General features: G+C 40.7%; 1 protein-coding gene across 1 annotated transcript; it reads left to right on the forward strand.

Moving 5' to 3' along the window:
• Window positions 1-18,169: 18,169 nt before the first annotated feature.
• Window positions 18,170-98,685, forward strand: Moxd1 (monooxygenase DBH like 1). Its single transcript, XM_052751190.1, has 12 exons — window positions 18,170-18,584; window positions 37,864-38,010; window positions 42,967-43,134; window positions 43,293-43,376; window positions 73,054-73,233; window positions 73,534-73,636; window positions 75,490-75,656; window positions 76,661-76,852; window positions 78,826-78,885; window positions 85,562-85,704; window positions 95,909-96,077; window positions 97,350-98,685. The coding sequence occupies exons 1-12, from the start codon at window positions 18,321-18,323 to the stop codon at window positions 97,527-97,529; spliced, it is 1,857 nt and encodes a 618-aa protein (XP_052607150.1). The 5' UTR covers window positions 18,170-18,320; the 3' UTR covers window positions 97,530-98,685.
• The last annotated feature ends 45,494 nt before the right edge of the window (window positions 98,686-144,179 follow it).

Consider the following 144,179-nt stretch of genomic DNA (forward strand, 5'->3'; position numbering starts at 1 on the left):
AGAGCCTTCTTTCCAAAGTAACATATCCTTACATCCAAATTTTGAAGTCAAGATACCTTTAAAATATACATTTTGGCATAACTCAACAGCTTTTGTAATCAAATGTTTTTCTTCAGTTACGAATATCAAAGAGAACATAATCCAGATTTTCTGTGTGGTAGCCATCTTTATGTGGCTTATTTTTTTATATTAGCTTGAGCCTATTGCTTTAAACTGCAGCCTTCTAAGCCTGAAACGGCGCTGGCACTGTGGCTGCTGGCTCCACCCACTTCAGCTTCCCAACATGGTGGTGATACGTTTTCCGCCAGCTCTGGGAGCCATCAACTCTCAGAAACAGTGGGTCTATGCTTCTATCAAAGCAGCGTGTATCCCAGAAACCTCTTTTTTTTTTTGTTTTGTACTAGCAAAGGCTAAATCCACAATGCAGCTTAATGTGCCACTTGCAGAGGCCTCATTCCCGCCATATGGCGGCAGGTCAAGCGCACACGCTAGGAACCCGCCAGTAGCTCAAACCGGCAGCTTCCGCTCATTTGAGAGAGACAATTAGGAACTGTTTTTAGCTCCGTTTTAGAATCCTTTTTCTCAGTTTTTAGGTGGAAACTCTTGCCACCACGTTGGGTGCCATTTGTAGCTAGAGTTTTCCTTCCTGGCCCACAGTCAGGATAAATCTCTGCCACCCGCCAGTCCCACAACCGCTCAGACCCGACCAAGTAAACACAGAGACTTATATTGGTTAAAAACTGTATGGCCATGGCAGGTTTCTTGCTAACTGTTCTTACAGCTTAAATTAATCCATTTCCATTAATCTATACCTTGCCACATGGCTCGTGGCTTACCGGCATCTTCACATGCGACTTGTCATCATGGCGGCTGGCAGTGTCTCCCCGACTCAGCCTTCCACTTCCCAGCTCTATTCTCCTCCTTGTCCCACCTATACTTCCTGCCTGGCCACGGGCCAATCAGTGATTTATTTATTGACCAATCAGCAACACATTTGACATACAGACCATCCCACAGCAAAAAACATTTGTAGAAATCACATGGAATTAATAATTACCATGTCATGGGTCTAAGGCATAGACAACATATCACCGAACTTGCAAATAATATCACTTATAAATAATCCCAGAAAGATAATAATTCAGAACAAGATAAACAGTGTGATGAGAACTTCAAAATGCTGAATCTATAGAAAACCAGAGACTTGAAACACATGGCAACTGAGAAAGGAAAATAACATAAAAAGACCCCAGTGAACTGTCATCTTTACTGCCCTGGGTATGGGTAGGTGGAAATGTTCCTTAAGGACTTGTACCCATAGACTTTCACATGACTCTGGGTTTGTAATTACACTCCATGAAGAATCCAAAAGCCCAATACTTTTAAAAAATGCATAAAGTGATCCTGAGTTGGTAGCTTTGAGATATATGGAAGCATCAATTGTAAGTCATCTATGAAGGAGTATAGTGTAAGTATCATTTCTGTTGCTGCAATAAGAAATACATGACTAAAAGCAACTTATTGAAGAGTCTATTTTGGCTCATAGTTTCAGAGGGCTGGGTCTATTATGGTGACAGACATGGCAATGAGTGGGAAGTGTGGTGGTAGAAGCAGGAAGCTGAGAGACCACATCTTTAACCATAAGCATGAAGCAGAGAGAATGACTTAGAAGTATGGTGAAGCTACAAACTCTCATCCTATACTCCCAGTGATGTACTTCCTCCAGCAAGGCTGACTTCCTGAACCTTCCCAAACAGCACCACTCACTGGGAACCAGGTGTTCAAATACATGAGCCCATGGGGCACTTTCCTCACTCAAATCACAAGAAGCAAGTCTTTCAGTCACGGCTTCCATGGTTTCCTAGGCAATGTATACATAGTAAACCTGAGAACAAGTCACAGAATTATAAAACAAATCAAAAACGGCATTCCGAGTGAGAATCACAGGAATAATAAACAACAGAGTCAAACACTAGAAAATTGGAATTAATAATTATTAAAATATGGCCGGGTGGTGGTGGCGCACGCCTTTAATCCCAGCACTCGGGAGGCAGAGCCAGGCGGATCTCTGTGAGTTCGAGGCCAGTCTGGGCTACCGAGTGAGTTCCAGGAGAGGCGCAAAGCTACACAGAGAAACCCTGTCTCGAAAAACCAAAAAAAAAAAAAAAAAAAAAAATAATGTAACTGTATAAAAGAGTTAAGGGGATAAATACGAAATAAACACATACAAAAAAAGATGACCCAATTTAAAGGAAAACACCAAACAGAAAGAACAAAACACTAGCAATAAGTGATAAAATCAGTGTGGTCATCTCGTGGGGACACCCTACTCATAGCACGTGGGAGTGAGGAAATAAATTCTTTCCCTGTGAAGCTGGACAGAACATCTGTTCATTTCAATAAGTGTAGAAAAGTGCTTGACAAGACCATTGCTCACTCATGATAAAAAATACCTCAGTGAGACAGAGATAAGAGAAAACTTCTGGAAGAGGCTAAGTGCACCTGTGAAAATGTCTAAGCAGCATCGGATATAACTGTGAATGACTGGATGTTTCTTCCTGAAGATCACCTCCACGGCAGGGCTAGCCAGTGCTGTTATTTCTGTTCAACACCGTATTGGACACTCTGCCAACAAATGAAGCAATCACTCTCTGCCTCTCCTTTGGTTGGTTTTGCTGTCGTTTTCATCCCTGACTTTCGTTTTGGAGTAGCTGGATTCCCTCCAACACTTCGTAATACTCGCATTTTTATCACTCTGAGAGCTGGGGGAACGGGAAGCCCAGGGACCTGGAGGGATTCATGCAAGAGCTGTCATGCTGTTAGAGGTCTAAGGTGGCAGTTTTAATGAGAAGCCCTACATCCGGTCTTCAGGCTGAGTGGGTCCTCCAATGAAGAATCTTCAGTCTCCCATCCTCAGGGTTTAAGTTCCCTCCCAGGAATCTAGGCACAAGTCTCTAACACCCAACACTTCACTTTGTAGCTGGGGTTATTTCCTGGTCCTGCCTGGCCCACGGTCAGGACAAATCTCTCTCACCCACCAGTCCCGCAGTCAAGTAAACACACAGAGACGCTTATATTATTTAAACTGTTTGGCCTAATGGCTCAGGCTTCTTGCTATCTAGTTCTTATATCTTAAATTAACCCATTTCTCTTAATCTATACCTTGCCATGTGACTCATGGCTTACCGGTACTTTACATCCTGCTCCTCATGGCGGTGGCTGGCAGCATCTCTGGACTCAGCCTTCTTCCACCCAGCATTCTCCTCTCTCCTTGTCCCACCTGCACTATCTGTCCTGCCTGGCTACTGGCCAATCAGCATTTTATGTATCAATCAATCATAGCAACATATATTCACAGCATACGGGACATCCCACAGCACTAATTCTTCTCTTCCTCACAGGCCTTCTTCCATCAAAGCTGCCCCTGGCCCCATCAGTTCTTCTGTCACTCTTTCTAAAGAACAACCTTCAGTTTGGGGCTGGAATAGACAAGGGTCTATAGGTGCAGCTGAGTGGAATGGGGTGGAGGGCAGGAAGACTTTAGTAGTCTTTTTCCTGAGTTTTTATAGATGTCCTGTTGGATGGTTCTCTCCACTCACCATCTCTTGGAGAACTTCCTGGAATCCCTGATGCTAATGCATCATTTGGAGGGTGTGGAACTGATTTAAGAAGTCATCCTTCTCCTGGCTAGGATTGTCTCCCCAGCTTTGGGGAGCAAGTGAACATTGCTCAACAGACATCATAGTTGTCCGGAGAGTGTGGCTCTTTTTCCGCATGGATTTTGGGCTCTGCGAAGTCAGCTTAATGAGGGTTTGGAGGGAATCCAGGTAAAGCAAGCTCCAAAGTGACTCAATCTGCCACCTCCATTCAGAGGTGTGATCATATTCACCATGTCTTTTCACATGCCAGAAAGTTTCTGTAATTTAAATTAATTTATTAGAAACACTGGTGCTTAGAAGTAGGTAAAGTCAGGATAAGCCCAATGGTCACTGCTTGCTCAGTCACCAGAATAGCCCGCCCCCTACAAGAAGCCCTTTCTTCTGATCAGGAAAACCTGCTGTCCTTCCCTTGACACATTGAAATAAAATAAAGTCAAAACACTTAGTTACTCTGTGTCTTCACATTTGATTGTTCCTTTTGCTTACCTATTTTTGAAAGAGATAACATATAAAGTTAGCAATAAAAAACCAACTATACGCACTTTAAACTCTCAGGATTGCTGACTAGTTCCAGATGACTTCCTGAGACTTGTTTTCACTGCCTTACAAATGAATGGCTATCTCAGAACTCTCAGGAACTAGATCTTTCCATTTGGTCAAAGGTCAGCTTGATGCAGCTCATAGAGGGTGAGTGTTTTGTGAGGGAATGTCAAAGCCCTCAGGGGTGTCTGCCAGTCTGAGGGGGCCTCATTCAAGGAAACCACACAGCAGTCTCATGGCTCGTGAGACATCTGGTACACAACTTCAAGGATTTCTTAGCTGGTCCCCAGGAGTGGCTTTTTATAAAGCCTCTTCTTGCATGCTCATGTGGCAGGGCTGGTGAAAAAATTCACACTTAGCATCAAAGCTGCAGATCCGGTTAGTGCACTGGAAAATCTAACTGGTCCAGGGGGAATGGGCGGGGCCCCTTGGCCCATCACACTTTCCCTTCCCTTTTGGTGTGATTTGCCCTGCAACTCTTCACCTCTGAATTTTTGGCTAATGACACAGGAAAGCGGCTACTTCTCTTCTAGCCGTGTGGTAGGAGCCAGCCAAGGTTAACAGGACTCTGAATGCTTTTAATTATGGCACTTGTAAATATTTTTTTTTCTTGCATCTTTAGGTACTCCTGGTGCATTCATCTCTTACTCCAGCTAATTTCAGAAGAACCCCCGCCTCTCAGTCATGACCTACGCAATGGAAGCAGTAGGCACTTTATGGAACTTGTACAAATGTGAATTCAATGGATAAAAAGAAGTAACTTCAGCTTCTTGAAACAATGTATTTATTGTGCAAGAAGGGGAGTAATATGGGCGGGTCAATGGAAAAATCTGTCATCTTCAGGAACTTTCCATGTCTCTGTTCTAGGGGAACTATTTCTAGGAGTGAATATGAATTTTGTCTTTAGGGTTATTTACTAATTTTATTGACTATATGCTTACATATTACTTCCTAGTGCCAGACTCTGAGAATGTTGCAGATATGTTTCCTTTTTTCCTAACAGTCTCTGAGATATAGATTACTTTTACCCATACTTCACAAATGATAAAAAATGAATCACAGAGAAATTAGCGAACTTAATTGAAGTTGCAGAAAGTGTAGCTGGCCAGGCTGAGGCTCAATTTCATTATTTCACTTCCCTGTCCCAACATTCATGTTCTACTTGCCCTAAAATTTGAATTGAAGCTGTACTGTCACTTAGGTTTACCTGATTATGGAAACCCAGAGAAGGAAGGGAAAGACAAAAGAATAGCAAAAGGAGGGTGAGGGGGGAAGAGAGAGAAACAAATAGAAGTGAAACATAAGGGGATAGGAAGGAAAATCGTAAGTGGCAATGATAAGTCTCTGCCATCATATATATTATACATATGATCAATACATATTGATTGAAACTTTGAAGAAAAAGTTTAAGTTTCAGCATTTTTCCTAAATAGAAGATTCTGTTTTAAAGTGCAGACTGGATGACTGAGTTTTAACTCTTGCAAAAATGGGTTTAATTGATCTTAGCCAGACGCTATAGATGTGTGTGTGTGTTTTCTAGGAAGATTCCGTAATCACATTGTCCATGTGCTGGCTCATGGTCTGCAGTGGGATGTAGGCTGCGCAGGAAGTAAGGTTGGGAGGTGAAGTTGAAGTAGGGAGGCTTATGGAATGACAGTGAACACAGGCATGTGCACCCACCTGAATGAATATAGGAGAGAAACTGAGACTATTTCTGTTTCCCTAAAGGCTAATGATAAAGCGCTCCACATATCCCCAAACAATCATTTGCTCAGCTGAATTTGCTTCCCAATGCATTTAGCTTGGTAAGTTAAACAGCTGTGTTTTCAGATAACACATAACAAAACACATAGCTATTTCTGACTTTGGTGAACTAAAGTCCCACCCAGGATGACACTTTTCTATTTGTTTCTTGAGAGCCTGAGTGCACGACCTTTGCTGGTGCAAGACTTTGTGTCTTGGCTCCATGAAGAGTATCTTGATGCAGTTTTATTTTATGTAAATACTCTTCCCCACAGTTTTTGTTTTGTTTTAGTTCTGATAATTCTTACCACATGGACAAAACAATCCAACACTTTGTTTAGGAGAGTGGAGGCCTCCTTTTGTACTTTTGTTTTGTAGAGCTCAAAATTAAGAAAGTAGGCCAGATAAATAAAAGACAAATAGAAAGTAGGTAGATAAATAGATGATGGGTAGAGAGAGGGAGGGAGAGTAGATAGATAGATAGGTAGGTAGATAGATAGATAGATAGATAGATAGATAGATAGATAGATAGAGACAGAGAGACAGAGAGACAGAGACAGAAAGACAGAGTTAGTTTACATCTTCCAAAATGGCTTGAATGGCTATATAGTCAAGGCTGGGACCTGATCCTCATGCCCCTACCTCCCAAGTGCTGAAATTTCTGGTATGCACCACCACTCATAGCTATAAGTGAGTAATATCTTTACAATTATTTAATATCAAAGAAAAATATGTCCCATATTTAAAGGGGGGATGTTGTCAAGTTTGTGACCAGCACCTATATTCTTTCTCCAATACTTTTTCAGTCTAATGCTATCCCAACTGAGCTGTTTCGGCTTAAAGATTTGGTAGTGTGATAGCTCACACTTTCTTTCCGGGGGAAGTTCTGTGGGGCTTGAGACAGGGTTTCTTTGTGTAGCCTTGGCTGTCCTGGAACTCTCTCTGTAGCTCCCACTGGTCTGGAACCCATAGAGATCTGCCTTCCTCTGCCTCCCAAGTGCTGGGATTAAAGGTGTGTGCCACCACCACCACCCCTCTGGCCATCTCCAATATTTTTAAGTCACCTAAGGACTAGAATGCAAGAACCATGTAGGGATGAGATGAGTTTTGTTCAGCACTGTATATCAAGACAACCCACAGGTACATGGCAGATTCTCAGGAAAACTGGCAAAATCAATGAGCGAAGTAACTTCACAGGATGCAAGATAAGTGAAAAATGTGTGTGTTTTTAAACAAACAAAACATAAAAGGGTTAGTCTCAATGAATCGAGGAAATGTTCTCTTTGTCAGCATGATTTATTTTTGCAAACTGTCTGTCTAGAATAACTCTCCTATGTGAAAATCAGCTGCCCACAAATACAGAAATTTGCAAACCCTGGTAGCTATTCACAGAGCTGATTTTTAAAATATTTTTTTATTATAGAATGTCTGTTGATAATGTTGCTTATTTAAGTGTTGGAGTGATGTGTCTTAGTTTAAAATTTTCTTTTCTACAAAAATCTGACTTTATGATTTTAAAGTATTCCCACAGTTGAAGTCTTTAGATGGAGCTCTCTCTTACAGTCAGAGCCACAGAGATTTCTCACACATCTGAGGCATCTACTACACACATATATGTTCCTTTTCTACTTTAATCTTTAACTCCTTTTCAGGCTGCACCATTGTCTCCCTCATACCTGTTTGTCAGTTGGGCGGAAATATGTTGGGAAACACACCCAAGGTGAGTTGTATCTTCGGCTGGAACCACCCTCTTTGCTCTACTGGTTCATTGGGTTAGTGGCGAAAATTCATGAAATGGCCAAGAAAAGGCAGCAGCTACAGCGAATAGAGTTACCTTGAAATGGGACACCATGGGAGGTGAAGTTCATGGGCTTGAGGCCAGCAGATTCATGCTGACAGGACTCTGAAATTCTAGGGTCACCCTTGCCCCTTCATTTTTATACAGGTCTTAATCCTCTGACCTGTTCAGAGGAATTTCACCTACTACTTTCTAGTTCTTTCTTTTCTTGTCCTCAGGCAGCGAAGACTCACAGACTAGTTCTGTTAGCTGTTTCCCGCCTTTTCTCCGTATTAAAAGGCTCTTTTTCCTCGTTAGTTATTATATATGCTTTAAGGATTTCGATAGTAGTGATCATTTGTCAGGCTTTGCCATTTTGAAGTAACATGCAGCTCACCTGCTAATTTCCCTGGCTCGCCATGTGTTAAAGAGTTAAGGTCAGTGCTCTTTAAACTACTTACTATTTCTGCAGGACCTAGACTGATGTACAGATTTTCATATGATCATGATGAGTTTTAAAGAAGGGAGCATGGGAGCAGGCACTGGTTTGACTATGTTGATCATTTGGCTTCCTATTTGTGGGAAACAGAAAGAGCAGTTCCCACACAGCAACTCAAAGCCCTGCCTTGAATATTTATGCATCCAATGTTCTCTACATAAATAAATCTTACAATAGTTGGTCTTTTTTCAAAACAAAATCTTGGTTCTGCTGGGGGGAAAAACTCTTTAACAATATTGGAGATATAAAAGTAATGTGGATTTCCTAGCTATATCTCAGGGGATATTTTTTAATTGCTTTAGGTTAATTTTTTCTTATTTATAGACCTGCCATATAAATATCAATAATAAAACCTTGTCATTCAGGTCCATTAAAATGAAGATTTTTTCTTTTTAAATTAGATGTTCAAATATGACATGCACTTGGGGGAAAATGATAGAGTGGAGAAGGAGGAGAAAAGAGGGAAGGAGAGATGGGTGGGGGTGGGTATGATCAAAGTAGGCCATGTGCACATGAGGAAATGCCACAGAGAAACCCATTGATCTACACAGTTAACATAATCAAGTAATTATAATGCAATAGAATTTCAAAATATATTGCAGCCAGTGATGGGTTAAGGCATATCTGCAGTTATGGTCTGAATGAACTAAATGCCTTTGCCTTCTGATGTCACTGCAGGTCACAAGATAAACACATAATTAAAAACATTCGATCCTGGCAATTTTCTCCATAACGTTCTGCTGCTATGAAATCTAAGCAGTGATTACATACTTGAAAAGGAGAGCTGGATTACTTTTGTTTTCAAAGTTATATCTTACAAGATAGCCTCTCTCCGTTTATGCTGCTCAAAGTTTGAATTTCAACAGGCCCGGTTTTCCTATTCCTAACATAGCTAAAACGGGACAAAACAGATTCAATAGTAGCATGCCCCCCGCTCTCTCTCTCTCTCTCTCTCTCTCTGTGTGTGTGTGTGTGTGTGTGTGTGTGTGTGTGTGTGTGTGTAGGAAAGGAGACAGACAGACAGACAGACACACACACACACACACACACACACACACACACACAGAGAGAGAGAGAGAGAGAGAGAGAGAGAGAGAGAGAGAGACTCCTTTCAGCTTCATTCATTTCTGCTCTTCACTTTCCCCCAACATGACTTTTTTCACATTGAATATTTTATTTCCATTGCCATATGAGTGAATTCAGCAACCACATAAAATCCTAATAACTTATATCAAGAATAGCTCCAGACATCCATAGCAAATTGGTCCTCTGTTACTTACTTAATCTTTATCTAACAAAAATAGTGTCCATACAGCTATTTGATGAGAGATATGAAACTGTTTTAAAAGAGGTAGCAGCTGAGAGTCTAATAAGCATCATTGTAGGAAAATTCTTCCTTCACAATGGATAGATAGATGATCCTATCTTATCTATCCATCTGGAAAATTGTTTCTTCTCCAGTTGATTCCAAATGGTTTCCATGAAGTTTGAGATAGTTCATGTATTACACCTGAGGATGCTGAACTGGTGCTTTACACTAAATACTAACAGCAGCTGGCTCCTTTTCACCTCTTCCTAGCAATTGTTCTTTCTGCTTCTGGTGTCTCAGGCAAGGGTTGGATTGTCCTGGTCATGTATTAACTTCCCACAAATGTGATAGAGGAGAAAGAATAGAGAGAAAGAAGGAACTGTGCATAGAGTAAGATCCCCCCAAACCTAGACTCCTCAGGCTCTGCTCTGCTGGTGAGACACCATTGAATATTTTGCTGTTTAAAGTCATCTTGGAGTAGCCTGTTTTCTAGATAGACTCCCATCTGGGCAAACATTGCTTTATACAAAGTGAAAGTGAGTATCTGGCCCATGCTTTACTTAAGGTTTCTATAAAACACTATTACCAAAAACAGCTTGGGAGAAGAAAGGTGTTATTTAGCTTGGACTTCCACGTCACAGCCCATCACCAACACAAGTCAAGGCAGGAACTCATAGCAGGAAGCTGCAGGTAGGAACTGAAGCTGAGGCCGTGGAGGAGTGCTGTTTCCTGCCTAGCTCTCCATGGCTTGCTTATCCAACCTAGGACCACCTCCCCAGGCATGGTGCCACCCAAACTTAGGCTGAGCACTGCCCCTATATCAATCACTAATAAACAAAAATGCCCCACAGGCTCGCCTAGAGGCCAACCAATGGACATATTTTCTCAACTGTGTTCCCTGTTCTCAGATGCATTTAGGTTTGTGTTGTTGATAAAAACAACCAGCACAACCTGTTACAATTGTGATGTTGAATCAGACTATTTGAAGAGTTCTATTCTGTAATTATCAAAGGAAAGGAAATGGTTGTTTTTGAGAACCAAACTGTATTTATATGAAGCTAATTATCTAGTTTGGATCTGAAAGAGTAGAAATTTCAAAAAATTAAACTGAGACTAGAGATTAGATTTAGTTATGAAATAAAATCTTGCAACCTAAGAAATAGGGACACATTGTTTTCTTCTTCATCCCCATGTTGACTAGAGTGCTTCAACATCTCAACACTCATTCCCCAAATATGCCCTAAATCTGTCATTTTCCATATGAAGATAAACGCTTAATTCCAGTTTTTCCTCTTCAGAGGAAACTTTATTCATTATTTGTTATTCTTGGTAATGGCCATGATGACTTCAATTTAGTTATTGGATATTAAAATTTAGTTTTATATTTCTGGTCTTGACGTTCTTCTTTTATTGCAATACGGATTATAGTATATTATTTCAGTATAGTATAGATTTCAGTAAAATTTCCAAAACCACATGTGGAATTTTGGAATCAAGTGAGTTACTCTGAATCTGCCTGCCATTCTGAGTGTGTAGTTAAATTTGCATTCATCTTTGAATCAACATCATTATGCCATTTTGAAAGAACGCGTTGCCTTTCTTTAAATGGATGTCCACAGAAGTATAAAAGTGTCAAAATATTTAAGCGTCAGGTCTAGCACAAAGGGTGGTGTGTAGGGAGTTATAGGTTCCGGTGAAAAAAAATGATGCTTACACTACGTCTTCTTCCTCTCTGCTCTTCACTACACGTCTCTTCCAAGCTGCTAAACCACTGTCAATGGTGTACGGAGAGACTCAAGAGTATCTGTCTGTCCTTTAATGGGAGGATGCTGAGGAGACAGGCATTACTGATTGTGTCGGACAACCCATTTTCCTGTCTATTTATTTTTGCAACTGCAGTCTGGAACAATTCACTTTTCCACGGGATTCATGTCCTTTATTTGCAAGATAAGAATATGGAGGGAAAAAAGTTTCTGTGGTTCTTTGCAAAGCTGACAATTCAGTAAGTAACTCAGTCCTTTCCCCGTCCCTCGCCTCTTTTCCTGGAGTTGCTGACAGCTCGAGTTGTCTGGTCCCCTCAGAAGTGAGTTCTGACAAACAAAAATATGGGCATTTCCCCAATGGTAGGGATTATTCTGTTAAAAGCACAGTTCCAAGCCTTGCCCTCAGACAGCTGTTTAGACATGGCTTCATGTTAACACAGTTGAGTGCTTGGCAGAAATCAGTTCTGTCCTAACATATTGCTGAAGTCACCACTGTCCTGTTGGACGCCCCACCTCTTTGCCCAGACCCTGCACCCCAGAAAGTCCCTCCAAACACAGCTTATCCCGCTCCAGAGATGCTCAAGACCACTCCCACAGGGTATTTAAACTGCACCCCAGAAAACAGACACGTGGTTTTTCAGTGGTCTCTCTTCCTGGTCTCCTCTGGGAGGGGGGGCGGGGGTGATAGTGTTAGAAAATCATCCGGAACTCAGGGTTTCTCTGTGTTGTTTTGGTGCCTGTCCTGGGATCTTGCTCTGTAGACCAGGCTGGCCTTGAACTCACAGAGATCTGCCTGGCTCTGCCTCTCAAGTAGGGGAATTAAAGACGTGTGCACTGCCTACTCTAATTTGGATTGCTGGGTCGGAGGAGAGAGGCTTATAGGGTTGCAGAAACTTTTCAACCATGCTTTCTTGTAAAGGGAAATTCTAACAGATAGTGTTAGTAAAAGAAGTTCTACTACACCACCCCACCACCCTGCAGCCTTTCAAAGTTCAAGCAGTTGACTTTTAGAGCATGGTTCAGAGGTAACACTAAAGTGTATGTTTTGCTTGTAGCAGTTTGCTTTCTATGACTTCCAGCAGGCAGAGCCTAGAAGTGATTTTCATTGTCAGCTGGTACCCATTTCAAAGTCCCCTCTAGACCCAGGTAGTAGAAGCAAATGTGCTTGATCCTCATCCGTTTCCCTTCACATCTCTGCTGTCAGTCACAGCGTCCTTGGCCGAGATGAGAACGCCATCAACCCATGCAGCTCCCTGCTCATAAGGAAATCATCAGCCCTGCTGAATGCTCCAAGGCGAGAACCTGTGGCTTTAAGTTTTATTATTAAACTTATTTTTGTTGGAGATGTGTTGAGAGCTAGAGAAAGTATGTAGTCAGAGAGACATTACATTTCTCTTTCAGTCTTTTCCGCCCCTGACTCACAGTATAAATTTGAACTAGTCACCTACATACAAGCGCAGCTTAGTAACACAGAGTGAAGTGAGGAAATACTTCAAAATTCCTATTCTGGAGCTGAAGAACTGCTGACACAAATATTTTTCTTTGTGCTCCCTGGAAGACAGGAAATTTATAAATATTTAGTAGTATTGTTGCACCTTAGATACAAGGAGACAGGAAAATTATGATCCTCCCAAAAAGTGAACTATTTCAGACCCTCCTAGTGCATACCAAGAGACTTTACATTGGTTTGCCCCCACCTGCCTGTCTGCAGGCTTTCCCACCCTAAACCAGCCCTGTGTAGCTGACTAATGTAGCCGTATAAATAAATACTAGCAACAGAGGTTGGTGTGTGTGGGGGGGTGAGGAAGCTCAGCTTGGGTACAGTCACACTGGCTGATGTCAAGCTGTGTATCATCACAAGAGGGGAGTCAACATAAACATTAAATCCTGAGTTCCTGAATGAAAAGGGTGAGAAAGTGATTCATTTTAAGAATGAATAATCTGGCTGAATGTAGGATCTCACATGATTTCTAGCTTTCGTTCTTTTTTTCTTTCTTCTTTCTTTCTTCTTTCTTTCCTTTCTTTCCTCCTTTCCTTCTTTCTTTCTTTCTTTCTTTCATCCTTCCTTCCTTTATTTATTCCTCCTTTTTCTTCTCCCTCTTTCTGTCTCTCTGTTTCTCTGTGTCTGTCTGTCTGTCTTTGCATGTGTTCCAAGGAACATGGGAAGAAAATAAGCCCACCCAAGGTTTCCAGTCACTGTTTATTTCAAGCAGAGTCTTCACAGAATTAATTCACTTGTTTCTTGGCACATTCTTGTCCCACAGGCTGTTCCTGGGATGTTTCAATGTAGCCAGGTCCTGGAGACAAGGTCCAGGAATGCCTGCAGGGTTATGTTTGGATGATAGAGCTTTCAGGTGATTTTTTTTTTCCCAAGTCTACTTTCTTACTTATGCTTTTCAGAGTTTCCTGACTGTTTTCTTTCTAAAAAAAAAAACACATTTCATTTTTACAAAACCAATAGCTTACAGATGAGCTTGAACCCCCCCTCTTTCACCTTTGATTTCATTCTCTTCCCTGACATATACCAAGTTTTAACGGACTTAAGCCTTCCTCCTTCCACCCCCAACTGTTTTTTCTATTGCTAAGGATCAAGTCTGGTTATCCACACTTAAGCAGCTGCTGAGCCACACACACCCCAGGCCTCCCTCTGATTTCCTTATAAATTGAAGGCAGCCATTAATACAGGGACGGATTTCCAAATGAGTTGAAAAGAGGCTTTTGGTCCAGGGAACTCGGGCACTCACAAAGGGAACATGACACAATTTTCTGTTTTGTCTTAAATTACTGGGTTAATCAGGCCAAAGTAGAGTGCGTCTCTTGAGTAGGAGTTGTTCCGATAGTTTTCTGTGTGTTCAGCTAAGCTCAAGATGAATACATTCGTTTTGACATTTCTCATGTCCTCAGAGCCTTGAGACGTAGCACCAGTTATGACAGACAAAAGGCAATAATCTCTTTTTTTGTAAAAAATTCATGTTGTTAAACTGATCTTTCAGTGAAATATGTAGAAGCCCATCCCATCACTGCATTCCAATCAACATGGTTAGTATGAGCTGTTGCGTTGAATGACACATACATACAAACCCCGTGTTGTTTAAGTGGATATTTAATACATATAACTTGTACTAACTATCTTCTTGTCGGTGGATTATCTGTAAAATTGTTTCATATATTTCACAACAGTTTATGTAGTTTTGTTTTCATCATTTATTTGACAATATTAGCATTTAATGTTATCATTAAAGTCTATTTTCTTCTTGGAAACAAAAGATAGTAACTTCACAGTGAGTGATCTTCATGAAGCCAACTTATACTTTTCTCTGTGGTGTATTCATGTGTGGTATCATATTTTGCCTTAATACCCATGCACAGTATAACACTGGATCACAACTGGGGCTCACACTTGCCCTCGCTAACCCACATAGTTACTTAGATCTGGTCTTCCTACAGATGCCCATTAAGCATCTCTTTCCTGCCTGTCTGTGTGTGAGGTAATGTGGCGGTTAAGGGGCCACCAGTCCAAAGAAGTGACTAGAGGAAAGCAAGCACATAGACCATCCATGCACTCACGTGTCCTGGATGCTATAGGAAATCTGGGCAGATTATCCCTGGAACTTGCACTGTCACTGAGAAGCTAATGCCACCTGACTGAGAACTCTCAGCTCCTTCTCCAGCACCATGTCTGCCTGAACACCACCGTGCTCCCCATCATGAGAATACTGGACTAAACCCCTGAAACTGTAAGCTGCCACCCCAATTAAATGTTTTCCTTTACAAAAGTTGCCGTGGTCATGGTGTCTCTTCACAGCAATGAAAACCCTAACTAAGACATCAGGATAATGGAAGAGTCACAAAACAGGCTGCTTATTATGACATCCCTGACATTAGAGGCAGAGACTATTCAACATAGTGAGTCCACCTTTGGTGGCACTGCCTCTGGTGGCACCTTAGTCCACTCCTCTTGCCTCCAGTGTCCGCTCTCAAGTTCTTTCTCTCCACATCCCTCTTTCTTCGTGGTGGAATCCAGCAGCATCAGCCAACGCTCTGGTAGAAACTCGGTACGAAGGCTGTGACCCTAATGTTGTTGCCCTCAGGATCTCCCCGGAGGGCTCTGTGGTAGCACATGCACCCATCCAGGGGCTGTGAGTTCCATCCCCTGTTCTCCACCTCTTTCAAGGCTCTGCTAGCTCTAACTTGACCTAAGATCTTCACATCGCTCTTGTCTCTGCTGTCCTGTGGTCAGTGGCTAGCCCTGGGCACTTTAGTCCCTTTTTTCAAATCATTTCTCCAGACAACTGCCAAAATCCTTCAGGAGGCAGTTCCATCTCAAAGTTAGTCTCAAAAAAGACCACACACACACACACAAAAAAAAAAAAACAAACAAACAAACAAAAAAAAAACAGTTGACATTATTATGGTCATTAATATATTAGTACAAAAAATTCAATTGACCTCATTGTGGCCATTTCTAGAAATGATAAACAAAAGGAAAAACTAGAACAATAAGCATTTATTTTCATATGGAAAGTGGCAGATTTAGGGCATATTTGAGAAATGACTGCTATGGTTTTAAAGTACTCTAGTCAACACAGGTATAAAGAAGTAAAATATGTGGATGGTTATTTCCCATGCTGCAAGATTTTATTTCATCTCTAAATTGGAGCTCCAGTTTTAATATTTTGAAAATTTCCACAACCTAAGCCCCAAACTAGATAATTAGCTCCAAACTAGAAAATTAGCTTCATATAAATATGATTTGGTTTTCAAAAGGAAATGTGCTTGATTCCTTCTAACAGAGTTTAGAGATGTACAAGTTTCACACAGACAGACAGACAGACAGACACACACACACACACACACACACACACACACACACACACACACTTTTATGTCAACTAGACACAAGCTAAAGTCATCTGAGCAGAGGGAACCCTGCTCAGAAAATGCCTCCAGCCGGCGGTGGTGACACACACCTTTAATCCCAGCACTCTGGAGGCAGAGCCAGGCTGATCTCTGTGAGTTTGAGGCCAGCCTGGTCTACAGAGCTGTGGTGGTATTGTGTTCCCCAAAATATTGTTCACCCTCATAAACTTATCTGGGGTCACAGAACAGAACAGCCACTAGAAACAGAGGCTAGAAAATGGTGGCACTCACGCCTTTAATCCTAGTATTACAGAGGCAGAAATCCATCTGGATCTCTGTGAGTTCAAGGCCACATTTGAAACAGCCAGGCATGGTGACACACGCCTTTGATCCCAAGAAGTGAGCCTTTAATCCCTGGGGGTGATGGCAGAAAGCAGAAAGACATATAAGGCATGAAGACCAGAAACTAGAAGCATTTGGCTGGTTAAGCTTTCAGGCTTTCAGCTGAGACCCATTCTGGATAAGGACACAGAGGCTTCCAGTCTGAGGAAACAGGATCATCTGAGGAACTGGTGAGGTGAGGTGACTGTGGCTTGTTCTGCTTCTCTGATCTTCCAGCATTCACCCCAAAACCTGGCTTCAGGTTTGTTTTTATTAATAAGAACTTTTAAGATTCATGCTACACAGAGCAAGATCCAGGACAGGCACCAAAGCAACACAGAGAAACCCTGCCTTGGGGTAAAAAAAAAAAAAAAAAAAGGAAGTGCCCCCGTAAGATCGGATTGTAGGCAGACCTCTAAGTCATTTCTTTAATTAGTGGTTGATGGGAAGGCCCATCCCATTGTAGGTGATTCCATCCCTGGACTGCTGGTCCTGGGTTTTGTAAGAAAGCAGGCTGAGCAAGCCATGTGGAGCAAGCCAGTAAGCAGCACCCCTCCGTGGCCTCTGCATCAGCTCCTGCCTCCAGGTTCCTGCCCTGTTTGAGTTCCTCTCCTGACTTCCTTCAATGATGGACTAGAATGTGGAAGTGTAAGCCAAATAAACCCTTTCCTCCCCAACTTGCTTTTGGTCCTGGTGTTTCATACACACACACACACACACACACACACACACACACACACACACACACACCCCAGGCTGACATTTAACACACATGGAGAGAATTAGAAGCACAGTTGGCTTGAGCATCTCCAAACCCAGAGCAATGATGCTTTATCTGTATCCTTACCCTTGCATTTGTTAAGTGAAGCTAGAATTTGCTTTTGAAACATGGTAATGTGTACATAAATGAGGAATCTAATTTATCCCCAATATGAGTACTGAGCATCTGGAATACAGGAGTGTTGTGTTCAAAGACAAACGAACCAAACAAGGTTTTTGATGAACAGGCCCATGGCCAGAACTTAAACCATCAGGGTAAAGGGTCTCAAAGGGAAGTTGACCTTGACATATTCCTCTGATGCGTTGGCAGAAGCCATCCCTTCACAACCAAACCAAACCAAACCAGATCAGATCCTGAGGGAAAGCTTCTAAACCAGACTGCCCCCCACCCCCATACACACACAGGAGGAAAGACTGAAGAACGGGAGATGGAGGTGGGGGTGAGCTGTGTCTTCCTTGGAGAGCAGGCATATAGATAGATGCCCTTGTTGAGCAAGGTCCATAGCCAGGGATGCAGACTGTGCAGTTACCGTGTGTGTGTGTGTGTGTGTGTGTGTGTGTGTGTGTGTCTGTCTGTCTGTGCCTTCACTTTCTTTCCACCGAACCCCAGACTCTCAGCGTCTCTTTTCTCCTCCGGTCCTGAGCAGGATGCTTTCCTTCTGTCCCATCACTTTCCAGTTCTTTCCCTCATGTGTCAACTGTCCCTCCCAGTCTGCGCTTGAAGTCCTTCCTTCCTCCTTTTCCTCTACCGGGACGGGTCCCCTTTTCTCCGCTTCTTCCAGGAAGCTCCTTGCATTCCACTCCTCCCAGCCCAGACTTCAGAGATGGGTGGCAGCAGGTGGATGCCTGGAGAGAGGTTAGGAAGTCTCCTGGTAGGACCGGGCTCCAGCGGGGCGGGGACAGCGGGCGAACAAAGCCAGCCCCGGGGCGGTCCCAAGCTGGGCTTCGCCGCGGTGCGGGTCTTCGCCCACAAGTGGCTGCAGCCCAGGTGCGGCGGCGGGACCGGAGGATGTGCGGCTGGAGGCTGCTGGTGCTGTGGGCGCTGCTCCCCGCGACGGCTGCGGGGAGCTCGGGTCGCTGGTACCCGCACAGCACGGTCCTCGACCCAGAGGGCAAGTACTGGCTGCGCTGGGGCCGGCAAGGCGGACGGCTGGCCTTCCGCCTGGAGGTGCGCACGACCGGCTACGTGGGCTTCGGCTTCTCGCCCACGGGGACCATGGCCGCGGCAGACATCGTGGTGGGCGGCGTGGCCCACGGACGGCCCTACCTCCAGGTAAGCTCGGGTCCCTTCGAGGACCTCCCTGAGCAGCGATCGTCCTGGCTCACCCCAGAAGCGCGGTGCAGGAGCGGATGGACAGCGGAATCCACTCAAGCTCGAGGGAGGTTGACACTGGCTTGGCGTGGCAAGTCTCTCTCACCTTCCCTGCCACCTTTTGCCCAGGGGCCACTCGCTCCCGCCCTGGGGTCCCTGCCTAAGCCACTTGCAGTTCCATCCCGGGAAGTTTTCCTCCCCGGAGGACGCTCTCGCATCTTAGTGCACCACTTAACAGACCGCCGCGCACCCGCCACGCGTTCCCCTCCCCTCCTCAGGAAAAGAGGACCACAGCTTTGGAGACCTAACTGGACAGATTGCGAGGAAGGGCGGGGTGCACTTGGCGATCTTGCTGTTTAGGGTTGGGAATCGCAGAAAGTCTCTAGTGGTTGGTTTTGGACGCCCCGGGAACGGGATCGACATTGGACAAGATGAATGAAGGGTCCTGAAGGGCTGCTTAAGGAAGTTTCGCTGTTGACAGTTGTTGGGGAAGCCAGGTTTAGCCACCTTCACAGCCCGGAATCTCCGCGCAGAATCCCCTATTACGGGATAGTTTTTCCACTTTCATAGGCAACAAAGTTCATTTGATTCGCTCGCTGCTCATTTGCTCTTCGGGGTGCAGGGGGGAGGGGTAGATGCTACCTGATAAGGGCGTCTTTATGTGTGGGGAAATGTATGTGAAACGACAAGTTCAGATCCTTTGCTACGGAACAACTTTTGGGTTATAGTGGATATATACACTTTGTTAGGGGCCAGCTTCCATCCAAGAATACTATCCTTTGATAAACATCATGAAGACTTGTTCTGAAATTGTCTTCCCCTGGGCAGCATGAAAATATCCTACGTGGATTTCAACGTGTATGACTCAGAATTTTCTCCCGACTTCTAAGCTGGTATTTCACAGCATTCTGACTGAGGTGCCTTGACATTTTAGCTTCAGTTCTGACCCTGACTTTGGCTAGAAATAAAAATGACAGCAATTCAATTTTCCAAGCCACTCCATAGCGTTTTTATCCCCAATTCATCGCTTCCTCTCCATATAAATACTATGCAACTCTGACAGAATAAAGCTTGATGAGGTTCACAGTACGGGCTTCCCCACGTGGGAATTTTCTGTTGCTGCATCATCTCAGATATGAAACTTGATAGCTAAGGATTTGATCCCACGCACAGGCCTCACTAATCAACTGGCTTAGTCTCCCATGATCTGAGGTAGACACTACCTATTTTAATGTCTATCGCAGCTAAGGTTTTTTGAAAAGCTGTTTTTGTAAAGTATCATGCCCCTGCACACAATATAGAAGTGGCCATGAGGCATCTTGCTTTGTAATAGCAATAGGGCACACTTTAAAAGTCAACCCGACACTATTTTTGCCAAAAGAGCAGCATTTCTAGAAAGCCCACACAATTAGATATCAAATGAAAGTCAGAAGCAAGAGTCCTGATCCAACTTGCCATAATGGGCCCATCACAAACATCTTGCTAAACCACAGAATATTTCCATCTTGTGGGTGGCTATCCTTAGATTGCATAAGAATTAAGGGTTCTTCAGACTGATTTTGAAATTTTGAAATTTTCTTAAAGCAATGGGTACATACTACTATGAGATGAATTAAAAATACACACTGTATATGTAATGAACAAGAAATAGCATTTTTCTACTCTCTGTTGGTTCAGAAATGTGTTCTTTGTTTTCATATATAGGGGCTACTCAGTTTCTTTTTTGGATGATATACTTTATCACTCAATTTCCTTAGAGATTCTACTGAGTTTTAGGACACATTTTATTTTCTTAGTCAGTTAACTGGCAAGAGAGCCTATTCAAAACCTTTCTAATAAGGTAAAAAAATATTAATAAAAAGAAATATTTTGATTATAGCCAGTAATGTGGGGTGGGAGATTTCATTTTCTAATACTTGAAAGGGACTCTTCTCCCTAGATAATATTTGAGATTTCTCATACACTGGTATGATAAGGGTATCTTAAGTAACTATATTGAAAGCAAAACGTGCTTCTTCAATGAAGTGTATATGATTTTATTAGTAGACTTTGGATTTTATGCCATTCTGTTTCCAGTGAGAAGAGACTTTGCATGAACAATGACATAAAAGCATTGGTTCCTGGGGGTGTTAGTGTATAGAGCAGGCACCACTAGCTGGACAATGGCATCAGGCTGTGTGAGTTAACATAAGTTGACATCCCAGTCATTTCACTGTATGGCTTTTTCCTTACCTTTCAGCCTTTTCAAAGTCATTTTCAACTTACACTTTCGACTTCTTGATGTTTTGATTTTTATTTTTAAACAAATTATCTGTAAACATGTCTTTGCAGATGGGTGTTGACTCTGGTATGACTAAGAGTAATTCCTAAGCAACCAGGCAGAGAATTTTTGGCTTAGTGGATGCCACAAACCCAAATGTCTGGAGAAATCAAGAGGGCGGCAGTCTAAGCATGGGGCGTGCTTGGGGAGAACAGGCAGAACGCAGCAACAATTGGGGTATACCAGAAAGCCAGAGTTACCTTCTCAGGGGGCTACAAATCCAGTATTGCCAGACCGTTTGTTTGTTTTGTTTTAGAGAGAAGACAGAAATTCAGTGTGTGTGTGTGTGTGTGTGTGTGTGTGTGTGTGTGTGTGTGTGTGTATACTTTTGACTCATCCATACTGCTTCCCACTCAAGTCTGTACACAGCACTGTGTACAAAGTGTGCATACTTTGCACAGTTTCAACTGGGGTCTTTCTTGCAGAGGGTGTAATCTTGGACCAAGAGGGAAAAAAAACTAAGTTGAAGAAATTATCAATACAAATTATGAAAATCCATGGGAGAAAAAAAGGCAAGCCCAATTTCGGTTCAGAGTGCTTATTATGGGCCAGGAGATGATTTCAGCATCTGGCGGCCTTGGCCATTATTTGGACTATTTATTCTTATGTTAAAACACCAAAACACCCCAAACAGTACTTTGACACAATCACCAGTATTTTGCTCAAAAGTATGTAATTTGAGCAGGGCTTAGTGGGAACAGCTGCTATTCTCCACTCTCTGTCAATTCTAAGGTATGTGGTTAGAAGTATCTGAAGACTTACTCACCTTTATGTCTGTCTGGGACGATGGCTGGGGCCTCCTCCCTCAGTCAGTTCTGTGGTGTGACTGTGGCCTCTCCACATGGCTGCTTAGCTTCCTCACAGCGTAGTGGCTGGTCCCAGATTGGACATCCTCAGAGGCCCACATAGAAACTGTGTATGGATAGCCTTTTATGACTTTGCCTTTGAGTCATCGGTGCACTTTTGCTGTTACCACAGGCTCATGGAGTCAGGAAAGCGCGTAGACCTCACTTTATCTTGATAATGGAATATATTAGTGTGGCCGTTGTTGTAAAATCGATTCTACCATGTCTAGCCCCACTTACCATGCCTCCCATCAAACACCATCACTCTAAACACTTAAGTGTGCATACCTACTCAATTTTGACATTACTTCCATCGGGAGACAATGTTCACTTTTACTGACCGTTCCCTCTCCTTCTTGTTGCGTCCACCCCCACTCCCAACCCCGATCACCAAGAGTTGGTGAACTATTGGTAATTTTCTCACTGCCCTGTTTAACCGATTTCCTCTCTGTGTACCTACTCCCCAGTACAAGATTTCTGAACCTTAGCAATCCTGTGTTTGTTTGTTTCTATGGTTACCAATCATTTACGCAGCATAGACCCAAAGGGACTACCTGTAGATGACAGGGTAACATTTGCTGGCTGGCTTACAGAGGTTTCAAGATAAACAAATAAAGATCAAACTTTGGATTCCCGTGAGTCAGCAAAAAAAAAAAAAAGCAGGTTTCGTAACTCTTAAAACTATACTGGGGGCTCAGCGTGGTGGCACACATCTGTCATTCCAGCACCAGAGAGGCTGAGGCAGGAGGATCCCAAGGCTGAAACCAGCTCGGGATACATGATAAAACGCTGTATCAAAACAAACCAAAGAATGAACAGCACCTACACCAAGAGACCTGTTATTTATGGAAATTGACTTTGCCCGTTTTGTGACTTTCCGACCCTCTGGAGAGGGGTCCTCATTTATGTTTGACCAGCTACAATCAAAATGGGGAGGGGAGGAGGGAAGGATTGCTGGGAAAGGAAGCCCGCCTCTGGGAAATCTTCAGGATAAACTGTAGGAGGGATGAACTGGGTAGTTTACACTCATGGAAATGTCCCCTGTGGGGTGCCGGGCAGGTCATTTTTCTAGTCTGTCTTTCACAGCAGGACCCAGGCTGGGTGGGAAACACTCTTTCCTTTCGAACAGGTGTCTCAGAGCCGCAGGATTTTGTCTCAGCCCAACTCTCATTTCTCTGATGGATCCCTGTCCTTCCCTGATGCTTTGCCTCTTTGACACGACGACGACCCCACCCCCATCGGAACCATTTAGCAAATGTGAGTGCCCATTGGGAACCAGGAACCCCGCGGATGAATGCCCAGTTTGTGTGAGTGAGAGAAGAGAGCATCATTGTCGGATGTGCTCTTGATTAGCACAAAAATGGATTCACCCTTCCTAAGGGGATAGACATCACCAGTGAATGGAGCCCGACACAGACACATATGTCATCCTTGGTGGTAGCCTCGCTGGTTGGCCCCTTCAGAAACTGGAGGCTTTCTGTGCAGAGCAGTGTCTTGAGCATCTGGGTAATTGCTGCCAGGGCCCCTCACTGAGGAAGTGCCTGTGAGTGATCTAAAAAAATCACAAAAAACAGTAAGCATTCTTTGTGGTTAACGACGTGCTTCTTTTTAAGCTCACACCAGCCAACTGCAACAAAGCAAACATTGGCAAAGCACACTGGAGGCGCGCAAGCCTGACACAGCTCAGCTGCAGCATCCTTAAGAGATATTTATAAATCTCGGGAGGATGCCCTCCCCCCCCCCCCCCCCCCATCACCAGATGAGGAAGGGACCTTTCCGAGCTTCTTGCTCTGGGCCTGAGGAACAGGGACACATGTCCCACTGTTCAAACCCAAGATGATGGTCCTCAGCTGGAAGCTGTGTACTTCTCCTGGCAAGAACAGAAGGTTTCCTAATTAGCCTGGGGAAACAAGCCGACCTCACAGCCAAGGAAACAACGCACCTAGATTGACAAACAGAGTTCAAGGCTTTGGGCTACCACAGGCAGATTTGGGGAATCTTGGATGGAGAGGCCAGAGTCCACTTCAAAGAAAATGAATGGTGGCCGGTTGATGCAGAGTTTGTAAAAGGGTGCTAGTAAAGTTTCTCACAAGAGAGATGAATTCATTACACACTACTTTGTTTCTGGAACTGTTTGATCCATTAATAATAATAATAACAATAATAAAAACTCTGCATACAGATGTCTCACAATGCTTTCTTGTAATATAGAATTAATCACCAGTAAAGAACTTTCAAGTAGAAAGAACCTTAAAGTAGGAAAACATAATTTCTTTAGGAAGATTCTTCCAAATTCGTATCGAGTGTGTGTGTGTGTGTGTGTGTGTGTGTGTGTGTGTGTGTGTGTGTGTTTAACTGCCTTGTTCCATGCCTGGGAGAAATAAATCACAGAGCATGTAACATTACTAAAGAAAGTAACACATAAAGCATAATTTCTTTTGAATTCAGAATTTTCTGTTTTGTTTTTTGACACAGGGTCTCTCTATGTAGCCCCAGCCATCATGTAGACCCACTCTGTAGACCAGGTTGGCCTTGCACTCAGAGATCCGCTTGCCTCTGCCTCTCAAGTCCTGGGATTAAAGACGTGTGCCACACACTCGGCTTCAAATTTGTATCCTTTTTTTTAGCTTGTTAAATTCTAGAATAAAACAATCTGTTTGGAGGACAGCATACAGCAGAGACGGTTGCAGAAGTAGTTGCAGGGAGTCTGGCTCAATGAACATGCTGCTGTCAAGTCTGATGACCTGAAGTCAATGTCTGGAACCCACATGGTGGCAAGAGATAATTCCCAAAAGTTGTGCTCTGGCCTACACGTGTCACGTGCGCACACACACCTCTTCTCTTCCCAATAAAAATGTAGCAAAAGTATGACTTTATTGACTGTAGTCCTGGGATCATCAACTGGAGTGCAGTATAAGTAAATAATTTATTAAGAAGGTATTGTTTGCTTGTGTGTTCACCCCGTATGCCCAAAAGCTATGGCTTCTCACTGCATTTGCAGGTTTAAATGTTAGTGGCTTGTGTGTTTAATCGTTGTCTTTTATGAGTTCAGAGTTTGATAACTTCCTTTCAAACTTCCTGCTGCACATCCTTCTCTCCCCATTTTGTAGGGGAGGAAAGTAGGGCCTTAAGTAATTGTCAAGTGACTTTTTGGAGGTCATATAGATCCAGAGCCTATAGTTATTTCCTCTGAATCCTGGTTTGCTGTCATTTATTCTTTCATAAAATGTCTCCATAAAAACACATTCCAGTTTCTTTTTCTAAATAGTGAAAATATATGTGCTGTGAAGTATGTCTCTTACTATATTTATTCCATTTTAAATGTCACAGACGTGCATTTCTATGTTAGGATTTTGTATGCCCTTCATTGTGATAAGTCTTCTAGATTGCTATCCATATAACTCCCAAATGGCCCATGTGAGGCCAATATCTTATATATGAACCCTGGGTTCCTGGTTACACATCTTAGAAATCATCTGTGGTTTCCATACAGATCACATGAAATTAGAGAATTAACAACCCTTGAGAAGTTACATCAATGTGTTTGAGGAAGATTTTCACCTTTTTATGTGACAATTTTATAAGAAAACAGGAATCTCAGTATCTTAGAAGAGTTCTGAATTTCTGCTTTCATAAGTCTTTTTCTGAGCAAGGAGGAATGTATGGGAGGGTATGGATGGAGGAAAGGGGAGGAGAAAGTGCTGTAGAATATTATTTTAAGATGTGTTATATTTGTTTATGCTGTGGAACATTTGTTTAATGATGCAAAGATGTGTTGCATTCTTTTATGTTGCATTTGTTTAACTCTGTGAAACTGTGTTACTTTGCCTGTCTAAAACACTTGATGGTCTAATAATGAGTTGAATGGCCAGTAGCAAGGCAGGAGAAAGGATAGGCAGAGCTGGCAGGCAAAGAGAATAAATAGAAGGAGAAATCTGGGAGGAAAGGGAGAAAGAGCAAGATATCAAGAAGCACCAAAAGAAAGGGCCAGCCACCCAGCCACACAGCCAGCCATGTAGTAAGAGTGAAAGTAAGATAGACAGAAGTAAGAAAAGGAAAAATCCCAGAGTCAAAAGGTAGGCAGGCTAATTTAAGAAACAAGCCAAGCTAAGGCCAGACATTTATAATTAAGAATAAGCCTTCGTATGTGATTTATTTGGGAGCTGGGTGGTGGGCCCCCAAAAAGACCAAATAGTGAAAACAACTAACAACACAGAAGTGATATCATTACATTATAATAACAGAAATAACTAAAAATCTCTGCAAATGTCATGCACTGAAACCCAATTAACACATGTGTCTTAGAGTTTCTATTGCTGTGAAGAGACACCATGACCACAGCAACCCTTATAAAGGAAAACATTTAACTGGATTGGCTCTCTTACAGTTTCAGAGGTTCAGTCCATTATCATCATGACAGGGTGGCAGCATGCCAGCAGATGTGGTGCTGGAGTAGTGACTGGGAGTGCTACATCTTGCAGGCAACAGGAAGTCGGCTGAAACACTGGGTGGTATCCTGAGCATAGGAAACCTAAAACCTGCTCCCACAGTGACACATTTCCTCCAACAAAGACACACCTCATAATAGTGCCACTCCCTATAAGATTATAGAGGACAATTACATTCAAACTGTCACAAAAAGGGAACTGGTGACTGATGCCATCATACAGGCGCTGGGTGCAATGGTGGTCCAGAACAGAGAGGGATTCATTTATGGCAGATTAGAAAGCTGTGATAAAGCTGGCAGATAATTGAGAACCAGAAAGGATATCGTCTAGTTCCACATCAAAAATAAAGTGCTTTGATTTTCTTTTGAAATATCCCCCAGTGACTGGGGACATCGTCAATTGGTCAAGTACTTGCTGACTCAGAACGAGGACTTGAGTTTGTTCCTTGGAACCCCTGTGAAAGAGTCAGACATGGCGTCAAGCTTGCAATCCCTGCTCTGGGGAAGTGGAAACAGGGAGATTCCCGAGGCTTGCTGGCCAGTCAACCTCACCTAGTCTATGAGCACTAGGCCCCAATGTGAGATTGTTTCAGAAAGTGAGGTGGGCACTCCTGAAGAATGACACTTGAGGCTTTCCTCTGGCCTCCATACATGCGTGCACACACTTACAAAGGCACTCCCACCACAATATCCAAGGCCTAGCTACCCTCCTCTGCCCACCCACAACAGATAAAGATAACATATGGCTACAGTGAAGCCATGTTTCAGATTCCTGAGGTAATTCCAGTATGAAGGCAAGTCTGCTAACTGCTGATTTTCTGCGGTCAGGCTTCTGTAACGGAAATCCTGGAAATCAACTTGCAGTCATTTGGAAGACTCCAGGCAGCAAAGTTCATATAAAGCCATTTCACAGTGACCATTGGATGGGCTAATACTGGCTTGGCCGTTTAACACTATGTTTTAAAATGGAAACACAAGGCTGTTGCTCTTAGCATGGGAACACTGATGAGATGTATTTAATGGCTCTGTCTATAGTTCTAAGCATTTCCTCAAATTCACATGCTGCTGCAAGAGCAATGATTTTTACCCTTTGAATAGAAGCATGTTTGAAAACATGCTCAGCGAGGAGTCTTTCTTTCCTTCCCACAGACGTCTTTCTAACTACACACTTTTTGCTGGCCTGTACCAGTTGCTGTATTTCTAAGCAACAGCAATATCTACCCACACACAGTGTGAAATGTATGGTATGTGTTGCCACAGGCTACCTCATTTCTTTCATTATTAATTGGCGGTCCCGGGTCTATAATTTCACCAAGAGAAGGGTTCTGGCTAGAAACTTTGGATTAATGCTTTCTTTTGTATTTGGAAATATCCTCTAGTGTTTCTCATTACGTAAATAGATACCATTCCCCTCCCTCCTCCATTCTGCAAGATTGCTAATAAGCCGTGAAAATGCCCTCAAGTTATAGTTGCGCAGGGAGAAGGAGAAGAGGTACAGGAGTGGTGGATAATTAGTATCTTATTAGGGCATGGATGGAACATTGTAGATTGACGACTGTGTCCTCGCTGCCAAACCTCCCTGAGGTACCAAGGAACAACTCCATGCTCTTGGCAGGACCTCAAGAAAGATGGCTGAGTGCAGCTAAGAGCAGGGGGTCTTTTAGACTGACTGTGAGCCTCAGCAATGCTAGCTGCTTATTTCTTGTGTGGCCTTGGCAAACTCTTACCCTCCTCTAAGTGGCAGTTTCCTTCCGTGCAGAAGGTAGATCATGTTCTTTAGCCCCTGGGTTTTGTGAGGATTAAGCAGCATAGGCATTAAGGCTCTTAGCAGAGTATGTTACACACAGAGCTCTGTAAGTGAGATACATGACTGTAATGAAGTCGTGAACTGTGGAAACAGAAGACCACATGGAGACAAGTACCCCAAGTTTTCAGCTTGGGAAAAGGGTATTCACTAAATACACAGATGGGGGGGGGGTTGGGTGGTAAATCATGAGGACATCTTAGGACAAACTTCAAGCAGTTGGGTGGTGATTGTTCGAACTCTTAATGACTAGAGGCCAGCTTATTTCCATTTTTTATAGCCAGCAACTGTATTTTCCTTTGTATTTGATTTGCTGTTCTTGTAGTTTAGGGTCATAAACAAATGGTATATCTGAATGATATAGTACAGCATTTTGCAGGGCTTCTCATTATATCAAAGAAGATGGATTAAAATATCAAATTCATTATAATAATAAATATTTAATATCCATACCAAAACAGGATATCAAAGTGGCCATCTTAGGTTTCAGATGAGGGCTTAAAAACAGTGGTACACTAAAATAATGCAAGGAAACCAAAGGCTAAACATTTGTTGAAAATACAAGTGGAGATCAACAATTTAGTTGAAAAAAGCTAACTGTATAATATACAGCTTTGTAAAATTGTACTAAATTGGGTTCATGTGATAAAGAGTTAATTCAGTAGGTCACATTTCAATTCACTATAATGTGGCTGGTAAACACAGAGAGGTTGTATTAGTTGGTGATCTGAGCTGTTCATATCAAAGGATGTAATATTGACACTGTACTGTATCCCAGGCTGACCACACCAAAAGGCCCTTTCTAGGGATAGCATTTTCCAAAGACATGTGGATAAATGAGGGTATTTGAAAGGTAACTGAAACTTCTAGAAATTTGGATGCCAAAGGACAGACAAATAGTTGGCAGTGTTTTCATTGGAGAAAGAATGATTCAAGGACATGATCATTATCATGTAGTGGACAGACTTCCTCCAAAAGTGTGGGTGAAACGTCACCTGTTATGCTCCAGAAAAATAAATATCCAGTTGGCACACCTTTGAGGTAGAAGAATGCTCTCTAGCTTAGCATCAGTGTATTTCTGTGGATCAGAGGCACTAAATAGGAGTGGGTGGCCTTGTGAGACTGTAAGTTCATGAACTTGATACTGCAAGTGTTCAGTACTGTATGGCCATCACTTACAGACAACTTATGAAGACCTGCAGAGACAGAAGGATTGATTAGGCAATGATGTGCTTGCCTCACAAGCGTGAGGACCAGAGTTTGGATCTCCAGAACCAAGTAAAAGAGCTGGGGAGGTGGAAACTGGAGGGGTGTTGCGGCAAGCCGATTGAGTCTCGTTGGAGAGTTTCAGGGGTGGATGGTACCTGAGGAAGGATAGCCAAGCACTCCCAGACATGTACACACACGTGATAGGAACGCATTTGAGAGAAAGCCTGCTGAGTGCCAGCCAGGATTAGGTTTCCCTAAGAAATAGCTTCCAGCGACAGCCTGATGCTGAAGAGAACTTCACTCCACACACACGCTTTCCGATAATCCAAGAGGTGAATAGAGGAAGATTTAACTTCGTATAACCTTTTAAATGACAGATTTCCTTATTTCTGTGGATAGTTATGTATGGGGCTGGTACAGTGCCATGACAGTATGTCATCTCTAGCCATTTCATAAACTTCAGTATATTTAAATATGTATAATGGTGTGTTCATCTTTAAATCTGGAGAACATACAAATAAGAACATTTGTCTTTCAAAGCAATATTTGGATGGCTTCAAGAGCAAAGTCAAACATGAATTTGTTAAGATTCTGAGGCCTGCTCCTCTTCCCCCCAAATTTCTTTGACCTTTCTTTAAATTTTTTTATAAATATTTTATTTTATAATTACTTTAATTTTACATATCAGCCACGGATTCCCCTGTCCTCCCTCCTCCTACCCTCAGCCTTCCCCCCCAACACATCCCCCATTCCCACCTCCTCCAAGGCAAGGTCTCCCCTGACCTTTCTTGAAGCACTTTCTTGCCCCTGGCCTGCCCACCACAATACTGAGATAGGCTGCTCAAACTGAGCATGGTTTATTCCCAACCTGTCTCCTTGCCAGCCTTCCCTGTCTTAGTGAATGGCAGCTTTTTGCTAGCTCCAGTTAAAAAATTAGGAGCAATCTTTCTTCTCTTTCCTCTACCCATGATCTAAACCCTATCTTCACATCCTACTGTCCTTTCTATGAGAATTTCAAATCTGCTCAGTTCTCATCAGCTGAATCCAGTGGGATTACTCAGACATTTCTGGATCTCCTGGCCACCATTCTTGTCTTCTCATCATCGTTCTCCACACAGAAGTCACAGTAATCGGTGAATGCTTTAAACATAGGCACACACACACACACACACACACACACACACACACACACACACGCACACGCACACGCACACGCACACGCACATGCACATTCACACACACACACACAAACACACTTGCATGAGAGGAAGCAAGGAGGGAAAAGAGAGATTAGGGATGGAGGCAGGAAAGGGGGAAAGGAACCTCGAAAGAAAGAATAAGCCTGTTTCTCTAAAGATTATTTTTTCACTCCTTGGATAAAATGGATATGGGCTCTTAAGTGAAATCATCTAATATATATATGTATGTATTACAAATTAGAAGATGACTTAGGATGAAGGTAAAATAATTTTCATTGAATGATTAAAACTGAGATTTTATTTCTGCCAAAGCACATCATTGGGAATGAAGAGTGAAACAATTAACTTTATTGTATATTTCTCATAATTGTATAGATTATTTCCATGAAAGCTGAAATGAAGTGATCGGCTGTTATTGACCATGGTGTGTGTGTGTGTGTGTGTGTGTGTGTGTGTGTGTGTGTGTGTGTGCATGTCAGAGTGAAGTACCGACAGGAAAGCACACTCCTTGAGAGCCCTTTAACGAAGTAGAAGAGTTGATATTTTGGACTTCAGATAGACATTTAATGACTCTTATGAGACCCAGAGAGAAGTCTGTCTGAGATTGTTTCTTAAGCACATTGAAATTCCAGTTTGGTTTCTTAGTGAAGAGATTCCTTCAAAAGTTACTGAAATGGAAAGATTTTTGTTTATTATCTGCTGGTACAGCTTTAGACAGCCTCTCGATTGTTTAGGATCAAGGGTGCTTCTTTGATACATCAATGCTTATTATACTGTCAATGTTATAGTTAATGTCATGAACAGAAATATGCGATGGAATGGACTTCTGAGAAGCAGAAACAGGAGAGAAGCTGCAGGCACCTGTTGAAGAAGATGATGACAGATAGAGTCGGGTTTTTTTCTCAAGATCTCTGTGCAGCTGTGCTTACATCCAGTTTCCCCAAGCTGATGCAAAGTCTATTCATATCTTTTATTACACCCACCAGAGTTTTTGCTTCATCCTGTTTCACACAGCATCCATCAAAGCTCTATTCTATAGCAGAGATTTCATTTCAGAAAGGAGGAAAGAGATGAACAATGAGTGAGAAGCGACTGAACATCTGTGTGATCATGTTTCTGAACAAGAGACCTTAGTGATCCTGTCAGTTGGCAAAGCTAGCTTTCGGGTACATTATCTTACTTTGGAAATGATAGCCAGTCCCTCATGTCAACTCCCTGCCAACTGCTGTTGGGGGCACCTTACTTTATTATTGTCCCACAGCATTTTGAAACCGCAATTATACACTTCTTCTTTTTTTTTTTTTTAAGTGTAATGCATTCCAGGAGAAATACTCTGTGAGAACATGCTTTAGGAGGTGAATTTTCCATAATACAGCCAAACAGTATCATCATCATTGAGGTTTATTAACTCACTTTTGAGGGTTCTGGGTGATATTTTATTGGGAAAATATAAACAAGGTCAGTATATAATCCGTGGAATAGTCCACAGTCAGAACAATGACAGTCCGTTCAGACGCCAGGCTGGGGGTCTGTGTTAGAATCAATGAAGACCCACCCAAAGCAACCAAACAGGTGAGTAGCAGCAATTCATGTTTGTTCTGCAGAACATTAGGACTGACTGAACACAGCCAAGCTTGGCTTCTGTTGGCATTATTAATGCCATCTGCATGTTTTTATTCCTAAATTCTTAAAGTTTCCATGAAGTTATAGTTTCCTCTATCCTCTCTGGCTCCCTTGTGTTATGAGATCCACTTTTAATGAATTAAAAAAAATGTGTGTGTGTGTGTGTGTGTGTGTGTGTGTGTGTGTACGTAGTATGGATGTGTATGTGTACGAGTTGGTGTACAGGCCAGAAGTTGACATCAGGTGTCTTTTCTTGATTATTTTTTAAATGTTGCTCAGAGTCTCTCTCTCTCTCTCTCTGAATTGATTCAGCTCATTGATTCTGCTAGGCTGGCTGGTCAATGAACTTCAGGGATCTGCATATCTCTGCCCACCCATCCTGCCAAGGTAGTTGAGTTAAAGGGGCATACTTTTTACAGGAATGCTAGGGATCTGAACTCTGGACCTCACGTTTGTGCAGCAGGCACTTACTAATTGAGCCAATTGCTTCTAATTAATCTCAATTGGAACTTTTACGTGTCACTATTTTATGTTATATTTACAATAAATTCACTTAGTGCATAGGTGATAAGGTTTATAATGGCTTCAACATGCTACCATGACAAATGCCTGTGCACTGTGAGCTACATTCCTATTCTTATTTGAAGTCCCAGACTGTCATGCACTGCAGGAGGAGGGCTGAGTCACGACCTTCTTCTTGCCTATATAATGCACATGTGTATGGTTCCATTTGCTATGTAGAACAGGGAGAGGTCAGGGCATCATTTGGCTTAATCATCTAGGTAGAAATAAGATACAGTGGAAATGAACTGGGAAGTTTAATATCGTAATTATGATATAGTATCATTTGTTAATTTCAATGTCTAGGTCACTTTATTAATATTTGAATTCTCAATTGATTAATGTTTTAGTGTTTCAGTTTCATTTTCTTCTCCCTAGAGGATAGTGAAACAATACTACCCCTTTGATTAGCCCACTGAACAACAATTTGTTCTTTTCTCAAACTGTCAGGAAACAAATTCATTAAACCTTTTTTTTTTAAAGCTTAACCAATCTAACTCTCAGCACTGATCTTTGCGCTCTTTTTCTTTTTTCTTTGTTTTTCCTAGTAAGAAAGTTTGAAGGATGTGAAATTTGAGACAAGTTTTCACCCTCTTTCCTCCCCTTCCCCTCCCTTAACTAATTGCACTTGAAGATTTTCCAATGTGCCATTTTTGCTGTGCGATGCTAACACCATCACACCATAAAGGCTGTGTTTGGTGGTTGTCCTTGTGGCCCACCAAGTTCAGTTTTTCCTCTACAGCGAAGAGACAAACTAGATACACCTTTTTCTTATTTCCTATTTAAAATGTCCTCATTGTATTAAGTAGTTGCCTTGTAATTTCTCTCTCTTTTTCTCCCTAAATCATGAGCTCAGTCTCCCAAGATACTTTTCATATAAGGGCTGAGGGATCATGACAGTGTTTCAGAGTGTCCCAGAAAGCTGGGCTCCACAGTTGATCATGTGAATCCAAATCCATTCCAGCATCTTCCACACCAGACCTTAACGATGTAATTGAGAGCATGTATTAGTCGATTGGATCTCCTTTGCATGGTTCCATTGACAATATAATTGACTATTTTAAATGTAGAAATATGTAATTGGATTAAGAGGATTAGTTGTCCATTTCTTGGCAGTTGCCTCGGGCTCGAGACAATTTTGCAACTTCTAGAAAGTTATCACTTGTTACAAGAATGTAAGCAGAGGAATGAAGATTCTGAGTGGCAGTGATCACTTCCTGCAGCGATGGTCAATGAAAACTGCATAGAGGAAAAGAAAACCACATGAAGGAAAGAGAGAGCTTCAGTGGGTGATGTTAGTGAAGAGAGTATCTCAGTTCCATTCAGAGAGATGGGAAAGAAGAATGTCAACAAGGCAAAAAGATGAGGAAAGGTGAAATATTTAAAGGAAATAATACACAGGGAGCATATAGCAATATTAAACATCTCAACTATGGAAGTCCAGGTTAGGCTGAGTTTCAAGGAACAACGAGCCTGGAATGTAGATTTTAGTGTATTGTAGCACATGCATCAAATAAAATACAATATTATGGAAAATGACATGCTGGGAGAAATACAATGACATTTCAAAGAAAACCTGAACAGAACTGTGGAATCGATGGAGTCTAAAATGAATTGTTGACATGAAATAGAACAAGGTGGGTTATTTTTTCAAATTCTGACTTGATAGGAGCCCAAGTGTTTGTATAGAGAGGAGTCATAGGGGAAAAGTTAAAGAAGATGCGGAGCTTTGAATTCGGTCAGCTAGAGGAGTGACCAGTCATTGAAGACAATCTGGAAAACATATACAAGGGGTCCAGGGTGGGAGTACAATGTTGGGATTCATTGTACTTGAAATGACAGCAAGACTTGTCAGTAAAATGAGCTTTGGTGATACTGACTAAAAATGACACTCTGAAGTCATTAGTTAGGGCACAGGAGGACACAGTAGGGCCAGAGAACAACAGGTGTAGACTAGACCTCTAACAGTGGAGCTGTTAATATCCTTCTGGGGCAGAGTGTGCATGCGTGTGTGCGTGCATGTGTGCGTGCGTGTGTGTGCACGCCTGTGTGTGTGTCTGTGTGTGTGTGTCTGTGTGTGTGTGTGTGTCTGTGTATGTGTGTCTCTGTGTGTGTGTGTCTGTGTGTGTGTCTGTATGTATTTTTTTTTGCCTTGCTTCCAAGACTCATTTCCAACCATGGGCTGGAGGAGAATTCAGTCCCTCATCACTAACTATGAAGGTATCTGTGAATCTTTCATTGGTTCCCTTTCTATGGTTGAAAGTTGTAAGTACTACCCTTCTACCACATGATCACTGAGAAGTTTGGCTGTGAATAATCTCTTCTAGTGACTTGAAGGCATTTACTAAATCTGGCTTTTCTTGGTTAGACATTTTATAGGAAGATTGGACGGCTGCTTTTCTATTGTTGACTCAAGTCTCTATATTCATGATATATTATTTTTCAACTGCTGCCATTTACTTTCTAATTATTTCTGTCTTTATTTTTAAGAAACTATGTACCTACCTCTATGAGAGATACTAATTTGCCATTCTTTATAATGCCTCACATCAGTATCAGCATGATGCTAGAGATTTAAAAGTGTGGCTTGGAAAGTGTTCTCTTCTTTTATTTTCTAGAGAAGTTCAGGAGGGATTGGTATTAACTTTTCCTTAAAATATTTGATAAAATTTTAAGTGAAACCATCATGGCCTAGAATTTTCTTTGTAGGAAGGCATTTCACTTATGAGACCACTTTGACTTTCTGTGTTCTTCTGAATGACTTTTGTTGACTTTTGTCTTTTTATTTTTTTGTCTAAATGATTCCATATTTTCCCACTAAGAAGTGCATGATGTCATAAACTTTGAATATTTGCACAATATGAATTGACCTTTGACCCTTTCCCTAAATTTCATTTACATTCATTTTTTAAATCTCACATGTTCTATGTGTTTCTTTAGATTTAGTGTATTTTATGATTTAGCAGAGTTGGTATTTTCTAGGATAGAAAGAAGGTAGGAAAAGAGCCCTCAAGTATCATGGCTGAAATTCTCACTAAGTGACAGAAAACATATAGGGTGAGGGTGGAGAAATGTTGACATCTTGTAAAGATACCATTGGTTGGGAGGCCTGAAGACATGTAGATCTTCAGTCATTGATGATCTAAACTAAATATATAAACACTAATACCCTTTGGATAGCTAAGGTACAAAGATGTCTCCAAACAAGCCTAAAAAATGAGAAAATGAGGGGAAAAATCACCATGGTGGTTAGATTATTTTACATATCAATTTAATTTTAATAACATTCAGCCATATTTTAGTTCAGTAATGTTGAGATTATCAACTTCTTTTAGACAATGTTATTTAGATCCTGAACTCCCTAAAGATTCCTGCTGTCTCATCCTGAATGCTGGGCCCACAGATAAAAGCCACCATGCCCACTCCAGACTTTTCTAAACATTAACGGTTGCATAGACCTATAAATCCAACTGTTTGGGAGCTGAAGCAGGAGGATTACAAATTCAAATTCCATCCTGGGCTACAGAACAAATTCAAAGTCAGCCTTGGCATCTTAGTAAAATGCTGTTGCAAAATAAGTAAGTAAATAATGTAAAAAGAGGCCTGGGGACATAATTCCATAGTAGAGTGCTTGCCTAACATGTGGTACCACAAAATTCATCATACATACATGTACACATAAATAGTCCTTATTGACTTATTTATGACAGAAGAGTGAAGGGATCCAGAGTAGTAGCTAAGTGAAGCTTCTCCCAATTTCTTGTAGCTAAGTTCTCTGAGAAGCTAGAGAAAAGTAGCTGGTAGGAATTAGTCTCGGTGAGTAGAAATAAGATGAATGGAAACTTGGCAAGCAAGTTGGATATTTTATGCAACTATGGGTTTGGGAAACATTTGCAAGATCAGGATAATTATTCTGTGCTTTGAACTGATTGTTTTGTACTGTATTCATTTTGTATAAAATGAATTGTATGGCTAATGTAATGAAATATGACCTGAGTGTAAAGGGACAGTTGATCCCAATTCCTTCCTTCCATAGGTGTTGGGATCTCACTGAAGGATTCAAATCTATATGATGGAAACCAGTAGACATATAGGTGTCATCACAGGATATGTTATTTAAATTGCTTTCACTTTTTTTTTTTTTGGTGTTTTGAGACAGGGTTTCTCTGTGTAGCTTTGTGTCTCTCTGGAACTCACTTGGTAGCCCAGGCTGGCCTCGAACTCACAGAGATCTGCCTGGCTCTGCCTCCCGAGTGCTGGGATTAAAGGCGTGCGGCACCACCGCCCGGCTTTGCTTTCACTTTTATAACCTAGTTCCCAGAATAAATGGCCAGCCCTCATTTTTAGCACATACTGGTAATATATTATGTAAAAGTTAATGCAATGAGTTTCTACAGGCAGGGAAAAGAAATAAAAACACACATTCCATCAGTGGTCACCACAGTGAAAAAGGATACAGACTGTGGGCTCAGGCTATAGCATCTGAATGTTGCTGCTCCCATTTCCAACTGCATTATCCGGTATACATTGCTTCAGTGTTGTTTGCAAATGGAAAAATGGTTTCATCTCATCGATTTGACATATGGTGAATGAGTGAGTACATGTACCACACTGCACCAGTGCCTGGGGCATAAGATACATATAGGTTGTAATTGTTATTACCAGGGTAGAGATAGGTTAGTTAGACTCTGTGTGCTGTCAGTAATCTGAGGCTGTCTTGTATTAAAAATATCTAGACCTTGGATGTCAAAATCCTACACATTTGATAATTGTGTTAAAGTATACTAAGAATAAATTGCCAAATGTCACTCAAGTGTTGATCTCTTATATAGTTAAAGACTTTTCTTGTGTGTTCTGAGTCCAGCACAGCAACCCTTTTATTCAAGCCCGTTTTATGAATCTTGGGACTTTCCAATGGACTGGATTATTACAAGTCAAGAGTTGGTTATCTAGGAAACTGGTCAACGTTTACACAATTGGTCCTTTGCGGGAAAAGCAGTAAAGCTTCACACTGTTCACTGACCATCATTAATGAATGACTATTTGAGGTCACTGCGTGGATTTCTTCTGGTGTACAAATGAAAAGGGGGAGACCAGCACCATGCTGTAGAATAAAAGGGTTTTACTGTGAACAAACCAAGAATGGACATCGGAACGTCCCCTACATTCTCTTACGTTATTTTCATTCTGCTTTTAGAATATCCTGATCTTTGTTTTTCCCTTTTGCGACAGGACTACTTCACAAATGCAAACAGAGAATTGGAAAAAGACGCCCAGCAGGATTACCACCTAGACTACGCCATGGAAAACAGCACACACACAGTAATTGAGTTTACCAGAGACCTGCACACGTGTGATGCCAACGACAAGAGAATCACGGTAAGAAGGGTGAGCGTGAACACTCTCATGGGTAACGTGTGTCTACACATATGAAGCAGTTGATAGAGTACAAGGAGGAGACACTGAAAACTATCAGTATTGGCAAAGTCACACAACCCTTGGGAATTTTCAAAACTCTTCTTTGCAAACTCCCACAGTTTTAAAACCATGAATTTCATTGAAGGCATTTGTATGCAAATTTAACATTTTGAAGCTCTCTTTTAAGTCAGTTGATTTAAAAAAATAAAAGTACATCTTAGCTTTTTCCCTATAAAATTTGAAAATAAATAATAAGGGTCTAAAGAAATGTATTACACAGAAGACAGTCATAATGCTGAATATGAGGGTGTAATTCATCCGATTTGTAGCCGATTTGGCTTTGTAAATTTCTGAAATCCAGATGAATAGTCAGTTGATTATAATCACCTATTGGCATGTTATACGAGGTTTCTTATTTTCAGATTTCACACAAAATTATCTTCATGAATATGCAAATTAAATATTTAGAGGAAATACACTCCTGTGGCACTTTCCGTGTTTGCTTTTTACCATTTCATTTCTGTATAGACCAATAAAATTGTCCTTTTTATTCAACCCACTAAAGCTTCAAAAAAGAGAATGTAAAAAGTCTGAAGTCATTCTGATTACCCTTCAGCCTAAGGCGTGCAGGAGGAAGAACACGCACGAACAGACCAGCATCACTTTTCATGTAGTGCACAGTACAATGATAATTCAGTTGGAATACTACTGTCGTCATCGGCCACACAAAGAACAGAGCAAAGGGAACATTCAACACAAGTAGCTCTTCTAAATCATTTATTCTCAGAGTTCTTATTCCAAGGAGCTGGCAAAACACCCTTATCTGAAGAAGGATTCAGTCGTTTTTTTTGTTTGTTTTTTTTCTATACTCCTGCAAACCTCTTCCATCCCACAACCCCTCAGGCAGTCTCCCTCTGTGGCTCAGTCAAAACCAGTTTCGCTCACTTCCCCTTGGAAATTCCCAGTATTCCTATACTGAGTACAGCTTTGAGTTATAAAATAAACAAGCCCAGACATAGAACTGCCTTCTTCTGTAAGTCCATAATTGAGTTAGTGCCTAGAGCAAAATCTGTTGGGGGGGGGGGAGGTGGACCAGTCTTAGAGTAGTTTAATGTTTTTTAAAACAGTATTTTTTATTTTTAAAATATTTTTAAGTTAGCCTACAAAGTAGTGGACTTCATTATAGCATTTTCATACAAATAGGCCATTATACTTTGTTTTATTTGCTCCCCTCCCCCACTGCCCTCTTCTGTGCCTCCAGATCTTTCTGGCTGGTTCCTTTCTTTCTCATGATAGTTTTTTTTCCACTTTCTTGTCTGTCTTTCTCTCTTCTTGGAGATCTCTTCTAGCTCTCTCATGATCCCCATTCTAATTTCAGGACCTACAAACACACACACACAGACATAAATTCACTCATCCATATGATTTAAACTCTAGGTTCATTTTAAAAAGAAGACATACAGATGCTTTCTGAGTCTGGCTTATTTTGTTTACCATGGTGATTTTCAGTTGGATCCATTTTCCTTAAAATATCACTGTTCCATTGTCTGGATGTACTACATTTTCATTATCCGTCCAGCAGTTGATAGACATCTAAGGTGATTTCATCTTCTAACTATTTTGAATAGTAGACTAGAAATGAGCATGGATAGACAAGTATCTCTGTAATGGGATATGGAGTCCTTTGGGATATGTCCGGAAGTGGAATAGCTGGATTATATGCTTGTATTTTTCACTTTTTGCAGAAATGCCACATTAATTTCTATAGTGGCTGCACATGATTACACTTCCAGCAGCAATGAATTAAGGGCGAATTTTCCCACACAATCACCTGAATTTGTTGTCATTTGTTTTCTTGGCAATGGCTATTCTGACTGAGGAAAAGGGGAATCTCAAGATTAAAAGGAGGAGAAGAGAGGGGTGAGGAAGGGAATATGGAGAAAGACAACTGGCATTAAGAGCCATTTAAGGGACAATATGGAAAACTACTACTGTAGAAGCTTCTGAAAATATATACATCTATGAAAGAAGTGGAAATGGAGGTACCAAACAGTGGGGGATAAAAGCTCAAGCAGACATTTTATGCCACCAAGTGAAACCTTCATTACCAGGACTGGATCTCTTTTAGTTGATTTGTTCCCCAAAGGGTTGCCAAGCAAACCCCAAAGACCTCGAAGCTTAATTTGAAATTTTCTAATGGCAAAGGATTTAAAACACTTGTTTATATTTATTGGTCATTTGTATTTATTTTGAGAATATATTATTCTGTCCAATAGCCCATTTGTTGACTGGACAATTTGGAATTTTGGTAACTAATTTTTGTAGTTCCTTATGGGCCATATATAATATTCTCCCTTCTGTTGAGTTGTTGGGAAAGACATATTCCATGGTGTAGTCAGGCTGTCTCTTCACCCTGGTGAGTGTTTCTTTTGATGTGCAGATACTGTCTGTCCTCCCATTTCTCAACTCTTGGGATTATTTCCAGTTCTATTTAAAAACAATCCTCACAGGCCGGGCGGTGGTGGCGCACGCCTTTAATCCCAGCACTCGGAAGGCAGAGCCAGGCGGATCTCTGTGAGTTCGAGGCCAGCCTGGGCTACCAAGTGAGTTCCAGGAAAAAAGGCACAAAGCTACACAGAGAAACCCTGTCTCGAAAAACCAAAAAAAAAAAAAAAAAAACAAAAAAAAAAAACAATCCTCACCTATGTCTACTTCTTGAAGTGTTTTACTTATGTTTTCTCTTAGCAGTTTCAAAGTTTCAGGTCTTACATTAAAGTCTATTTGATCCATTTTGGGTCAATTTTTGTTCAGGGTAAAATATTAACTTTCTTTTTCTTCATGTGGAAATCCAGTTTCCCCAGAACTGTTTATTGAAGACACTGTCTCTTCTTCAAGGTGTGCTTTGTTGAAAAGTAGCTGTCAGTAGCTTCCTGGATTTATTTCTAGGCCCTCTATCGTATTCTATTGACCTACATGTCTGCTTCATATTAATTCTGCCAACCCATGAGTATGGAAGATCTTTCCATCTTCTAGTGACTTCTTCATTTTCTTTCTTCAGTGTCTTAAAGTTTTGATTGTAGAGCTCTTCCACGTCCTTGTTTAGTGTTATTCCTAGCATTTTATTGGTTTGAAGTCATGCAAATGATATTTTCCTTAATTTCATACTGAACAAGTTTATTATTGATCTATAGAAAAGCTATTGATTTTTGTAAATGAATTTTATATCTTGCTATTTTACCCCATGTGTTTATCAGGTGTAAGAATTTCCTAGTGGAATCTTTAGGGTCTTTAAGATGTAGGATCATGTCAATAGCAAATTGCAGTAAGTTGACTTTTTTCTCTCTTATTTGTATAACTGTTTCCTCCTCTTTTCTTAGTACTCTAAGAATTCAATCACCATAGTGAATAAATGTTGAGAAACACCCTTATCTCATTCTTGACTTCAGAGAACATATTCTTAGATTTCCACTATATTTTGGATTTGGTTACAGTTTTGTCATATATGGTCTTTATTTTGTTGAGATAGTTCCTTCTATTCCTGGTCTCTTCAGGACTTTTATCATGAAGGGATACTGTACTTTTTAGAAGGCCTATGCTGAATTTGTTGACATCATTCGGTGATTTCTTTTCTTAAGTCTAAGTGCTGTATTATATTTACTGACGTGTATATTGAGCCAACTTCACAACCCTGAAATGAGATAAAGTTAGTCATGGAGTATGATCTTTTTATTGTGCTCTTGAGTTTGGTTTGCTAGTATTTTAATGAGAATTTTTGCCTGTGTATTCATATTGAAATTGATTTGGTAGAATTTGGCAAGGAATTCATCTAGTCACAAACTTTTCTTGGTTGTGAGACTTTGTATTACCATTTCAGTCTTGTTGATTGCTACACACCTGTTTAAGTTGTTTATATCCTCTTAGTTTAACTTGGGTAGGTTATGTGGTTGTGACATATTCATGGGTAGACGTGAACAAACATCTACTCACCCTAATAAGAAATGAGTAACAAATCAAAGTAAAGATAGTACCAAAGTCAAGCTTGGGATTACTAACAGGAGGATGGGTGAGAGGTTGCTCAGGCAGCTGCATTACTAAAAGTTCACCTCAGCATGGGTCACAGCTTATGAAAGCTGGAAACCTGGGGCACACTGTACAACTTGCAGGCAGCTGGACAGGCTGGACTCTATCTTCTAAGCAGCTCAACTGCTCTCTACTTCTTTCAGGTATATGGGCAGATGGGAACTGAGAACTGAGCCTACTCTAGACAGCTCAGCTTGTCTGAATCTTTTAAATAGCTCAGCTGGTTAGAAAGTATTCTCAGAGCCTCCATTTGTCTGAGTGTGTCTCTCAGAAGTCCTTAGTGCTCATATACACTTGGGGAAGGAGGAGCTTAGAGTATCTGGTCAATTTCAGGGACTTCCTGAAGCTCTTTGAATTGTTTACTTTTTGCGTTTAAGGAAGTTACTTCCAGGACAGAATGTTTCACCTCACTTTGTAACATCCTGTAGATTAGTGAGTGTCCCTCAAAGATGGAAGATTTTATTCTAGAGGAAATGTCTACACAACACATGTATATCTAGAAATTTATCATTTCTTCTAAATTTTCCATTTTATTAATATCAGTTTTCAAGGGGTTCTCTACTGAGTTTCTGGATTATATTTTGAGAACATTCCCCCTCTTAATCTCCAATTTTATTAATTTGAATATTCTTGCTTTTTGTTTTGATTAGTTTGGCTAGAATTAGATCATTTTAGGGTTCTTTAGGAGAGATTAGAATCAACTCTTTGGACACTTTAAATATCTTTATTCTCATTTCTTCATTCTTATACATTGCTTTAAGTAGAGTTATTTAAACATAACTCAATGGCAAGGAAAGTACCATTATGAGACATAATGTACCTATGTCTGATTACCAGGACAGCACAGTGAGAGTTATCTGGGCCTACCACCACGAAGATCCTGGAGAATCTGGTCCCAAGTACCATGACTCAAATCGAGGCACAAGGAGTCTGCGGTTGCTGAACCCTGAGAAAGCCAATGTGTTGTCTGCAGCCTCCCCATACTTTGATCTGGTAAATCAAGACGTAAGTTTCTTCTTTCCTTATTTCTTTCCTCTTCTCTTTTTAAACAAAGAGATGAGTTAACTGGAAGTTTATAAAAGACTATTTACTCATGTTGTTAAATTTAATGCCGTGTCAACTGAATGTGACTTTTTATTTTCTTCTCCTTCTTCTTAAGACAGGTCCCCATTCCAAATAAAGGCACAACATACTGGTGCCAAATGTTTAAGATTCCTGCATTCCAGGAAAAGCATCACGTAATAAAGGTATGTGACTTTCACGTGGGCAAAGTTCCATTGATGTGAATGAAGAAAAAAAATTTTCTTAAATTGAAAAATAGTAAAAAATATATAAATGATTTCTAAGTATATGGAAGTTAGTGAGAAAGAAGAAACTATTTTATCTGATCCACACACTGTTTTCAGATATTGAAAGTTTGGGTTACAGTTAGTATTTCAGGTATCTTCCAGTTTTACACATCTAAAGTAAGCAGGCAATATTGCTATAGTAGGAATTGCTATTTTAAATAGTGTGCTTACATACTGACAAATCCTAAGCAGGAAAGTGACATTTCCCACTTACATTGTTTGAGAATATCTACTTCATTAAAAATACTAGATGTTGTCATAAAAAAGACTGTTGTGTTTGCTTGAAGATAGGAAAAAAGATAATTAGTGATTGCTACTCAACTGATAAAAATGAAAAATTGGACAAGCTCAAAACATGGATAAACTCTCAATTGCCCTCGACATGCAGTTCTTTCTTCCCTGAGATTGGGTCTCCCAAAACTTTAATATCCAACTGATGAATGAACAGACCTCTGGCTCTGACAATTATTGGCAGATTGAAAATTAGGCCATAAGCTCTCCAAAACCTCACAGGGCTATTATAGAATAAGATAGAGTTAAATATCACCAACTGAATAATGTGAACCCTTAGAATGCCTGATGTTGCTACCTGTCTGTTGGCACCCAGATTATGTAATGAAATAGTATGGATGTAAGAGAGGAGCCAATGGCTAGATTCTGGCCTCTAGATGGGCCACATAGGTTTGAACTGGTTCGTCCTTTCATTAACATTGTATGCTTGGGTAAATTACTGAATAATGCTGTAGCCTCAGTTTTCTCTGCTGTACACAGTCTCGATCATAACATTCTCCCTACCGAGCTCAGAGCATTTAAGCTGAGGTAAGGAAATTCTCATACCCTCCAGAGTGACTTATGTATGTTGATTTCTAATGTATTCATCCAGTTGCCCAGATCTGTCTTTGCTTCTAGGATGCTTCACAGCTGTGTAGGGTACAGGGAATGCATGAGTTAATAGATAGTCCCAAACATTTACAGGATGTATTTTGCAAACAGTTGTCTTAGCAACCATACAACAGTAGATGCATTGCTTGCCTCTAAAAGAAGCTCTTTTTGACTTCATGCATGTGTAAGCAGAAGGTGGATTCGAGTATGCACTTAATGCAGGGCCAAAGCTCTTCACTCGTGTCAGTGAAGTCTTTGTCAGAAAATGGAATATTCACGAACACTGTGCGCCATTTACAAGCTTCTGGCTTAAGAAACAGATGTAAAACTAGGTCCCGAAATGAAAACAAACATTTCACAAAATAGGTCCTTTATTCATCTTAAACCTTGATAGATGGTAAAATCCTTAACTGCTTCCACTCACATACTTTATTCTTATCATCATTAATGCTAAAGACTGAATTGAATGAAATGAAGATAATTGTGTCTGTCTGTGGAATGTCAGTATGGCTTTCATTTGCTTGACACCTCACTGAGAATTCTTAGGTAGCTTTTCTGTCACAAGCCTCTCACAGTAACACAGATAAGAGGGCCTTGAAGTAGGTACTATGAAACCCAGTGATGCTTTTACTACATGTTTGTAGCAAGAAAAAACAATTGCATGAAAGACTCTATACATACATATGTATATACACACACAATTGTAGGATTTGCATTTCTACTAAAACCCAATACATCTTTACTTTGAGTAAGACAAAGTTTGAAAGAGGGTCACCAAGTAGAAGGAGGTTCCTGTCAAGTTTGTGACTGAGAAGACTTTTAGTGACAGCACTTCAAATTTCTATTAATCAGTTCACAGTATCCCTCACAGGATAGATTTCTGATCTTATCTCACAGCCCCAAAGTAAAGTTCACTTAATATCATGAAGCACAATCATCCAACTAAGACAACATACAAAGAATCAAGCCCTACTGGGAACAGGGTCAAAATATTTGTGCTGTAAAATTTGTCTACAGACCATATTTCAAAAGATGTTTTATTTTTAATAAAGGCTATAATGAAGTTCTAGTAAGCTTCTGAAGTAAAATTCATAGGTCTAGAACTTTCCTAGAGATATCATCTAGTTTCCAGCCTCTTTGTCTTGGAAGAGATGATCTCTAATATATAATCTTCCCACGGAAACAAAGATTCCTGCTTTGTTTGAAAAGCCACAAGTGGGGGTGTTTCCCATTTTTCCTTGCACATTGCCCAACAATGAAATGTGTTAAAAGGGCTCCGCCATCCTGGAGAGATGGCTCTGCAGGTAAAGGCACTGGCTGGGAAGCCTGACAACCTGAAACACACACAGTCAAAGGAGAGAACCAACTCTCACAAGTTGTTCTTCAAGCTCTATATGTGATTTTTGTATTCCTCTGTGGTGCCTGCACATACCTCCCAACACACAAAAAATAAACAAATGTGTCTTGGTTAGGGTTACCATTTCTATAACGAAACACCATGACCAAAAGCAAAGTAGAGAGGAAAAGGTTTTTTTGACTATGCTTCCACATCTCTTCATCATTGGAGGAAGTCAGGACAGGAATTCAAGCAGGGCAGGAACCTAGAGGCAAGTGCTGATGCAGATCCTTACTTACTCAGCTTGCTTTCTTATAGAACTCAAGACCACCATCCCAGAGGTGTCTCCACCCACAAGGGATTTAGCCCTACCGTATCAATCACTAGTTAAGAAAATACCCTACAAGCCCTACTACAGTCTGATCTTATAAAGGTATTTTCTTAATTGAAATGTCCTCCCCTCAGATGACTTGAGCCTATGTCAAGTTGATAGAAACTATCCAGCACAAAATACAAAAAAAGTTTAGGCCTTGGTCCTTCTCTGATACAAAGCACTTTTTACAGAAGATAGTTTTTGGATTATCAAGTATGTGATTTATACTGAGTTTTTAAAATATTGATTATAGATTGAATTTTTTTTTTTTTTTTTTTTGGTTTTCCGAGACAGGGTTTCTCTGTGTAGCATTGTGCCTTTTCCTGGAACTCACTTGGTAGCCCAGGCTGGCCTCGAACTCACAGAGATCCGCCTGGCTCTGCCTCCCGAGTGCTGGGATTAAAGGCGTGCGCCACCACCGCCCGGCTTTATAGATTGATTTTTATAAGGTAAAAATTTCACTATAATTCAAAGAAAGTTTCTTATTTGTAGCTTAAATGTTGAGGCTATATATTTTATGGCTGTAAACAATAACAAAACTAAACAGATAAATCATGTCAGTGGCCCAATCATGAATTAATTTTATGGGAGTGACTGAAGTTAATAACATTTAGATTTAAAATTTTAACTTTAACATGTAAAATGATTTATGATAAGGATTATGAAATGATAAGGTAAATAATATTGAAAATTACTAAAATCACACAATAAATAATTTTTCTGGAGCAAGATGGGACTATAACAAAAGTCATTTGTTCAAATTCTTTTATGACTTCAATACATTGATTTCTATTGATTATTGAAAAAAATTGGGTGAACTGTGAATTGAAACTAGGCATAGTGGTATCCCTGTATTACAAGCTCCCAGGAGGCTAAGGCTGGAGGAATGTCCCTTCAAGGCAAGCCTGGGTTATTTATAAAATACTAGGGCTTTAAAAATGTGTGTGTTAGATGACAGCATTTCATTATTGCAAATGACTGTGGAAATTGTAGAAAGCTCTTGGTAATTTCTGTTAAACCCACTCTTCTTGCTTGGGAGGATCATGTGTTCACGTCATCTGCTCCCCACACTGGTAACCCATGCTCCAGCCTGTCTTGCCACAGTTCAGCATGGGCTGCTTTGTGTAGCTTTCTCACATGTGTCCTTACCTTCAGCTTGGAATTCATTTTAATAAACGATTTCTTCACGTGATGTGCTCAACAGTGAAAAAATTGTCATGACAAATAACACTTAAATATGCTGCATTAGAAGCTGGAGTTATTCTCTGGTTTAATACAGTGTCCTTTAAGGGTTTTTATCATCAGGGAATTCTCTTCACAGGTAATCCGCACCTTGAATTTATCTGTTCAAACAGGTACATTATTTTGTTGTTTTTATCTAAGTTGTTCTATTACCAATAAAGACTTGGGAGTCAGATATTGGGGTGAAACCTGTTGGATCAAAGAGGTGGTGAAAGGAGCAACCAGCTGACCTACCCTTTTTTTACCTGAGACCCAGCAAGTGCATCTCTCCACAGGTCCCAGACCAAAAAAGACCTCAAATCTCTAAGTCCCTCCCTACTACTTCCTGTGCATCTCTCTATCCATCTCCCTGGTCCTCTGTACTCTCTATGGCTAATTTTTGTCAACTAGTCCCTGGCTTTGCCTCCTGATCCAAGGTTAATTTTATTAACACACCCTTGGAGTTTCACAATGAGATCAAATATCTCACAATATCATTTAACTAACAAGTATTCATTGAGAGCTGGCTCTGAGAGAAGAAAATAGTCTATGTGTAGCTTAGAATAATCTTGGTCCCTGCATCTCCTCAGAGCCTGTCTTTACTGATTTCCTATAGGGAGCATCAAGCCTTACTGAACTTGAATCCTTGCAAACCATTTGTTCAACATGTCGATGGTAAAGGTGTTAGCTATTTCCACATCCCAGTCTTCACTAAATGGAAACAATACCTACCTCAGGAATTGTTAAAACTAAAAGTTAAACTAAAGTTTGGGCAGTTGATTTTTTTTTTTCTAAGCACAGCATTGGACACAGAAACTCTTCATCAACCTGACTGTTGTTATTGGGCAGTTTATGTTTATGGTTTCTCCTGGAATGACTTTTCACTGAAAACTATATTTACTGAAAGCCCGAGAAAGGACAAGCGCCATGCTAAAAGTTTAACCAGAGCTGAGGTTTAAGATAGGGTTGCTTTGACTAATGATAAACTGTTTGCCTTTCTCTACTAATTTCCCCTCCTAGAAATTGGGGGGGGTAGATATTATTAACAATGTTACTATGACAAATGAATGAATCAAATGGGTTTAATATTTAGAACCATTACCAAACTGACACCTACTCTATCAAATAATACATTATTTGCAACAAACAGCTGCTAGTCTGATGATCATCTTGTTAGGTGTCTGAGTTGCTGAGAGATTTTCCATTAGCCTCTAGTATTCAGGGATTTAAATAAAACCTACATAATTGAGCTGGGAGATAACTTAGTAAAGTGCTTGCTGAGTGGGCGTGAGGAACTGAGTTTGATCTCCAGCACCCAAGTAAAATGCCTGTAGTTTCAGTTCCGGAGAGACCAAGATAGGAGGACCCATGGGGCTTGCTAGACAGTCTAGCTGAATTTGAACTCCAGGTTCAGTGCGAGAGCCATTGAGGAAGACATCCAGTGTTGACCTCTGGCCTCTACATGAACACATGCACCACCCAACAACAATGAGCCTCTAGATTATCAGTCACTTCATTTACAGAGAGCACCTTGAAAAATGTGTGCTTTAGAGAATGCACTAAAAAAAAAGTTGAGGTAAAAGGAAATACTGTTATCTTCAATAAACCCTTGGAGGGAAATGCTTATGTGTGTCCCTGAACAAAGCACAGCTCCTTCCATGCGATTAGACATGCTTCTGGGCTTTTCAGACAACATTGCTGCTAAATCGCAATGATGGATTGTGGAGAATGCTTCCTAGGAAAACCTGAGAGTAACTGCCATTAAATAGGCATGAAGAGTCCTTGAAAGCTGAATACTGTATAATCATAAACAGTTTCTAGAAAGTGGATCCCCTGCCCTAGGCATATAGCATAAATATTTGTCCTCATATCCTATATTAAATATATGCAGCTGACCAGTTTCCCTATTGCGTTCACACTTTTCCTAAAATAAAAGGACATTGTTGAATGGAGAACTTCATCATTAAAGCATGTCAAAAAATTGCCAAATGTGGTAATAGGTAAACCTTTGGGGTAAATATTAGTAATCGTGAGAATTTGAGCATGACTGGTATAAAACGACTTGTTTTTGTGAGTATCAGAATTAACTTTTTTTTTTCTCACAGTGTATCTGTCTCATTCCTGTTTTCCCCCTGAAATGACATCTTAATTGATGTTGGCTTTCTTCCTCATGGAAACGGTTTTGATCTTGTTATCAGGACTCCTTTTCATGTGTCCACCTCCTGTTTCCTTTTCTCCTGTGGGAAACTCGAGGTTTGCTATCGACTTCGGACTCAATGGTTGTTTGTGCTTTTCCCAGTTCCTCTCTAATCATGGAGGATGGTGTTTACTCACTGCTGTCTCCCTTTCATCCCTGGCTCTTACCATGTTCCCGGGAGGCAAATCTTTGGATCTTTAGATGGATCTGTTTAACAAGTTGAGACAAATAAACTTTCACAATAAGCCTCGTGTGAAAACATCTTTCACTCCTTTGAAAAACTTTGCAACACTAACTATTCTAGTAAAAGTTAATGCTGTAAATGTAAAATTTCAAAAAATCCACATTTTGACAATTTGTGTCACAAAGATTATTGGTGTAAAATAATTATATCCCTAATATTTAAGTAATCTGATTTTATATAAACACAAGTATATACATATATGTGTGTGTGTGTGTGTGTGTGTGTGTGTGTGTGTGTGTGTGTGTGTATTAAGGAAGAGATGAAAAGACTAAGGTATTTACTATGACTAAACCTAAAACTTTGGATGGAAAGATGTTAGTAGGAACACCAGCCCTACTGATAATGATGTGACTCGAAGTAGCACATTTTAAAGGTTTTTGATACGGGTGCTCAGTTTTAAAGACTTTGCTCTGTATCCTCTATGTCACAGATCTATGTCTATGTCATAGATATATCTGTGTCACAGATACATTGGGGATTTGTCTAGCTACCTGGGTGTTCTTTATGGTCACATAGAGTACAAGTTATTGAGTTCACTCTGAAAGCATGTCTGTTCGTGAGCGTGATTTATTGCTCTGCTGCTAATTAGCTTTCCGACCCTAGAGAAAACACTTAACCTTGCCTGCTCCTCAAATTCCTTCGCAGTCAGATAAAGAGATTTGACCAGATGATCTCAATTGGCTCTTTCTGGTTCTAAATGTCTATGACTTGCTGAAAACAAAAGCTGGAGTCTGTGTGGGAGACCAGATGTCCCGTGGTCTGAGTTTCCCATACTCCGGCTTCTCACAGCCCTGCAGCAGTCCAGAGTGCAAATGCCTCCCCCTGAAGTTAAAAGACCCTTGTAGGGGTTCCTTTACCATCAATTTTCATGTATCTCAATCCTCTCCTGGGCATTCCACCAGAAGACTCTGGGAAGTCTAGACACAATTGTGGCAGTTCAGTATGTTAACAGAAAGACTCAATTTGTAAAAAAGAGATCAGGAGACTTCATTCTGTCTGGGCTATCAACCGCTCACCTTTTAATCCTTATACCCACAACTTACTGAACTTGCTGCTATTATTATTCAATGACTATTTCATTTCTATAACAATTTCTTATGAACATATACAGATTTTACGTTAAACAAAACAATGAAATCATACGCGTTTACAGTCTCTATTATGTACTGGCTCAAGCAGAGTCTATGATTCAAATCTTGGCTCCTTAGCCACTAGATGTTGATCCCAGGCAAGTTACTTCACTTCTTTAAGTCTTAGGCTACCATTTACAAACAGGGCTAGGAAAAGAGCTTGTCTCAATTGTTAGTTGTCATTATCAAATGAGTGTTTACATGTTTCGCATACATTGGCTTAATAAGGACTAAGTCATGTTACCAATTTACCATGGTTTTCAAACCTCTTAAATCTTCGGATAAGACAGAGGCAAGGCTTTCCTGAAATGGGCTGGAACGGAGCACAATGACTGTATCCTGACTCTGCTTTTCATTAGCTAAGTGCCTTTGGGGCAAAGTAAACCATCAGAGCTTGCCTCTTCAGTCGTAAAGTAGGAAAAGTAATTCTCAGTGAAGATTAAATAGACAAGTGAAACCACCTGTTGCATGACAAGCTCGTAACTGCTTGTTTTCTCCCCTCAAAGGGGATTATAGCGATGGATGACGAAAACTGACTTCTAGTATTTTCTCATAGGCTGCACAGAGGCCAGGCTAGGCAGTAAGTCACTATTTTATTTTGAAAGAAAGATTCCCTAGGAGTTAGATTTCATTGCTTGCTCCCATTACCCTAAGCCAAATGAAATGTAAGCTACTCCCCCCTACTCTTGTCTAAGTAAGGACAAAGTCCAGCTTGTGACTCTCCTCTGGGACATACTTGGACATTCTTAGCGCGCTCCCATTAGTCTTGCGTATGGTGACTTTAAATAATGACATTTTCAACAGACATTGAATACTTATTTTCCTCGGTTTATGTTCTACCACCCAGTCCTACCCCCTATCTAGTGGATCACTTTCAGGTAATGCCAGAGGTTGGATGAGAACATGATAAAGCATTAGCACGTACAATGGAAGTTAATGGCTGTAAAATTGGCAAAAGACTCTATCATCACTTTTATGGACAGCGCACAAAAATATTTATATTGAATTCTAGGTATGGGTGGTCCAGCCAGATTAGTAGATGTTGGTGGCATTGAGATATGAATGACTGCCTTGACCCAAGGAAATATTTAGGTAAAACCTGTGCTTATTTTTGCTACTTAGATATATCATCTCATCAGGATTTCATATTTCTTTACAAGATAAACTCACTTTCTACAACTTTCTGGTGTCAGGCAAGGTCAAAGTAACATAGTCAACACCATACAATGCATATGAAGCAGAGCCAAGATTTGAGCATAGATCCTCGGTGAAAACTTAACAGACCTTTCTCTGTATAGTCTTACTAACTCATGCCTTTTCATTCCACCCCCCCCCCAACATATACAAGATATTTGTGTTACAACGAAAAAAAGATCCATGTGGGTGTCTGATAGTACACATTCAGCCCGAGTTTTTTCAGTAGACTTCTCAGAGCTCAGGCTACTTTAGTTCCTGTTATTGACAGCTTTATTGAGACATGTTACATAAAGAACTGTACATGTGTAATGTCCCCTATTGATGACCTTGAACACATGTAAATCCCCCTGACCTTATTTCCAAAGCCAAGGTAAAAGACGTTTTCACCACCTCCCAAAGTTTCCTAATGTTGCTTTTCTTTTGTTGAAGTAAGAACACTTAACATGAGTTGTGGCATTTAAACAAACTTTGAAGTATACAGAACCATATTGGGCAAGGGTGCTTTTGAGTCCCACAGAATGTAAACATATTTCTCAGGCTACATAAAGCAACCCTAACCAGAACCTTCAGAAACTTCAGCTTAAAGATCCTGGGAACTGGTATATGTTGTGTGGCATCTGAGTATACAGAGGCCTGGAGTTTCAACGTTCCACATTAAAACAAACAAACCAACAAACTGCCAATGATGAATGATACATATAAAGCTTCATGAATGATTTAGGAAGTTATTTAAGGTTAGAGTTAAGATGTTTAGACTAAAGATTATGCATATGGCTATAGAAAGGGACAGAATGTTGAATCTGAGATGATGCTAGGGGAAAAGAATTAGCGATAATTTAAATGAAAAGAAGGTGATGAGCTCTAATCTTATTGAGCATATGCTATAGCCTAAGGATCATTGGAAACAAGCCAGCAGCTTTTGGTCAAGTTAAAAATCTTCCTCAGAAATGAAAATAATGATAATCGGCCACTTTATTTCCATCCTGACAGTGGTCTATATAAAGTGACCCGTGAGATGAAATACTAACATTTGTGTTTGGCCTTAAAAACCCCTGCAGTACTGTAAACCAAGAAAAGGACACACTGGGAAGAAAGCTGGAAAAACTAGCATCTCAGAGCTGCCTAAGAACCACTGGGATCCCAGATTCTAATCCTACCCCAACCACTGGCCACCTGAAAACCAATACCATGGTGCCTCTAGGAGATGAAATTCATGTTACCCAAAACACTGTAAATCTGTGATGTTGAGAAGTGGTTCTATGTGATTATTAATCCTTAAGAATGTTGGGCCTTCATTCACTAAGTAGTGTAATTGGCAAAGCTAGGCATTTATAAATACATTTGTAAGTGCTTCTTTGCATTTTTTGTAAATTAAGTTATAATACAAAATGATCTTAAAATTACAAAAATAATGCAGATAATTTTTGTGTGTTCCTAAAACAGATATTATAATCTTCAGTGTAAAAAATCATATTAGTATACATCAGACCCAACTGATGCACAAATTATTATAGTTTTTATAGTTGGAACTTTTAACAATTAGTAAAAAAAAATCATGCCTGAAATGAAAACTGACTTTTAATAAGTGAGATATTTGAAATTCAAGTTTGTGTAACTCATGAATTGACTATATTTCACAACTTTGTACTTTACATTCTCAAAGCTGAATTGACACCCTATTAAGGTTATTTACTCATCAAAAAGTCAAAATAAAAGCTTAATAATATAACTACTTTAGAAAGGGGAAATTACACCAAATTTAAAAACCTTATGGATGCATCTTGCTCTTTTGAGTCACTATTGTTCTGCTTGGTTCATATCCTTAGGGGAGAGCTTAAAAATCATTTAAGTTAGACCTTTATGGATGGTGCCAACTCCTGTGTGAAGGGGTGATTGTTGATATTGTTTGGAAAAGTTCCCCAACTAACCCTGATGCCAACCTACTGATTGAGAATCACTGTTTTGTACTTATTTAAAATTCCCAGATGACACTTATTATTATATTAATATTTTCTAGCACACAGTAAGGTGCTTTTCATAGTAACACTAACAGTACATTTAATAATAGTAAAACGGAAGGTTGAACACATGTTGAACATCTACTATCAGAATGCTGTAGTCTGCTGGTGAAGGAGAACCCAGGTGGCTGCACTTGCTGCTCTTGGAGGGGACCCAGGTTTTATTTCCAGTATCCACATGGTGGCTCATAATGCCATCTAACTTCAGCTTAGGGGATCCAATGCTTTTGTCTGCCCTCTGTGGGATGGCACACACATGAGATGAAGGATGTATGAACTCAGGCAGGAATAGACATACACATAGCAGTATTAAAAACAAATCTTATAATTCAACAGTCTATGGTATTGGCATCATTTATTCCTTGGTGCATTGTATGTGTATTTGCAGAAATAGAGAAGCTGGAAACCCAGCTGCATCCTGGAGCCACAGCTGCACTCTATTATAAAACCTGAGCCACTTCAGAGCTCGAGGATGCTTTGTTCATGAAGGAAAAAAGTCTTATGTTCTAGTGAAACTGATGCACTGACCTTATGTGGAGACAGTAATGTTTATAATGTAATGATATTCTAGAAACAATACTGAAGGCTGCCTAGCAGACTTTTAAGAGGTGAATTTCTTTAAATCATTTCATAACTCAAAATCTCACCAAATCTTAGAGAAACTGTTTCATCACTGAAACCAAATTCTCACTGAGTCACTGTATCTGTATTTTAAATGTTAAGTAAAAGCAAGACTAAATAAATAACTTTTTTTGAGACAGGTTTTCTCTGTATAGCCCCTGGCCATCCTAGAACTAGCTCTGTAAACCAGGTTGGCCTTGAACTCAGAACTCAGAGATCTTCCTGCCTCTGCCCGCTAAGAGCTGGGATTAAAGGTGTATACCACTACCACCTGGCAATAGCTTTTAGCATGTGCTTGATATCTATAGTTTCTCAGCTCAAAGAAGCCCTGAAATATATGCAACATTAATTAACAGTACAATCTAGATGCATGCTTACTATGCCCAGTACATATCTTAACTACCAGGACCATCCTTTCATCTGACACTTTTAAATTGCAAAGGATAAGTGAGTGCCTATGGAATGTCTACTTCAGACAATATTCAGTGCCCTGTCTTTTTATCACATAAAAGTCATGTAACATAATAGCCATCTGCATGAAGGAACTCACAGCCCCTATAAGGAGAAAATGTGCATATGCAGAAGTTAAGAGAGCCCATACATACAACTAACTTGTAGACCTTTGTGCCCAACTTCATGGCAGACGAAGTAAAAGAAGAAGAGCAGTAGAGTTTGAATACTACAAACAGACATTTCCTGTCCTGCCTGCCAATTCCCAAATAACTACTCAGAGGCTTATATTACTTATAAATGCTCAGCTGATAGCTCAGGCTTATTACTAACTAGCTCTTACATTTAAATTAACCCATTTCTATTCATCTATATATTGCCATGTAGCTCATAACTTTATTTGTCCTCTAACATCTTCTTTTTTTGGGCAACTGACTCATATCTCTCTGATTTTGCTGTTCTTCCCCAGTCCTGAGTTTGGTTGTCCTGCCTAACTTTATCTTGCCTTGCTATGAGCCAGTCAGCTTTATTATTAACCAATGAGAGTAGTACATATTCACAGCATACAGAAGGATTATCCCATAGTAGGGTACAGTTCCATGTCCTATGGAAACACTAATTTGGAGATGATACAAAGGAGACAGATTTCAAGTGGGAAGAAGTGGTGGTATACTGAGGATGACTGGAAGCAAGCTCTCTGGGACAGACTTGGTATTAACATAAAACCATAAGTTTCGAGGCTCACTGAGAGCTCTGTCCATCCTCACATAGAAACCCACAAAAGAGACAATGTCACCTCATTCCACAAGTGGGAAACTATAGCCCAACAAGTTAAGTAACTTGCCTGTGGCTGATCATTCTCCTCTTGGCATCCTTTCCCTTGAGGAAGACTGTCAGTTGTAAAAGTAACCATGAACAGCACTCTGGTTACTTTAGCCTTAAATGGGACTACTGTATCTGTAGAAAACAGCACCTGTTGACTAAAATCTAAGGCCTTTGCTTTGTCTTTAGCATTCTGAAACATTACACATCAGTATGGAGGAAGCTCCATTTGGTTCCACATGTGGCAAAAAGCATTGATGCTATCACCAGCATCTGCTTGTACCAGAGCCAAGGAGCAAGCAGCTGCTGGCTCAGTTTCAGATCCTTAGTCTAAATATGTCAAATTTGAATACACAGTGACTTCTTGTCAGGGAAACCACATTTTTTTTTAAATCATCGAATGCCCTAACCGTGCAAGACAAAATTGTGAAATATTGAAAGGGGCTGCATACTGTAGCCTTTCATACCTAAATGGAGTTACAGATTTTTGTCTTGAATGATATCATTGTGTGGGTTTCACAACTTCATTTAGTGTTAAAACTTTGGCAAATTGCATCATACTTTCTGTAATAGATATCAAGGCTATCTCATAATTACATGCACATGCATATAACTATCAGAAGTGAAACTGTGACTGTTCCTAAGATTTGGGTAATAGCCCTTCAGTTCTCATGGAAACGAAGGGATCTTCCTTGGGGACTACAACTTGAGTTTATTGGAGTAATGTCTGTCCCCATCTCTTTGTTGTTCACCCTTTCTTACAGTTTAAACGTGTACCATACCTGTGGGCTTCTGTGGAGAAGATGTTTGTATAATTCAGCTTTCTACTTTATTGACATGCAGACCTAAAATGATATCAAGATTATTTCCTTATTGTCCAACATTTAAGAAAAATATCGCTTTAACCAGACATGCTGGTGTACATCTATAACTTCAGCACTCTGGAGACTGAGGCAGGAGGATCATGAGTTTGAGAGCAGCCCTTGATATTGTAGCAAACCTCTGCCTCAAAAAAGAAAAAGAAAATTTGTCATGTGCTGTGGATGATTAATAAATAAAGTGCTGATTGGTTACTAGCCAAGCAGGGAGCATAGGCAGGGCAAGGAGAGAGGAGAATTCTGGGAAGTGGAAGGCTGAGGCAGAGAGATGCTGCCAGCCGCCATGATGAGAAGCAGATGTTAAGATAACGGTAAGCCACAAGCCACGTGGCAACTTATAGATTAATAGAAATGGGTTAATTTAAGATATAAGAACAGTTAGCAAGAAGCCTGACACAGCCATATAGTTTATAAGTAATACAAGTCTCTGTGTGTTTGCTTGGGTCTGAGCAGCTGCAGGACTGGCTGGTGAGAGAGATTTGTCCTAACTGTGGGCCAGACAGAACCAGGAAAACTCTAGCTACAGTCATGTTAAAGCCACCTACCTGAACTCTATATTTGATTCTTTTAAATATTAAACCCTCCATATATTTTTTTTCATTTCATGCACGTGTAACTATTTGGTATATGTACACATGTGCATGTATGTTTCTTTGTGTGTGTGCACATTTGTGTGTAGGAGTGTGTGTGTGTGTGTGTGTGTGTGTGTGTGTGTGTGTGCCCGCCCTTGGTATATGGAAGCTTGAGGTTGACGTCAGGAATCTTCTTTGGTCATTCTCCCTCCATGTCCTTTGAGTTGGAACATCAACCTCGGAGCTAACCTCATACAGTTATCTCTCAAGCCAGTTTACTTTAGGAATGCCCTGTCTCTGCCTTCTTAGGCTGGAATTACAAATGAAGCCCATCCCTACCTGCATTTGCATGGATTCGGTCATCTTGCTTTTGCATCAAGTACTTCAACTACTAAACCATACTCCCAGTCCTTTCATCTTTTTTCTATAATCACTTCCACTATGAAACCAGTTATTATATCCACAGTAGTTGATTTTTGACCCATGACTTTGAGGTAAAATTCTTCCCTTTGGGGGGAAGTTCCTCATCACGACAGTGGTCACAATAGCCTGTGAGGGAAAAATGGCACTGTGCTTTTCCTTTAACGGTCACAATCATGGTTTTAGTGTGCATACCCGTACATAAATGCAAATGCTTAAAAAGGGCCGAGTTTTAGAGAACACACACTTAAACAATTGCTCATTGTATCCCTAAACACTGTTTTACTTAACCACCAGGAGTTGTCCAAAAGAACAAAGCAAGGCTCAGAAATGACAGGCATCTTTTCCGAAGTCACAGAGATGGAGGCAGGCAGGATAAGAAGGCTGTCAGAGTCTAATACTCATGTCTCCTATATTCATACTTCTATCCATAGGTAATAGGACCATAATGAACCCCAAGAACTGAATCTGTTTAATTTTATTTAATTTAGCTGAGGTTGAAGGGCCTTAACTTGTAGCTCACTGGGATGGTTTAAAATGCTTGCCCTACCCTTGACCTTCAGTAACTTCTCTGAGTCTTGGTTTCTGTATTGGCAAAACAGGTATGATACCTGTTTACAAGATGCTTTTGGAACTTATTTGAAAATCTTTAGAGAGCACTCAAGGTTGATAGATGCAACACTGTCAACTTACTGTCACCTTTCTTCCTCTGACAGTCTAAACTAGCGGTCTGCTTTTGTCAACATTTTATCTCATGGTTGTTAAAAATGAAGTCTAGCGAGAGAAAGAAAAAAAAAAACAAAACTTCCTCAACCTGTTAATTAGACTAGGATTTAAGTTTAAGTCATACATTGCTGTTACTTGCTCATCTGTGTCTCTTTTTTAACATGTGAAATTGAAAAGAATTTCCAGATGATATACATATATATGTAGTATTTATAGTGTTTTCTACTGGGTCATCTTTTAATAACCTGTAATTAAAGAATTTTCAGAGCTTTTGAAAAAGCTCTAATTGCTTGGATGTAATTATCCAATAATTCAAAGCAGTTGGAAATTCACTTTGATTTCATTGACTGTTTCAAGGCATTTCTGAGTAGATGATTGAAATGTATTTGTTTACAGCTGACTGGATTCCATGAGATGTATTTATATCTTGGAATTCAATATTTTGACTATCTTTACTTTTCATTTCTCCATTCTAGACACTTAAGAGATGACTGCCAACACACTTTGTTTGATAAGCTCTCTCCTGGGACAGGTTAGGTTTGTAAGATTTACAACCAAGCTAAACTTACAAGGTCAGAGAACTAAGTTCGTCTTTGTTAACGATAAACAGGGAATGGCAGTTCTCTGAGAAATGTTTTCCACTTATATAGCTATTAAAATTTTCCGACAGTTTGCTGATGTGGTCACATATTTCCAAATACTATTTATTGAGGTGCTAAAAGTTAGCATTTATGAAATAATTTATATCTTCAGCTTGAGTTAGTAATGGGAAATCTTCGCCATGTCACACCGTGTTCTCCCGCACTGGCCTTTGAAGGTCTTGAAAAGAAGTCAAAGCAACCTTATTCTGATCACTCCCCACTGGGAGGATGAAGGAGCATGTCCTCAGCTCTTAAGACAGTGCTCTATTTTCTAGCCTGAGAATACTCTCTGCATGGGCTTGCTTAATTTCTAATGCAATGATACTTGTTTTTATTTTAATTCCTCAAATATTTTCCTGTTTATGTTTTAATTTCATTAATTTAATACAAAAAGCTTGCAAACAAAAATAACACATCAAAATTAAGCAAATCCAAAGTCTATATACTTGTTAAAACAAGTAAGAGTGAGAAGCATTAAAAAAATTAGTGAGGCCTTTCTCCAGTTTCCACTTCCAGGAGGAAGTTGACCAATGATAACATGTGTGTATCCTTTCTAATTTTATACTCAAAGAAATACTTATAATATTATACAGATTTTTACTGGTTTAATTCCCTTTTTTTTTGTAAAGTTACTTTGAAATTCAATTAAAATTACCACACTATTTATTTATTTATCTATCTATCTATCTATTTATTTATTTATTTATTTATTTATTTATTTTATGTGCATTGGTGTTTTCCTGCACATATGTCTGTGTAGAGGTGTCATATCTCCTGGAACTGGAGTTGCAGACGGTTGTGAGCTGTCATGTGGGTGCCGGAAACTGAACCTGGGTCCTCTGGAAGAATAGCCAGCGCTCTTAACTGTTGAGCCATTTCTCTAGGCCCCCACACTTTTTTTTTTAAACAGGTTAAAATATAACAGCCTTTACTTCCTATTTTATTCCTCTGTTCTTTTTAAGTCGTGTTTCTGCAGCCATCTCTCCCTGACGAACATTCAAAGTGACCTGAGTTTTTTGCTGTTGTAAGCATAACCTTCAGCATTGATGGTTTCACTTCTGTAGGTTAGATTACAAGATGCACTGGATCAAGGGTGTAGACACTATGCATTTAAATATACTTACCAGGTCAGGTTCTAACACATCTCTCACATTACCAGCAGGATGTGAGACTCTCTTCTCTATTGTTCAAATCTTCGGTGGTCTTTTAATAAAAAACCCAGAGCCCGATATCAGGGTGAATGCTGAAAGATCAGAGAAGTACAGCAAGCCACAGCCACGACCTCTTATCTCACCAACTCCACGAATCTTCTGATTGAAATCATCTGAGTCCTCATCCGAAATGGTCTCAGCTGAACTGCTTTAGTTCCTATTTCCTCCATGCCTTATATACCTTTCTCCACCCTACCATCACTTCCTGGGATTAAAGACGTGTGTACTTTCCAGTACTGGGATTAAAGGTGTGTGCCACCACTGCCTGGCTCTGTTTCCAGTGTGGCCTTGAACTCACAGAGATCCAGATGGATCTCTGCCTCCTGAGTGATAGGATTAAGGGTGTGTGTGCCACCACTGTCTGGCCTCTATGTCTAATCTGATCCTCAAGCAAGCTTTATTGGAGTACGCAATACATCACCACATCCTTTTATCACTGTATATGTTGGTCATTGCCAACTGATGGCTAAAAACTTGGATGGTTGTAAGGGATGTTTGGAAAATCTTGTTATCCTTCTGTCAGAAGCTCAAGTTCTGAGGGGCTCCAACTTTCTTTTCTCAGACTTGGGATTTAGAAGTTTAGAAGGACATGGCCAAAGGCTTAGAGGGAAAGGTAGTCTTGGGAGTATTTGAAGGGTTTGTAAAAGGACCAGAAAGATAATGCATGGTAGGCCATAAAATAAAGTCTGTATTTTGGGGTTGGGGTGAGAGAGAGGTTTGTGTGGGTGTGTTTCTTTCCCCACCTCTTCCCCTCTCTGTACATGTATGAGTGTGCTGCATGTAAATGTGTGGGTATGTGTCCCTAGGCGTACATACAGAGGACAAAGCAGGTCATTGGAAGTCTTCTTCTGTAACTCTCTGCCTTACTGCCTTGAGACAGGGTCTCTGAGCCAGACACCTAACCTTTTAGGGCAGCTGTCAGTATCTGCCTGTCGCTGGCCTCCAATGCCGGGTCTATAGGCACACTCAGGCACGTCTGGTTCTTTACATGGGGCATGGGATTCAAATTCAGACCCTCATGCTTGCAGAACAAGCATGTTTAACCCCTGAGACATCTCCCCAGTCTCTGAAATGAGTTTTTCTGGGTCAAAAACCAAGCACATGTATATGTGAGCACATGTGTACAAGCATGAGACTGTGGAGGAAGAGTTCAGCAAGCGGAATCCATCGGTTTTTCCACCTGATTTTTTGAGAAAGGGTCTTTCACTGAACCTGGAGCTCAATGACTTGTCCAGACTGCCAGGCCAGCAAGACTGGGACTCCTCCTGCCAGCCTTCCAAGTGTTGGGATGACGGGCGCGGCATGTGCTGCTGCATCCAGTTTTTCCTTGGGTACTGAGTGTCAAGCTGGGATCCTCATACTTAGTAGTCAAGCACGTTCCCTACTGGGTCATTTCCCTAGCCAGAACTACTGTGTTTGAACTGGAGAGATGGAGTGATGTGCTGTAGACTTTAGAGTCTGGATCTCTAGAGCTAGGAGTTTAGCCAGAGGCATCAGGACGGGGCGGGGGTGAGAAGGAAGGAAGCAGCCTTGAGGACCAGGAGAGATGCCCAGGAGAGCTGTTGCAGAGGAGGAGGCTGGTGTGTCACTTCATTCAATGTTAGGCGATAGGGTTGTAATTAACATCTAAAATGAAGTCATGGTTCGAAGGGGAGAGGGGACGGTAAGTTCTTTCTTAGAATGACGACTATAACTCAATTCATCAGCTCCCCAGATCTCTTCCTCCTCTGCCAAGAAAAGAGACCGACCACATTTCTAAGACTGTAAACCTTCTCTTTGAGCACCTAACTCTGAGTTACAAAGTTTAAATGGACTGTGGCTTTTATCTGCCTGGGAAAATACCCAAATATAGTATAAATCACCCATTTTATTATGTTTCATTTGTAACTGGATCCAGTTTTCAATGCAATTTCTATGGTTCACAATCTAAGGATATTTAAATTCTGGCAAAGCCATGACATTTGCTTTACTTAAAAAGGAGGCGATATGTTTAGGGGAAAAAAGATGAGATCTATTGAGACTAATGAACTCAAGTTTGTGCTTGAGACTCATAGTGATGAGTGGGTTTATCACTGGAAGTACCTGGAGAGAATGCAGAAGTTTGCTGGATTCAGTGGGGGTGATGAGGAATAAAATAAACATTACAAAGTGTGAATTCACTTCGGGGAGTTGCTATGTGAGGAATGCTAAAATACTTTCTCTATGCACTAGTTTATTAAATATAATGAAAGCAAACAACTGCAAAGACTAATAGGACATTTGCCATGCTCTCAGAACATCAACATCTGTGGGAAAAGACTAACATATTCACATATCTGGAAGGCAGCAGGAGCCTTAAATGCTTTAAGGCAAGTTCAGTGTGGGCCTGTTTATGAAGTCAGACAGACTTACTAGAGTGGGAATTACCTATCTAGAGAGGAGAGTCACCCACAGGCAGTGACACCAGTGTTTAACCCAGTCACGATCTGAGATGACTGAGGTTGTTATTTTCTCCTTTTTATGCAATTGTCCTATGGATGATGACAAATTTAATGGGTACCTTCTGTTTAAACACATAAAGTCATAACAACAAAATCTGTCACCTTATCGACTTTTATAAAATCCAAAAGACCATGTTCCTTATTCCCTCTTGAGTGTGTGTGTGTGTGTGTGTGTGTGTGTGTGTGTGTGTGTAGGTATGGAGGTTAGACATCCACATAGGGTGTTCTCCTCAATTGCTCTCCAAGTAATTTTTTGAGGCAAAGAGTCTTTCAGTGAACCCAGAGTTTGTCGTGTTTGGGATAGACTGGCTGGCCAGCAGGCACCTGGGATCTTCTTCTCCTCACATCCCCACAGCTGGGGTTAGAGACGCACACTAGTGCACGCAGCTTTTACCTGCATGCTGGGCGTTCAAACTCAGGTCACCATGCTCATCCAGCAGGCACTTTGCCCACTGAACCATCTCGCCACTCCTAGACTGTCTGTCTCAATTCTAGGAATGATGAACCACAGATTAATAAAAAGGACAATATGACCTTTCTAATTAAAAGTATTTCCCCTTTTCAGCCAAAAAGAAGTTTATTCCATAAACTGAAATGACTTTTTTAAATAATGCTGGAATACAAAATTGTTTTGGGTCTCACTCTATACCCTTTCCTGACCCCAGTCCTCACTCTGCTCTTCCCCAGCAGCCTGGATAGGTAAGAGCAGCTGACAAGCTGTACCACCTTCAAAAGGAGACGGAAACCAGTAAACTCCAAGTGCAAATTCAGGCTCAGAACTTAGAAGCTGTGTCAATGTGTTCACATTACTTAACTGGTCCTCAGTTTCTTTGTTTATAAAGTGAAAATAGTAAATATGAATCTCGACATTGCATAAAGATTGCATGAAATTAAATGAGATAATGCAGGTAATATATTTGGAGTGGTGTGTGTGTGTGTGTGTGTGTGTGTGTGCGCGCGTGCGTGCGTGCGTGCGTGCATGCGTGTGTGTGTGTGTGTGTGTGTGTGTGTGTGTGTGTGTGTACAAATGCACAAATGACAGTCATCATCGTAGCATCTCTGTCTTAACCTGGGACGACTGTCATGCCATCTTTGATCTTCAGCACTGGGCACAGGTCCCAGGAGCTTAGTAAATCTTTGTGAAATCAATGACTTAAATCTAGACTGTGTGGAGTAAGTGATGGTGAGTTCTAACAATGTTCAGCACATCTGTTTTCTCTCTAGAATCAATGAACTTTAAAGGGGTGACCTATGTCTGAGGAGTCTGTGTTTACCTGAAAGGCTGGCCAGATGAGCCGTGTTGCACTGCTTACAGACACTTCACGGATGAAACCAAAGTTCAGGAAAGCAAAGTAACAGTCAATGAGCCAATTGGTTATCAGGTCTAAAGCAAGTTTATTTTGAACCTCAGAGAAAAACAACTTCAGTGTCCTGCTTTCATTACTGATAAAACAGAATTTACTTTGAAAGCCTTTAAGAGTAAGGAATTCTGGGGTTTGAGGATAAAATCCAGCACAGAATTCTGCATGAAGCAATGTTCCTAATTTGTACTGGGTGCAATTAGATCTAATCTATAGATTATGTCTGAAGGAATAAAAACTGCCATTGTATTATTTCCCTGTTCTCAGAAGATAAAACAAGACACCTCAGTTATTGAATTCCTCCAGCAAATAAATTCATTGTTAAATTATGATGAATAAATACTAAAATAGTGTATTTTATTTAAAACTTCCAAAATTATTATAATGCATTATATTTAATATAGGAATCGAAGTTTCAGGATGAAAAGTGATATATATATATAATATTACAAGGAATATATATTTATATATATACATATTTTTTATAATATATACAGTAGAAGGAAGTTAAAACAAGACTTAAAACATGAAGGATTTAATTGATACATTCAACTTGGTTTTGTTTATAAGTTAGATTGGACTAAATAAAAATCTTTTTCCACTTCTAATTTGGAGTTATGACATTTTTATCATGAGAATCATATGTTAAGTTCTGTTCCATCATGATTGGCATTAAGACCCTGAAATCATATATTTAAAAATTATTAAATTGAATAAAGATATACCCCCAACAACAACAAAGATGGAGCCCAACAGGCTGATCTTCAAAGGAGACCTGGAAGTGAATGATAGCTCAGAAATTAGAAAATACGCAGTGTAGCATCCAGGAGACATGCTGGCCTCCTCTCAATGCAGGATAAAGATGTCAAGGAATTGGCACATTTGGACTGGGAAGTTTTGACACCAGGTTTGAATAAGAAAACTGTCTTGGATATTATAAGAGACAAAAGCCTCAGGGGCCATATCTGAGTCTTCAAAAGGAATATATACATTGTTTGACAAGCCTATCTCCAAATCTACTGTAATTAATTACTATTCTAAATATAAATTTTAAATAAAAATTATAAAATGAGATTAATTGTGTTATATTAACTCAATATTTGGAAAGTAAATATCTATAACATTTAAGTTAGAAAGTTTAGCTGATATATAAAAACATAAAATTTGTGCATAGATGAAGACCATGTAATGACTCAGTGCATATGTACATGTTGAATAATATTGAAATCAGGATATGTATGCCTGTCTCCTCAAAATTGCTCATTTTTTTTATGCTGAAGACATTTGAAATCTTTTAAGTTCTTGAGAAATATGATGCATATTATTTTCTGTAGTCCTTCTGGGCCATAACACACCACAACCTGCCTCTATCAAACTGTAAATTAGTAGGTGGAGAGTTTGGTGAATGGACATAAATATTTTTGAAGGTTTATACAGACTCTTCCTAATTAACTATGGTAGCCCATAATAAATATAATTTTTAAAGAAATAAGTTATGGAGAGAAACATGAGCATTAATGCTGGGTTGATGCTTTTGTGTCCACTCTCTACTGTAGGAGATTTCTAATTCAGCATGTCTTCATGACCACCTTACAAGATAGGAAATGGAGACTCATAATGTTAAATAACTTGCCATAGGCATTTTGTGACAAAATCGGAATTTTAAACGTGTACTATGAATTAATATTTTCTTCACAGCAAAACCAATCAAATTGTTAAAGTAAATAGCAAAGTGCCCTGAATTCTACTGCCCAAGCTCTTCACAATACGTCACTAATATCTTCTTGTATTTTTCCAAAAAATTATCTTTCTATATATCTATATCTATATGAAAACCTGTCTGTTTTGATATTATTTGCTCTTTACACACACACACACACACACACACACACACACACACACACACACACGTGTGTATGATTTCAAATCATAAGGATTTTGGTTAAAGAAATAAGAAAATAAAATTTAAACAATGGACTAAAGTTGAATTTAAAAAAACAGATCTAAGTGTTTCTAGTCTGGTAGGTAAATGAACATGTTATTTTGTTCTCGTTTGCATATACTTAATCATGACCCAGTTGTGACCTCTTTTTCTCTGTAACCAGAGATGCGGTTACATAAACGTTGAGTTCGTGTACTTTGTCTGCTTTCACTATTGTGTCGTTGACTTGTCATTATTTTATAGTAAGGATCTCACCCTCCCTTTGGCACAGATTTGCAAATACGTTCTCCATTATTTTACTTATCTTTGCTCGTGGAGCGCTGCTCCCAATTCTTTCTTCTGCTACATTTAGTTTTCTTCTCCAGGATGGGGAGTGGGACACATAAATAAAGTTGGTATATGCGTGCACGTCATTGCATAGCTAGAACAGTTTTTACTAGTATTTACTGTAAGCTATGTGGTGGAGGCACTTCTCCTTCGGTTTTTATAATAGATGAAAATTAGATTTGGGTTTCTGCTTGTAAAAAAGAAAACTGAGTTTTGCCAAGGTAAAGAAAGGGGCATCAGATCACAAACCCCGTGAGTGGCAGACCTAGGATTCAAAATGCAGACTCTGGTATCAGGCTGTGAACACAGTACTGTATCCTGAGGTAAAGTAAGAGAAACAAGTCAAATATGAGCCAGATTCAGAGGAGATATCCAAAGAAACAAAATGGGTCCCAAGAAGGAGTAAGATGTTAGTAAGTAAGGTGAATAAAGGAGACTGGTGTGATGGGGAGGAAAGTGAAGGAATGGGTTATTGTGGCAAGAATAGATGTGTGTAAGAAGGAATTTGGGGGCTCAATGCCTGGGAATTTGTGTTAATAGGACTGTGTGGATAACGTGCAGCTAGTTAAGGAAAGAAGGCCATGAATGTCAGAAAAGAATGCTCCTCTGATCAGCTGCCATATATGGCTCAGATTGCCAGTGTGCAAAGTGCTGTCTTGGGGAGACTGGCTAGGACGTGGAGTGCTGCCAGAGGGCAGGTGTCCAAACATCTGCCTTAGGTTGCTTATGCTGCTATAACAAAATACTTCAGACCTTGGAATTTATAAAGAAGAGAAGTTTGATTATCATTCTGGCCTTTTGGGAAGTCCAAAATAAAGGCACTAATGTGAAGATCTGGAAGGTTGGCCTCTGGTGGGTCCAAACATGAATGGTAAAGAGGGGGACCTCCTGACTCCCTAGATTTGGTCAGTGTTGTACACATGAGTTGAACTATCACACCAAACTTCTAAGACACGTACTGTCAATATAGCAAAGTTCTATTTGAGAACCAGATATTGGCACTGATAACTGCTAAGGGCTGCTCCCTGCTTTCACGGGAGATCCTTGCTCTGTGTGTGTGCATGGAAAGTGTGGGCTAGGATAACTGATTGGAGAGCAACATGAAAGACCTTCTGAAGATGTCTCTCAGCATGTTCTCAATATTCAGTGTTTTATTTAATAAGGTCATTTGGATTCCCTTCAGATACAATGGCTATCAGTTGCAATGTGTTACCTTTCTGAAGGGAACTTGCATGTTCATCAAGTGAAAGAGCTTAAAAATGCTAAAGCCTGTGTGGGAACTCAAGAGTCAGCAGGCAAAAGATAAAGGTCTGTACACTAGAGACTGTAGCCAGAATGTTTCTCAATCCTGCCTGGTCCTGCAGTCCGGATAAATCTCTCCCACCCTCGGTCCCTCAGACGCTTATAATCAATCAGAAGCTTATATTAATTACAAACTGTATGGCCTAAGGCTTCAGCTTCTGGCTAGCTAGCGCTTTCATCTTAAATTAACCCATTCTTATTAATCTATATGTTGCCATACAGCCATTTCTTTACTGGTCTGTTGGCATCTTGTTGCTCCTTCGGCAGCGGCTGAAGTCTCTCAAGTCCACCTTTCTTCTCTCTGTATCTCTGCTTGAATTTCCTACCTGGCTGTAAGCTTTCTTGCCATAGACCAAAATAGCTTTATTTGTTACCCAATGGAAGCCACACATATTCACAGCATACAGAAAGACATCCCACAGCAAGAGACTGTGTTTTATTCTCTCATTCTCTCTCTCTCTTACAGCTTTTACAGGGAATTCACTGAAATAACTGATAACTTGCCCAGATCTAGCTAAAATAGTAAATAAGAACAACTTTAGGTGCCAGTATTTCTAAGATAAGAAAAAAAAGACAACTTCAAGGTGATGTGTGCAGGACACACGGATGTGGTGATACTGTGTCCCCCAACACATTGTGCACTCTAATAAATGTATCTGGGGTCAGAGGACAGAACAGCCACTAGATAGACATAGAGGCCAGAAAATGGTGGCACACACACCTTTAATCCTAGCATTCTGGAGGCAGAGATCCATCCAGATCTCTGTGAGTTCAAGCCACACTGGAAACAGCTAGGCATGGTGACACATGCCTTTAATCCCAGGAAGTGATGGCAGAAAGCAGAAAGGCATATAAGTTGTGAGGTCCAGGAACTAGAGCCTTGTTAAGCTTTTAGCAGCAGTTCAGCTGAGATCCATTCGGATTAGGGCACAGAAGCTTTCAGTTTGAGGAAACAGGATCAGCTGAGGAATTGTAAAGGTGAGGTGGCTGTGGCCTATTCTGTTTCTTTGATCATTCAGCATTCACCCCAATACTCTGGGTTTGCTTTTATTAATAAGACCTTTTAAGATTCATCTTACACACAGAAGAACTGGTGATCTGTATTCATGTTTTGAGAGCTTTTGGTTGCCAGTGTCAAAAAACAAACAAAAACCAAAGAAAAACAACAACAACAAAGTGAACCAGCTTGGGAGGAAAAGGAATATATCAGCTTAGGAGGAAAAGTCACTAAACCTCCAAATGGCAGAGAAGGAACTGAATTAATAAACCTTAGATACTAAAGCTTCCCTGGGTCCGTCTCTTCTCTATGTTCCAACTTTGTGGTACCCACTGCACTGGGGCTTCTTCCCACGTGCAGAAGCACATCACTTGTGGTATCTGCTGACCTCATACTGACCATCTTTTAAGAGGAGCAGATTGTTTCTTATAGCTTAAAAAAACAAACAAACAAACAAAAAACCCAAGGACGTATAGATCTGAGCTGGTCAGTTGTGATATGTATAAGACGGTAATTCTCATGAGAATTCTGGACTGCAGTAAGGGGTGAATGATTTCCCAGAATTCTCCTCTCCCGACTTTTGTCTCTTTATTCTTTTTTTTTTCCCCATGTCTACCCCAGTTTGACCTCTTCTTATTGTCACCTCCTTTAGCTGCCAAGTTCATTCTTGTTGGGTCTTAGAAGCCACATCAATTCATGCTTTGCTTTGACCCCTGACTTGCTTTCATAGTGGAATATTTGTGGTCTGAAGACTCCATTCCATACCCAGTCTGGTTGAATACATCACTATGCTCATGTCATCCGTTTCAGAGATGAGGGCAAGGCCAGGGCAGGTGAGGGTAGACATTTCTCCTACCGTCTTCATATGAGCATGTCAAATGAGATCACGCAGAGACCAACCAACAGTGCTCATTCCACTGGGGACCTCAGAGGTAGCACCACTTTAAGAGCCAGCTCACCTCTGGATGCCCTTTGTCAGAGTGAGAGAGTTTATGGACTTTCCCATGCACACTAACTTGGGGCTGGTTGGGGAGAGGGACACATGAAGGGAGCGCCAGGAACAAGAAAAGGTGATAGGAGTTTACAAAAATTCCAGCTCATCCCAGATTCCTCCCATCGCCTCTCCCCTTGGTTTTAAACTTTAATTTATTGAATCGCAAGTTGTTTTTGGACAGCTCCAGTCCACTCCTGTACTCATGTTCCAGCAAGCAAGGAACCACATCTTAGGCAGATAACTTGGAAGAATGAGAAAATGGAAATCGCTCCAAAGAGCTCTAGTCACCAGTGCCCTGTGGTTAGGCTTAGCCCAGTCCCATAGGACAAGAAAGGGACGTCTCCCTTTTTTGCTGCCACATCAAAACTAAGGCAAAATACACAAAGGTTTAGCTTTAGATAAAGGTAGTGTTAGTCACAAGGGACACGTGTATCCATGTGCTCTCTGTGTTCCAAACAATTGCAGGGGCAGCCACGGCCTCTATATAAACGTACAGACCTGAAAATTGTTAATTTATGGTTCAAAATTTAGAACAGGTGATGTATCAGCTCTCTGGGATGCTAGAATAAATAGTTGCAAGCAGGCCATCTTGAAACCACAAAGACATCCTATCCTAGCTCAAGGTGGGGGTAGGGCTAGAGTGCTTCCTTCTCTTTCCCTCTTCCCTCTCCAACCCCTTTATGTTCCAAAGGATTTTGCTTCTTCCAAACTACTTTTTGTTTTCTCTCACAGTCAGTACCTAGGTCTGCATCAAGTTTCCTTTCTGTTTTATAAGCAATTTACTCCTCAAAAAATCCTTATTTTTTTTAGGGTGTACCTTCAATTTGTAATGTATAGATGGAATCATAATCAATTTCTCCTTCAAGCTCTGGCAGGTTTATTGCAGACATGTTGCCTTTTGTTCTCTTTAAGAAAAGTATATATTAAAAGGTCAAGGAACAAGGCAGTAAGAAGATCAGTAGACCCCAGCATAAGACTTCCGGCCTGATACAGCTTCTCTGATGGGAGCTTTGGGTGGTGCCTCTTGTTAGTTGTGCCCCAAAGAACCTCCTGGCATTAACCTGTGATGCCATTTCTCTCCTACCAGCTGTCTCCAGCTAGGCTTACTGTAGCCTTTCATCTCTGTCCCACTGGCAGTGGCTTGTAGCATTGGTGGCTTTCCAACACACCTTCCCGCCACAGCATGTTCTCATCGGAAGAGACTTTGGAGTCAGAGCGGTCTGGTTTCTCATCTTTATCTCCCACTCCATAACTACAGTATTTGTGGCTTGTTGCCTACTCTCTCAGAATCTCAGTTTTCTCATTGATAAGGTGCAGACAGTTAGCATAAAGCTATGCAGTTAATATTAAGTGTGTAGACCAGATACAGAAACAAAGAATGATCCTGTGGTTGGCACATGGGAGTTGCTGGATAAAGGAGAGATATTGTTATTCCAAGAAGGTATTGTAATCAAGAAGCTTGATTTTTGTTTCAATGCTTCCTGTAACAACGAAGATTTGCTCCTAAAAGATTTTTCAGTGGTATTTGGAGCTCCCTAAACTCAACCATCACCCTGTATCACATGCTCTGAGCCCCCTCTCACTAGGCCTTGATGGAGCTGTCTTGGTGACAGCCAACTCTTCCCTGTTCTTGTGGCCCCTTCCGAGTTCCATTTTGCCGAATTCTATGCAGACTCCAGGCTCTGCTTGAACTTTTCCAAGGCATGTAACAGAAACCTCACATGGATTTGAATATATGGCTGTTGAGATCCTTATTTTGTCTTTGTGGGTGGACCAAAGCATCCAAATAAGTCTATAGTATTACAAGACAGTTCAGACTAGATATGGAAACAAACGTTTGATAGACGTTCTATAAGTTCTAAATTAGACTTCTGTGAAATCATGGCTAAGTTTGTATCATGCTTAAACCATAATTGTCGTTTTCAAGCAAATGAAAAAATAGTCTATGGCTTCAGGACTTGTGGCCTTTAAAGATAAGCCCAAATAAAGCCATGTGCTAACTTGTTGCCATAAATGTGGGCCATAAGTGGGTAAGTGGGTAATACCAAACAATCTAATTTAAAAGGTTGACTCTAGTAGCAGCTTACTTCAAATCTCTACCCACTACATCCCATGCCCCTTTGACTGCTCGGATCTTCCTACCAAATGGAGAAAATCTACAGAAATAACAGATGCAATGCCCTAGAAGAAAAAGGCTGAAGATGCTTCATCTGCATCTGCATTCTGAAGTGGAGAGCAAAGGTTTCTGGATGCAGTGCCTGCATGTGAGGACTGAGAGCTAAAGCAGGAGTGTTGCTGAGCTCTGAGGATGCCAGAACACCTGGAGCATCGCAGGGCCCTCTAGAGCTGATGCCCACACCCTCAGCCACAGCCTCAGCCCAAGCTCCTGTTTCATGAGTGTGGAGATCTCTAGAAGGGTGACCTGATGACTTGTTCTGGTTGGGTTCGCATGTTCCTGGATGAAACAGACACAAGTATCTTGAAGGACACAAGTGCTATGAAGAAAACTTACAAAGAAGCCGATGGGAAGGAGCATGTTCACCATCAGTGCTAATTGTCCTTTTCATTTTAACTGGTTTCAGATTCCCCCTCACAACTCAAGAAATGTCATAATAGTCCATCACTAATAGTTGGGGTTTTTGACTCCCAAATTCCAGCCTCCCAAACTGTTGTTAGAATGCAACCTTTATCATCAAAATAAAAGTATCCATTATTGAACCCCCATTTCATGCCCAGCCCATGTCTATATAGAAATTACCAAGATATCATCTGCTACTTCTGGTAAGGTAAGAATAATATTTTGAGGTAGAGAAGAAGGAGACAGAGAGTTTGCACCAGTAGCCTTGGTATATATTTTCTTTGTGAGGGGAAACATACGAAGGAATAATAGCAATGCAAAGCGAGGGGCCTGGGAGACAGTAAGCTTTATTACAGAATGGATAACGGAAAGAGACATGAGCTAAACATGATGAAAAGGGAAAACTGGTGAAGTCCGGCAACTTTTGAAATACATGATTGTCTCATCTTCATTGTTATCATCCATCCATCTAGCATCATCACCGTCACCACCATCTTCAGGACAAAGCTTACTTGGATCTCAGTGCCCTTTATATAACAGAGAGGGATATTCCTTTGAAGGCTGAACAATCATTGATGTTGTTTTCCTGCTCGCTCTGGGATGTTGTAAGGTGCTGTCGTTTGTGACACCCTCCCTCTTATTTGTATGTGTGTAGGTTGAACCAGTGATAGAGAGGGGCCATGAGGGCCTGGTCCACCACATCCTGCTCTACCAGTGTAGCAGCACCTTCAACGACAGTGTTCTGGACTACGGCCACGAGTGCTACCACCCAAATATGCCTGACGCCTTCCTGACCTGCGAAACTGTGATTTTTGCCTGGGCCATTGGCGGAGAGGTAATGTTGATGATGATGAACAATTCACCGCCAGTTATTTGACTGTGCTTCTCCTGCATGTATGGTTGTAGTAGAAAAACACCACTGTCACACAAAAATACATAAAGATTTACTTGTATTTATACTTTTATAGGAAAGGAGTCTTCCCTTAAATGACTGTATTTCATCTGTGCTTGATGAATGGTATTGTTCCAAACCTGAAGTGTCTTGTGGGAATGGTTGGGTTTGAGAACCAGAACTCTTAAGGACTTCCACAGGTTGCTATTTCATGAAGTTGTTATTTTTTTTTTCCATATTTAGGGCTTTACCTATCCACCTCATGTTGGATTATCCCTGGGCACGCCACTGGATCCTCAGTATGTGCTTTTAGAAGTCCATTATGATAATCCCACACATAAGAAAGGTAAGTTCTTTCTTTGTTTTTAACTGCCAGTTTTTCAAATGTCATGTGACTATTGTCTGTAACATAGTTGAAGTGAAATATGGAACTCTGTATTAGAAAGTGTTAACCTGTACAGTTGCCATCCAAATGAAGGTGCTTTTTGAAGCCAAACAGGAATTCTACCATTCAGAATTACACACTAGGACAGTAGCCGTGGCCCAGCGGCGTCTAGACAAATGGGCATATATGGTCACAAATCCTAAGAATACATTCTCATATTTCCCACCAGGCAGTAGGAAAATGGAAGTTCCCTTTGTGATATAAATTAGCTCCAATTATATGTGGTGCTTAAAATAATTTTCCCTCCCTCCCTCCGTACCTCCCTCCCCCCTTTCCCTCTCTTATGCAGATAAGAGGTCCATTTTGAGTGTCTTTCTCAATTGCCCTCCACCTCATTTTTTGAGACAGGATGTGGGGGTTTAAATGAGAATGGCACCCATAGGCTCATTTCAATACGTGGTCCCCAGGTGATGGAATTATTTGGAAAGGATTAGGAGTTGTTGCATGTTGGAGGAGGTGTGTCACTGGAGGTGGGTGGACTTTGGAGCTTTAGAAGCCCATGCCAGTCATTCCCAGTTAGCTCTTTTTCACATGGTTGTTGTCTCAACATGCAAGCTCTCAGCTATTGCTCTCCAGTGCCATGCCTGCCTGTCACCATGCTCTCTACTGTAATAGTCATGGACTAACCCTCTGAAACACTAATTAGAGTCAATGTGAGTTCTCCAATGAAGGCAATCTTAATTATTTTAATCCACAACGTTTCAGCAAACACCGAACATCAACTATGTGCTTTGTTCTGTGTTTAAAGATTAATATGAGTGAAAAAGATACTCTCTCACTTGTAGAAGTTATAGTCTTAGCTGTGTATAGTGGTGCATACCTGTAATCCCAACACTTGGGACCTGGGAGAAAAGGATCAGCCGTTTGAAGCCAGTTTGGTCTACATAGTGAGACCCAGACTCAAAACAAAACAAAATGACTCAAACCAAAGTTACAGTCTGGTAGGAAAGGGAAACAATTAAAATAACATTATATGTTTCTGCCAGTTGATACAAAAGGGATGTATCTGACAATATGACAGTATTTCATTGTTGACCCCAATAAGTCAGATGGATGTGGTGGAAGTCTATAAAGTTTTCCTTGTAAAAACAGATTCTTCATAGATATACGTCGAGGTACCTCTGGGAAAGGTTTCAATTAATCAAATTAATTACAGGTTTATAGTATCTGGGTCACATGTTCTCCCTCCCTTCAGTGACATGTCATGGCAAAGAATGTATTATTTGTCTTTTAACCCCACAAATGCCCACCACATAACTGTTCATGTATCAACCCCTAACCATCTGATGAGTTTGTTATGGATGAAGAGAATGTTAATAGACTGTATAGAGTTAACTTTTAGTAGTTTTCTCTATCCATAGATGATTTCTAAGATGAATGGTTTATAACTGTAAGAGTAAAATGTCACCCCCAAACAATAAGAAATAAAATTTCTATGGTATTCAATTTTATAATGAATGACTTGAACATTTTTTGTTCTGCCATTGTGTTAGATAATTGTGAAACATCTCCACCAGATCACTCAAATATATCCTCCATAGCATGTTGTGTGGGTCTGCAATGATCATAGACAATCTGGTGACTTCTCTTCACAAAGCTAACTTTTGTCTTCCAGTCATTACTGCTTGTATTCCTTTTCCTCATTTTAATTTTAATTTCCATTAAATAAACCCATGAATGGCCCATTTCAGACGAATGTGAAAGCTCTTTTAAAAGTGTTCCAATTCACTCTTTGTTATTTGCTGTTGTTACAGGCTTAATAGACAGTTCTGGGCTGAGGTTTTTCCATACCACTGATATTAGGAAATATGACGCAGGAGTGATTGAGGCTGGCCTCTGGGTGAGCCTCTTCCATACAATTCCTCCAGGGATGCCCGAGTTCCGTTCTGAGGGTCACTGTACTCTGGAGTGCCTGGAGGAGGTAAGCTATGTCACAACTCTCGAGCTGCCATCTCCAGATTAGCACATGGTCTTAGATATTGTGTTGTCCAAGTTTCCTTGCATGTTTATGATGCGTTCATGAACAGCATCTTGTAAAGATGTTGGTGTAATTCCAGTAGGACCTTTGACTGTCTCTGTTAACTCTCAAGGGCTGGAAGAGAAGAATGATGGGGAGGGGCAGAAATGCTGAGGTGTCTTCTCCTTTCTTGGCTGCTTTGGTTCCTCCTTCCTTTGGGCATTTGATGACTTTTCTTCATTTGTCTAGTTTCTTTTTCTTTTTACCATTTTACCTGTTATTTCTGTACTTTTCCATTGTTCACTTTGGCTTTTCTCTTTTCCTCTGCTTTATAGTTTTCTTCTTTTAATAAGAACAAGCAATGTGAAATAGATGGTGCCAAAGGGAAACCGGAAACTGTAGGCATTTCATGACCACTCTCATTAACAGTTTTTCTCTTGAATCAAAGTATTTCAATATGGATCATGTTATTTCTGAAATACAGGATTCTGTGATTGTTCACTGGCAAAGTGGAATGATATGCTGTGCTGAGTCATTTAGACCCTGATTCAAATCACCATGGCAACACGTATCAGCTGTAGAACCTGGGTGAATCATTTAACCCCACTGGGGAGGATGTCCTTTTCTATCTGGGAAAGTAGGGACAGGTTTTCCTTTTGAGAGTTTGCGTTTTCCCATTATTGACCTGCTGCTGTGGTCTTTTCACGGGACCACTGTTTGACTCTTCACCTCCCAATGGAAGTGAAGAGAAAGCCAATCTCACCGTGGCCTGGTACCTTTCCCTTCGTTCTCCTGGCAAATGATGAGCACAAAGACAACAGTCAACTATCCAAATTCAAAGTGTTTGGCAGCTCAGGCTTTTACTTGAATTGCTTCACCTTTTATTTTGTCAGTTATACTTCAAGTATGCCTGAACTGTCTGAGCATGCCTTTGATGGGCTAATCGGGTCCTCCTCGCTGTCCCACAGGCCCTGGGAGCTGAGAAGCCAAGTGGAATCCACGTGTTTGCGGTTCTTCTCCATGCTCACCTGGCAGGCAGAGGCGTCAGGCTGCGTCATTTTCGAAATGGGGAGGAAATGCAGTCGCTGGCTTACGATGATGATTTCGACTTCAATTTCCAGGAGTTTCAGTATCTGAAGGAAGAACAAACAATCTTACCAGTACGCATGCGTGGTCTTTTTCAGGGACTGTTGTGTCTTGAAGTTTATCTCCCAGGATGAAGTAGGGATCCTGCTAGCCAAGAGAATTGCTCATCAAGTTCATAGTCTAAAAGCCACCCACTGTGGGTGTTGCATACATCAGAGGGAATGCGTTTGATCTGCTTCCCAAACTGGAAACTCACTTTTCCTACCATCCCCTGGAGGCAATGCAAGTTCTTGATTAAAGAAAGAAAGAAAAAACAAAACAAAACAACGGAAGAGCACATGTTCAGATCACTGACTAGTGATTCTTTGGGTTGCAATTATGATAATAGTGAAATTGCATGTTATGATATGTTCTCTTGAAAAGGGAACACATTTTACTACTTTCCTTTTTGTGAAAAATGAACCTAGGATAATTCTCCCACCAGAAGAGCAGGGCTGGAGAAATGGCTCAATGGTTAAGAGTCTTGCTATGCAATCATGAGGACTTGCCTTCAAGTCCTCAGTAACCTTGTAGAAACTGGAAGTATCCTTGCATGCCTATGACTGGCATGTTGGGGGACAGAGCTGGGAGTTGGAGGACAGATGCACACATGTCACACACACAAACCCAAGCAAAGGTATTAGACATAGTTAATTATTCTTTGCTTTATGAGCCAACTTGTAGCAGCTCTTGGGGCTAGGGTGTAAGAAGAGAATTATATGTCTTGCAATAGTGAAACCTTTCATTTTTCTTTAATTTTATGAAGCATTGTCTCCCTTCAAATATTGTCCTTTGCCCATCAGGCTCAGTAGTCACACAATTTCCTGTCCTTAAATAGACTACTAAAAGTTAAATATTTACACTTTTTGTGAAATGACAGTGGCATACGAGTTTTCTCTAGGTGAGTGAGGCTTGCAGTAGAATGTTTTAGATGGAGTGAACTGTCAGGAAAAAGACAAAATGTTGGAAGAAAGTGTGAAAAAATAACTAACTAATGAAGAGAAAGGGGACCTATTTTTTTATTTTAATGACCACACTTTACTCACAGCTCTGACTCATTATTCCTTTTAGAAATTTTTATACACCTTGACAAACATAAGATATTTTGAGAAAGAGTGGTTTGTTGTGATTCTTTCCATACTACTAGTGCATCACTTTCTAATGGGTGTGCTGTGATTAGAGCCATATGAAAGCTGCGATATTGATCTTCAGGTGCAGGGAGGAAAACCCGGGACTAGTGCCAGGGATGCTAGACTCCAGCCCATGAAGAGTTGCTCTGTGCACTCAATAGGATGCTTCTTTTTCTCCTTCTTCTCCTGGGCCCTGAGAATCAAACTCAGGCTGTTACTAGCATGAACTGGTATCCATTGAAACATCTCACTGGCCCTTTAAATCTGCTCTCAAAAGTTAGATTCTTACGCAATTTGTTAAATGACACCAGCAGAAATATCTTATCTACATGGTGGAGAGCTATAAAAATATCATCATTCTTCATGTCTGCTGTAACATTCAAAAAGTTGGAAAGCACTAAAACAATTAATTACTATTAATTTATAAGGAAATAAGAACATAACTAAAGATGTTTAAGGATGATCATGGATGCCTAAGTAATCACAGTAGGATCTTGACTAATGTTTCATTAAATAATTCATCTGTACTAAAGAATGAATACTAATTATGTCATTAAATCTTCTCATAAGAGCCGTGCAAAGTGCTGATTTTAATCACTATGCTCGGATGAACAAACTGTGTCTGGAATTGTTCAGTTTCTTACCTAGGTATCCTAGGTGCCAGACTATTGTAGAGTCTGATGTGAACTGAGAGAGCCCTCTTATTTGCTTGCTTGCTGATTGCATTAACACACTGGAGTTAAGCAAATCCAAGTCTTCTGAGTCCAACTGCCTGATGCTTTCCCTCATACAATAACTATAAACTGCTGGTCTAATGATCCGTTAAATAAACAAAATGACCTCAAACTCTAACCTGAAGCCTCTTGCTTTTGTTTTAGGGAGATAACCTGATCACTGAATGTCGGTACAACACCAAGGACAGATCTGGGATGACTTGGGTAAGAAAATATTATTCTTAAAGTTCATTTAAAGAGAAGAAATAACCTTTGCTTTTAAAGACCAAAACTAAAAGGCAAAGTCCGTTCCTATATTGAAACAAAACTCTGAAAGTCTTCAGCATGAAGCTTCACAGAGGTAAAGCAAGAGCTGTGTTGGTGTTTTATCAGACTTCAAAACCCTGATGGAACTGCAGTAATGACTATGCTTGTAATTTATTGGTGCTTCAGGAAATCTACCCTTCCTTATCTTTGTCCTCACTAGATAGATAAGGAATTAGCTTGTCTCTACATTACTTGGGTCTGCCTGGGTGTTTACTTAGTTAAATCCACTTCAAAAGGAAGAATGAAGTACATGAACTCAGAGCTTCTGACCCAAAAGGAAATCTGGTCCCAACAGAATTACTGGGGACTTCTGCCAAACTCTGAATAAATAGATATTTCATGCCTTGCTTAGTCTCTGCTAGGAACATAAATAGAAGTCATCTCCCACCAGCCTATTTTATTAAGGGAACACAATCTTCACTCTAAAACTATATACAAGGCATGAAGTAGGCCAATATCCACTTTTGGCAAAATATTGACAGATTGCCACCTGTTTTATATGTAAATCTGTTATAACCGGTTAGAGTTTAGATATATAAAGCTGAAAAGTCAGAAAATATATCTTGCCAATTGAGAGGTTGAAGGAAAAAGATACAATTTATCTAGAAGAGGCAGAGAAAAAAAACCCTAAAACTTAAGACTATCATAGGGGGGAGAAAAAGGCAGTAGCCAGGAATAGGAGGGAACTGCCTTACCTAGATCAAAGCTAGCTATGGCCAAATCTGTAGCTAATAGTAAATCAAATGCTTAAAATATTTCTTTACATTTGTAAAGAATGTGGGGACATTTTTTTTATCACTGTCTTTATTGGGTGTTGTGATGAAACTTCATTCTGTCTTATTGTAAAAGAATGAAAACAGAATCATAAATATCAAGAAGGAAAAGGTGAAAGAGTAAAGTACATCCAAACCTCCCCAAGTTTATATTTTAAAGTAATTGCAGTTTAACATCAAAGAGTAATCTTGAAGTTAAATAATTGAAAATAAGAAGTTACATAGAAATAAGATCCAACATTAGATATGGTTAATCTTGCAGATAAAAATATAAGTATTTGTGTGAGACAATAAATATCAGCCAGAGAATTTAAGAGACACTGTTGTGGGAGGCCAGCTCCCACCTTTTAAAGGGTTCCTATGAGGAGGAGAGAGGGATAAGAAACTTTTAGATAGAAAGATAGCAGAGAGGAGAAAGACAGAAACACGAGATAGCTTTGGGAGGACCTGGATCAAAATCCAATGGTCCTTCTTCAAAAGGGCTTTTTATAAGAATGCCAAGGGACAGGGCAAAAGACCTCCCCCTTGCTAGATCAAAACACACTGCACAGCCAAGTGTAGACCCTTCTAAACACCTGGTCACCACCCCTGTGGTTAAATCATCCTCTTATGCAGACCTGCTGGGTAAAGCAAGCTCGGATTCTCGGACCTTGAATAAGTTCTCACTAGGAAACCTCTGTGGGTCTCTACAGCTCTCCCTTCTTAATGTATTGAAGAGCCCCTCAGTCTCCTCAGATAGACTATGTCTGTCTTAGGTTGTCTTTCTTCCCTAATCAGCCTTACTTGTCGTGGAGATATGCTTTCCATCAAGTGTACTCTGCCTTAGGTTGGCAGCTAGAAAGAAGAACATTACTCATCCCTGATTACCAGCCTCTGGCAGGGGGAAGTGCAGAGCTTAACTGAGCTCTGAGTCAGGTCCCTACTAAGAGCATGCAAATAGTTGGAACAACCACATTAATCCCTAGGGCTGCCACACTGCCCAATAAAGGAGTAGAGAATGACCAAGATGGAATGTCCTTTTTGAATGGGTCTAAGATGTCTATATCAGCCTTAGCTGTGCAAGTCCTTTTTTAAATCAATAAATTCTCGATGCAAACACATCAAATAAATCAATAAACTCCTGATGCAACTGCATTAAACTTAAAGATTCCCTTAGCTTCACCAAACCATGGTTCATTAATATCAACAGATTAACATAATTCTAGTATGAATATTACTATACATATTTACAACTAGCATGACTATTACTATGCATATTTACAATTCTTACAAACTTATATTAAAAACAAACTCTATAGGACTATTTACATTTTTACAAACTTTAGCAAACATCTAAAAGAGATCTCTTAACAGAACTATTTACACTTTCTTCCAACAAGACAAAGAGTATATGAATCGTGAGCCACCACAGTTAAAATTGTAGGTGAACTCAAAACTGTTTCATTTCTGAAGTTCAAAGTTCAAAAAGTCAGTTCTAATAACAGTCTTGTAGTTCCCCTGAAAGTTTCAAACCAAAGCCTAATTTGTCAGCAGCTTTAGAGTCTTTGAATCCAGCTCCCTCGACCCTAGTATTCAGTGAGTGCCACTGCTAGGGGGCTGTAACACTCAGGATGCCACTGCTCTTCCCCACCATCCCCAGCCACCTTCTCCGCCCAGCCCTCCCAGCCATTCTGGAGCCAGTGGAAGTGTGTCCAGTGGTAGATGGTCATCTGGTCAAGGCTCAGTCCCTTTACCCAAATTCATTGCAGTTCCCCTGAATGTAACAAATCAACTAAGTTCAAACAAATGTTGCTGATTCTTCACTCCCAGCTACAGAGGCATTTTCAGTTAACTTTCCATAGGAGAGCTGCCCTAGGGCAAAGGTGGAATTACCATACTGAGCTGCCTTTCTGCTCAGCTAGTAAGAGTCAAGAACTGTATCTTAAAGGAGCCATGCATTGCTTTGCCACTAGCAATCAGAAGCTGTGTGCCTCTGGGCTCTATTTCATTCCAGCTTTTACAGTCTCAGTCCTTGAATACCAAATAGTGACAAAACCTTTGTCCCAAACTCCTTCTCAGAAGTCTGGGGGACCCCCTTCATCTCCTACTTTCCCCAGACTGCAGGATGGAACATTAATGTCAGGAATACAAGTTCGGCTGCTCTCACTCCAAATCCTCTGGGGGAGTATCATCAGCTACAGTGTCATCAGAGCTGACTGACATTCCTCTGTTCCATGCACTGCACCAAGTGCTCAGGCAGACATCAAGCTTTATTTGGTGACTGAGGGTACAATTCCCCCCTCTTAATTATTTGAAGCTGCATCTTAAGACTGCCACAAGCTCAATGATGCCTAGTCCTTGATAGACTTTTGTTAGCCCTATGTTTCCCTCTTTTGCATCTCAGGCTCAACCCAGGTTCTTTATTTGCCCTTAAGCTTTTTCCACACCCAAAGCAACTTCCTGGTGTCCCAACAGCTCTCCCTTGCCATGAGCCCTGATTTCTAAAGAGGATCTCAAAGCAGCCTGACAAGTGGCATTAGCATTTTAACTGCCTCCTGACAGGCAAGCTTTGGTCATCCATTTCTAGTCCCCAGGAGGTAATATTTCTAAGTTTTCTAACAAAGCTTTGGCAAAAGTAACAATTGGGGCTGTGCCAGCAGCAAGCTGTTTTTAACTCCTTAACCTGTTTAAAATGAATTGGACCATGCAATCACATGATATTTCCCTGCATGTGTTGCTGCTCAATTACAGGGAACATTTGAAAGCGTTGCACCTCTCCCCTCTGCTAGCTGCCTCCCAAATACTGTCTTGAAGAGGAGATACAGTGCTAGCAGTGAGGATTTGCCATGCTCTGGGAGGTTTTTGTGCCAGGGCAATTATGGGTGACCTTTCCATTCTGACAGATGACCCCCTAGGTGAGTCTAATCCACCCTTACAGAAGAAAATGAGACCTAGAAAGGAGAAACTTGAAGTGCATCCAGTATTTGAGAAAGAGAAATTACTAAGTTTTTCAAGCACTTTAGTTCCTCCCTTGTTTCATCCCAAGACTTCTGTTCCTTAAACTCGGCTTGATGGCCAAGAGGGAAGTGACTCTGATTGAACAGTGTTGTAAAAGTGTTCTCATCCAGTGGCAGTTCCAGCAGAGCAGAAGGTATTCTTCTGTCCATGTCCGCCTCAGGGAAAATTCCCCCCTGCTGCTTAGGGATTAGATCCAAACTGTACTGAATTAATGCCAACAGGCCAACAGCTTCCACGGGAATCTTTTCCAGCCAATGTTCCTCATAATATTTTTGCATTTTGGCTCCAATTCTCTCCCAGGAGTCTGTGTCCAGAGTCCCATAGTTGGAAAACCAAGGACAGTTTCTCTATGAACTCCAGGAACCTCTGTACTTGTTACAATTCTGCCTTAACTCCCCTAGTTTTCAAACTTTCTACAAGCAAATATACAAGTATCTGCTTACTATTTCCCTGCCCTGTAGCAGCTTTTCTTTCTCAGACTTCTAAGTCTGTGGTGGCTGCTTGTTCCTGGATGCTATTTTGAGGTCCAGCACTAGGGAAATTCTACTCTTACCCTAAGTTTCTTCCTACATAATATTCCTATACCTAAACCCTATATTTTTACCTAATTTGATAGAAAAATAATTAAGAGAGAGAGAGAAAGAGGGAAACAGAGATACTTGCTGCAGCCTAATTTTTTATAGACAAAAATTAAGAGAGAGAGCGAGAGAGAAAGAGAGAAACAGAGAGAGAGATACTTGCTGCAGCATAATTTTTTATAGACAGTTTTAGCTCACAAAGAATAAAATACCACAGCCTTAACCTTAATACAAAACCAGACATGTCCAACTTCTTCCCGTGATATTTCTGTACTCTCACTTACTTCTTCTGCCCCCAAGTCCCTAATTCTGGTGCAAAGACCTCTCCCTTGCTAGATCAAAGCACACCACACAGCCAAGTATAGACCCTTCCAAATACCTGGTAAGCAGGCTCATGGTCAAATCATCCCCTTATGCAGCCCTGCTGGGTAAAGCAAGCTCAAGTTCTCAGACCCTGAGTAAGTTCTCACTAGGAAACCTCTGTGGGTCTCTACACACTGTTTTTATGTATAGAATGCTCAAAGTATACTACACATTTATATAAAAGATCCCTACTGAACCCAGTATTGTGTATAACTTATTATACAGCAATGAAAAAAAATCAATAAAACCAAAAAAGGAAAAACTAAGTAAAATGAAGAAAAACCTACTTATAGTGGTCTATAAATGTATGTGATTCCAGTGAAAGAAATTTAGGGAAATTTCATGATTTGGGGAGTTTGGTATGCTAATTAATAAACCTTTGCCTAGTCACCACTAAGAGCTTCTCTTTCTTCATTTTTGCAAAAGTGTTTGCTGTTTTAGTTTTTACATGCATCCAAAATATACTTGGAGGATCGAAGGGTCAAGAATAGGAAAGACGGCTAACGAGAGTCAGATGGGAAGTGAGCTAAATCAAACCTTACTTTACAGCTGTGGCAACTAATCCAGGGTGGTTTGAGTCCACAGTTAGAATTCCAGCAACAAACCTATGCATCCTTCATCTGGAAATGTGGTTGTGGATAAGTCAGGGTGTCTGGATTAGTGAGGCATTGTGGGTGTTTTTATTTAATGCTGACCTGATCGACTGCTTATAATGAGAAAAATAAATTTGTCTTTTTATAACTTTCCCCCTTTCTGTTATTTGGATCGCTTTTATCAATCGGTTTTAAAATTTATTAATTTTTCCCTGGGTTGGAGCAAATATGCTGTTGAATTCATCTTGCGGACTTTCAGCTCTTAAGCATCCATTTTTCTGGGTTTTCTCTTTGCCACTCCTGAGCTCTTCCCGCATTTTGATCATATTTGCCTCTAACTGCTTGACTTCTGCAGCCTTCGTTAATCCACATCTGTATCCTCTCACAGTTCGTGACTAGTGACATTTTTTTTTCTTGAGTAAAAAATAACAGTTCACTGTCGCCTTAATAATTTTTGCTTGAAAACTGGGCAGTGAAAATTGTTGAAGCAACTCTAGATTCCTTAGATACAGTGGAATATTACCTGCTTATCGTTAAAAGGTGTTGCCCATTGCCACCGTAGCACATAGCTACTGATATTTATAGACCTAAAAATAATATAGAAAATTCAGGTCAGCTGAGAAAACACTCCAAAAGTCCATGGGAGGGAGAGGCAAGAGGCTAGGGAATTCAAAATCAGCTTGAGCTCCATGAGACTCTCTCTCAGCCTCATAACCCTGAATAATTCCAACAAAGTCATTTGTAACATGCAAACATCACCAGGAACCTCTGAAATGTCTGCTGTGGCACAAATTTATATCAGATCAATAGAACTCTTCAGGACTTTAATAGATTATCTAAAAAGGCACCCCTTTTTTGTTTTTGTTTTGTTTGTGTTAGAAGAGCACTCTTTAAAGAGATAGAAATAATATTAATTTTTAATTTTTCAATATTTTTTTAAAGTTAAGAGTCCTTTAAGTTAATAATTCTCAAAAGAGGCAGAGGCAAAAGGATTATGAGTTCAAGGCCAACCCTAGTAACTTAGTGAGACCCAGTATTAAAGCATTTTAACGAGAGGCTCAGGCTAGAGCTTAGTGGTAGTGGTTTGTCCACCAACTCTGAGACTTGGACTTGACCCTCAGGACCACAAGAAATAATAATAAGCTGTTACTTACAAATGATAAAGACCAAATGTATTTCAGAACTGGGGATCTGCATGACACTGTTGGTGTTGTGTTCTGTGTGTGAGAGCTGGGGGAAACTTTGCAAAATAAAACATCTCTATTTTCAGGGAGGACTAAGCACCAGAAACGAAATGTGTCTCTCCTACCTTCTTTATTATCCAAGAATTAACCTGACCCGGTGTGCCAGCATCCCGGACATCATGGAACAGCTGCAGTTCATCGGTGTGAAGGAGATCTACAGACCCGTCACGTGAGTGGCAGTGAATTATAGACATCCAAGAGTGGTTCTCATCTCCATATTGAGACATTATGGGCTATTTCATGTGCTGCTCTTTTTAATTGCTTGTAACTCAGGAGACCAAGTAAGCGTCTTGGTTGCTATGTCCAAGTTCCTCCAAAACACCCTTGGGATCATTGATTGCTGGGAAGACCTAAAGGATCCAGCCATTAGCTGTACTCCTGGATAAAGTTATTACCAGGAAAGGATACAAAGGGAAATCAACAAAGGAAAAGGCAAAGTTCAGAGCACGAAAGCTCCCAGAGACCTCTCCAGGTAGCCACAGAGAATACCCATCCAATTGTGATAATGTCCCTACAGAGGTCTCCTAGATAATTTTCAGAGTGGCTATGCCTGGGCTTTTTAATGGAGATGCCCCTGTAGAGCTGTCTGCCTAATGCATGCCCAATTTGCAGACATGCCGATAGAAAGCAGGTGTTCAGCACAAAGCATATTGATTATAGTGCTGAGCCTTTTGATCATTTAGAGGAAGTTTTATATCAATCTTGGAAATTGTCAACTATTTAAGTTGCTAACCAAAAGTGAACCGTGTGGTCAGACTTTAGACACGGTCTTCCTGCATGACTTAGGTTGACTTCCAATTTTCGATCCTCCTGCCTCTGCCTCTCAGGTGCTAGGATTCTGGTTATGTGCCTCCATGTTCAGGTAAGAAGCAGGCATTTATGAAGAGCAGTTTCAGACCTGCTTTGTAAACACTGTATGATTGCATATCATAGAAACTAGTATAATTAGATACAATGATTTTTTCTTCTCCTCTTAGGGTTATATTCTAGAGTTTGGGGGGGGCAACGGTAAATAGACAAACAGATGGGCATTAAATAGTAGTGGTTGTTATAAAACAGTGAAAATAATGAAGGAAGTGAGTAACTGTTGCCAGCAGAAGACTCAAAACCTTTCTGGGAAGTAACATTTGAGCAGGGACCTACAGACTGAGGAGCCAGCAATGGAAAGATAGGCAAAGATGTTGTATGCAGAGAAAAGAGAGTGATGTGTGCATATATCATGAGCCATCTGGGTTTGAGAATGAACAAGAGGATGCCTTTGGCTGGGGCAGAGCAGAGATTGGCAGAGACAGAGGATGTGGTATCAGAAGTAGACTGGGCCACAGAGGCCGTTATGAGTAGTATGAAAAGAAGTCACTGTAGGATAGGGGCAAAGTCAATTTGGCGAGGGTGAGAAGGAAGGACCACAGGAGGATAAGATGGGGAAAGGGTACTGATGAGGAAATTACTGTGATTGTCCACTGAAAGCCAAGGGCACCTTGGACCTAGGCGTGACATCATGCTAAGGATGCATTATGGGAGATGCTGAAAAAGAGTTTATGTTCTCAGGAACAGTGGCACAAAGCATAAGGATGGTTGGTGGAAATTTATGGATGATGTAATGTGTCTTAATGGGAAGATCTTTCTGATAATTAAGACTTTACAAAATGAAAAAGACTGATGCAATTGGACAAACATATACACAGATTTTTGAGAGTGCTTTTAAGAATAGGATAAAAAAACATTTAATGAAGACATGATCAAATGTGGATAGTCAAAGAAAACATATAATAATTTATGTTCCAAATAACCCAAGAATTAGAAATTGCAAACTAAATGCTTTCTTGTTCATCGTGTGTATATATGCTTTCCTCCGCTCCTTTCTAAGCCCTGCTGTGACCACGAGTGCAGAAGGCATCATCTAGTCATCACTAAATACTGATCACAAAACACTTCTGTGAATTGAGCAGCAGTCACTAAGTCTGTTCACATCCATTAGTTAATTTAACCTTCTTGCACATAATCCCAGTTGGGAGAACAGGGCGTGGGACTTCAATTCTACAGGGGAGAAAACAGAAACTAAGATTAGGAAGCTGCTTGACACTGCACAGTATATCATAAATGGGAAAATTAGGGTTCACAATCCAATATCCTCTTCACAACCTACACGTGGAAGAATTTTCCGGATGTTCAAACCTTTCGAAATGAAAGTATGATGTGATTAGATAAAAGTACATACGGTTAATAAACTATTAATAGACATCAAAACAATGCATAAAATGTAATTCTAAAAAACACTAGGACAGGGCACAGTGAGGAGACTCAGTGGGAAAAGGCACTTGTTACCAGGCAATTGAGGACCTAAGTTCAACCCCTGGGAACCTAAGGGTATGATTTGTTTGAATATTTGGATGGTTGGATTTCGGCACATGTGTGTGTGTATGTCTTTGTATGTGTTCATGCATGCATGTTTGTGTATTGCAATGCTGGAGATCAAACTCGGAGCCTGGCACATGGCAGAAAAGTGATGTACCATTGAGTTATACCTCTAGCTTCCCAAATATTCCTATCATACTGCTCCTTACCTCAAGTAGATTTTCCCCTTTAGAATATATTCTATACCCCAAATAGGAAATTTCCTAATTGTGTGATTATTAGCAAAAATGCAAAAAACAAATGGCTGTATGTTTACAAATGAATAGATGTACCTTGCTTCATCCTTTATGATCACCATGGACTGGGCATCTCTACAGATTCCTTTCACTGACTGATGGACTTTGCCAGTGTCCTTAATTTCTATCTTCCTGGGAAATGCTACATTTGTGCCTTTGTCACTTGGAATGACAGGAAGAATTACTTTCCAAAACTGGGTTAACTGTGGGCTGTCATTACCCAGAACAATAGTACTTTGTCTTCTTGTATTATAGCTGTATAATTTTTCTCATCTATTGAGAATTTTCCCCAGATGTTTTCTCCTCTTTTATTTAAGAAAGTATTTTCTTTTTTTTTTTTTGAAAGTATTTTCTTTTTAAGAGGCAAGGGCTGAGATACAGTGTTTTCCAGACTAGCCACATACCCATGACAATTCTCCTGTCTCAGTTTTTCAAGTTATGGAATTATAGAGGTGAACCTCCAAAACTGGCTTCAAATATTTGCTTTCAACGTTGACACTTCTCAGTATTCATCTTCCACACTTTATTTATTATAATTTATTTTGTCTTTATTTCCTATGCCCTGTAGTCTGCCTCTTGAACTTGAACTTGAGTTTTTAATCATTAAATTAAATTCATTAAATCCATATTATTAAACTCACATAATTAAACTCCAAGAGGAAACAATTTCTATAACTTTCTCCAGTTTCATTCGTTCCTACTTTCTTCTGAAATCACTTTTCCTGTATTTTTAAAGATTTTTTTATTGTGTTTAATTGTGTGTATGGGGGTGGGTATGTGCACATGAGTGTTTGTGCTCACAGAGGCCACAGGTGTCAGATGCCCTGGAGCTGGAACTATAGGCAGCTCCCTTCCGGTGCTTGGGTGCTGGGAATTGAACTTGGGTCAACATATGCTCTTGACCACTTAGAAATCTCTACAACCCCCTTTTATTCATATTTTATAAGTATTTCATAAGTTGTACCATGTGATTGTCTTTAGCCTTGTGGTTTCATGAGTCCCATCTCATTTCTTGCTTATTCTGAGGGCTTCTGTCCAAAACCTCATCACACATATGTGAACCTAGGCTTTCTTCTCGCCACACCACAGCTGGAGGATTAGATGAGTCATTTTCTGCACACATATTTTGAGAGGAAAGGGCTGTAGGGTGGGACTGGATGCTCCCTGGTTGAATGTGTGTATTGTCCCTGCCTCGGATTTATTGCTGCTGTTAGGAGCCACCTTCTCTCTGGTGGGCTGAGTCACTTTCGTGGAGGAATGTGTCAGCTTTGGAAGGGGATGTCCAGTCTCTTGCCACCCTGGAGACTGCCTTCTGTCTATGAGACTCCATCTAGCTATGTTCCTTCCAGTCCTTCACCTGGGTTGTGCTTTACTGAGACAGATTTCCCATTGTCCTTCATTAACAATCAGAAGGTTACGACATCGTCATATATTTTGTTTTGTTTTCTTCTTGATGATCTGCTTCCAGCTGCTGTGTTCACCTTTTATGTCAATTGCTTGGGGCATAATTTAAAATTAAGTGTACCTATCTTTAATGAGATCTTCATAAGATTTCATCAATGTCACACCTATCCTACCCAATCAGAACATAAAGAGGCATGGCAATCCCACCTCCTCCATAAAGTTCCAGGAAGCTGGAAATCTGCTTTATGTCACTATATGTTAATTTTTTTCTTTCCTGAATTTTATATAAGTGTGGCTGTAGCCTGTGCTTCTGTGTCCGGCTCCTTTATTAATAATGATGCTGGAATTCACTTGTATTTGTGGCTGTTTCACTCTATGCCTTTTTCTCGCTGAGCAATATTCCCCTGGGTGGGTCCACTTCCTATAGGCTCATCACTGTGGAAATACAGTTTCAGTGAGATGCAAACGTTCAGACCACAGCAAGGGGTACCAGGACCAACCCTGACGTTTCTAGTAAGTCCCTCCATTGTTTGGCATTTTGCATTCCCAGAACACTCTACAGTTAATCTTCAGAATGACAGCAAGAAACTTCCCTTAAGTCATCTGTGAGTGTGTCTGTGTGATTTCCTTTTCACTTTTATACACGTTTCATATATTATCAAACTGAGTCACTTATTACTGAATGGTAAGAGCTCTTTATATTATGGATATTCATCTCCTGTTAGATACTGAGCCATGGATAATTTCTCTCAATCTATAGCTTGATTTTCATTGTTTTACTGTTGGCTGAGGTTCCTTCTGTCATTTTGTCTTTGTTTTGACTTTAGAAATCCCCTCCAAGAAATCTTTGAAAACTATACATTGTGAATATTTTCCCCTCTGGAACTTTAGAGTTGAACTTCTATGTTTAGATTGATGATTCATTTTGAATAGATTTTTCTTGTAGCACAAGGCAAATCCAAAGCTCAATGGTTTTCCAAATACATATCAAGAACCATTTGGTGAAAGAACACTGCCTTTAAATTTTCTTTATATTATTATTAATGTGTGTGTGTGTGTGTGTGTGTGTGTGTGTGTGTGTGTGTGTGTGTGTGTGTGTGTTTAGGACAACTTGCAGGAGTCAGCTATTACCTTCCACCATGTGTTCCCTAGGGATAGAATTCAGATTGTAGGTGGCATCTACCTGCTGAGCCATCTTGCAGGCCTGAAAACTGCCTTTTTACTATGAAATTTGGAATTTTTGTTGCAGAGTTATTTGACCATATGCTGACTCTGGCCTGGACTCTGTTCATGGCTATGTACCTAGGTTTACTTTGGTACACACTTGATTTTTGTAGTCCTAGAGGAAGACTAAATAGCAAAACACAGTCTGTAAAGTCCCACTTCTTGTTACCTTTTCCCAAATTAATTTGATAGTCTAGGCTCATTATATTTTCACATTTAAGATTAAGAGAATTTATCGATTTCTTAAAAACAAATACCCAAACAAAAACCTAAAATAATATGACTGTAAACGCTACAGAAAGCTCAGGACATGCAGAAGGAACCCATTAGCCACCAAATAAAAACTAGACAGCCCCAATTAGCAATATAACAGCCCCTGTTTCCATCCCTGGACAAGAAGTTTAAAAACAGTCAAGACCAAAGGAGATTTATATGGGTGATATGGAGTCCCTGTATCGACTAGAAAGAACTGACATGTTAACCATAGTCTATCTACTCCATGAACATAGTATGTGTCACTCATTAAAACATTTTCTCCTTCTCTTCTTATAGATTTTAGTATAGATGTTTTCACCTGTTTTATTAATAATAATTATCTTTTATGTTTTAATACCTTTTGTGTGTTAATTTTGTAATGTGTCTCTTGGCAATTTCCAGATCTTGGATTTTCTCCAGTTTGTCTTTAGATTAGGGTTCGTCTTTACATACTTGTTCATGTACTTAGTCATTTTTGACTGTATGTATTTTGTGTTAATGATCACTATACTGTTCCTAATTCTTTAATATCCCTGTCAGTGTGACTCTAGAATAAAGGTTTAGGGCCACTGATCTTTACTATTAAGGCCTGATTCACTCTCCGGTCTCTGAGATGGATCTCCGAGATGTCACTGAATGCCTGTGTCATCAGCAAAGACTCTCTGCTCTGGCTATTTGGAACTTGAATGTGTACCAGTCAAGTGAGCTCTCAGAATTGTAGTTTTGTTTTGTTTCTGTTTTTTTTTAATAGTTCCCAGTTACTCTTTGCCTAACCTTGTGCCATTTTATCTTAAATCTGTTTGACTCATTAGTCAAGCACGTATTTAGTTACCCCTCCTACAGACTTAAAGAGCTCTCTGTCTGTGATATATTCCTCTGTAGCACTCTACTTTGAAACTTGCAAAACTTCAGACTCCGTTAATTCTGACTCTTGTCTCATTAATTCATTGAGATTGTCATTTTATGGCTCAGAAATTCTCCTTTTAGGCATTGTGACCCAGGGCGTGCTCACAGGCAGAACTCTGGGTGAACACAGTGTTCAAATATGACCTGTGTTCATTTCCTTTGGGGTTATAGTTTTTTCCTGCCTGTTTTCCACTCTCCTAACCCAGACATTCTGTACAGCTTTGTTAATGAGTGTTGGCATTTATCACAGTAAGTTGGTGTCTGTTACTCCTCATGGCTGGGAATAAAAGTCCATTAAAGAGCATGTTGTTTGTTTTTACTAATTTTTGACCATATGTTTATTTGTGTGATAGAGGTTGAATCTGTAAAGCTATTCACTCCACTGTATGGACCTGGCCCTGCTTCTTGGCTGAAGTTACCTAATTTCTTTCCTTCTCCCCACACCTCTTCCTGTTCCCAAGAATGACTCTAGCAGCAAGACCTTCGAAACAGTCGTGAGGTTCCAGGCAGATACTAGGTCTAACAACTACAAGTTATTTTCTTCCATCTCGTTTTACATTATACAGAGCGGGAGAGCCATGTCTAAAGTCATTACATGTGAAATGATTCATTGGATGAACTGAATTTACAAATAAAATTGCATGCTTTTTGCAAAGAAAATTAAAATACACTCTGTGCTACTGTGGGTAGTAGTACATTTTGCTGTGTTATAAGAAAAATGTATCTCGGAGTTTAAATTCGATTTGCAAAGAAAAATTATCCATCAGTATTAAAGCATATTAACACAATTGTTCAAATCAGCTACAGTGATTATTTATAATATCATTTTATTTATACGTGTGTCTGTGTAGACACACCGGAAATATGCTGCTTTAGTATCTATAACATTCTCAATTCCTCCAACTGAACCCTAGTCCCAATAATAGCAGGGGTACTAGTTATTTTAATTAGTTTATTTATTTATGTTAGTTTATTTATTTAATCCCGCCACTATTTCTGATGGAAAGCTTAGTCCTTTTCAGACAAATAATTAGCACACTTGCTTTTGCGATGCTTCTGTCCTCTCTCCTCAGTTCTCCAGGGAGTAATCTGAGCTGTGTGGTTAGAAAACTTGGAAGGTTTTTTGGTTAGAGGTGACAAAAGGGACATTTATTACGAAGGGTGGAAAGAGACAAAGTATGAAGCAGAGAGGCTCAGAGGAGGCTAGTCCTGCATTTTCAGGTTCCCAGTCCTCAAGCACTGACTCTGATACATGGGCCATTCAGATTGCCTCTCGTCTCCCTGGCTGCCCTACCAACACACGTAGTTGCAGCTTTCACTTTTTTTTTTGCTGTGAATTCTCCATAAATATTAACTTACTGGCTTATTATAGTATCAAAGCTTTCAGAGTCAGCTCTGCAGAATGCTTGCAGTGTTCACTTTGGCCAGCAAAGCTGCACAAAGGTCACATTGACCACCGCATTAATCACACTGAACCCCTTAGTAAAAGTCCAGGCGACCCCTGGTGGTGTTTCAGGAGATTGCAGGTAAATACTTGCCATCCAACCCCTGAACCGCCTCCATTTCCATTTACAAAGTTGATTTTTTCCCTCTTTCTTTCTTTCCCTTTTTCTTTCCCTCTTTCTTTCCCTCTTTCTTCCCTTCTTCCCTTCTTTCTTTCTTTCTTTCTTTCCTTCTTTCTTTCTTTCTTCCCCTCTTCCTTCCTTTTCTTTCTTTCTTCCTTTTCTCTTTTCTTTCTTTCTTTCTTTCTTTCTTTCTTTTTTTCAGTATAGATACCTTGTCTCTGTAAAGGTAAATGTTATTTTAATATTGAATATCAAACTACCCTACATATAAAAAAACTAGCAGCAAATTTTAAATGGCAGACTATGCAAATTTAACAGACTTCTTTCTAGTCAAGGTTTGCTCTATGGCAATTCTGGGTCATATCTATAAGTCACCACAATTTGGTTAGAAAATGCTATAGATTTTAGAAAACTGCACGACACGTTTGACGTAATGTGATGCCGACTGCTCCTATTACAGTACCCAACATTAAAGATTGTGTGAAATAACATATTTAAGACTCCACAAAGTTGTATTGACTTGAATTAGAGGGAGGGATTAGGGCTGAAGGACAGAAGCCTACTAAAATAGTACCCACTTTTCTTATTTTCTCAGTTCTTAGAACAGATGAAAAATAATTTTCAACTTTGTCATGAAAATATTACTTTTATAACTTCCCACCCCTCAGATTTATAGTTTGTGTATCTTGTTTAAAAAGATAACATCCAGGGTGCCTAAGCAAGCTGCCCAGGTTAGAGAGAGGTAGAAACAAGCCAATGAACACATGTGAGGACCCAGCATTTAAACTGTGGATTCAGCAGCTGGGCATGATTATCTGTGACTACCAGCAATCCCTAAATCATCATTTGGGGCTGTCACAGGCTATCGGTCGCTCATGATAATCTTGTGTAACAACTACGAATTAGTTAATGTCAAGTTTTGGACATGTAAATAGTTAGACCTTTCTTTTTTAGAAATCAATAATATGCAGCAATGGGGGGAGCAGTCTCCTGAATATCCTTTCAAGCTGACTAAGACACATTCGTGTTATCTCTTCTTTCTTTGGCGTTTAAAATCATGTGTCTTATTTTAAAAGGGTGCCCATGGAAGCAGAGTATATTAGGTGTGAAGTATAATTTTTCAGTAAATTATTTTTTTTTTTAAGACAGAGTTACATGTAGCCAAGGCTACTCTTGAACTCACTGGGGAGCAAAAGTTGACCTTGAACTTTTCATCCCCCTCTCTGTCTCCTGAGTGCTAGGGTTACAGGCAGATGCCACCACGTACAGCTTCAGTGTAATCTTAAGCCACCGATTCAGTTCTAAACCTTGAGTGTTTATCCTCTCAAGCAACCAGAGCGGGACACCCTGGGGTGGCTTTTCCGCTGGACACTCTGAAGTTTACACCTGTTACAGTAACTTTCAAGAACCTGCAGTGTTCTTTACCAATATCATCGGTAGCATCGTCCAGTTCAGACATTAATACTTACCAGTTATGCTATAATGTTAACTGGAATTTTCAAACCCTGGGAAAGAGTTCCGAAGCAAAATTATCTGTCTAAAAGTTAATAACCACTGGCCCGATTCCCATGCTTTGATGGACGGCCCCACACCTGTGTTCATATGCGCAGCCCTAACTGGACTTGGTCGGTTACAAAAAAAGAAAAGGAAAAGACATAAAATTGGGAGGGAGTGTTTTGGGGACATGGGGGTGACCATATATTTATATGGTCATATTTTGTTGTATATGTGTATGAAATTCTCAAGAACAAAGAGAATTTGAACGAAGAGAATCTCTCTGAAAACAAAACAAACCACCCAGCAACAAAATTTGATCAGTGTATGGAACTGAAAAGTGTAAATAAAGATTACCTATGATTTCACCTAAAGCAATAAGAATAAAAGTAATAACCACTTGCATCTAAAGAAGATGACTCATTCCTTTAAGAGCCTCCTTACTTGTTAGCTGAAGAGATCATTCAGCAGTGAAGAGCACTTGTTCTTACTGAGAATCCAGGGTTAGTTCTCAGCACACAAATGGCAGTTCACTACCATCTATAACTGTCCAAGTTCAAAGAATTTGATTTCTTCTTCGGGTCTCCCTTGGCACAAGGCATGCATGGGGGACACATACATATAGGCAGCCAAAACACTCATACACATAAAAATAGATAAATGTCAAAGGGAAGAAAGACAAAGACTCCTTATTTGGAGAAGATTTCCAGTAACAACTAATGAGTCCATAAATACCTTATATGGAATTATTTTTATATTTTAAAAAATGAGTAAGCATGAAGTCTATGTTAGAACATTGAAAATTACAGGAAATATGAAATGTACTATATTGCAATGTGATGTACTAAATGTAATTGTGATTATTTAATTTCAGGACATGGCCTTTCATTATCAAAAGCCCGAAGCAATATAAAAACCTTTCTTTCATGGATGCAATGAACAAATTTAAGTGGACTAAAAAAGAAGGTCTATCCTTCAATAAGCTTGTCCTTAGCCTGCCCGTGAACGTGAGATGTTCCAAGACAGACAATGCAGAGTGGTCGGTAAGCCCCGCTTTTCATCTTCTAGGAACCTGGTTGTCACAGGTTGCCACACCCGAATCCCAAAGAGGAAATTCTAAGCTTCAGGTAGCCATCCATCCATCAGTGGTCTGAGTGTCCTTTCATGTTTGGTCATGGAACTTGTTTGGTGATCATTGGAGTTGGCGGACAACCAGCCTCTGATTGCTGAGAACTCCCTTTGAAGAGAGTTTTTTTTTTTCTGGAACTTTAGTTGTGATGAAGTGAAACAGATGGGGCAGCTTCGAAACCTTGGGGACCTGCTTGTAGCTCTTTCCAAGTAGTGTCTAGTCCTTTTACCCCTCCCTCCTGTCCAGGGCTAAAGTTTCTGCCTCTTCTGATGCTTGGCTTCTTCAGCAAGTACAGTCTATCCCCTAATCTCCACCAGAAGTGGAGGTGGATAGGCAAGTGTCTTAGTTACTTTTTTATTGCTGTGATAAGACGCCACTGCTGTAGCAACTTATAGAACAAAGAGTTTATTGGGGGCCTTCAGTTCCTGAGGGTGAGTCAGTGACCATTGTGGTGGGGAACCTGGCAGCAGGCAGTCAGGTATGGTGCTGGAGCAGTAGCTGAGAGTTTACATTCTTATCCAAGAAGGGGAGAGAGAAAGAGAGAGAGAAACAGAGGGACAGAGGGATAAAGAGAAAAGACACACAGAGGGAGGACACAAGGAGAGACAGAGAGAAACAGAAAGAGAGAAAGAGCTAACTGAGAATAGCACAGGCTTTTGAAACCTCAAATCCCACTCCCAGTGACACACATTCTCCAACAAAACCACACCTCCTGATCCTTCCCAAGCAGTTCTACCAGCTGGGGACCAAGTACTCAAACATAGGAGCCTATGGGGGAAATAGGAGAGAGAGACAGACAGACAGACAGACAGACAGAGACAGACAGAGAGAGACAGACAGAGAGAGACAGACAGGGAGAGACAGACAGAGACAGAGATAGAGAGAGACAGAGAGAGACAGAGACAGAGAGAGACAGAGACAGAGAGAGACAGAGACAGAGAGAGACAGAGAGAGAGAGTTAACTAGGAATGGCATGGGCTTTTGAAACCTCAAAGCCTACTCCCACTGATACATACTCCAACAAAACCACACCTTCTAGCCCTTCCCAAACAGCTTCACCAATGGGGGACCAAGTATTCCAATATATAAGCTGTGGGGGCCATTCTCATTCAAGCCTCTGAAGCCAGCTAAGCCACAGCCCTGCTCTTATACAGCTACTCACAGGAACTGCCTTTTTCTTTTTCAGATTCAAGGGATGACAGCATTACCTCCCGATATCAAAAGGCCTTATAAAGCAGAACCTTTGGTATGTGGGACATCAGCTTCCTCTGCTCCGCCTGGCGTTTTGTCTCTCAGGTTGCTTGTGTACTCTCTGCTTCTTGGAAGCATGCTGAGCACCAGGGCTTGTGACTGCTATACTTGGTGACACTAGAGTCTGGAATCTGAGACTGTCCTTTAAAGTCCAGTTAAAGACTGTCTGTGTTCATGTTGGGCCTGAAGAGATGGGTGTGAAGAACACAGAAACTTCAATTTCACACACACCCTCTATTTTCCTCCCCAGTGTTCCTGAGCTATGTCACTGGGGTTCTCAAGAGTTTCCTTATAAAAATTCATGTTCTGTGCCTATGATTAGTAAAATAAAATGGACCTGACTTAACCACTTTGAAAGTTGGACAAGCAGAAAGAAAAGAATGTTTAATTGTTTTCTATATTCTGTGTTACTCAAAATCCATTGTTCAACCTGACAACCCTCCTCCTTTTCACAAACAACATCGCAGGAATTACTCTCCACTCCATCTTCCTTCATAGGTGTAACTTGCAAGTGTGAGCATAGCCCCACTCTCTCTGACCTTGCCCAGTCCCTGTGTTTTCTATGACCTCTGACCTCAATACTTTTGGGTGGTACCTCTTGTGTTTCCTCGCTCATCTGAGTCTGTTGATACCCAAACCCAGATCTAAGTATTTCCCTGTCTCCACAGCACTGTTCAGCTGATTTTTTTTTATTAAGCTCTGTCACTCTCTTAAAAGAAAGAGATTTTGATAAATGCAGAGATGGCGGTAGCTGATTGTAGGCTAAGAAAACAATGCAGATGGCTGCAAAAGGCCTTGCTGTGAAGGGTCCTAGATGAGATGATATTCCAAAGCAGAGCAGACAGTGTGAGCAGGCAGGAAGCCATGGGTCTGTAATGTTCTTCACCACTGGTTGTTTCACACTGCCTCAATCTGAATCATATTTCTATGATAGATTTATTTTTATATTAGTTAATAAACTGACTTCCAATATAAAATTTCCACCAACTGAAGATCTTATCATTCTTTTGGTTCTCTTTGGATTAGCTAGTTAAATCTTGTTTCATGTCCTATCTTTATCCATATGATCCATGTTTGGATCATATTAATAAACTCAATGGAATTAAAGTTTTTGTATAGTATCTTATGTGGCCCTTGAGAGAATTAAGTGATTGTATACTGATGTCAATAAAATCAGCTGAGAAACTGTATTTTTTCCACTCTAAGCCCTTTCTGTCTTGCAAACATAAACTATATTGTCATTTGAATAAATATTATGTTTTAGAGTGTTAGCTTCTTGATTCAAAGAATTTTTTTATTTTGGCAATATTGAAATATTCTGTGGCTAATATGACTTATTTTATTTGTGTGAATGTTTTATATCAGAGTGTTTTTTTCCATTCAGTTATTAGCATAAGAAATATGATCACCTCAGATAACCCCTATTTGAAATTTTAGGCATAATTTTACTTCAGAATTTCTGGATCTGAGGTATCAAAACCCAGTGATTTCCATTGTAAACGAAGCAGCACTCCATTTGCTGTCGTTGTTCTCTGTAAGAAACACGAGCACACCCAACCATAAAAGAGTGAAGAGCTCTGGAAGCTGGCATGTGAGGAGCCCACCCAGGAGACCTTTTCCACCAGCATTGCTGGCCACAAAGCTGGCATTATTGTTCTGCTAGGGTCTTTTATGACTACTCATGGCTTTGAGCAATCACATATATGCTGGTAATAGGAGAGATTATGGAGTGAGAATTCTGCACAGAGCTCATTACGTCCTAAGTTGTTTGATCTGATATGAAGTAGACCTTCTTATACTGCCTGCACTTCTTCTCCATGGTCTTTGTGATGCTGCCTTGGACGAAGTCAACACAACATTAGCTGCTTCCTAAGGCTATCGGGCAGAGAAGCCTAATGTTTGAGGGAAAATGGAATCCAAACAAATGAGATAACCTCTGCTTTGATCCTCAGCTGCAGGGCATGTAAGGGAGATGTGTATGATGAAATTCAGAATTTACCGTGGTTGGGGGGACCTTGGGTAGTCACACTTTTCTGAAAGGGTCCAGGCAACATCCTAACACTGATAAGACCAATGCACTCAGCAGAGGCAAATATATTGAGCAGCTTTGACCTGACCCTGATTCTAATGGCTATAGACACCAGTGAAAGGACATTTGGAAGCAGAAATAATCATGTGTACAGTTTGCTTTAATCAATAACTCACTACTCAGCATGAAGACCATTTCTGGTTTTCTGTATGATGAGTATCATTAAGTTTCTTATAAGAAAAATTCTCATACCTCTGAGTATGTCTCTACAAGTGATCCAATATATGAGGAATTAGGGAAATAATCACATGCATTTCCAGGAATGCTGATGAATATTGATAATTGTCTTTGACTTTTCTTCAACTTTTCTGACATCTACCTATTTATCTTCTATTTACAGGGAGAATACATTATTTAAGCATAATGAAAGGATAACAATTAAGGAGCTAGAAAGGGGTTCATTGAATTATTCTTGCAATGATTTTTGTTTGAAAATATTTCAGAACAAGAAGTTACAAAGGCAAAGGAGAGAATAAAGCAGCTAATGTCGACTTGATCCAGGACACAGACACTCAAGTGGGCCCTCTGCCCTATGTCGTAGCCCTGCATTTGGGGGCGACAAAGAAAGAGGTTGTGCAGTTTGCTAAGTCAGACTCACAACTGATCACCAAGGCTGTGTCAGGGCTTGGTCCCCTGATGCACAAGGAAGAAGGAGAGATGACTTCTGACTCCCGGTTTTCCTGGTTGTCACTAAATAAGTCTGTTACCCGTTTTCCAAGTTCACAAAGGGAGGTGGGACAAATAATCAAGAGAGAGGAAGAGTCTCAAGAGCAAAGATGAAGGAAGAATTACGCCTGGGGATCATTACAAAGGAAACACAGCAAAGGCTTCCCTTTGCTTGTAAACCTAATGTGTGGCAGTGCCTATCTACTGGGGAAAAACAGAAAATGTGGTGATACTTGGCTAGGTAATACCACTTCTAACTTTCAGATGTGCATGCCTCTACTATATGTCCAGGAAGGTATATATTTGTGTGTATCCATATGTAGATGTTGATAGAAATGTGAAGGAACACTAAAATCCAGAACAAATTCAAACTATTACCAGTTTAGCTGCAAAAAGTTTACTTTTTATTTAATAGTTTAGTGGGCATGGCCCATTTTTGTGATTTCCTGTCCTTCTTGTGCAGAGGTAAGGTCCTAGAATCCTGTGGTTTTATCATCCTTAGCACCCAAGGGTACTCTGCATCCAAGCTAATATTGGAGAAAGGCTACCAAGAAGGGACATAAGTCACTCCATTTGCACTTTATTCATTAAAATTAGTCATGTGGCCCCATTGAAATGTGAAGACTGGGAATATGATCTCTGGTACTTCGACAATGATGATGCCTGATGGAAAGACTCTGTGGATACAGTATACATGTTGGCAAATTAATTTTTATCTAGTCTGGTGGTTCTAAGATTTTCGAGTTCTAGAAATAACTACCAGAGTATATCAACTGCACATTTCGCAAAATAGTAGCCAAGAGAAATAATAGTTATTGTTAATTGCATTAAATGCCTACTTCGATATAGATGCTCAATGAGTGTTGCATTTAAAACAATGCACAAAATCAGACATTGTCTGTACCATGATGAGAAGCAGAGTTTCATGGTGAAGCTCATAACTGAGTAAATCAAAACTTACCATGAACAGCTCATTTCTGAAAATGGATAGATTCAGAACAGATGTGAGTCCTTTAAATTAAATAAACACAGCTTTAGGAACAGCCTACATCATCATCAGGGACAATTAATTTTTCCAAAGATGATTTCAACTATTCAATTGATTGATATAGTTTCCATCTTCACCCCACATCCTGCAAAGATCTTGATTGGCAGTCCAAATCCAACAGAGTCAAATTGATCCATTATGAGCAGAAAATTCTCAATCAAACAGACTCAGGGAAGAATCTGTTACTGCTCAGGTGAGAGCTATGCTCTATGGAAAATAAGAAGGGTGAAAATTGCTGCAAAGTACAACACACTGATTATAGAATTCCTGAATATCTTCTAATTGTGCCTTTGAAATCCAAGAGAATTTGTCTAGTATGAAAAGTCTCCCAGACTCACTGGCCACTGTGTCAATGGTGGTAAGACAACATTTGTAAAGGAACACTCTCTGGGATACAACTTTAGCCGAGCATATCTGTTTTTCTATAGCATATGTTTAGAGGTCCCTGGTTCTTTGCCACTCTGTTTTATCAATTGTTAAATAACCTATTGTTTATTAATTGAGAGTGGTGTGATTTACAGAAATAAAGAAAAGACTTTACCTTCTAATAAAGAATGTCACAGGGATACCAACATATAGGGATTTAAAGTCTGCTCCAAAGCACAGAACTCTTGCCTTGTGCTGTAATCTATCCAAAAACTTATGTCTGGGAACTCATGGGCCCAAAGGGAGAACCTACTATTATTACTCTATTAAACTGGCATAGTGTCAAACTGCCTTCTAACATCTATCCCTATGTTCATCAATTAGTACAGTGCTAGCCCTCAGTCTGTTTGCAGTGGATGGTAGTTAATACATCGTTTCACAGCTGGTAACAGTGCTGAGAATAAGCGACCATGGAATGCTCAGTCCTACAATTGACAGCTACATCATATCTTCTCTCCCCAAAGTTCAAGAAATATTCAGGAAGAGAGGGCAGAAATATTATAAGAGCCAGAGTTTGGAGAGTTCCCCTGTAAAATACTGTCTTCTAGACGTGACAGAGCCATTGCACTCGCAACAATTCCTTTTGCCTGCCCACAAAGATTCTGGTATGGATCAAAGAGCAACTCAAGATGGCCCCCCTCCACCCATAGTTGAATGGCTATTGGCATTGATGGCTGCTAGGGAGGGAGAGGCAATTTTCTTCAGGGCTGTGGCCCATTGTAGGCTGCATATAATTGGATTCGGTGGGATAAAAGAAGGAAACAGAGCATGAGGAAGAGGATTGAAGCAGACAAAGTTGAATCACTGTAAGATGAATCTTAAAAGGTCTTATTAATTTAAAAAAATTCAGGATCCAGGTATAGGGGTAAATCCTGAAAGATCAGAGAGACAGAACAAGCCACAGCTAACCTCATCTCGCCAACTTCTCAACCGATCCTGTTTTCTCAAACTGGAAGCCTCTGAGTCCTCACCCAAATGGATCTCAGCTGAACTGCTGCTAAAAGCCTAAAAGCTTAAAAGCCTCTAGTTCCTGGTCCTCACACCTTTAAACTTTTCTGCTTCCTGCCATCACTTCCTGGGATTAAAGGCATGTGTCTTTCCCAAGCAAGACGTGAGATCTCAAGTCCTAGGATTAAAAGTGTGTGCCACCATGCCTGGCTCTGTTTCCAGTGTGGCCTTGAAGTCATAGAGATCCAGATTGATCTCTGACTCCTGAGTGATAGGATTAAAGGTGTGTGTGCCACCATTTTCTGGCCTCTATGTCTATCTAGTGGTTGTTCTGTTCTCTGACCCCAGATAAGTTTATTATGGTGCAAAATATACTGGAGGACACGATATCACCACAAATCACTGAGAAGAATTGGAGGGAGAGTGTCCGGAGGCAGGCGGTATGATCTAAATACATTGTGTACATATACATGTCTGAAATTAACAAAGACTATTTTAAGAAGAATACACATTAGCAATTATATGGTATGAATGGGGTATCAAGAAATTTGACAAATATGGCTAAACATGTAGATAATACACTGATTTCATTCACTGATTAATGTTAGTTCCCAAGAGAAAGTTGTATTTTAAAATTATGCATCATTTCCCAACAGTGGAAGGGGAATATCAGGAAACAGATCACTGGAGATCTATTTTAAGCAACTCCTTCACCTGTTCTTCCTTTTGATATTTGTCAGCCTTCTATCACTTAGAGCAAAATATTTCCAGTGGTTCATCTGATAGTGAGCTGCTGAGTCCGCTTACCACAAGGAAGCCCTGCTGTAGCCATTGGTGGACATGACTTGGTTAGAATTCCACTAATTGTCTTTTGATTAACCATGTCCAGAGGACTTTGTGACCTCTGCTTAAGATTTATTTAGTGAAATCATTTGGGTCCTACTTTCTCCAATATTTGCAACAGAGTAGATGTAATAAAAATACAAATAGACACCGGGAAGGATATTCTACAGACAGAAGGAACAAGTGTGAACTAAACCAATTTCTCCAGTAACTCATTACTCACTGCCACCAAAGTAACATATATGTGTAGAATATTTCAGAATCCACAAAGTGATTTTTCATTGTTTCTCATTTAAAACTGCTCTTCTAAATGAGTGTTTATACCAGACAAACACAGCATATGCATGTTGAACTGTAGTGATCAAGGGAGAGAGACTGAAGTCCCAATCCCTTTTCAATCTATGGGTAAAGAAGCTAAGTGAAAATTGCAGAGCCAATGATCATCACAAATTTCAAGTCCAAGGGAATTTGACCATCACTTTCAGGAAAGTAGTTAATGACGGGCTCTGTGCATCTTAGGCCTCATGCACCTGAGAAGAAAAGATGTACCACCCTTTGCTCTCTTTGTCCTCTTGTAAGGAGTCCAATCTCATTAACAATACTAAAACTTGAGAGTTAAATAGAACCAGTATACCCTTTGTCTTCTGTATGATTTATTTTTATGGTGGTTGCTTTACATTTTTCTCTTTTATTGCTCTGTGAGCTTATTTTCTTGCATATTTGATTTATATCTGTAGGCAACTTGGACTTCTTCATAAGTTGCCTTCAATCATTAGAGTACACCTAGAAAAACAGACATTTCCAAATCATCTTCCTCAGTAAAATGATTATCTAATAACTACAAATAGGGAAAGATACCAGGCAAACAGGATGAGGGGAGAGTGTTTACATCAAAGGAAGATCAGAGGTGGAAGGTAAGTCCCTACTGCGGAAGACATCATATACTTCAGATGCAGGGTCCAGACACCCCTCAGTTGGAAAACTCCTTCCTGAGGATTAGCTCTCATGGTACCAGAAGATGCCATTCAAGCTTCCAAAGGAAGGAAGCACCCAACAGTCCTACCTAGCTATGATGCCCATGAACCACAACAAGGATCAGCATGCTTCGAAAACACTAAAGATGCAGTCATGCCACACATACCTTGGCAGAAACCAACAGCTCTCTAATCAGACATAAGACTTTCTCAACAAGAGCAAAAAACAAAGCCTGGTACTAGAAGCCTAGTCAACTATCCAGGGCTGGTGAAGTCATGGAGAACCAACAACCACCACTTCACTAAACCAGTATAATCCACAACTGCATTTTAAATATTCAGCAGACACACACACACACACACACACACACACACACACACACACACACACACACACACACACGAGGACACACACACACACACACAAGCACATACATATACGTTCACATACAACTCATAAAACCTCAAAGTCAGTAACTATAATATACAAACGAAATACCAGTAAAGTTAAAAAAAAAATCCAAACAAAGCAACACGAGACACAAAAAAAAAAGTCTCAAAAATTGAGTTCATTTTGTGTTGGCCATCTACTGTGTGGGGCCTATCTTTAAGTGTGGTTTGTATACCCAGTGAAACTCCATTGGAGAAATTAATTTTTCCTTTGCAAGAGGTTGTTAATTAGGGATAGTTTCTTGGTTGGGGATGGGAGATCATGTCTCTTCCCCCTTGTCTGCACAGCGACACCATCTGGTTTGGACATATGCAAGCCCTGTGCATGCTGCCACAACCTCTGAGTTCAGGTGTGCATCAGTCCTGTTGTGTCTCTGACACTGTTTTATTGCCATCATCCATCCCTTCTGGCTCTTACAATATTTCTGCCTCCTCTCCGCATAGCTCCCTGGGTCCTGGGGGGAGGGGGAAGTTGAAGAAGGCAACCCATTAGGACTGAGTGTTCAAATTATTTCACTTTACATTGTCCAGTTGTAGGTCTCTGTATCAGTTCCCATCTACAGCAGGAGGAAATTCTCTGATGATGGCTGAGTGAGACCCTGATTTGTGGGTGTAGCAGGATGTTGTTAGGAGTCATTCTATTGCTACACTCCTTTAGCAGAACAGTAATATTTGGTTTTCCTCTAGGACCATGATCTATCTAGTCTCAGACCCTTGGCCACCCTAGCAGTGTCAAGCATGTATTCCATCTAATGAAGTGAGCCTTAATCATCTAAACAGATAGTGGTTGGTTATGTGCACAACTTTATGCCACTGTTGCACTAGCACATCATCCAGGAAGGTCATCACTATAGACAGAAGGTTTGTAGCAGGGTTGGTGTCTACCTTTCTCCTCTGGCAAGGTGCAGAGTACCTTCCAGTACCATGAACACTAGTCAGTGAGCATGAAGACTGTACTTAGGCACCAGGACAACTTCTTTATGTTCAAGGAGATATGTAAGAGTTGTATTCAACAGAAGGGCTTGACCATTAGTTTGTGAAAGGCAACCAATAGCTTTGGCAATAGCCTGAGATGTTTGGATGTTTCCATGGGCTTTTGGCCAACAACTCCAATGATGTAACCCATTCCTGGCACTGGAGCCTTCATTTAGTAGTAAGAGATGTTTAGTTAGGCCCTGTCTGTCCTGTGATTTGGTGATTGTGCTTGTATTTCTTTCACATATGGATATATTTTATTTTAAGAAGCTTCTACTATACTAAGTTTCCATCTGACCCTTCAAATAACCCTTAGTGTTAGTTGTTGTCCCTCTCCACATTCCCTCCCTTACCCTTTTCTTCTCTCCCCCTCTTCTTTTAATCCTCCTATTCCACCCTCCCACTTTTCTCTCTAACTATATATTCTATTTCCCCTTCCTTGGGAGAGCCTTCCCTTCTGCCCCAGTTCTTTACTCTATACCTAAGTTCTGTGGTTACTCAGATAGTATCATGACTATCAAAGGCTTAAAAGCTAACAGCCACATACAAGAGAATACAATCCATATTTGTTTTTCTGGATCTGGGTTACCTCACTCAGGATGATTTTATTTTTCTAATTCTATCCATTTACCTTTTAATTTCATGTTTATTTTTTAAACATGTGCCTAATATGACATCATATAAATGCACATTTTCCTGATTCTTTCTTCCATTGATGGACACCTAGGCTGTTTCCAGTTCCTGGCTATTATGAACAGAGCAGCAATGAATTTGGTTGAGCAAGTGTCTCTGTAGTAGGATGAAGTGTCCTTTGGGTATACTCCAAGAGCGGTCTAGCTGGATCTTGAGGTAGATAGATTCTCAGCTTCCTGAGGACCTGCCACACTGATTTCCATAGTGGCTGCACAAGTTTGCACTCCCACCAGCAATGGATGAGCGTTCCCCTTACTCTACGTACTTGCCAGCATGAGGTATCCTTGTTTAATTAACTTTAACCATTCTAATGGTGTAACAGGAAATCTCAAAGGAGTTTTAATTTGAATTTCCCTGATGACTAAGTATGTTGAACATTTCTTTGTTTCTCAGTTCTTTATGCTTCATCATTTGAGAACTTTGTTTAGATCTGTACCCCACTTCTTAATTGTGTTGTTTTCTTTATTTTTTCTTTAATAAGAAATTTTTACTCATTTTATATACCAACCACAGATCCCCCTCCCATCCCTCCTCCTGCTCCCCCAAGCCTTTCCCCTCCAAACCCACTCCCATCCCTTCCTCCGAAAAGGTAAGGCTTTCCATGGCAAGTCAGCAAAGCCTGGTACATTCAGGTGAGGCAGATTCAAGCCCCTCCCCAATGCATCAAGGCTGTGCAAGATGTCTCACCATAGGTAATGGGCTCCAGAAAGCCACCTCATGCACCAGGGATAGATCCTGATCCCACTGCTAGGGGCACCTTAAACAGACCAAGCTATACAACTGTCTTGCTTATGTAGAGGACTTAGTCCAGTCCCATATAGGCTCCACAGCTGTTAGTCTAAAGTTCATGAGTTCCCACTAGCTTGGTTTGGTTGTCTCTGTAAGCTTCCCCATGATAGTCTTGAGGCCCCTTGCTCATAGAATCCCTCTTCCTTCTCTTTGACTGGATTCCTGGAGCTCGGCCTGGTGCTTGACTGTGGATCTCTGCATCTGCTTCCATCAGTTACTGGATGAAGGCTCTATGATGACAGTTGGGGTAGTCACCAATCTGATTACCAGGGTAGGCCAACTCAGGCACCCTCTCCACTATTGCTAGTAGTCTGAGCTGGGGTCATCCATGTGGATTCCTGGAAACTTCCCTAGCCCCAGGTTTCTTCCTATCCCCACGACGTCTCCCTCTATCAAGATATCTCTTTCATTGCTCTCCCACTCCGTCCCTGTTCCAACTTGACCAGCCCATTCCCTTATGTTCTCATCCACCATCCCCTACCCTCTATTGCTCCTCCCTCACTTCCAGTTTACTCAGGAGATCTCATCTATTTCCCCTTCCCAGGGTGATCCATGTGTCCCTCCCAGGGTCCTCCTTGTTAGCTAGCTTCTCTGGAGCTGTGGGTTGTAGTCCGGTTATCCTTTGCTTTACATCTATTATCCACTTATGAGTGAGTACATACCATGTTTGTCCTTCTGAGTCTGGGTTACCTCACTCAGGATGATAGTTTCTAGTTACATCCATTTGCCTGCAAATTTCATGATGTCATTGGTTTTCACTGCTGAGTAGTACTCCATTATATATATATATATATATGTGCCACATTTTCTTTATCCATCCTTCAGTGGAGGGGCATCTAGGTTATTTCTAGGTTCTGGCTATTATGAATAAAGCTGCTATGAACATAGTTGAGCAAGTATTCTTGTGGTATGATAGAGCATCCCTTGGGTATATGCCCAAGAGTGGTATCATTGGGTCTTGAGGTAGATTGATTCCCAATTTTCTGAGAAACCGCCATACTGATTTCCAAAGTGGCTGTGCAAGTTTGCATTCCCACCAACATCCTCTCCAGCATAAGCTGTCATCAGTGTTTTTGATCTTAGCCATTCTTACAGGTGTAAGATGATATCTCAGAGTCGTTTTGATTTGCATCTCCCTGATGACTAAGGATGTTGAACAATTCCTTAAATGTCTTGATTTTTATTTCTTTATATACTTTAGATATTAACCCTCTATCAGATTTGTAATTTGTAAAGATCTTCTCCCATTCTTTAACCAGTTATTTTGTCCAAATGATGGTGTTCTTTGCCATACAAAAGCTTTAAATTTATGAGGTCCTATTTATTAGTTGTTCTTGGTGCTTGTGTTATTAGTATCCTATTCAGAAAATCTTTTCCTGTGTCAATGAGTTCAAGCCTATTTTCCACTTTCTCTTCTATTATATCTGATGTATCTGTACTTACATTGAGATCCTTGATCCATTTGGAGTTGAGTTTTGTGGAAGGTAATAATTATGAATCTCTTTGTGTTCTTTTATATGAAGCCATCCAGTCTGAACAGCACCATATGCTGAAGATGCTCTCCTTTGTCCATTGTGTATTTCTAGATTCTTTGTCATTAATCAGTCATCCATAGGTGTGTGGACTCACATCTGCGTCTTCAATTAAAATCCATTGATTAACATGTCTGTTTTTATTCAATACCATGATGTTTTTATTACTATAGCTCTGTGGTACAACTTGAGATTAGGGATTTTGGTATCTCCAGCAGTTCTTTTATTATTCTGAATTGTTTTAGCTATCCTGGTCTCTGTCTTCAGTTTTTGTTTTTGTTGTTGTTGTTGCTGGTGTGTGTGTGTGTGTGTGTGTGTGTGTGTGTGTGTGTGTGTGTGTGTGTTTCCATATGAAGCTAGACATCCTTTCATTTTCTGTGAAGAATTGCACTGGATTTTGATGGGGATTGCACCAAATCTGTAGATTGCTTTTGGTAGAATGGTCATTTTCACGATATTAATTCTATGGATCCATGAGCATGGAAAACCTTTTCATCTTCTGATACATTCTTTAATTTTATTTCTTTAATGTCTTAAAGCTTTTTATATACAACCTTTCATTTGCTTGGTTAGAGTTATACCAAGATATTTTTTGAGGCTATTGTGAAGTATGTTGTTTCCCTGATTTCTTTCTTGGTCTGTTTGTCATTTGTATATAGGAAGGCTACTAATTTTTGTGTGTTAATTTTGTATCTACTTTGCTGAAAGTGATTATCAGCTGCACAAGTTTCCTGGTGGCGTTTTTAAGGTCATTTATGTGTAAAATTATATCACTTATAAATAGAGATACTACTTTGGCTTCTCCCTTTCCTATTTGCATTCCCTTGATCTTGAATTGTTTGATTTCTCCAGCTAAAATTTTAAGTACTATACAGATAAGTTATGGAGAGAGTGGACATCCTTGTCTTGTTCCTCATTTTAGTGTAAATGCTTCGAATTTCTGTTTAGATGTTGGCTGTGGGCTTGCTGTAAACTGCCTTTAGTATATTGAGGTAAGTCCCTTGTATCCCTAATCTATCCAGGACTTTTATCATGAGATTAAAGGTGTGCACCATTATACATCAGGTTTTCAACAATAAACATCTTCTTCATGGTTAGGTAGTTGAACTATGGTTGATGGATTTTCACTTTTATTAAGAGAATAAAGAGGCACAGGATACACGTGACCGCCAGAAATCAACACTGTTACACGGAGTGCCATCTGCCCATGACGGTGGTGAAGATCCCAAAGTTAAAATGGGAACAATTTCTCATTTTAACTTGAAACGTTTGGTCATTACTACCGGAACATTCTCTAGAAGTAACAGATGTTTGTGATTAGTTGAGAAAAAAGACAAAAATAAAAGTTGCAAGGTTTAAAAAGTATCTTCTTTGAAGAAATATTCTGTTTTCAAAATGAGGGTGCTGAGGAAAAAAATAGAAATAAAAAACTGCGCGCTGGCTCCCTGCTACCACGCAGCTGTAATTGAGGACGAGGCGCCATCGTGTGGCTTTGACAAAAATGACTCTCTTAACCAAATGGTCACGTTTGTATTCTTGCTGTTAGAACTCTTGCGCGAGCTCAAAAATGGGTTCTTCTGTTTCAGCTCCGTCCCAATACAAGAGACAGGTGCAAGAACTTTCTTTTGCAACACCTGGAACTTTCTGGAACGATCCAGGATGACTCTAAGCTAGTGAGAATTTAGGTTCGTTTCGCGTGAACTGTGAGCACGGTGCCCTCTTGTGGTAGACCTGTTGCTTTGCAAAGAGAATGACAAATGTGTGGAATCAATCCTGACTTTAGTAAGGTTAAGACTTGATCAAAGGGTCATAGGCTGCAGTGAAAGAAGCAGCAAGAATTTCTAGTGTGCGATCGCAAAATAGGGCGACTTAAGATATACATCTTTACACGTACATCTTTCAAAATAAGAAAAGATTCGGGATGTTCCACTATAAATTATAAAATAATATTTGAGATTGATACACTTAATTTGACTTAATACAGGTGTTACATGACTCAAAACTCACACGATACCACACTATGTATGGTTTATATATTTTATATATCCCCTAATATATATATATATATATTATATAAAAAGAAGGGCATAAATACTGTTTTATGGTTGAGTGAGTATTTGAGGATTGGTGGAATCCTAAACAACATACATGAGGGTTAATAATGTCTGCTTGACAAGATCTCAGATTACCGAAGAGACAAGCATCTGAGTATGTTTGTGAGGATTAACTAGATTGGGTGAACGGAAGTGGGAAGACCCAACCTCAATGTGTGTGCCAACATCGTACGAGGCTAGAGTCCAGGGGTTCACATAAAGAGGGAAGCCAGATGAACACCAACATTTATCTCTCTCTGCTTCCTGACCTGGAATGCAACATGACCAACTTCCTCAGTCTCTTGCCTGTCATGATGACCTGGAGCTTCAAACTGTGAGACAAAATAATTCTTTTCCTTCAGAGGTTGCTTTTATAAGATATTTTGTCCCAGAAATATACAAAGCAACACACCATACTAATGCTATTTAATTCTAATATCTGTCTATTTATTTATTTCATCTGTCAAACTGGCATGTAGCCAAGTCTGAACTTGATCCTCTTATGTCCAACCCCCGCCCTCCCCTTCACGGTGCTATGATTAGCACCATGTGTATGCCGCCATGCCTAGTTTACTGAAATTTTCTATTTCCTGTCTTTTTTTTTTTTTTTTTTTTTTTTTTTTTTTTTTTTTTTTTTTTGGTTTTTCGAGACAGGGTTTCTCTGTGTAGCTTTGCGCCTTTCCTGGAACTCACTTGGTAGTCCAGGCTGGCCTCGAACTCACAGAGATCCGCCTGGCTCTGCCTCCCGAGTGCTGGGATTAAAGGCGTGCGCCACCACCGCCCGGCTCTATTTCCTGTCTTAGTTGGAGTTTCTATTGCTGTGACCACGACAACTCTTATAAAGGAAAACAAAAATTAGTTGAAACTGGCTTAGTTTCAGAGGTTTCGCCCATTATCATCATGGCAGGAAGCATGACAGTGTGCAGGCAGACATGGTGCTGGAGAAGGAGCCAAGAGTTGGACACCCTGATCTTCAGGCAGCAGGAAGGAAGACTGTGAGCCACAGTGGGCATAGCTTGAGCATATGAGACTTCAAAGCCCGCCCCCACAGTGGCACACTTCCTTAAATAAGGCCACACCTACTCCAACAAGGCCACTTCTCCTGATAGTGTCACTTCCTATGGGCCTATGGGGGTCATTTTATTCAACCATTACATTTTCCGATATTATTTCATAAGACAAACAAGAAATTTCATCTTCTTATAGGCTTTTAAAAGAAATTTCGTGTAAACCTGTACTGGCTAGTTTTATGACAACTTGACAAGCTAAAGTCATTTAAGAGGAGGGAACCTCAATTGAGAAAATGCCTCCATAAGATCAGGCTGCAGGCAAGCCTATAGAGCATTTTCTTAATTAGTGATTGATGGGGGAGGGGCCAGCTCATTGTGGATAGTGCCACCCTGGGCTGGTGGTCCTGGATTCTATAAGAAAGCAGGCTGGGTAGACCATGGGGCAAGCCGGTAAGCAGCACCCCTCCATGGTCTCTGCATCAGCTCCTGCTTCCACATTCCTGCCCTGTTTGAGTTCCTGTTCAATGATGAACAGTATCCTGGAAGTGTAAGCCAAAGAAACCCTTTCCTCCCCTACTTGCTATTTGGTCACGGTGTTCCATCACAACAATAGAAACCCCAACCAAGACAAAACCATTGGCTTTGAACCTGAGTATGTTTCCTTCAAGCGTCTTTGGGAAATTAGTGGAATCACTTGAAAATAATGACATGCTAAGTGGCTCTAATCTGAGAAGGAAGCATTAACAAAACCTCCCAAATGTATTATTATCAGTGCCCATTTGCAAAGTGTGCTGTTAAATATAATTCTTCCACCTTAACCAGACCTTAGCAGATATCTGGGTGAAGGAAAACTCACTGGGATCATCATTTGTTAATTAATAAGTAGAAACTCCACATTATGTTATCTGTCCTTTTCAGTTCAGATATGGCTCCTCTCATGACATAGGTAGGTGAGTGAGTGGAAACCATGTGAACTGCTTTTTTTTTTTTTTTTTTTTAGTGTTTTAGTGTATTTGGAAAATGTGTTATTAAGATAAAGCCCTCATTTACTAGGGATGAGTTGAGTAATAAAAGCAACCAAGCCCTGGCTGAATATGTATTTCTCAGTCTGATTTTCAAAAAGTAGATTTGTCTAAAACCACATTTTTATTTCATTTTCCTCAAAAGAAATACAATTTTATGGTCAGATTTTTTGTGTGTTTTTTTAAACTTTCTAAAATAAAGGGAGGATTGATAAAAGTTTAATTTGGCATAAGTTACTTACATAGTATGGCCTTCTGAGGACTGCTCCTGTTTTCAGAATAGTTACAGGAAGTAGAACCGTGGGTCCACAGGCATCCAGATACATAAGGCTTCTTCTTCATGTCATGACCTGTGGTTTGAATTTCTAAAGGTCTTATAATAATAAACCTGGAACCAGATATTGGGCTAAATGCTGAAAGATCAGAGAGACAAAGGAACAAGCCACTTCTGTGTCTTACCTCTAGGACTCCTCAGCCTGAAACAACTTTTAGTTTCTGTCTCCTCGCACCTTATACACCTCTCTCTGCCCAGCTATTACTTCCTTCTTAGTGCTAGGATTAAAGGCCTGTGTGCTTCCCACAATGTTGGTAGCAAAAGGCATGAGATCTCAAGTGCTGGGATTAAAGGCATGTAATTCCCAGGTGCTGGGATTAGAGGTGTCTGCTACCACTGCCTGGCTCTGTTTCTCTCCTAAACTGAGTCAATCTCATGTAGTCCAGGGTAGCTTTAAACTCACAGAGATCCAGAAGGATCTCTGCCTCCTGAGTGCTAGGATTAAAGGTGTGTGCCACCACTGCTTGGACTCTGTTTAATCTAGTGGCTTGTTCTGTTCTCTGATCTTCAGGCAAATTTTATTACGGTACGCAATATATCACCACAATGACCTGCTATGACACGATCTTGGTGAAGATCTTAGCATGAAGTAGGTTCCATTCATTGTCAGCTACTCTAGATGCTGCTCATCCTATAGCTTTCTGGGGCTGCTTAGGACTGGGGCATTAGCATTGATGACTGGATTCTACAGTATTCCATTCCCTTAGGATTTTGCTCCCTCATCCTGGAACTTGCAGAATGAATTTAGAATTAATTTGTTCATTTTTACAAGAGGTGCCTATTCCATAACACAAGGCCAGAAAGAGTAATTCTTCACAGACTTTCCTCTTCGGCTGTGACGTGAAGGGTTTCAGACATCGATTGTCCCCTACACTCATCTGCTTTTTAGCATCCCTTTCCAGGATCCTTTCCACGCAGAGTGCCCATCACTCTTTTCTGTGCTCAGCATAGTCTCGGGAGATAGAAAACTGCAGAGTGAGGGAAAGAAACTCACAGTCTGCTTCTCCAAATTTAGATTGATATAAAAAAAAAAATCTTCAAGAGAAACTATGAGTGACAGCAGATAATGATATACCACTGTGGCAGTTGTGGATACAAATGAGGGTAGCCTCAGAGTTAGAGCTCTTCCCTAAGCCACGGAGGCATACACAAAAAGCCAAATGTAAAAAGTCTATAGTGTCAAAGGCTAGGTGGATGAACAAAAATAATAGTAAAGATTGTAACAACATAATATAACGTAATTATAGCAAGACGGTGGAACTTCTCAAGGTGTCCCCATTACACCAGGTAGCAGCACTGAAGGGGGCTGAAGTCACTGTTATTTTATAGATGAGAATCTGATGTTTAAGAAGATTAAATACAATATTTAAACAGGATAAATCTAACAATTTTTTGGAAGGGGGTGTGGCTTGAGACAGAGTTTCTCTGTGTAGCCCTGGCTGTCCTGGAGCTCACTCTGTAGACCAGGCTGGCCTCGAACTCACAGAAGTCTGCCTGCTTCTGCCTCCTGAATGCTGGGATTAAGGGTATGCACCAACATTGCCTAGCAATTCTAACAAGTTTTCTTAAATTTATTTATTTTTATTTTATGTCCACTGGTGTTTTGCCATGGGTGTTGGGTCCCCTGGAACTAGAATTACAGACAATTGTGAGCTGCCATGTGGGTGCTGGGAGTTGAACCGCGGTCCTCTGGAAGAGCGGTCAGTGCTCTTAACCATTGAGCTATCTCTCCATCATGGTGATGCACGCCTTTAATTCCAGCACCTGAGAGGCAAAGGGAGGCAAATTTCTGAGTTTGAGGCCAGCCTGGTCTATAGAGTGAGTTCCAGGTCAGGTAGGGCTGTTATACAGAGAAACCCTGTCTCAAAAAAACAAAACCAAAAACAGATTAAATACTTCTGTGTGTTACTTACAGTTCCTATTTGTCATTTAACAATGACAACATGATCATGAAAATGAGTCACTGGGCTATTTATCCACAAACCTTGATTCATCACTGCATGTGGCCTCTTGATGCAACTCAAACCTATTAAACAGAATGGCTAACACTGCTGTCAGCTGAGTGTTTATGATATAATAATATACAATATAGTAAATATGTACACTGGCACATGATGTTTACTATTATGAGACAGTATTATGATCCATACTTCACGGTATATACTGCACTTTCCAGTGATTGGCATCACCCTACCTACACCAGAATCATCCACAGACATGAATGTTGTTGCATTATGTCATTAACATAGCTCTGGTGTTACTTGGTGATGGCAGTTTTTCAGGTCCACTATAGTCTTAGGAGACTATCATTATGCATCTGGGCCTTGTTGAAACATTGTGGAACAAAACAGTGTTTTCTCTTTATCCCCCACTAACATATAAAAGCTACACAGTGAGGGGTTAAACTCAATTCAGCTGGGTTTTATGTCCCTACTCTTGACTCTCTGGTAGAAGGCCTGTGTGCCTGCACTCTAAGGGCCCATTACTGTGCCCTCTCCAGGGTGCTTTTGCCCACAGCATGACCCATTATGCCAAGGAGATTGCACCTTGAGAAATGCTTGGCCCTGAAACACAGAAAAGATTTTTGTTTGTTTTAGTTGCAGATACTCTAAGTATAAATAATTAAAGTAATAGAAATTGTAACTATTTGAACATGTACTGAATTGTTATAGTATGCCAGGAATTTTACTAAATGTTTTAACATATTGCACATAATTTAGAGCTCACAAAAAGTAACTGGTGGAGTAAGCTATTATTGACCTAATTTTGGGGGGGGGGTGACAAAATGAAAGTTCAGTGGTCAGTAAGTTTCCCAGGGGAGGAACTGCTTGTTGTCACCAACCTCTGTGCAGCAGAGGTAGTTTTAGTCCAGGACGATAGCTGTGTGTCTTTGAACTTTGAGACCATTGGGGAGAAGAAACCATGCCATCAGTTTGGGGGAGTGTCCCCTGATGAGTGCTGTCTTAGTTTCTTTTCTGTTGCGGTGATAAAATATTCCGACCAAAGCCACTTCATAGGGAAAAGTTCACCATTCAAGTTTCCGGTCCATCCACGCGCACAGAACTTGAAGCAACTCGTCACATTGCATTCCCAGTCAGAATGCAGAGAGCAATGGCCCATGTTCATGCTCAGCTCTTTTTCTCCATTTTATACATACAGTCCAGAAATCTCTCCCAGGGAGTGTCCCTGACCACGGTTAAGGCGGCTCTTCTCACAACCAAGGCAACCCCCCTTCGGCCATACTCAGAGGCCCCTCTCTCAGGTGATTCTCACCTTGTCCAGTGGACGATTAACAGTAACTATCACAGGTGTCATTCTGTTACTCTTTCCCATCAAGAATAAGACCATTACCACAATGTAAAGCCAAATTTGAAGCACATATTTAATTAAATACTGGCCAGGTGGATGGGCTCTGGCCAGATCCATACCCAGGTTCCCAGGGACTGACCCAGAATCAAGTATGGCAGGGGCTCAAGAAGAAAAACCCATAATTCATTGCGTTTCCCATCAGGTCCAATCAGAGGCAAGCATATATCCTGACATATTTCCTGCTTATGTACCTCCCGCCCACATGTGATCAAGTCCATCCGGTGCAGATGGGTCAAACAAATTTGTTTAGCGGAGTGAAAACACATGGCTTGTTATCTCCCATAAACAATAGCCTCCAGCATTTCAGGCACTATTTGTCCTTGGGCAAGGGGCTTGCAGATCAGAGGTTATTTTTGTTTCGGGGATCTCTAAGGCCTAGTAATTAAAACTGAAAATGTGGCCGGGCGGTGGTGGCGCACGCCTTTAATCCCAGCACTCGGGAGGCAGAGCCAGGCGGATCTCTGTGAGTTCGAGGCCAGCCTGGGCTACAGAGTGAGTTCCAGGAAAGGCGCAAAGCTACACAGAGAAACCCTGTCTCGAAAAACCAAAAAAAAAAAAAAAAAAAAAAAAAACTGAAAATGTGATGTTGGCGCTCACAATTGTAATAATAAAACATTGTGTTATTAGCTCACTGTCAAATGGTTTATTTAGAATATTTAATTTCTCCTCAGGAAGTAGTCTGAATTTTCACAAGTCATAAAACAAAGACTGTCACAGGCCCTGCCAGAAAGACAGCCACTGGCCCATCCAGTGTGTCAGGGCCCAGGGGTCAGGCGCCACTAAGATGAACAGATATGTAGTGGAGAAGTAGGAGAGAAGGAGAAGTGGAGTGGTTTGTTCACTGCGGAGAGAAACAGAAGTGAAGAAGCCGTGGCAGGGAGGAACAGGCTGATACGGGTAACTTACTCTACCACTTGAGGCCATGCTGACATCCAGGCCTGAGTTGCAGCTGAGGGTCATGTCTGTGTCCGTGGGCCTACCACAGTCAGGGTCTGTGATAATATCCATGGCCCATGTTACCACTGAAGCCATGAGGATGCCCATGGTCTGAGGCCATGGTGTCCACTGGTACCATACTGATCTGATTGGCCTCAGCTGGTATGGATGTCCATGGCCCGTGTTGGCCCTGGTGGCCTGGGCACCAGAGAACTGGCCCAGCTTCTCATTGGCCTCGGCAGGAGAGCTCCCCCCCGCCCGCCCCCCCCAAGAGAATTGGCCCCAGTAGTCTGGGTGTGGAAGAGCTAGCTAAGGGAGAACTGTCCCCCTCGTGGCCACTGCAATGGGAGAGCTGGTCCTGACCCTTGCCTGAGGAGGGTGGTCCTGGTGGAGGTCCAGACTGACCAACTCAGCTATGACCCAGGCCTCCATCCGAGGCTTTGGGTTGGCCCACCCCAACATCTACCCAATCTATGATCTGGTGGAGCATGTAAAGGGACTCGTCCTGCAGAGCCATAGATAGCTGCAGGATTTCCATGACTTAGGGCAACAACAGGATACCTGAGAGGAGTTTTGGTGAGGGTCCGGTATTGATGGTGCACTGGAAGCCAGAGGCCCTGAACCAGACCAGCAATTCATTGCAATGAACAAGCAAATCTGTTCTGGAAAGGAGGTATACTGTGTGACACACCAAAGCTCCCAAGGCCACAACAACAAAAGAATATATGATGCAGAGGGAGAAAGACAGAGGAGTGAAATGTTTTTCTTTTCTTTTCTTTAGGGGAGGGAGGCTATGAGGGTGGAGGGAGGACATGGAGGGACTGGGGAATGAATGGGGTTGGAATGTATGACGTGAAATTTCCAAAGAATCAATAAAAAAAATTATGTTAAAAAACATACTTGAAAAAAACCCCTCCTATTGAAGATGTGAATAAGACTACAGAGCAAATAGGAATAAGCTGTCATGATCCCCTGCTTCCCACAGCACCCACCACCAAGCACTGCTCTTTTCGTTCTGGCCCAGCATTCTGCTTCTGAGGATGTAGAATCTAGTTTCGAAGGATCCAGAGAGACAGTGAAAACTGGATAAAGGCACATGGATGTGGCTCTGAGGATGACAGGCCACACTTTTTCTCTGGTTTTCCTGTCTGTCTGTCAAGAATAGGAACAGGAAGTAATCTTTCACAGCTGCTACACTTTCCTGACACAGCATCAGCTGTTCCACTATCATGGCTATTTCTAGTATACTAAGAGTATAATATGATGAAATGATAGGATAAAAGATTGTTTTCTTATTTCACAGAGCTATAGGGAAAAATCAGCTGCTGGTCATATTGCTATAGCTCAGATCTGGAGTGTTCCCAAAGGACCATTGTTCAAGGCTTGGTTCTTAAAGTAGCACTGCTGGAAAGTAGCAGTGGTCTTAATCAGGTGGGGGTCCGGTGAGAGGTATTGCCATAGAGCAGGAATGTAGCACTTCCTTTGGACACAGTAGGACCCAAACATTTCTTGTTTTCATGTTCTGGCTATGGGATGAGCAATTTTGCTTGGTTACACACTTCCACAGTATACTACCTTGCCATAAACCCAAAAGAAAGATCCACCCATCATACATCAGGATCTCTAAAATTATGAGCCAAAATTGACCTCTACCTTCATTCCTTATTAATTATCAACTCAGGTATTTTGATATCATGATGGAAAACTGATGAATAGGAGAAATGGGTGCCTATAAGTGAGGCCATCGACTGTAACTACATGTCTGGCAGTATGTAGATTCCTTTGAAATAAAGTTATGGAGGGAAATAAGAAAAACTGGAAGGAGCAGGCTAGAAAAAGTCCAGAATGCTGTTAGAAATGTGGGCAGTAAAGGTTCTGTTGATTAAGCTTCAAACGGGAATGAAGGCTTGAGAGCATGATGGGAAAGATCATGGCTATGTTTTGTCTGAGACTTCGTTGGAGGCTCCAGAGGGCAACAATGTGTTGGTGTGGCAGAGGAAAGTCCTAGACAGCGCGGTTGCAGCACGGATGTTACCACATGCCTTTAGCCAAAGTTACAGCAAGAAGAGGAAGCCCACGTAAAGGTGCACTCAAGGAGCACGTAGTTGCCAGCTCCGGTAAAGGCTCTCAAGTGCTTGGCAAAACGTATATGCTGTGGATATCGTTCTGTATAAATAAAACACTGATTGGCCAGTGGCCAGGCAGGAAGTATAGGCAGGACAAGGAGAGAGGAGAATTCTGGGAAGTGGAACGCTGAGTGAGGGAGACACTGCCACCTGCCGCCACGACAAGCAGTATGTGAAGATGCCGGTAAGCCACGAGCCACGTGGCAAGGTATAGATTTATAGAAATGGGTTAATTTAAGATATAAGAACAGTTAGCAAGAAGCCTGCCACGGCCATACAATTTTTAAATAATATAAGCGTCTGTGTGTTTATTTTATAAGTGGGCTGTCGGACTGCCGGGGTTTGGCGGGACCCAGAGGAAAAAACTCCAGCTACACATACAAATATTAAGAAAAGGCAAACGTCAAGGCTCCCCCAGTTTTATTCCCGTATGATAGAATGACCAAGTGTTGCCAATAAACAGGTCATTCGGAAAACAATACTGTAAGAATTCCGTCCAAAGGCATTTGCGTAAGTACACCTTAGGTATAAATGAGTAGCTCATGTATTAATAGTCTACTGGTGTATTCAAATGGAAAAAAGATCTTTTGACCAGTAGTTTTTCATAGAGAACTACTTTCACCACTGAGTACTACGTAAACAATCAGATAGATGGTGACAAAGTGTCCTGGAGGGTCAGAACACTGGCTAGATGGTGACATGACTCCCTTTCTGACTCACCTCTTTCACCTGCAGTGAAATGTCATGTTTAAGGGGGAAGTACCTCTACCCAGTGTTCTCAGACACTGTAGCTTTGGAAAGCCAACACACCAGGCTTTTTTGTCTTGTTTTTTTTTTTTTTAACCTTAAAAATGGTGTACTCATCTTGGCCCCCAATTCAACATCTCTGCCAGCCCTTCTGATGTTCAAGGAATGTCATGGAAGATGAGGCGGAAGGGCTAGGGGACCAAGATGGGGAGGGAAGCATTGGGGCACTGTGCTCTGGATACAGCATGGATGTGACACGCACAAGCACACGCAGCCTCCCCTGCTGCATGGGGCCTGAGAAAAGAAATGAGGGGGCGTTAAAGTAGGAAGAGGAAGAAGAAAGAGTAGGAGGGAGAGGACAGAGGGTAGTGGGAAGTGAATGTAATCCTAATGCATTGTATGCAAGTGTGAGTTCACAAAAAAATAATATTCTTAATTGTACACACACACACACACACACACACACACACACACACACCCCAACTGTGTACCATAAAGAAAGTAACAGCCTCTCCTGACCTCCTTCCTCTTTTCCAAATAAGCAATCCACAAGGAAAGAGTGTGAGTGTGCACGTGTGTGTTGCAGGTGTGTGGGTGTGCACTCAAATAAAAGCTATTCCCACTAATCTTCAAAAAGAAAACCTTGACATTTCACCTATAGGAGCTGTCAGAAATACCAAAGTGGTATCCTATCCTGGAATTATAATTTCAATTGAGCTCTGAAAATCCACAGAGCTTCTGTATTTGCAACCCCCACACTATTCCACATGGTCTCCAATGAACCACTAAGCATAGGCAGTTGGACCCTAATTTTGGAACAGTTTAAAAAAAAAAAAAAAGGCTGAGTAAGGACAGAAGACGGTCAGCTGTGTTTACCCACAGTGAGCCAATAAGCAAGAGGTGGGGACCAGTATCCACTGTGGTCCTGTGCCAGCTGCACTGGGGTAAAGGAGTAACTCACTGACACAGGAAGAAGACAGGCCAGTATTTGCTCTTGATACCTGGCTGCGAAAACAATTTACGCAAATCACACAGGGCTGAGGAAACGAGGCCAACAGCCCGAGCTGGAGCCTGGGAGGGAGGGAGACCGTCTCAAGTCAGGGAGGGAGAGTTTTTCACATCCTGTTCAGTTTGAGGCTGGAGTTATTTTCTGCAGTAAGTCTATGGAAAATACTGGAAGGTTTGGGCAGGCAGTCTGAAAACAAAACAAAAAAAAAAATTGTGCTGCTTGTAACTGGACGTGTGCCTCCTCACCAGCATCTGTGGAAAAGAAGCAGCCCACGGTCACTCCCTGTGCTTAAATGCCCATTTGGAATGATTGATTCTTAAAGGTCACCCAGATCGCCTGCCAGAACATTTTTAGAGGAGGAATCCAGCTTTCTGTTTTGACGCGAGTCAGATGCGTATGTGGCACCTGAGGAATAACGGGGAGACCGCGAAGAATCAGCGTCTCACTTGGCTTCTTCACTGTCAACATGGAAACACACGGCTGGGAGCCTTATTTGACCTAGATACTTTCAACTCCATCAAAATACCCCAAGACATTTTAATAATATTTTCTTTACCACAGTCTCAAATTTTAATATTGATTCCCTTCCCACTCCTATTCTTTCCCGTCCCTTTCCTAGTTCTAATTCCTTTCTCAAACCTGTGGTGGTATTGTGTTCCCCAAAATATTGTGCACCCTAATAAACTTATCTGGGGTCAGAGAACAGAACAGCCACTAGATATAGAGGCCAGAAAATAGTGGCACACACACCTTTAATCCTAACATTCCAGAGGCAGAGATCCACCTGGATCTCTGTGAGTTCAAGGCCACACTGGAAACAGCCAGGCATGGTAATAAGAGCCTTTAATCCCAGGAAGTGATGGCAGGAAGCAGAAAGGTATATAAGACATGAAAACCAGGAACTAGGCTGGTTAAGCTTTTAGGCTTTTGAGCAACAGTTCAGCTGAGATCCATCCTGGATGAGGACTCAGAGGCTTCCAGTCTGAGGAAACAGGATCAGCTGAGGAATTGGCGAGGTGAGGTAGCTGTGGCTTGTTCTGCTTCTCTGATCTTCCAGCATTCACCCCAATAACTGGCCTCAGGTTTGATTTTATTAATAAGACCCTTTAAGATTCATGCTACACAAACCCTTTCTAGATTCTCACTCTCCATGGTGGGCACTAGGCAGCTGATGGGCATAGACAAGGAGTAACAAACAGCCTTAGTGCTGGTGTGCTTAGACTCATAAGAAATAATGACTAGCAACACAACCATGCAAAGGCCATGGAAGGGCTCATGTACAAAATGCCATGTATCATGGGCAATGATCCACAAACCTTTAAAGGTATACTGTAAATGCTAAAATTATAAAATTAATTTTCCTATCAGTCTATCTACCTGACTAGCAGGTTTTACTTTATTGGCTTTTTATTCCTAAAATCCTTATTTGTTCTTCTAAAGCTCATTTGACAATTCAGTTCAATTGATTTGTCTTGAAGGCTGATTACATGTTAGGTGAGCACTAGGATTTGGGGGGTTACAAAACTGAATTGGAAAGTCCCCTGACTAAAAAGCACATGGCATTATAGATTACAGGATTTAATTTTTTTTATATTTATTTGTTTATTTGTGGGAGGACATTCATGTGTGTGCATGAAGAGGTCAGAGGATAATTTGTGGAAGCCAGTTCTCTTCTTCGACCATGTAATTCTAGGGGTGGAAGTCAGGCACCGTGGGACTTGAACGGCAAGTGTCCTTGTTCAGTAGCAATCTCACCAGTGAGACAGAGCTCTGAATCAACATTATAATTCAGGTGGTAAGTTCCAGAAGTTTGTAGGAGGGTACTACGGAAACAGGGAGCATGAAAAACTTGTGTATTCCACTGATGGATTTTCTGGGAGATGGATGATGATTAGATGAGATCACTGAGTGGAAGGGTGAGGTTTGTGCTAATGTTTGAAAATAGCTAAGTAAAACTTCACAAGTAACAATGTTTATTTCAGATTTCCTGAATTTTAGGCACACTATAGTAAGGCATTACAGGTGTAAGTTGCAGCACACCTGATTAACAGTTCCCATTTTGTGTTCTAAGGTTTTAGGTTGCCCTGACAATTTTGGCCACACTCCTCAGTCCTCTCTCCTTTCATTAGCCTTCTCTTATATTACCCCGTGCCTCCCTTTTCCTTGTGACCTTATGTTGTCTTAAACTCCACTCACTTCTCAGTCCACTTTTCATGTCCATAGACCCTATGAGTTTGTACCATCCTACATAGTGGTGTCTGCTGAGGTCTTGGCATAGATTAGAACTTTGAAAATTTCATCAGTTTTTCTATCCCACAAAACATGTAGTGTTCTACTATTAATTTCAAATATCTTAATTATTCAATACTTATGGACGTCACCAGAGTCAATTTCAGTTTTAATAATGTTCCCCAATGAAAGTCCCTCTGTGTCATGACCTTTGACCTCTTGTTATTCTAGGTGTTCACTTCTCGTTATTTTTTCAACTTGTCCCCATCACATAGTACCAATGTGATTACTACACACTCTTCCAGTACGTCTTATACCAACCAGTCCTACTAGGGAGATTGTACAGTTAGGATGTCCCTGCTGAACTCCCAATGTTTCAAATCAGAGTGGCCCACAAAGGATTAACTGAGTCTTTGTGGCTAATGTCATCTAGGCTCTCAACACTACTTTGAACTACAAGATATCTAATAGCCAATCATGGTATCGTATCTGTAGAATCCTAGCACTTGAAGACTAACTTGGAAGGATCATGTATCATGAGTTCCAGGACAGCCTGGGTAATACTGTAGGTCTCTGAGAGGAGAGAGAGATAGAGATAGATAGATAGATAGATAGATAGATAGATAGATAATTATCTATTGACCAGGCACAGGTTAAACACCAGGCAAGATAGTCAATAGCAGAGATGTAATGGTTGGTGGATTATGGTCTATGTTTGATAGTTTGTAACAGTTAAATTGTGGAGTTATAGCTATGGATTCCTATGGGGCTTTTGTTCCTTAGATTCCCCAAATAGTTTGAGCTAAAGAAAGTCAGTTGTGTACAAATTCTGAGAAACAAATTAAATACATTTTTAAGGAGTCTGTTTTTTCTGACCTTTTTCTTAAATTGTCTCTTTGAAGGTAGAGAGCACATTGGCTTTTGAGAAAAGGTATGTTCTTGGAACAACTGTATAAAACTAAAAATAGTGGTAATTGAACCTAAGAATGCCTAAGGCGGGAAAGCCAAACTGTAGATTCTGGTTACTATATTTAACTGAAACCACCTTCATAGGGCAGAGAACAAAATGCTAATCCAATTGGTATAATTGAAAACGCAGCTGTCTTTTACGATGCAGAAGTTATTTCTCTTAAAGCGACCCATTTCATTTCCATAATTTTTCTTAGTTCTCAGAAATTCAATTCAATTGGCTTCAAGTACTGGACATTATTGTTGAATATCTAAATTTAGTTTTATAATCATGAAGTAAAAGTCATAACATACTATTGCAGACTGTGGTTTAATCATCTGCACTTTTTTTGTTTTGTTTTGTTTTTTAAGAATCCAGGTTTCTTCCCAGTCTCTAAAGGTCATTCTCTTCATAGGGTGCTAAAAGCTTCATAGGGTGAGGAAGTCATGTGACACCTGGAAGCAACTAGTGATCTATCTAAATCCAATGGTGTGCTGTTTTGGAATTCACTATTTGGATACTAAGGCGACAATGACATGTTTTATGTTTCCCTTGGACAACATCTGTGCAGCCATTGTTGTAAAGATAAATACCTGAAGGTATTTTTAAGATCTCTCATCTGAACTTGGTCTTTCATAAGTGACATTTGATAAGTATTTATCTTCAAATACCCAAGTAGTCCATCGGTTGACATATATTTTGCAAGGTGGTAGCAGAATGGTTGATTCTAGCTTGTTTTTTGAAGAGCTTCTGAGCCTGCTCAAACACGTTTGTTTGTTGTTTGTTTGTTTGTTTTGTGTGTGCGCGTGGTAGCAAGGAGGTTCCAAGGATTCATGGAAATGGAGCATGATATCTGATCTAGAATTTCAAAATATTTTACACATTCTTTTGATGATGGGCTTGTCATCTGGATGATTGACAGAAGCCTTTTTTAGTAACCCATCAGTCTTTATCCATGCTTTAATCTACCCCCCATCAACACTGTATAATATTTATATGTTGGATAATGCTTTCAAGTTGATGGTAAACACAGTATCAATTCACATGTATCACTGGTGGAGCCCCGTGAGAGACTCTGGGCTTCGGTGATTTATTAAGGCACACTGAAGCTGAAACTTCTGGTAAAGCATAGCAAATACTGTAAAATATCCAAAGTGACAACTGAGGGGGGTGTGGAAACTTAAGAGTGTTCATACCCAGAATGAACGCATTAGGAAAAGTCTCCAAGTGATGTGGATATATTGTAAAAAGAAAAAAATAATAATTGTTTCCTTGAGCAATTTCAATGTTGGTGATAGAACATATTTTTAAAAAATATTTTGTAGCTCCTCTTTGCTCATGGAACACACCTACTAGAATATCCTTTCTTCTGTGATCTCAAATTAGCAGTAACTCATCTAAGCAGACGGAATTCTTATCTGATTCTTCATTTCTGTGAAAGAGGAAAATGACACACCCAATTACCCCATATTTATTAAAATATTGACATAGTTAGTTCATTAAATACGTTTTAGTTAAGGGCATAGAAGATGTCAGAAAAAATTCCCAAGGTTAAGGGTATGGAGGTCCTGCTTTAAAATGAGCTATGTGTGTAATGTCTGGCACACAGGTTATAGACTGGTATCAGAAGGCTTATAATACAATGAACAGAAATGTCTATATAGTTGTAAGATGTTGATATGGTTGAATTAGGAATACCTTTCCCCCCCATATTTGTATATTTAAGGTTTTCATGAAAATGTAGCACTGGGAGGAGTTTAGCCTGGGCAGAAGATGCTGTCATTAGTTCTCATCTCTCCTACCCATTTCATTCATTTTTGTCTGATGGTAATGCAAAGGAAAGAAAGTAAGGCAGGCGCTGCTGGACCTGACCTGACAGTTCCCTGCATGAAAGTGTCGGTGGAGACTGCAGTAGGGAGAATTTGAAGATTACCCCAAAACTCTTCACTCTCAGTGTTACATTCCCGACATTATGCTCCAATACGTTGCTACATTATTTTATATTGTGTCATGTTTTATGTTATACAGCAAAGAGAAGTTATGTAGGTGTCCTTATTTAACCACACCACCCTCTCTGTGAAAGCAGTTGTTTGTGACTGGGAACAAAACAAGAAGTCATATGTGTAGCATGAGAATTATTCAACATAACCCTGTGAATGATTTGACATCACTGGTTGAAGATGGAGAGGCTAAGCTGAGCAGTTCCCTGGAAGCTGGAAAGGACACATGGCTGACTACCAGCAAGAAGACAGTAAACTTGGTCCTCCAAATGCAAGACACTGAGATCAGACCAGTCTGAATGTGACTGAGAACAATTTTCTCCTAAACTCTAACCTTGCCAGCATCTAGCTTCCAGTCTCCTGAGCAAAGAAAGCTTGCCTGGGAAATCGGAGCTGGAGAACTGTGAGAATAGGTGGTATCACTTTAAGACACAAAGTAACTTCCACCAACTGTCCTAGAAAGGACTATCCAAGTAGGGAAATCACCAGTCAATTACCAGATGACCACAAACATGCAAGTATCTTTAAGGAAAATAGTGAACATTTAAAAATGAAATCAGATTGTAAAAGAAATGGGTGAATTTAGCTTATGGCTAGACTTCTTGAGCACTTCATGCACTTAGACTGGGCCAAACAGCACTTAACATGCATGCTAGGCATTGGGTATATCTTGAAGACACTGATGAAACTGACCTAGATTCAATGACTGGCAGATAGGAAACAATCAATACATGTTGGATTGAGTTGAATTTTATTAAATGTTTTTAAGAAGACTCAGTCTTGTGTGTTAACATTTTTAAGTTCTATAGAGAATAAACATCCATATCTTCATAGTCTTCTCACCCCACATGATCATGATCTGATGCAATTACTTTCTCATTTTCCTTGTGTGTTTCCTATGTACAAGCACTTACCTTATTTACTTCTGAACACAAACATATTAATGATCATTGCTTCACAATTTAAATATTGTATAGTGTGTCCTTAGAAGCTTACAGACAGCAATTTCAGCGTCCACTATTAAATTAATGGATGGCACGACCGGGCGCTTCCATCTGCAGGCCATTCTTCTTCTTGAAATCTACAGCAGATGTTTGGCATAAGCTTCATCCACTGACTTCCACCATGATCTGCTGGCCAGGAACGGTGCTCGTCAGGAGACGATCCTAATGTTACCCTTGACCTATTTATTTCTCAGACTCTTTACAAGACCTCTCTTGGACATCACTTCAACATTTTATATATATGTGTATGTGTGTGTGTGTGTGTGTGTGTGTGTGCATGTGTGTGTGTGTTACAGTGATATATATATATATATTTATATATGTCATAGATAAAATATATATATATATGTTTATATATATCATAGATAGAATATATATATATTCCTGTTACAGTGAGCAAATCTAGAGATTATAGACTGCCCATGCATTCCATTTTTGAGTCATAAATTTCCCTTTGAGCATTTTTTTCCTGGCAAAATCTAATAGTCATATCCTTTTAAAATTCTGGGGCAGGGGTGAGGCGTGTTCATTGCTCCTAAACTTCGTGACCTGTTTGCCTTCCTCTAGCGTCTCTTAAATTGCTTTTGTACCAATGTTTTTATCAGAGTGTTTTGAGATGAATGGAATTCCTTAAAAGGGCAAAAGGAAAACTTTCATTCCTAAATTTTTCCTAGAATTATAGCTAGAAGAGGATATAATGGGATTTTTAGATATCAGCCACAACCTTGCCATTAAAATATCACTATAAGTGGGTTGAAAAGTACTAATAACTAGCAATAAGTCTTAACGTTTACATAGAACACTTATAATTAATTGTAGTAATTAGGTATAAAGATTTTACAAACTGACAATACTACTTAAAATTAGTGATTTCAAATATCTGTGTATATATGTCTAGCCCTTGAGCTAATTGACATTTCATCATTCATCCAGATGCTTGAAAAAAATAAAGTAATGGCAGTTATCCCCATCTATTTAACGCATAAAATGTAATGACATATTTTTTGTTAAAGTAATTTGAAAATTGTGAGGTGTTTCATAACCCTGAAATATTATCATTATAAGCAACATAATTATCATGAGGAATGACCATATTTATATAAGAATGTTCATCCCTACAGTTCTCAAGAAATCTTAGGAAAACAGGGCCAAAGTCCTACTTCTATGTACTATTCTCAGAACTCTATGTTAAAAAAAAAAACTGTTTAGAGAATGTGATTTAACATAAACCTATGTTTTCTCAAATTAACATAAATCAAATTATCTAAATATTTTACTATCACTAACCAATTGAACAAACTCTTTGGTTTGTTCCTGCTCCCACTTTCAATCCAGGTTCTAGGTTCTGCTAAGTTGACAAAACCGAACTCTTGTCTCAACCTCTGAATATCGTATTATAAAAAGATGAATGAACAAAAAAAACAAACAAAAAACCTTAGCCAGTCAGGCAGTGTTGGCACATGCCTTTAATCTCAGCACTTGGGAGGCAGAGGCAGGCAGATCTCTGTGAGTTCGAGACCAGTCTACAGAGTGAGTTCCAGGACAGCCAGGACTACACAGAGAAACCCTCTCTCAAACAAAACAAAAGAAAAAAGAAACAAACGAACAAAATAAACAAGTGTATGTTGCCAACTGAATGTGTTAGAAGTCACCATTCTCTTTTCAGGCTCACAATGTCAGGTAATGACTACATACAACTCAGAGAGACATATAAGAACTAACGTCCTGTATGTATAGGAACTGCCCATGTTGTTTTTCCCACATTCTGCCTTTCAAAAGAATTAGTTACATGGAAAAAGTAACCAGGCTTTCAAAAATCGGGGAAACGTTTCAAAGCATGTCAAGCCTAAGCCTGTAGCAATCTCTTCTTTGACATCACACGGCTATAGATGTCCCAGCATGTCTACCTCAGTCGTGATCAGCAAGAGTGATGTGGACCACATGCTGCGGAAGTGTGCATTCCAGATGGCAGTGAGCCTTTCTCGTGACATACCCTTCAAGTGCAGACTGAACCACAGAAAGATGGTAAGAAATCCAAAGGAGAATTTTGTATTTATACCATGACAAGAAGGAAAGTCTGTTAGCTCGGTATGATAAAAATCAGATGTCATCTTTTTTTTCTATTCGCACAATTAGAGTTTCCATTGGCATCCGTGACAGAAGATTTGACCAGATAATGGTTACGGAGAAGACTTGCATTGCTGGAGCTAAGACCTGCCAAGAAGATTACCCAGCAAGCCTCTCAGTCTGAGCCTGCTCCAGCAGTCTCTTGTGTACCCTAGAGGAGCAAGTTTGCAGTCACTACATGCACAGGAGGAATGCAGGACTCACATCACTGACATTTAGGCTTTTAATCTGCTGAAATCTGCTCCTGTGGCCAGCAAGAAATCCAAAAGTAACCCTCCTCCATTCCTTCACAGGGCTCCCTGCAAGAGCTGGACAAAATTTTCTGGCTTACCTACTGTTATGATCAGGACTCTTGGTCTACCAGCATCTTTTCCTCTTGTGTAGAATTCTGTACACTAGTACAACCTAAAGCTATATCTAGATTCAGAAGACGGTTGTTACTATCACTGCCTTGTCTAGCTTAACCGGCATAATTTCAATAAGAGTTTAGAAATTTCCTTCTAAACTAAAGAAAATCCACTATTTTCCTTACACTTGATTATTCCATTTGTTCATGACCTTCTCCAGAGTTTTCGCTATTTGTTCACATCCCTTGGGTCTTGAACTCAATCTAGGTGCTGTAATGAGTCTTCACTTTCTCTATAAGGCCTTTATTTTGCCTCTAGGGCACACTGTATACCTTTCAGACTACTGAATCTCTGAGAGCGAAGAAGATTCTGGGAGATACCAGTAACCGCACAGGGGCGGGTGTGACAACACACCATGATTGCTTGACAGGTGAAGAGGGAAGCCATTGCACAGGAAGGCAGCTTTTCTTGTACTTCTGGTGAGAGAACGAAGTCCAGAGATCACATTAACAATGACTATTTCGAGAGACCCTCAGTTCTACCCCCAATGCCATCCTCCCAAAAGGAGAAAAGAGGGGTAAGGACTTGGGGGATAGCAACCTTTTCGGGAACTTCTCCTCCACTGCCACAAGGTGGCGCGAAGAATCCAGTTAGCTTGGTTGTCCTGCACCAAACAGGAGCTAATGGGAAATAATGGGCAAGCTGCCCCTGAGGAGGTGATCAGGAGAAGAGAAACAGTGGGCTGAGGAGCAGGGCAAGAAGCTGTCATGTTTACAAGCAACGAATTATGGGAGGTGGCTGTAGTGCTTTCCTTAGAGACGAATCCCCCTCTTTCTTCACACTTGTCATCTTTCTTTTAATCTTTATCAATCCTGCTCTCTCTTTCTGAGCTTGCCTCAGAGACTAGTTTTCTCTTCAGAAGTAATTTCACCCCACCTCAGCACCTGCTCTCTCGGCCATGAGATGTTTATTAAGAGCTTGTGACTAAGCTTCTCCAGTACTAAAATCTATGCTCAGCGATCCATCCAGTCTAATTGCCACTGCTCAGCACCGTACACCTAACCCGAATCCCTCCCTTCTTGAGTTGGAAGAATATGGACCAGTGGAGTGGTATCAAAAGGGTATTCCGCTAGCTTCGGCTTCTTGGAAGAACATGACTGTTGGTGTTTCAACATTTTCCATCCGGCCTGTCAACACAGGTTGCCAGAGCTGGGCAATGTTGGTGGAAAACAACCTGGAAAACCCCCTGCAGGGTACTGGTTTGCCTTTTCCCCAAGAAACGTCTGGGCACGAAAGGAAAGCCCTGCTGCTGTTCCTGAGAGTCACATTCTTTGGAGGCATTGTTTTTTTTTTTTTCTACCAGTTTACATATCTAAGATTTAGCAGTCCAAAAAGGCACTTAGAAAACTTTCTTTCCCTAGTAAACATTGTCCCCTCCCAGGACAAGCTCTGCTCTGTAAGATGTAAGATGGTCATTAATCAGCAATGCACTTTCAGAAGCACCTCCTGAGTAACTGGGTGAAAGGGCTTCCTCATACATTAATATGTGTCTCTCTCAGTTCAACACCAGTTTCTGGTTCCTCCTCGGTGCTGGGGCTGTTGATGCCTGGACAGAGTCTACAGAGCTTCTATTCTCTATGAAGATGAGTCAGTATCCCCATGACTGAAGCTGCAAGTTCATCCACACCCAAAGAAAAGTAGACAACGTTCCCCCTGGTACTTTAAAGAGAATGTGGATTGCTTTTGGAAAAGGTCTTGGCAGGAAGCAGAAATACAAATAATCATAGTGGTTCAGCACAAGTTGTGACTCTATTTCAAGGAGAGGAGCCTTGACCCCAGGCTTGCTGTGGTATCAATAATAAAAGCCAATGTTCATTGGGGTTATAGGTGTTGTACATGGTTCGTAATCTCTCCAGTGGCTCCATGAATTGTCTTATGTTATCTCCATTTTATAGCTAAAACAACTAGGGCACAAAAATGTTAAACAAGTTGCCTAAAATTCTATAGCTACTGAGCGGCTGATCAGGGATTTGCAAAAAGGGAGATCAGTTTACAGAGCCCAGACCATTCTTTTAAGCATAACATGATACAAGTTCTGATTTTCCAATCTAAATAAAAACAATTGTTCGGGTAAAAATGAAACCAACTTATTACTTCAGCACCTTATCCTTAGGGGCCTTCTGTTGGGAAACTTTGTAGATTTGGAATATAATTCTAAACTGGAAAGAAAAAAAATATAGCGTGAGCAGCTAAACTGACCCAAATCAAGGCTCTAAGGCATAGGTGGCCCTCAGTATTGATATATCTCCTGTTACTACTTGCATATAATGTGTATTTGTTGTTACTGCAACACATACCTTATCCATTGTCACTGAAAACACAATTTCCAAACCCAAAGCATTCAAATTTGCTGTCATTGACATCAACCTTTAGAGTAGGAATGAAACAGGAAAAAAGGGGTCCATCTTAATATACTCTAGAGTCATCATAGCCTGGTCACATTGCTCATCAAGTGACAAAGAAACATACGTATAATATCATCACACTATACCCCATAAAAATGTGCAAGTATTTCTCCTTAATTTCAAAAGGCCTACCTATCAAACTTTATTTGGCTATTATTTGAGATGAAAACATAAAATGCTATGTAAAAGGGAAGATGAAGTGTGGTTCAAATTAGTTAATGCTTTCTGATCACCAAAATTATACTATTTGTACTTTTCAAAGAAAGCAAGGCTTCTGAAGGGAAGGTCCTGAATCACAAACCCATGGCCAGATAGAGAAGAGGTTTCCTGAACACAGAACTCTGTCGAGCAGGAAGGCCCTCAAAGCAGGCCCAGTTTCGGAGGTAGGTACATTGCAGAGCGCTATTTCTTTCTGTAGAATTTCAAAGTGTCTTATTTTATCAGAACAGAAAAAATAACAGTATTATGTATGACTCATATATTAGGAGTTGATGGCAGAAAACTTATTGGTGGTGTTGTTGCAGTGATGACTCGGCCTAGGTCTGTCTTGCAAATACCCAGTGAATTTTTAAATTATGAACCGGGCCCCCGCAAGATGGCTCCATGGATGCAGATGCCTGTTATTTAATTCTGATGACCTGAGTTCAGTCTCCAGGACTCACATGGTGGAACCAGAGAACTTACTCCTACAAATTATTTACCTACTTTAATGCATGAGCATGCATGCACATCACATACACACACACACACACACACACACACACACACACACACACACACACATAAATAAACAAATAAATACATGAAAAAATGAAAAGCTAAAAAACTGCTTTAAAGCCTATGACATAAACCCATTGATAACTTTCCCTTTGTTCTATTAAAAATAATCTCCCTTCCATAGAATTGATGGTTTTAGTACTTTATCTGCTACGTGATACAAAACAAATAGAGAATGAAGGAGAAAAAGAGAGAGACACCCAGGTGCAGCCAGCCAGGCAGCCATCAGCCAGCCTTACAAGTAATAAGACATTCAGAATGAAAGAAAGGTAAAAAGCCCTGAGGCAAATTGTAGACAAAGGTAAACAGGTAAAGGTAAGTTATAAGGACTGGTGGGACAAGCATAAAATAAGGTTGAACATTCATAACTAATAATAAGTAATGATTTGGGAGCTGGTTGGTGGCTCAAAAGAAAGCCAGAAGACTCACTACCAATGGTAAGAGAAAAGGGCAGGACATTGTCAGGGTTTAAATCTTCAATGCCTTTCCTCCCCACTCAGCACTCGCGTGTTGAAGACGCGCTCCCCTCAAGCAGTAGTGGGCTCTGAGAATAGACTAATCCACACTAGAATTCACAAGTGATTGGTGGTAGAAATAAAGAGGGGGGGGGGCTAATTGGAATAAGTAAATGACAGAAGGCAAGCCCTTCAAATATGTCCAATCCTCAGCCTTTTCCTCTCTCCTCCCCTGTTCTTTGCTTCCTGGATGTACCTGATAAGCAGGGTTGCCCACCATGTGCTCCCTCCGGGATGCTCTGCATCACCATGAGTCCAGAAACATTGGAACCAAGTGACTCTAATATTAGAACTTCTGAAAGGGTGACCAAAAGAACCCGTTCCTTCTTGAACTTGATTTCTCAAACTTGTTTTTGTCACCATGAGAGGGAGGTGACTGATACAGATCTCAAGGAACTCTGGATCTTATAAAAGAGATAGACATAAAACCAATGAATAATATATGGAATGCTGTGCAGGAAAGATGGGATGCTCATGTGTGAGGGAAGCAAGGTGCTCTTGGGCAGAAAAGAGTCAGGAAAGGAGGGAATGGTGGTTGGGAGGGTGGTCCAGCAGCTAAGCTCTCTATTTCTAGAGTCAGACTTGGACATCAAGTCTATTCTGACTTCAGCGAGCCTTGGGCAAGTTCTTATCTTTTGTGCATCCTTTCTGTGGGAGTAAGAACAAACAGCTCACCCCCAACTCCTTGGTTTGCTTAGAGGATTTACATGAGATCAAGTACGGAAAATAGTGGTTCAATGCCAGCTGCCTTCACTAAATGTTAGTCAAAAGAAAACAGGTGGGTTGGAGGATGCTCCTGGAGATGAGGAGAAGCCTGGGTTGGTAGAACAGCAGCGGGTTGCCAAGATATCATTTGTCGGAAACATAAAGTAATAAAAACAACAGTAAATCAGTAACAGTTACCAACGCACAAACTACTTTGATGTGCTAAGTGATTGAGATGAATTATCCCAAAGCCTTGCACACGCTCAAAGATTTCACCTGCAATCGTGCAGTTTCAGAAATGAAGATTCAAAGTGAGTCAAAAGACAAAAAACAAAACAACAGCAACGACTCCTCTCCACCCCCCCTAAAACTAACTATGGGGCAGGAATCAGAATGTGGCTCCTCTTATTCTAAAATGTAAGGCTTTTTTGCTAAAACACACTCCCTTACTCTGACCCCATATTTTCTCCCTCAGACAACCCAAGGGCTTTGATTTTCTTTCTCTTTTCATTTGCATGTGTGCTTGTGTATGCATGTGCGTGGGTGGGGAAACTGAGACCAACGGTGGGAATCTCCCTCAACCAGTTCCCATCTATATTCTTCGAGGCAGGGTCTCCCAGCTGAATACAGCGTTAAAAGACAAGACTAGTCCAGGGAATCAGCTTGCTCCAGGCATCCACTGTCTCTGTCATTTGAGTGCTGGACCTACAGGCAGCCCACCACACTCATGGGGCATTTACAGGGATTACTGGAATCAGACTGCTTGGTCCTCAGGTTCCGCAGCAAGTCCTTAATCCACTGAGGCACTCCTCTACTGAAAGGCCTTTTCTTATGTCAACGTCAATAAAGTACTACTTTTAATCATCCTTGACCTCACTGAGAATCTGAACGCACCCTCCGGTTGGCTGTCAGATGTTTTTCATTATGACCGTACCACCCTGTGAGAAAACTCTTAGCTCTTGGATTTTCAGACGAAAGTCAAGGGTCGGCTACAAAGCTACGGATTGTTGTCTATGCAATACTAACTAACATCATTGTATAATGTTGTAATGGTTTTAGTGACAGAAGCCTTGAGGCCCAGGCAAACTATAGCAACTGCAAAACATTAAGTCACATAGATTATATCTTTAAAATGGCTCACAGGAAGACAAATGCTAATTGGACTGTTAAAATTCAGAGGAACAACAAGGGTATACTTAATCTGCAAAGTAATACAATGAAGTCACTACTTTCTTCAACAAGGCCTCCTATGATTCCATCAAAGTAACCAAAGCATTACTGACTTTAAGAAAGAACATATGGATTACAAGTGTTCAATATTTTGTATTTCTGTGATGGCAGAATTTTATTCATCTGAGAATATTAGTGACAAATAAGGATTTCTAAGTCTCACTTATGGAAATTGCCATGGCTAATTAACTCTGGTTTTTCTCTGATCCAGGCTCATGAGTATGCCCTTAATATCCATGAAATGGTGGCGGGAAGAATTGTTAACTTGCAAACAGGGTCTACTTCTGCTATTGTTGATGTTTTCCTCACTTGGGTAGTGAATTATCCAAGTAGGTAGAGAAATGTACTGGTTTTCATCATTGGCACTAAAACATTCTTCCTCTATCCTCCTTTTTATTTCTTCTTTGTTCCTTTTTTTAGTACTTAAGATTGGATGCAGGGTCTTGTAAATGCCATCCCAGTGTGCTGCCTCAGAACTGTATCCCCATCCATCTCTTTACTTTTTAAATTGTGAGACAGGGCCTAAGTTGCCCAACTGGGCCTTGAACTCACTATTGCCCTTGAACTTGTAATCTTCCTTCCTCAGTCTCATGAGTAGCTTTGATGGCTTGCCTGTCTACCAGGTCTGGCTCTCCTGTTTTTCTTTGAACCCCTGTTTCTGTACTACTTACTAGTCCCCCGGAAATCCCTCCTGGTATTACCCACCTCTTTTTCACAGTAGTCCTCAATGTTTCTACATATGTCTCAATATTTCTGAAGTAAAAGGTATGACAAGTCTGCTGGTAGACTCTTGCTTTGGCTTCCCCAGGAAGGTGATACTGTCAGCACAAATTTAATGGGGTGGTATTAAAGCTCTCACAAATCATCTTCCCACACAATTCTTCCATCTTAACTCCCTACTTAACTCTCAATCAGCATACTAAACTCCAACCTTAGCAAACTCCGGGTTCTTCAGATTCTCAATGCCTGTCCATATTCCTGTCTTTACCTATGTTGGGACACCTCCCACACATGCACTCCATCTAGGCCTGGTAGATCTGATCTACCATTGAGGACTCAACAGAAACTCTCTTCTCTAGCAAAAATGCTCCTGGTAACTCACTCCCCAACCTGACTAAATTGTCTCTCACTCTATTGCTCCTTAAGCATCTTTCCAAAATTGTATTTGTAGTATTGTAAGATATGTCTTTCTTTACCCATCTGTCTTTTCTGTGAAGGAAGAAAGTCTTGTCTTCTAGCCTTGGATCTGGGGCACTGTCACACAGTGCCCCAGAAGTTGTAGATGTCATTCTTTTTTTCTTAGATGCATGACTGAGGATGGTGGAAGATCTTTCTAGAAAGAGCCACATTTGAGTCTGAAGTATGAGGCTTTTGGTGAAGTTACCTTCTGAATGTATGGACTGCGGACTGATTCTTCACTACCTGCTGTGTATTACAATCACAATCCATCCACATACAGGATCCTTATAAAATATCAATGAATTAGCCATTCAATAATTCTTGGGCTCTGTTGACACAGCTGGCCTTGGCCGATGTTATTAATTTTGCGCCAGTCGGTTTGAAAACAGTCAAAACAGCAATCGCAACAACCCTACGTGAACGGGTCCAAGTTTAATAGTGAAAACAGGATCTTCCTGAGTTACCCTTGAGGGAAACCTGAGACTGCATCTGGGAAAGGTACGATTAAAAAAAAAAAAAAAAAAAAAAAAAAAACAACCCCAATTCTGCTCTCATTTACTGCAGAGGAATGCTGCCTGTCAGAAAGTGGGAGCACACCCTGGCTGTTTCCTAAGGGCTCCACACACAGTGCTTCCCGTCTTCCCTCACACCGAGGCAAGTCAAAGGGAGCAGGGGGCTATCCTCTCTGAGGCAGGGATGCCGAGGGAGGAAGGACAAGAGCTAGAAACCGGAGAGAGTTACAGCTTTGGGTCCCAGAGGAACAACACACGCCTTTCCCCGTCTCTCTTTCCCGCTTCTATTTTCCTAGTCTCTCAGTTTCAGTTCTCTGGTAGCTCTTGGGAACCAGGGCCAAGTGCGAAGGTGTGACTGGGTGAAGGACTGAGGAACCGGACTGCTTGAGCTCACCGCCTTCACCTAAGCGGCAACTTCACTCACCGCCAAAGTCCAGATCACTCCAGATATCACCCCCGCAGGCACGCCCTTCCGTGGTCCCCTCCAAGCCTGGGCACCAGCAGGAACCTGTGATTAGCCGCCGATGTCACCTCATCAAAGAGCAAAGAAAGAGGCTGGCAGCAGGCACTCAACAGAGGGAAATCCAACCAGGGATCCTACCTGAGACCAAAGGCCTGTTTTCCAGAGCAGGGTGGACATGGGGACAGAGACTTTGCTCTTTGAGGCGGCTTTGGAGCCACCCTCTGGTAAACATGTTTCCTGTCCAAGTTCTCTGCACACAAACTATGCTGCCACCCACAATTCTCCCTCTACCACCCAGTAGAAACCCCCAGGTGGGTGACTTTCTCTCACACCAAACATGAAGAGGAGGCCCGTGGGGATGCCCATGACCTCCCAGTATTGGGCCCTGGGGACGGCAGGGCTGGTTTCCCATCACCGCAGAGCTGTGCTGGAAGGGTCTGCACTGAGTTTGAACTGGCATATTTGAAACGTCTTCTTTTTTTTCTTCAAATAAAATATTTATGGCAGGAAATCGGCTTAGACATTCCTGAAACCAGCAAAGGGTTTAGGAACACACTGTCCTACCTTCCCCTGACATGTAACAGGAGTCAGCGTTTGAAGGAAGACCCTTTACATTTAACCTGAGCCCTTGGAGGAATGCAAACACCCATTTGGAGCCAGGCCTGTGGTAAAGGATTACCATATGTGAGCCACACAAGGAAATTCCTCTTGGAAGCCAGAATTTATACTGCCCAGTGAGCTATGAATAGAAAGTTTGTGCCTGGTTATGAATATGGATAAAATACATCACTCATGGTCCAGGGAATGGCAAGCCAAATTGAAAACACATATTTTGGATCACAGAATATTTTCAAAAATATATTTCAAAGAAAATAAATAGATCATGTGTTCATTTACTGCTTGAAGTACTTGCGCAGGAGAGAGACATTAATAGTCTCTCTTTACAAATCATTTGCTCTTCCTTGTACTTCTTAGGCCAGAGGCAGACCCTCTGGGAAAGAGCAGGGTCTCTTAGAGTGCAGCCTAAGTGGTTTTACCGGCAGCCATCCCACCCTCTTCCTGTGAAAGACAAGGAGCTGAGTCTTTGAGTGTGTTCAGAGAGGACTTTGTGGCTTGGGAAGATATGTTCTGCGCATTTCTATTTGGCTGTGTTTGGTTTTCCTCATCAATCCAGGAGGATTCTGCTGGCTTCTGCATTTCATGCTTTTGGTCTTTTTCCTTGCTAGATAATTCATACACATCATAACTACATCTATGCTGTTAAACATCAAGGTGAAAACTGGAAGTCTTCCATCTTATACCATTCAGGGGTCTGGCCTGCCATAGAAGAAGATGGGAGTTTGCACCCATTCTGTTTTGACAGTTAACATGCCATTATAGTCCCTCCCTCCCGCTTCATGAGCTCGGTTCTCCTTTGTTATCGTTATCTTCCCAAGGACTCATTCACTCACATACCTCCCAAATGTGCCCTCTCTAGGTGGGGTAGCTTGCCATTCTGCCCCTATCACTTTCCCTTTCATGTCCACTAAACTTCCCTGCTGTCCTTCTCATTGCCATGAGACACTGGCATCAGTAGAGATGGCTCATTCATTTGATATACAATAGGCAGTCTGTAGCCAAGCCCCAGTAACAAATTCCATGTAATATGGACACTCAGTTTCTGTCTGCTCCCCTACTTACTACTCATCCTGAGAAACTTCCCATGCAGCGCTTAGCTCAAGTAATATCAGCCATAGAATGCTCTGTGGTAGTGGATTGTCCCCTGCATGAATGTGTGACCTAAATAATAATCTAGAATTTAACCACAACTCAGTGGCATTATCTCACACAAAATGCTGCTGAAGTTTATGTTCATCATGTCTGTTTTGTCCTTAGAAATTCTGTAAAAGAAGTCCACTAAGTATCTTCATTGAGGAGCCATGAAGTGGGAGATGTGTGGCTGTGACAAGGGGGCTTTGAGTGCTCAGTTCTTAGAGTTGATTCACAAATGTCTTCTCTACCCATTGTTCTCTGGCTTCAATTATCTCCATCCGTGACCCATCCTGGACAAAACCATCTGTGGTTTAGTGCTTTAATACCAGGAAGGAATCTGTCTTGTTTGGGCCAAACTCTGGCTCAGCCACAACAGAAGGTGTCAAGTGATGACCAGAGTTCTGAGAACAATTGGACAGGGTGAAAAAAATCCATGGCAGCTCTGAAGAAAACAAACGTTTGCTCATGACTCTACACGATCTACTTATTAGCTTCCTGTCACATCTGTAATTACCACACTCTATATTGCCAGTTGTTAATTATTATGAATTAACACATAAACATATATTTGTATATGTGTATGTATACGAATATATGCCTAACTAGAAAGATACATACATTGTTTTATAAGTGAATTATTGCATATGCTAACCATGTTATTTTATAGTGCCATGAGCTATATTTTGCATAATTATTAGCAGCTGTTCTTCTGCATATCAGATGTCTCTTTATTGACTTGTGCCAATTTCATTCATTACAAATAGACAGTATCTCCTAGCTTCTTCTGAGTAGGATGTGGCTAGTAAGATACTCATAGAGACCATTTGAAAGCAGTCACACCAGTGCTAAGTGTGACGTGTAATGATGACTGCTCATATCTTTGAAAGGGAAGCTGTGTCCCCTGTAATTGTGGCAGATCACTGCCCAAGGGGCTATCTGTTTATTTTCTGTCTCCCTACTAGAAAGTAAGATTGATGTGAACAGAAGTTTGTTACTGCCAAATTCCAAATTCCGGGAACAGCATCTTTAATGTTGTGGACACTTAATAAATATTTGTTGAATGAATGAACCCTTAAAGATTAAAAAGAGGAAAGGAAGGGGGAAAAAAACCTTTGAGGAGGAAGTAATTTACCCCTTGATATCCGTGTGTTCATGTTTGGACTACAGCAAACAAAGTGCTTTTCTCTCTGCTGGCCCAGATCTACTCTTTCTCAACATTAGTCTACGACTGTCACCCAGACTTTAATGAATGGTTGACCTACTTGGTACAATATTATTTTTTTGATAATGTGGTATTTTTGGAAGTCATTCATACCTGATAATATTTCTTATCCCTGACACTGATGTGGTAACTAAAAAAAATACACCCCAAATATATGCCCTTGTTGCTGAGAAATTTGCCGATGTTTGAACAGGAATCAAAGGAGAATGTTTTGATAGATTTAGGAGAGACAACAAAATAAACTGTCCGTGTTCCTCTCTCAGCTCTGCCATCTTCTCTTACATGTAACAACTATGCACATGCACATACATACGTACATATCCATTCAGTGCGATAAATAGGCATATAACCATGGAAAACTATGGCATGTAGCTTGGCTTATGAAGGTTCATGTTTCCACCAAACTTTTAGGAAAATTAATTAAAGGGTGAGTACCTTCCAAATTGCCTCAGGGTTCCATGGAAAATAACCTCTGTATGAAAAATGGCTTCACTACTGGATTCAGGTCAATTTCCTATGAGTTTTGTTTTTATGGGAAAGGAAAACCAGTCAAGTGGCATTCTATAGAAGGTTTTCACTTCTGTTTTACTGTTACTTCTACCTGAGAGAACATTTTTGGGAGAAACACTCAAGTTTTCAAAATGTTTGTAAATGCTACTTGCTTTGTAGTAGTTCCAGAACAGTCATGGGTACATTCAGGATCAGAATGAAAAACAGAACAGCCTTGCTAAATACCATTGTTTCCTCTGTCGCTTGGGGAAGCACTTGACAGTAGAATCACTGACAGACTGAGGAAGGGAAACTCAGGAGGCATTCTTTTTTTTTTTTTTTTTCCGTTTTTCGAGACAGGGTTTCTCTGTGTAGCTTTGCGCCTTTCCTGGAGCTCGCTTTTTAGACCAGGCTGGCCTCGAACTCACAAAGATCCACCTGCCTCTGCCTCCCGAGTGCTGGGATTAAAGGCGTGCGCCACCACTGCCTGGCTTAGTTAACTCTCACATTTTTTTTTTAAGATTTATTTATTTATTATGTATACAGAAGAGGTGCCAGATCTCATTACAGATGGCTGTGAGCCACTATGTGGTTGTTGGGAATTGAACTCAGGACCTCTGGAAGAGCAGTCAGTGCTCTTAACCTCTGAGCCATCTCTCCAGCCCCAGGAGGCATTCTTAATCATCCAAATTAACTGTTTCCCTTGCTCTACAACGGATGCGTAGATGTTATATATCACTGGCAAATATGAGCTTTATATTTTTATTGTGCAAGAATTTTACACATGCATAGAGTCCATCTTCCATTCCCTCCTCTTCAGTTCCTCTCCCCATAATCATTTTCTCTCAACTTCATGTGCGCTTTTATTCTTTTGTAATACTCACCAAGTTCACTTAGTGCTGCCTATTTGCACAGGGATGTAGGACCATCTACTGGATCATGGATAGGCCCTCAGACACCACATCCTTGAAGGAAGCTGACTCTACCTTTCCCAGAAGCCATCAGTTGCCAATAGTTCCTCTACTGGGGGTGGGGATTTGTGTCTACCCCCCACTCCCCGCTTCTTGCTAGGATTTTGTCTGGTGTTGATCCTGTTCAAGTTTGTGCTGTCTGTCACAACTACTATGAGTTCCTATGGACACTTGCCCTGTTGTGTCCTGAAAAAAAAAAAATGTTTTGGTGCAGTCATCCATCACGTCTGGCAATGATCCCTGAGGCTTGAGGGTTTGGAGTGGGGGTGGGGCGGTGGCTGTGCTATGAGTGTCCCGCACAGTCTCTTATTCTCCACATGTTGGCCATCTGTGGGTCTCTGTGCTAACCATCATCATGCTAAGCAAAGAAATACTCAAAGCATTTCCATTACAATCCAGAGCCAGGCAACGATGCCCACTCTCTGCATTCATTGTCGTGGTTGAATCTTAGCTAGAGCAGTAAGACAAATGAAGAAGATAAAAGAGATAAAAATAGGAAAAGAAGACAATAAAGTATCTCTATTTGCAAATACTTTTTACAGTATAAGTTATCTCATCTGTGACAATGAATAGCTACTGTCACCATATGGCTTGATCGGTATCTTTTAGCATCAAAAGGTAGCACTATTTTATCAGTTATGAAAACAATTTGTTAAGTGCTATGTGGACTATGTGTTAGAAGGAAATAGGATTTTCTTTGAAAAAAAAGTCAAAATATCCAATCCAAAATGTGTACCATGGAGGAAACACAAAGCAAAGGACTCTGGCGCAGGAACTCAGTCATTTCATGAAGTGTAGATTTTAGTTACAGAAGAAATGGCCGCTTGCCAGATAACTCAGACCTTCTAAGCCTACTCGTTGAATTCACCATATTGTAGCCATCCATATCCGGTTAGGAGTAAAGATACCCCAGATGGAAGCACACATGCCCCTCCCTTCAGCTATCACACCATTGAGATAGTGGACTCCAAGGAATTGAAATTCCTCTGGGATTCTCATGCAGCTGGGAGGCAAGACTGATTGGTGCTCTGGTGCCATCCCACAGGGGCCTCACCTCTGGGAGAGAGATTCCACATGGTTCTGACAAGTGTTCTCACCTTTTTGATGGACAGACTGGAGAGGAAATAATGATGAGCCATGGAGGAGTAGGTTCATATCTTAACCAAGACTGCTTAGGTTATCAGTGTCTTTTGCCTGCTGTTCAATCTAACCCGTCAGAATCCCAAATGGACAGACTGGAGAGGAAATAATGATGAGCCATGGAGGAGTAGGTTCATATCTTAACCAAGACTGCTTAGGTTATCAGTGTCTTTTGCCTGCTGTTCAATCTAACCCGTCAGAATCCCAAATGTGAACTTAGGAATCACTGGGCCTCTTAATTTGTTCCTTTTCTCAATGTGGCCACACCCAATAAATCTCCTTTCTCTTCCATTCATATTACTTATCTCTCTACTTGGTGTATTAAAGGCATGTGGCAGAGCATAATAATCTTATTGCTTTTCTTTAATCCTCTGTGCTTTTTCTTCCATGAAATTCTGTCCTAGGTTCATAAATATTAGGTCATCAACCTATTATGAACATTTGAAAGGGATATTGTAAAGAGACTTTATCATTTTATAAACATAAAGGTAATAAAATGATATTTTAGGTATTTTTGTGTAACACAATCAAGGCCTCCTCTATAACCACTAGACTCTAGACATCAAAGCAGCAAGAATAATGGGAATCTTGTTTGTCACAGAGTATCTAG

This window comes from Peromyscus californicus, unplaced genomic scaffold (genome assembly GCF_007827085.1).
Source record: "Peromyscus californicus insignis strain IS unplaced genomic scaffold, ASM782708v3 Scaffold_22__1_contigs__length_63687245, whole genome shotgun sequence".
Taxonomy (NCBI): domain Eukaryota; kingdom Metazoa; phylum Chordata; class Mammalia; order Rodentia; family Cricetidae; genus Peromyscus; species Peromyscus californicus.

What these genes read in the sequence shown, in the direction of transcription:
- Moxd1 (XM_052751190.1), top strand. Translation starts at nt 18,321, where the DNA reads ATGTGCGGCTGGAGGCTGCTGGTGCTGTGGGCGCTGCTCCCCGCGACG. An exon ending in CCAACGACAAGAGAATCACG is followed by an intron (nt 38,011 to 42,966) that starts GTAAGAAGGGTG and finishes TCTGATTACCAG; the next exon opens with GACAGCACAGTGAGAGTTAT. An exon ending in CAGACAATGCAGAGTGGTCG is followed by an intron (nt 96,078 to 97,349) that starts GTAAGCCCCGCT and finishes TTTCTTTTTCAG; the next exon opens with ATTCAAGGGATGACAGCATT.